Source organism: Oncorhynchus gorbuscha, linkage group LG19, assembly GCF_021184085.1.
Source record: "Oncorhynchus gorbuscha isolate QuinsamMale2020 ecotype Even-year linkage group LG19, OgorEven_v1.0, whole genome shotgun sequence".
Classification (NCBI taxonomy): Eukaryota; Metazoa; Chordata; class Actinopteri; order Salmoniformes; family Salmonidae; genus Oncorhynchus; species Oncorhynchus gorbuscha.
This window is the reverse complement of record NC_060191.1, coordinates 10,041,447-10,185,625: the sequence shown is the minus strand read 5'-3', so window position 1 is coordinate 10,185,625 and position 144,179 is coordinate 10,041,447. Positions and strand designations below refer to the sequence as shown.

The following is a 144,179-nucleotide window of genomic DNA, read 5'->3' as shown; positions in this document are numbered from 1 at the left end:
ATCTCTATTGCACTCAACACTGCCCTTTCCCACCTGGACAAAAGGAACACCTATGTGTGAATACTATTCATTGACTACAGCTCAGCGTTCAACACCATAGTACCCTCAAAGCTCATCACCAAGCTAAGGAACCTGGGACTAAACACCTCCCTCTGCAACTGGATCCTGGACTTCCTGACCAGCTGTCCCTAGGTGGTGATGGTAGGTAGCAACACATCTGCCATGCTGATCCTCAACAGGGGGCCCCTCAGGGGTGCGTGCTCAGTCCCCTCCTGTACTCCCTGTTCACACATGACTGCATGGCCAGGCACGACTCCACCATCATCAAGTTTGCCGATGACACAACAGTGGTAGGCCTGATCACCGACTACAACGAGACAGCCTATAGGGAGGAGATCAGAGACCTGGTCGTGTGATGCCACGACAACCTCTCCCTCAATGTGATCAAGACAAAGGAGCTACAGGAAAAGGAGGGCCGAGCACACCCCCATTCTCATCGACGGGGCTGTAGTGGAACAGGTTGAGAGCTTCAAGTTCCTTGGTGTCCACATCACTAACGACCTATCATGGTTCAAACACACTAAGACAGTTGTGAAGAGGGCATGACAAAGCCTATTCCCCCTCAGGAGAATGAAAAGATTTGGCATGGGTCCTCAGATCCTCAAAAGGTTCTATAGCTGCACCATAGAGATTCACTGCCTGTTATGGCAACTGCTCAGCCTCCAACCACAAAGCACTACAATGGGTAGTGCAGACGGCCCAGGACATCACTGTTCTCTCTGCTACCGCACGTCAAGCGGTACCCGAGTGCCAAGTCAAGGTCCAAAATGCTTAACAGCTTCTATCCCCAAGTCATAAGACTACTGAACAGCTAATCAAAGGGCTACCCAGACCCCTCTTTTACGTGTTGTGGAAATATTCAGTCAAGAACATTTCAAAAATACCGGAGCCTGTGAGTTAAATTAGAAAGTAATATAAGCCGAGCTGGTTCATGAAGCAACTCCCTTTCCAGCCTTGGCACACTTTTTTATACAGGTTTCATCCTTACGTAACACACATAGTAACTCCTCTTTATGTTAATGATTCATCCCCTCTGGCATTTAGCCGCCGTTATCTTTTTGCCTTGCACTAATTTTAGTTTAGTTTCACATTAGGGAATAGAAACATTATGCCATAGCAATGATACAAAAATAAACAGACATGCCCACTCAAGACAAGTGCATGTTGTTGTGTCTTTGGCTATGCTGGATTAAGTGATATGACATACTATTCTATAAAATAATTTATCCGTAATTAATATCACCTGATTGAGCTAATCATGTAAATGTAATTAACTAGAGTTGGGCACCAAGAAAGAATATTTATAGAGCTGTTATCTTCCGAATAAACTCTTAAAAACCAAGTCATATTTGACATTAATAGCAGTCAATATCAATCGTCGTCTTAATTCAGTCTCATCTGAAAGTTGTATATTCTTGGTTATCTGCACGAACCCTGGCTAACAATTTGAATCAGCAATACAAAATTGGGTTTAATCATTTATTTACTAAATACCTAAGTAATCACACAGAATTACACATACACATAATTAAATCATAACTTAAATCCTAACTTGATTACAAGTGACGTCATAAAGGAAAACGTCCCTAGCGAACAGATGACAGCTTGTTAAACACAGGAAAAGGGATGGGTTTGAGTGAAGGAGCGGGAAGACTGAGGAACAACTGAGGAACAAAGGGAAGAAGCTGGGCTATCGTAAATATAGTATCTGATGCTTTCTAAATTACCACCCATTTGGAAAAGGAAAATGCAATAAATATTTACTCTGAGCTGCATTTCGGTAGGTTGGTGGTAGATGGAAGGCCGTGTTGCCAAACCGAGTCCTTTGAAGAATGTCTCTGGTTGTCAATTGGATATGTTGTAGTAACGTTGTTGGGTGATAGACGGGATAGTCTGTCTGTTCCTTCCTAACCCTCGTTGCATCTGCTGTTGCTAACTTAATGGCTAGGAGGTATCACTCAAAGTTCATACCATTCGCAACCAAAGCTCACACTGATGTTGGCTTCGTTCTGTAGTTATCTGAACCATTCTGACATAGGACCGTTGTCCTCACATCTTTGTAACAGGAAGTTATGTTGTCATCAAGGGCTTATATAGGAAGAGAAAGGAGGGAGTGTTTGAAAAGTTTTATAGCCCATGTCCCTTCACAGGGGCGGGCCACTGATTGAGCAGCCCTATCTTATGAAAATCCAAATCTCTAATTTTAGAAGCTAAAATCACATTTCATCCCATCACAAATAATTTCATATTCAAACATTTAAATTGAACAACAATTCCATTTGAATCCGATAACTCTGTGTAGACTTTCCACTGTAGAGTTTATCATCTTATCATTGAAGAGAATGTCTCAGATGACAACAGAACTGACATCATATTCATTAAGTACCACTGCATATGTTCAATTGGTCGGATTACCAGAATATAGTTCATTTCCTCCACCTTCTGATGTTCCCCGAATCTCTATGTTAACCAAGGGTTTTGCAAATGTAACCTCAGTATGGTAGAGAGGAAAAGGGGGGGGGGGAGAGGTAGTTATGACTGTCATAAACCTACCCCCCAGGCCAACGTCATGACAATGTCTAATGGTGCCTAATGACCTAGGACACACAGAGTGCACTTATCCTACTGACTACTTAAAAAATGTATAATGGGCACATATGTACTGGAAAATGTCCAATATATGCTGCTGTTACTCTGTTTATAATTTATGCATAGTCGCATTAACATTATCTCAACTACCCGGTGCCCCCACACATTAACAATGTACCGGTAACCCCTGTATATAGCCTCATTTTACTGTTTAATCATTTTTTCTTCAATCTTAACTTCTTTAAGCATTGTTGGTTAAGGGCTTGTAAGTAATCATTTCACTGTAAGGTTGTTGTATTCGGCCCATGTGACAAATAACATTTGATTTTAAACTTTTCAGAGGAGTGCGTGAATCAGGTCTTCATGGTCAAATTGCTGCAAAGAAACCACTACTAAAAGGACACCAAGAAAAATGAGTAATTGACATGGAAGTCTGTCCTTTGGTCTGACTCCAAAATGTGATTGCTCCAACCGCTGTGTCTGAGACGCAGAGTAGGTGAACGGATGATCTCCACATGTGTGGTTCCCACCTTGAAGCAGGTATGATCGTGCTTAGCTTGTAACACTGATTTATTTAGAATTCAAGGCACACTTAACCAGCATGGCTACCATAGCATTCTGCAACATGTCATCTCATCTGGTTTGCGCTTAGTGGGACTATCATTTGTTTTTCAACAGGACAATGACCCAATACACCTCCAAGCTGTGTATGGGCTATTTGACCAAGGAGGAGAGTGAGGGAGTGCTGCAATAGATGACCTGGCCTTCACAATCACTCGACCTCAACACAATTGAGATGGTTTGGGATGAGTTGGTCTGCAGAGTGAAGGAAAAGCAGCCAACAAGTGCTCAGTATATTTGGACAATCCTTCAAGACAGTTCGAAAAGCATACCAGGTGAAGCTGGTTGAGAGAATACCAAGAGTGCAAAGCTGTCAAGGTAAAGGGTGGCTTTGATTTAATAGTTATTTCATAGTTATCTTCACTATTATTCCACAATGTAGATAGTAAAAAAAGACATTCTTGAATGAGTAGGTGTCCAAACCTTAGAGCTAAGTATACAGTACCAGTCAAAGTGTTGATAAGAGCAAACATTTACTGAACAGAAAATGTAAATGTTTGTGTATGTGTATGGTTTAGTAGCCAAAACTCACGTCGGCATTTGTTAATGAAGGAGAATGCAGTTCTTGTCGAGTTCCACAAATCCACAAGGAGTCAATAGAAACAATTGTCATGACTTTGGCCTGAGGGGGAGGTTTATGACCCCCATAAATACCTTTCCCCTTTTTCCTCTCTCTACTAATGTGACTATTGAAAATCCCATTGTTAACATTGAGAGAGTCTGGTGACATCAAAAGAATGGAAACGGAACCATATTTCGGTAATCCAACCAGTTGAAAATATGCGTTGGGGCTTATTAATGAACATGTCAGTTCAGTTGGCATCAGACATGATTACTGAGGATGGGACAAAAATCAATCTTGGAAAATCAACACATTGTAGTTCAGATTCACGTGGAATTGTGCAATTTAAATATGAAACTATTTGTGAAAAGATTCAATGTAATTTTTAGCTCCTAAATGAGAGAATTGGTTTTCAAGAGTGAACTATGCTCAACTCAGTGGCACCGCCCATGTGAAGACACTGGTTGTAAAACTATGAAACACGGCCCTCTCCCAATCCTATAAGCCCCTTGACGAAAATTTAACTTTCTGTTCCAAGGATGTGAGGCCTTACCATCCCCACGTTGAAAGGACAAAGACCACCTACAGAAATAAACCAACTTCAGCAAGAAGCAAGAACGAAATTAGCTTCGAATTTCAATGTGAAGGTGACGACCTACACGCCGGAAGGTCGAATTTCGACTATACCAGCCTGAACATAGCATGAGCTTAAAGTATGGCAACTTGGTATGAACTTTGAACTCTTATTCACTAAAGAAGTGATACCTCCTAGCCGTTGCGTTAGCCAACGTCTACAGTTGCTGCGCTAGGAGAGGACGGAGTAACTGTTCTACCACACGACGATGGTACTACCAAGTATCCGTTCTACCACCAGACATTCTTCAAAGGACAACCAAGCCTCCCATCTACGACCAACCGATCGAAGCGCAGCTCAGTACATATTTATTGCATTTTCCTTTTCAAATGGGCGGTTATTTAGAATGCATAAGATACTATATTTACGATAGCTGCCTATGGCCCGATACACAACCTTTTTGCTCCTCAGTCTTCCTGCTCTTTCACTCAATCCCAACCCCATCTCTTTCTGTAAGGTAGTGCCTAAGAGAAACAAATCTCCCTGTTCCTTGGCATGCCTATCCTCCATTTAAAGGGATATCAACCAGATACCTTTTCCTATGGCTTCCACATGGTGTGAACAGTCTTTTATTCGGCGAGAAAGATCACATCGCGTCATTGGATGGCTGGGTGCCAGCTGCGTTTTGCATGCGCCAACAGAGTGGAGCAGACATTTTCTCTCTCCTATTGAAGCTACAGTCCGGTTGAAATATTATCGATTATATATTGTAAAAAAAAAACCTGCGGATTGATTTAAAAACGTTTGACATGTTTCTACGAACTTTACGGATACTATTTGGAATTTGTCTACCCCATGGTGACCGCTCGAGCCTGTGAATTACTGAACATAACGCACCAAACAAATGGAGGTATTTTGGATATAAAAATTATCTTTATGGAACAAAAGGAACATTTGTGTAACTGGGAGTTTCGTGAGTGCAAATATCCGAAGATCAAAGGTAAGCTATTCATTTTATTGCTTTTCTGACCAACCTACTTTGCTGCTAGCTGTTTAATGTTTTGTCTGCTGAGAGAGATGTCCTTACATAAACGCTTGGTATGCTTTCGCCGAAAAGCTTTTTTGAAATCTGACATGCCAGGTCGATTAACAACAAGCTAAGCTGTGTTTTGCTATATTGCACTTGTGATTTCATAAACATTTTATATTTTTAGTAATTTAATTTGAATTTGACACTCTGCAATTCAGCAGATGTTGACAAATGATCCCGCTAACGGGTTGGGTGCATCAAGAAGTTACTCACTGCCAGGCAAGGCTCCGCTGATATCCAGGTGTAGCGGTGGTAAGGATTCACTATGGTGCTGAAAGGAAAGCTTTATGTTCTAGTGCAATTAATGTATTGTATAGTGGCTTTGCAGGCATGCAGCTAACAAAAATGTGTGAATTAGCCCCACCAAGATTTACATTCCAAAATTTCCACTGCTCTGGCGGAATGTCTGTAGACTGTCTCTGCGACATTCAGTTCCCTTGTTACAGAGACATGTAAAAAAAAGTTAGTCTCTGCATCTGTGCATTGTGGTGGTTACCAGACTGCCACAGCAACCAGACCCTCCTGTGATAACTCCTGTGCCAAGGCTGTTGATTTGCGTTTAGATTATTTAATTTAAAAAAATAACACCTGAAGTTTGATGTCACTACGACAATTTTCTACATATGTCGATAGCCAGACTGCAAGCCAGCCGTATGTCATATTCCTATAAACTTCCAGTGTAGTGAGTGGCTATAACACAATGCTACATATACTGGCCTGCTTGAACAGAAATAGCAGAGGTGCAGACAAAATTATCCAGGGATTCCATAGAAGGAAAACATATATTTTTTTTGTTATGCATTATTTTAGTTTAAAGTGGACATTTAATTGAACAAAAGATTACATGAAGTGGAAAGTACTACTTTATAGTAAGATTTGACAAATTTAAAATGGTTATAGTCAAATTCATTTTTGCAAATCACTGATAAACCAAAGTTGAGTGACCTTGTTTGTTAGTATTGCTCTAAGCAAGTGGAAATGCAGGATTTCATCAAATATTCAGGAGGAAATATCAGTCCATTGTAGAGTTGAGATGGGCACGGCCTTCTTTACAGGCCACTGCAATTAGACAACTCCAAGTTCCAGGCCACTGGAAGCGAGCCAGAAAACAAACATTCACCAATCACATTGTGTTGAAAACAAACACGTAATCAGGAGAACACTCAGGGGACTGAAGTTTAGAGAAGAGCCAACCTAATGCAGGCACTCAAGAGAAACAGCACAGGACAATATTCCACTGCTTAATCTTAGACATGTCTTTTATAATGGAGATGCTATCCACAGTTGGCAATCAGGGCCAGCTCACAAAGTAGCAAAACAGAGGAACAGCACATTGAAGCAGAGGGGAATGGCTAACATCTAGTCATAACAAGCTACAAGATGCCCCACCACCAACCCAAGTGCCACACAACATTGAAGATGGAAGGCTCAAACTAGGATGTTTTAGTAGCCTTGGGACGATGAGCAGTGAAGCGTTTTGATGGCCGCGACTGATTAGTAATCAAGTAGTGACCAGGCCAGCAAAGATAGAGAGGAAGGGTCACCAGCCTCTCATCCAACTGTGTTGGATAGGACAAGGTCAAACAGGATCGCAGAAAGGACTACAAGTTCTAAAAGCTGTTCACTTACAATCACACTCCAGCTCATCCTCTGCACAATGCTGATGGAATAGCTGTAGACAGGCACAGCGATGACGTTAGTGACCGCCACCTTCCCATACATTTTATTCCCTTGCGTCACGGTAAAGCCAGTCAGCCTGCCTTTATAATCTTCACACACCTTGGTCAGCGTATAGACAGGTGTCCTGGAAGTCAAACCTGTGGCCGTCGAATGACATGTAGTGGAGGTCACCTGACACTCAACATGTGGCCTGTCCGATTGGGTGGCACCCCAACACCCAGTTTACCACCTTGCAGGCCTCCCCGGCACCACACTTGGCCTTCCGGCAGGAGATTGCCCAGTTCTCCCCACAGGTACACTGGTCTAGACAGTGACCCTGGGGTAGAAGGTCTCCCTCTTCCTGTAGCAGCGCCCACCGTAAGAGCAGCCACACTGGGACACGGGTACACAAGCGTCACCACTCAGCAGGTAGCCTTCGCCACACTGGCAGCCCTCAAAACAGGACTGGCGACATGTGGAGAGGCTTGTACTGGTGGCAGGGCAGCCTGGGGCACAGAGAATATAGTGGCCGTTGGCTGGACAGGACAGAGCTGTGAGACAAAGAGGGTTGAGTTGTTGAGGATTGGAAATTATGCAAACATTTCTAGAAGCCACAACCTGGATTATAAAAGCGGATCCACCCCCCAAACCAGGATTGTGAGTTTGATTCCTGGGACCAGCCATATGAAAAATATATGCATGCATGACTAAGTAACCTTTATTGAACCAGGAAGAGACCAGAGGTTAGAAACTTCTTTAGCGAGGGGGACATGGCTTTGGATAAAAATGTATGCTAAACGGCATATGATGTAAGGTAACGCCGACTCACAACAGAAGACATCACTCCTCCAGGAATGGACTGTCACCCCCTTGCTCTGACAGGCAGAGACTTAGGCCTCTACCACGTCGCACGCCGACCCCTGGTCACCATGATTATAACAGGCATCGACAACAGTCCTCCAGGTACAGAGCAGGGTCCACGGCGCCATGGCACTCTTTGAAGGAGCCGGCTTTGTCTGCTATGATGCCACAGCGGGAGCTGTACGCATTCTTCTCTGCGTCCGAGCAGGACTGGCATTGTGTCCCCTAGCATCCAGAGGAGCAACCAGGCACAAGGGCCACCCGCCAGCTCACACCCAGACAGGTGGCGTTGGGCGCGGGATGACCGTCACGCATAGTGAGGTCGACCTGAGGCATGGCGTTGTAGTTGCCACACAGGCCGCAGACTGCCCCCTGGTAGGTGCTGGAGAGTTTGTCAAAGGTCAGCGTGATGCCCGCAGCAGTCTCCACCACCGCCATTCGGTCACTGCGGAACACCATCAGCTGACTCTTCAGCTCCAGGGGCAGGGACGCAAGCTGTCCATCCAACCGTGACAAAAGAGGAAGGACAATTATATGGGAGCCTATAGATTTTTTTCATTGTAATTCCCAGTTAAACGATAATTTCATTAAATCTGCAAGGATTAAGGACTAGACTGCTTAATTAAAATAGCTGTAACAGCATCATGAGTGGTAGAATAAACTACGTGTTAAAAAACAATTATAAAGTCCTGTAAATATACTAACTAACCCCCCTCTATACATCTGTCCCTATCCAGTAACACTCCCCAGGATCTTGAAGGGGTAGTCCCTGCTGATGGTGAGGGAGACGCCATAGATGACAATCTTCGTGTAGGCCACATTTCTGCACTGTCACCTTGAACGGCACCAGGCCCGGCTTCTGGGTGCACACCGCCACCAGCTGGTACACACAAGTACCCTGGTAGTCAAACCAGTGGCCGTCGAAGGTAATGAGAGTCACCTGCAGCAGTGCAAGTGCTGGGTGGTAGGCAGGAGTGTTACCCATCCACCAGACTGCACTTCTCATTGGCCGAACAGGAGGCCTCGAAGCAGTTCACCATGCCCAGAGAGGTGTTACACTCACACAGACACGGTCTGCCCAGAAGCGCTGACCAGCCTTGTAGTAGCGACCCTGGGAGGAGCAGCCGCAGGGTTTAGCAGGCACAGACGCCCAACGCTGAGGACGTAACCCTCATCACACACACACACACAAGATTCTGTGCAGACACTCGCACATAGCGGGCCCTCATTTGACAAGGGGCAAGTGTCATAGGTGACGTGCAGGCCATAGTCCGTTGTGATGATATCGTGGAAGCCCTACTGGAAGACCTGCACTGCCCGCCACTCAGAGGCAGGTAGTTGAACATTCCATTCACCTGGTTGTAGGATAAACAGTCTTGTGATCAAACCTTGTCAAAACTGTGCTAAAGAATAAATGCGCCAACCCGATTTTCTCCAATGATCACAAACAGAAAACGGCTTGTGAAGGCAAGATGGGGGATGTTTTATTCATTCAAAGTCAGAAACCAACAAGCCCCCTCCTACTTACCAGGACTCCCATAACATTCTTACTGAGGACCAGGGTGTAGTTGTACACATCCAGAGCCACCTGCAGGATGACAAATGTTTGTTACACTTCTCGTTCTCCACCTGTACAGAGAAGCCCACCAGGTGGGTCCCCTCCAGACCATTGCCCTTGGCCAGGGTGTAGGTACACATGCCCTGGAAGTCATACACCAGCCTGTCGAAAGTCGTGTAGTGGGGGCCACCGGACACGTGGCACACCCCTTTCCCCACCTCACATCTCGTTGGGGCCGCAGGAGAAGTTATTGCATTCCACCTACAGATGATCAGATGTTCTGAAACATCACTGAAAAGACAAGTACAATGGAATTTCTGTACAGCCATTCATCTATACAGCAAATAGCAAGGTAATATCTCAATACAAATACTCCTATTAAAAGTTCAGTTATTTATACTTATCCATCCTGGGTGCACTTGCACCACTCACACTTCCGGTTGGGGTAGAACATCTGGTTGGTGTTGTAGTAGCGGCCACTATGAACACAGCCACACTGGACGACGCGGACACAGTGATCACTGCTGAGGATGTGTCCTTCGTTACAGGAGAAGCCCTCGTTACACTGGGCGAGGCAACCTGAGGGAGGGGACAGGCTCTGGCAAGTGGCAGGACAGCCAGAAACACACCTCAGTGGCTGTGGGCTGGACACTTGCCCTTATACAAACACACGTCATACACGCAGTCCTCAAAGTATCCCACCTGGTTCACTGTGGCAAAGCAGTCCTGGAAAGGCCCCGTCTGGTCCCTCAGAACCACCTCTTCTGGTTGACTTCAGTTGGGACAGGCCCCAAACATTGCACTGTTCCAGTCGAAGGAGACGTTAAGGCCAAAGCTGGTTGTGACCACAGCATACCAGCCACTCCTGTAGACAGACACCTGACCATTGTTCAGGTACATAGGCAGGTTGACCAACTCATTGTCCACCTGGAAGAACACAATATAAATAATGGACTAATGATTCAACTGCAGGTAGAAGAGACTGCTGCATTGTACCATGAGGACATTAGACAATGAGCTACATCAACATGCCATCAGTCTTTCAGGGTGAAAACAGTCATTCTACAGTTGCACATCATTTAAAAATCAATGAAAAATGCAATCACCACCTCTGTCCATTGTGATATGCAATCTTGTCATAGAGCTCACCATGATCTGGCGCTTGTTCTCCATACTGATGACAATGTTCTGGCTGAAGAGCCTGACCTCCAGTAGCTTGGTACAGGAAACCACCCTTCTGCCCCGGAAGTAATTTTGCACCCGCACCTCAAAGGGTACCAGGCCCAGGTCTGTGAAGCACAGGCCTGGCATGGCAGGTGCTGTGGGACACAAGGTGGCAGTCCCTGATGCCAGCCACTACCTGGCACACCTGCACCGCCCGGCAACATACATCCTGGCAGTGGGAACACACTGGCCCCCCACTTAGGATGAAGCCAGTGTTACATGTGCAGGTTTCCACACTTGGAGGGGGCACTGGGATCAGAGCAGGTGGCAGGACAGGCAGAGCCACACAGCTCATAGCGGCTGTTGGTTGGACTTCTGGCAGCTATAGAGGGAGGGGTTAGACTGATGCATAGGCTGTGATAGCCTGACAGAGCCCACCCTTATACAGACACACGTCAGACACGCGTCATACACACCGTCCTCAAAGTATCCCACCAGGTCCACTGCGGTTAGGCGGTCCCGGAAGGCCCCTTGGGGACCCTCAGGAACCCACAGAACTCCCCCGTCTCAAACCACCTCTTCTGGTTGACTTCACAGTTTGGACAGGCCCTCTTACAGCCGTGGACACAGCTAGGGATCTGCTCCAAGCTCCAACTGGCCCCGATGTCCTCTGACCGGGCATGGGTGGCCTCATTCCTGGGTACAAGGTCATCTTGGCACTGGTATCTTAGTTGCCACACAGGCCACAGACAGCGCCTTGTTGGTGGAGTGCAGGGTGACAAACATTGCACCGTTCCAGTCAAAGGAGATGTTAAGGCCAAATCTGGTGGTGACCACAGAGTACCAGCCACTCCTGTAGACAGACACCTGACTGCTGTTCAGATACATAGGCAGGTTGATAAACTCATTGTCCACCTGGAAGAACAAGGAATATAAATGTTGAGGTGAGTGAACTGGAATATTAAATGGGGGAAGAATCTGAGTGAGGGGCATGTAAAGGATATAAAATGAGATTTGCTTTTGTTCAGAGTGACATTTGAGCTGCTATTCAGTGTTTAATTATTTTTATTTTTATTTTTTTATTTTACCTTTATTTAACCAGGTAGGCAAGTTGAGAACAAGTTCTCATTTACAATTGCGACCTGGCCAAGATAAAGCAAAGCAGTTCGACACATACAACGACACAGAGTTACACATGGAGTAAAACAAACATACAGTCAATAATACAGTATAAACAAGTCTATATACGATGTGAGCAATTAAGGTGAGATAAGTAAAGGCAAAAAAGGCCATGGTGGCAAAGTAAAACACTGGAATGGTAGATTTGCAATGGAAGAATGTGTAAAGTAGAAATAAAAATAATGGGGTGTAAAGGAGAAAAATAAATAAATAAATTAAATACAGTAGGGAAAGAGGGTAGTTGTTTGGGCTAAATTATAGGTGGGCTATGTACAGGTGCAGTAATCTGTGAGCTGCTCTGACAGTTGGTGCTTAAAGCTAGTGAGGGAGATAAGTGTTTCCAGTTTCAGAGATTTTTGTAGTTGGTTCCAGTCATTGGCAGCAGAGAACTGGAAGGAGAGGCGGCCAAAGAAATAATTGGTTTTGGGGGTGACAAGAGAGATATACCTGCTGGAGCGTGTGCGACAGGTGGGAGATGCTATGGTGGCCAGCGAGCTGAGATAAAGGGCGGACTTTACCTAGCAGGGTCTTATAGATGACATGGAGCCAGTGGGTTTGGCGACGAGTATGAAGCGAGGGCCAGCCAACGAGAGCGTACAGGTCGCAATGGTGGGTAGTATATGGGGCTTTGGTGACAAAAAGGATTGCACTGTGATAGACTGCATCCAATTTGTTGAGTAGGGTATTGGAGGCTATTTTGTAAATGACATCGCCGAAGTCGAGGATTGGTAGGATGGTCAGTTTTACAAGGGTATGTTTGGCAGCATGAGTGAAGGATGCTTTGTTGCGAAATAGGAAGCCAATTCTAGATTTAACTTTGGATTGGAGATGTTTGATATGGGTCTGGAAGGAGAGTTTACAGTCTAACCAGACACCTAAGTATTTGTAGTTGTCCACATATTCTAAGTCAGAGCCGTCCAGAGTAGTGATGTTGGACAGGCGGGTAGGTGCAGGTAGCGATCGGTTGAAGAGCATGCATTTAGTTTTACTTGTATTTAAGAGCAATTGTAGGTCACGGAAGGAGAGTTGTATGGCATTGAAGCTTGCCTGGAGGGTTGTTAACACAGTGTCCAAAGAAGGGCCAGAAGTATACAGAATGGTGTCGTCTGTGTAGAGGTGGATCAGAGACTCACCAGCAGCAAGTGCGACCTCATTGATGTATACAGAGAAGAGAGAATGTGATACAGAGAAGAGAAGTATACAGAGAAGAGAGAATGTGGCACCCCCATAGAGACTGCCAGAGGTCCGGACAGCAGACCCTCCAATTTGACACACTGAACTCTATCAGAGAAGTAGTTGGTGAACCAGGCGAGGCAATCATTTGAGAAACCAAGGCTGTCGAGTCTGCCAATGAGGATGTGGTGATTGACAGAGTCGAAAGCCTTGGTTTCTTTATAACTTATAATACTCCATGTGCTCTAAAAACCAGAGCGTAATTGAAAACCCCTCTGGCTCTGACAGAGCCTGGGAAGTATACACCCACTTATCCCAAAGCACTAACTTTGACCAAGTGAACCGAACCTGCTTCATGAGGCAGGTTCAATAATCAACTACATTCATTTCAAGGGGGGACATTTTAAATTATTGTACAGAAATTGATTGAAAGGTCATGAACTAGGCATCAGAGATGGTTAACCCTGTGAGACCCATGGATGCAAAAATTACATTTACATTTACATTGAACATTTAAGTCATTTAGCAGACGCTCTTATCCAGAGCGACTTACAAATTGGTGCATTCACCTTATGACATCCAGTGGAACAGTCACTTTACAATAGTGCATCTAAATCTTAAAGGGGGGGGGGTGAGAGGGATTACTTATCCTATCCTAGGTATTCTTTAAAGAGGTGGGGTTTCAGGTGTCTCCGGAAGGTGGTGATTGACTCCGCTGTCCTGGCGTTGTGAGGGAGTTTGTTCCACCATTGGGGGGGCCAGAGCAGCGAACAGTTTTGACTGGGCTGAGCGGGAGCTGTACTTCCTCAGTGGTAGGGAGGCGAGCAGGCCAGAGGTGGATGAACGCAGTGCCCTTGTTTGGGTGTAGGGCCTGATCAGAGCCTGGAGGTACTGAGGTGCCGTTCCCCTCACAGCTCCGTAGGCAAGCACCATGGTCTTGTAGCGGATGCGAGCTTCAACTGGAAGCCAGTGGAGAGAACGGAGAACGGAGGAGCGGGGTGACGTGAGAGAACTTGGGAAGGTTGAACACCAGACGGGCTGCGGCGTTCTGGATGAGTTGAAGGGGTTTAATGGCACAGGCAGGGAGCCCAGCCAACAGCGAGTTGCAGTAATCCAGACGGGAGATGACAAGTGCCTGGATTAGGACCTGCGCCGCTTCCTGTGTGAGGCAGGGTCGTACTCTGCGGATGTTGTAGAGCATGAACCTACAGGAACGGGCCACCGCCTTGATGTTGGTTGAGAACGACAGGGTGTTGTCCAGGATCACGCCAAGGTTCTTAGCGCTCTGGGAGGAGGACACAATGGAGTTGTCAACCGTGATGGCGAGATCATGGAACGGGCAGTCCTTCCCGGGAGGAAGAGCAGCTCCGTCTTGCCGAGGTTCAGCTTGAGGTGGTGATCCGTCATCCACACTGATATGTCTGCCAGACATGCAGAGATGCGATTCGCCACCTGGTCATCAGAAGGGGGAAAGGAGAAGATTAGTTTTGTGTCGTCTGCATAGCAATGATAGGAGAGACCATGTGAGGTTATGACAGAGCCAAGTGACTTGGTGTATAGCGAGAATAGGAGAGGGCCTAGAACAGAGCCCTGGGGGACACCAGTGGTGAGAGCGCGTGGTGAGGAGACAGATTCTCGCCACGCCACCTGGTAGGAGCGACCTGTCAGGTAGGACGCAATCCAAGCGTGGGCCGCGCCGGAGATGCCCAACTCGGAGAGGGTGGAGAGGAGGATCTGATGGTTCACAGTATCGAAGGCAGCCGATAGATCTAGAAGGATGAGAGCAGAGGAGAGAGAGTTAGCTTTAGCAGTGCGGAGCGCCTCCGTGATACAGAGGAGAGCAGTCTCAGTTTAATGACTAGTCTTGAAACCTGACTGATTTGGATCAAGAAGGTCATTCAGAGAGAGATAGCGGGAGAGCTGGCCAAGGACGGCACGTTCAAGAGTTTTGGAGAGAAAAGAAAGAAGGGATACTGGTCTGTAATTGTTGACATCGGAGGGATCGAGTGTAGGTTTTTTCAGAAGGGGTGCAACTCTCGCTCTCTTGAAGACGGAAGGGACGTAGCCAGCGGTCAGGGATGAGTTGATGAGCGAGGTGAGGTAAGGGAGAAGGTCTCCGGAAATGGTCTGGAGAAGAGAGGAGGGGATAGGGTCAAGCGGGCAGGTTGTTGGGCGGCCGGCCGTCACAAGACGCGAGATTTCATCTGGAGAGAGAGGGAGAAAGAGGTCAGAGCACAGGGTAGGGCAGTGTGAGCAGAACCAGCGGTGTCGTTTGACTTAGCAAACGAGGATCGGATGTCGTCAACCTTCTTTTCAAAATGGTTGACGAAGTCATCTGCAGAGAGGGAGGAGGGGGGGGAGGAGGATTCAGGAGGGAGGAGAAGGTGGCAAAGAGCTTCCTAGGGTTAGAGGCAGATGCTTGGAATTTAGAGTGGTAGAAAGTGGCTTTAGCAGCAGAGACAGAGGAGGAAAATGTAGAGAGGAGGGAGTGGAAGGATGCCAGGTCCGCAGGGAGGCGAGTTTTCCTCCATTTCCGCTCGGCTGCCCGGAGCCCTGTTCTGTGAGCTCGCAATGAGTCATCGAGCCACGGAGCGGGAGGGGAGGACCGAGCCGGCCTGGAGGATAGGGGACATAGAGAGTCAAAGGATGCAGAGAGGGAGGAGAGGAGGGTTGAGGAGGCAGAATCAGGAGATAGGTTGGAGAAGGTTTGAGAGGAGGGAAGAGATGATAGGATGGAAGAGGAGAGAGTAGCGGGGGAGAGAGAGCGAAGGTTGGGACGGCGCGATACCATCCGAGTAGGGGCAGTGTGGGAGGTGTTGGATGAGAGCGAGAGGGAAAAGGATACAAGGTAGTGGTCGGAGACTTGGAGGGGAGTTGCAATGAGGTTAGTGGAAGAACAGCATCTAGTAAAGATGAGGTCGAGCGTATGACCAGAAGCTGACCAGAAGCTCTCGGGGTGTGCGAGAACACGTGGGCGGACGAAGAGAGAGCAGTAGGAGTAGCAGTGTTGTCTGTGGTGATCCATGTTTCCGTCAGTGCCAAGAAGTCGAGGGACTGGAGGGAGGCATAGGCTGAGCTGAACTCTGCCTTGTTGACCGCAGATTGGCAGTTCCAGAGGCTACCGGAGACCTGGAACTCCACGTGGGTCGTGCGCGCTGGGACCACCAGATTAGGGTGGCCGCGGCCACGCGGTGTGGAGCGTTTGTATGGTCTGTGCAGAGAGGAGAGAACAGGGATAGACAGACACATAGTTGACAGGCTACAGAAGAGGCTACGCTAATGCAAAGGAGATTGGAATGACAAGTGGACTACACGTCTCGAATGTTCAGAAAGTTAAGCTACGTAGCAAGAATCTTATTGACTAAAATGATTAAAATGATACAGTACTGCTGAAGTAGGCTAGCTGGCAATGGGTGCGTTGTTGACACTACACTAATCAAGTCGTTCCGTTGAGTGTAATAGTTTCTGCAGTGCTGCTATTCGGGGGCTAGCTGGCTAGCTAGTAGTGTTGTTTACGTTACGTTGCGTTAAAAGAACGACAATAGCTGGCTAGCTAACCTAGAAAATCGCTCTAGACTACACAGTTATCTTTGATACAAAGACGGCTATGTAGCTAGCTATGTAGCTAGCTACGATCAAACAAATCAAACCGTTGTACTGTAATGAAATGAAATGAAAATGTGATACTACCTGTGAATGCGACCGGGTTGTTGAGTCTATTCAGAAGACGTTGGCTAGCTAGCAGAGTCTCCTACGTTAAGGACGACAAATAGCTGGCTAGCTAACCTCGGTAAATTAAGATAATCACTCTAAGACTACACACTCTAAACCTAAACAACACAATTATCTTGGATACGAAGATACGAAGACAGCAAAGACAGCTATGTAGCTAGCTAACACTACACTAATCAAGTCGTTCAGTTGAGTGTAATAGTTTTCCCAGTGCAGCTAATCAGTGGACGTTAGCTAGCTGGCTAGTGAAGACTACGTTAGGACGGCGAAATACGATAATTACGCAATTATCTTTGATACAAAGACGGCTATGTAGCTAGCTGAGAAGAAATTGCTAAGATTAGACAAACTGTTGTGCTATAATGAAATATAACAAAACATGTTTGATACTATAAATAAAGTCCATTATTTGTCGAGTAAATTCTGAAGATCAGTGGAGGAGTTGAAACAAAAGGATAGCTTTAGATTGAATGTCAAAGTGGCGACTAGCTTAGTTACCAGTAGATACTTTCGCCGCATTCCGCTCAGTGTTGCCAACTAATTGAACTATTCCTGAATTTGCATCTTGGACTGGTCCTAAACTAAAAATATGTCAAACACTACCTAGTCAATCTCCTTTAGACCCAGATGTATCGCTTAGTAGTAGTTGTGTTTCAGTATGATTATCGTGGCATCACAAATGGTTATGATGCTTAATTTGTATTATAAATTGAGTAGTCATTAATTTTAAGCAAATTGGCACAAAAAATAATAGGTAAGATTAATAGAATGCAAAATAATAATTACTGTAATTTCATATTCTCATGGAGGAATTGTCAACATTCCATATTCATAATAACTAAATGTCACATAATTCAGATAATTAGTCAATTAATTAAACCCACTTACCACAGATGAAGCCACAAATCCATCCATCCGGTCACCATGTCTTAAACCAAAGAAATGCAGTCAATCCAATTCTCACGTCACTCACTTAATACGTTTCTTATTCCTTAAATTATGAGATTTCTTTTTAAATATTGTCAAAAGATCTTACCTGAGAGGGGACTTTGGCATGAGGAAATCAAAAGGATGCCATCCTTAAATACTAACATGATCCCAACCTAATTACTAATCAGAGCCCTTACAAGCTTAGAGGTGAGCATTTGATCCACTAATCAAATGAATATATTCTCTGCCTCAAAATAAGGGCTTGTCAGTCGACTATGCTATTGGGATCCTGTATTGACATAGGCCCGACATCCACAGATTAGATTATATGGAATGCATTTGCAATATTTAGTGTGAGAAAATCCGCTCCAACGTGAGTAATTCTCATAGATACTGTTGTTGGTCAATTTCTTCAACATATGATCAGGTCTATAATTAACTTAGTAATACAATAGTAGGCAGAAGTTGGTACAGAGTACAGCATATGATATCTCTCCCCAGGTTCTGCAAAATGTCTAAGACATCCTGTAACACATATAGCCTCTACCAGTCCTCATTGAATGAGGTTCCTTGGCAACATTTTAATAAATCGAACCTCCCCCTGACAGCAGCAAACATCTTGTCAGCAATTTAAAGCTCAGAAGTGGGTTTGACTGAAACTTGACCTTTCATCACAATTATAGGGTCATTAACAAGGTGAACGAGTCTAAGTATCTTCTGGCAGGTGGCTGTTTTCGTTAGGCCTGCGGCAGCCTTGTGTTCTTTGAAAACCAGTCGTATGTATTCTTAGAACCTCAGACAGGTTGGGGCCCAGACAGGAGGAGTCTGAGCGTAGGCGGTTTCTGCATTCTGATAGTGTCTGAAGGGCACAACACTCAAAACAGGTGTAAACACAGAGGTGTCCAAACGACAATACCTTAAATTTGATCATAACACAATTTATTAACCCTTTAAAAGGTATGAGGCCTTGGTTTAACCCCTTCACTGTATATGGAATTGAGGGGGTGAAACTTGACATTCGTAGACCATTTCACATGAATTAATTAACACTAATTGAAGAACATATAGTGATCCACAGTAACAACATATGGGTCGCAGTTTGTTTGGGGAAAATATACATTCTGTAAACATTATTAAAGTGTGCAATGTCTATGTATATCGGGCAGTAGCCTCCAATGTGCAAGGTTGAATAACCGCTATTTAGCAGTCTGATGTCCTTCAGATAGAAGCTGCTTTTAGTCTCTCAGTCCCAGCTTTGATACATCTGTACTGACCTGGCCTTCTGGATGATAGCGGGGTGAACAGGCAGTGGCTTGTGTGGCGGAGGTCCTTGATGATCTTTTTGGCCTTCCTATGACATTGGGTGCTGTAGATATCCTGGAGGGCAGGCAGTGTGCCCCCGGTGATGTGTTGGGCAGAGCGCACCATCCTTTGGAGAGCCCCGTTGCGGACGGTGCCGTGGCCGCACCAGAAGGTGATACAGCCAAACGTGATGCTCTCAATGGTGCATCTTTGAAATTTTGTGAAGGTCTTAACAACTGGATGAAAGCTACCAACCTGTTGCTTTGGCCCAATTAAAAATAACATCTAAATGATTAGCGCCACTAACAACTTTTACAAATCTAGCGGCCAAGATGGATGCTTGCTAAGCATTCTGCATATTTATGTAAAAAGACCATTCGATTTACTATCGGCTGTTAAGCAAATGTTGACACCTTGATTACACTTGCTCCAGATGAGTCAGAGCTGATTCAATGCCCCATGATTTACACGAGTACACATACTGCCATCACACCTCCAGCTACAATTAAAACTTTCAACATTTTTGGGACACCACAAACAAGGAGCAATTCTGTGGTTCAGAGATTATCAATACAATGAACCTGGGAATCTCCAGCACTGCTAATTCATGGAAGTAAACAGGTTGTGAAGGTGTTGAGCTGAAACTAAGTCTTCTGAAGGAGTTTTAAATCGATTTTGAATGGATGTGTGAAGGAAGGAGTATGAATTAGACTGGGAAAGTCCCAGTTGTGGTCTCCAAATACTGTGCATCTATTGATCCCAAATCCATGATTGAAGGACTGGTATGAAGGGCAAAGGGAACAGTAACCTAGTTGATAGCAGCTGTGATTTTAGGCTTTCTACACAACCCTGATAACTCTCTGGCCTCTTGATCAATGTTGGTGTAAAGCAGGGCTGTTCAATGTCAGTCCTGGAGAGCTGAAACATTTGTTTGGTTTTCATCTTCTAATAAGGGACTAATTGAGACCCGTGACACTAGGTGAGGGCAATGAACTACCAGGTAGAAACAAAAAAACGTGTGTTTTGGCCCTCCAGGACCGGAATTGAGAAGTCCTGGTGTAAAGGGTGGCAGTAGCTGACACCTTGAGCAATCCAGGGAGGCAGAGTGTCTGGGGCAAGCAATTATTGCAAATAGAGGGAAGGCAAACCCTCTTTGGCTTGATCAAATAAAACATGACACGGTCTAATATTTTATTTTTGTGAAGTTGGTCGGCAGGTAGTGGGGTTGGATAAATGTAGGCTGGTGAGTGATTCTATGGAATATTCTTGTCATTTCCCCGATTGCTCAGTTTCGCCGGGTGACCAGCTCTAGGAAGAATCTTGGTGGTTCCAAACTTCTCCCATTTAAATATGATGGAGGCCACTGTGTTATTGGGAACCTTAAATGCTGTAAATATTTTTTGGTACCCTTCCCTAGATCAAGTTGTTGCCATTCAGCAAGACATGCAGCACATTGACAGGCCTGGAGTTTCCACAGACCCCTCGGTAGGACAACATTCTGAACTACGCGTCACTAGCTATGTCACACCAGCAGGTAGGGGGCCTGGGGCTCCAGGGTCTGCTGCAGCCCACTCAGAGTGGTCAGATTGAAACAGTCCTGGAGGGAACAGACTCAGGCCTTGCAGCGGCAGCCCCCAAGCCCAGAGGCTACACTGCTGCCCTTGACTGCAGGCCGTCATGACGCCATCACTTCTCAGCACAGCCCATAGAGTTGCTCCTCATCCTGAGGACAGTGACACCTGAGCCATAGCAAATTGACTGGAACACCAAATGCAATAGATTTCACATAGCATTTATACATTTTATTTAATTAAATGTCTTGTGTTCCCACCAAATATCAATTCACCCATTCATTACACTACTGTAGCTATTCGAGTTACCCTTATGTAATGTAAGGCTGAGGCGTAGGCCTCCAGGGAGAGGCAGGTGGCGTCCATGTGGCCCCACCGCCCTCGCATACTCATCCCTGTAGGACTAGGCCTCCACCCTTCTCCAGCAGCCTCCAAACACACTGTTCCTGGCCATCACCACGTCACAGGCACCCATGGCCTTGGGATACGTCACACTGGTCGTCACAGCTGTGGAAGTAAGGCTAAGGGTTCAACACTGCGGCACACTCTCCAAACAGACTCAGATCGTTGAGCAGCACCTCACAGAAAATCACTGGTCTCAAACAGCTTTGTGGTCCTGCTCTTCGCTGCACCCCAGCTGACTGGAGCCACAGGTGGACCTAAAGCCCCTCCCATCCTCCAGCTGTGGGCCAACTCCAGGGTGTTCTGAGCACGCTCGCCGTCCGACAGCAGGGAGTCGTCCTGTCTGTTGCCGTTGCCACAGAGACCGGACACAGCAGAGTCATAGGTGCGGGGAAGGATGTCCATGGTGGTGCCAGTCTTGTACAGAATCAGCTGCAGGCCAAACTCCAATCTGGATGACGAGTGGGAGAGAGGTCACCACAAGGCTTTTAAGGAAGGAGTATGGTAAGGGATTGTGCAGTCCATTAACCTGAGGTGGAAAAAGTTAAACTGCTGTTGCAGCTGGCAGCAGAGATGCTGACGGTAAACGGGATCAACCCTGTCTGATTGGAGCTTGACTGAGCCAGCATGTATGAACAGCTATCCCTGAAGTAAAACTCTTGCCCGTCAAAACAAATTAAATGTTGCCACCCATCAACGTCAAGTAGAGGGGTCGTGAGAGTTGGCAGATTCGCCTGCACTCCAGCTGCTTACAAATGTAAGCATGTGAGGCACTGGGCAGGGGTGCAGAGGATCTCCCCGGTGGCTGGGTCATAGAGGCAGAGCTGTCCACAGTCTTCTGGGGTCCAGAAGGTGGTGTTGAGTCTGTGGTAGTTTTCTCTGGGATCAGTACAGCCACACTGCTCTGGACACACACACCCCTCTGAGAAATCAAGATGAATCAATTTGAGATGTTTTATTCTGGAAATAAGCAAGATATCCTATTATATGTACTCCAACAAGGGAAGTGAATGTAGTACAGGTTTGTCCATATATTCAATCCCCTCCAAGTTAACTCAGCCTAACTGTCCATATTGCTGACTACAGTAGATGACTAAGCTGGTGCAGGGACCAGAGCAGTAATGTTACCTACTGTACCTGTGCTGTGGCAGCTGAGGACTTCATTTGAGACAGTGCAGCCATGCTGGTCAGGGCAAGCAAATGGTTCACAGACCAGCGAAGCCCCACAGGTGCAGATCATAGTGCACTTCAGGCCTGCACTCTGAGGCCAAGGATAAAGACACAGGTGTAAATAAACAAACTATACAAAGTAATTATTAAACATTACCAGCTCAACCATAGCATAGCCTTATGACTTTGATGTGCTGTTTGGGTGAGTTTTTAAAGGGAAGTATATTGATATTGACATTTCAAAATGTGCTTCTATTTGATGATTAATCAGCTCTGCTTACTCCATCAATAGGCTTTTCTATAAACGTACCTAAAACCTCCTCCCGTCCTGACAGCAGCCACACTGCCCTGCTGGTACACAGGCCTGACCATTGGTCACGTTGGCACCCCTCCTCACAGCCATCTGGGCACGGCACAGACCCCGCCGCTCCAGGGCACAGAGAGGAACAGGTGTTGGCACACAGGCTGTAGTGGCTGAACTGGGGGCAATGAGCTGAGGAATAGAATATTCATGATTAATACATGCATTTGTAAATGTATTTATTTTCTTTCACCTTTATTTAACCAGGTAGGCAAGTTGAGAACAAGTTTACAATTGCGACCTGGCCAAGATAAAGCAAAGCAGTTCGACACATACAACAACAGAGTTACACATGGAGTAAAACAAACATACACTCAATAATACAGTAGAAAAATAAGTCTGTATACAATGTGAGCAAGTGAGGTGAGATAAGGGAGGTAAAGGCAAAAAAAGGCCATGGTGGCGAAGTAAATACAATATAGCAAGTAAAACACTGGAATGGTAGATTTGCAGTGGAAGAATGTGCAAAGTAGAGATAAATAATGTGGTGCAAAGGAGCAAAATAAAAATACAGTAGGGAAAGAGGTAGTCGTTTTGGCTAAATTATAGATGGGCTATGTACGGGTGCAGTGATCTGTGAGCTGCTCTGACAGCTGGTGCTTAAAGCTAGTGAGGGAGATAAGTGTTTCCAGTTTCAGAGATTTTTGCAGTTCATTCCTGTCATTGGCAGCAGAGAACTGGAAGGAGAGGCGGCCAAAGGAAGAATTGTTTTTTGGGGGTGACCAAAGAGATATACGTGCTGGAGTGCGTACTACAGGTGGGTGCTGCTATGGTGACCAGCGAGCTGAGATAAGGGGGGACTTTACCTAGCAGGGTCTTGTAGATGACCTGGAGCCAGTGGGTTTGGCGACGAGTATGAAGCGAGGGCCAGCCAACGAGAGCGTACAGGTCGCAGTGGTGGGTAGTATATGGGGCTTTGGTGACAACGGATGGCACTGTGATAGACTGCATCCAATTCATTGAGTAGGGCATTGGAGGCTATTTTGTAAATGACATCGCCGAAGTCGAGGATTGGTAGGATGGTCAGTTTTACAAGGGTATGTTTGGCAGCATGAGTGAAGGATGCTTTGTTGCGACATATGAAGCCAATTCTAGATTTAACTTTGGATTGGAGATGTTTGATGTGAGTCTGGAAGGAGAGTTTACAGTCTAATCAGACACCTAGAATATGTGGACAACTACAAATACTTAAGTCAGAGCCGTCCAGAGTAGTGATGTTGGACAGGCGGGCAGGTGCAGGCCGCGATCGGTTGAAGAACATGCATTTAGTTTTACTTGTATTTAAGAGCAATTGGAGGCCACTGAAGGAGAGTTGTATGGCATTTGGCCCACAATGTTAAACAGATCTCCAGTGAAGACCTAGATGACTAATTAGACATTTATGGCATCTTGTTTGGCTTCATTAATGAGAATATATATTTAGATTAAGTTTCCGTATTCTAATTATTAAAGGGCAATCAGCAGAGTTGTATAGATTGAATGCAATGTTAGGGACACATTTGAGCAATATGATGCCATTTTCTGTCAGAGGGGAAACTTACCACAGCCAGTGTGGTTCCTCCATGGGCCCACCTTGACCCCTGCCTCCTGACACTCCACATGATAGGACTGCAGCTGCTCACACAGCGGCTGCTGGGTCTGGTTCCATGCCACACACAGATCAGCCATGTAGTGGGTCTGTGGCTGGACTACAGGATGACAGGGGGTGAAGGGGCCACCAGGCAGTGTGAGTAGGCCGCAGTAGAGCTCACAGCTATGCAGGGACACTGACAGATTGGGCAGTTAGCCCCAAACCCATCACTGCAGGGGGACGCAGGCCTGCACATGACCCATGTCAACAGACGACACAAAACCCATCGGGGTCAGAGGTCAGGGTTCCGTTAGGCACCTGTAGGTCATCCATGGGGTCATTGTTGTAGTTCCCCCACAGGGGTAGTTCTAGTAGGATGAGTTTGAGATATTTACCAGGAGCAGCTTGTGTAGACTGGAGTTGACCTGGACTGACCCAAGGGCCTGGATGGTTACCAGATGACCATTCTGATGCAGACTCGCATCACTGTGGGAGAAGGGCAGGTTCTCAAGGACTCCATTGACCTGGGTGAAAAGGGAAAGTTGATCACTATTGATTACATATTGTACAGTAAGTCCTAAATATGTCAAGTTAATTTGTAAAATAATACAAGAAAAAAAGGCAGTATCTGCATCAAACAACATAAAACATTAATGCTGATGGTGAAACTCACCCTTTACCTGAACCTCTCCAAGATGGCCAGAGAACCATCTTCATCCTATTTATTGATTTCTTTAATTTTATTTCACCTTTATTTAACCAGGTAGGCAAGTTGACATTTACAATTGTGACCTGCCCAAGATAAAGCAAAGCAGTTCGACACATATAACGACACAGAGTTACACATGGAGTAAAACAAACATACAGTCAATAATACAGTATAAACAAGTCTATATACGATGTGAGCAAATGAGGTGAGATAAGGGAGGTAAAGGCAAAAAAAGGCCATGGTGGCAAAGTAAATACAATATAGCAAGTAAAACACTGGAATGGTAGATTTGCAATGGAGGAATGTGCAAGAAATCAAAATAATGGGGTGCAAAGGAGCAAAATAAATAAAATAAATACAGTAGGGAAAGAGGTAGTTGTTTGGGCTAAATTATAGGTGGGCTATGTACAGGTGCAGTAATATGTGAGCTGCTCTGACAGTTGGTGCTTAAAGCTAGTGTGATGACCATGTGTATTTCCCGGGATGCATTCTCACTGCCATGACGCAAAGCCACCATAAACTCCTCAACAGTTTAAGAGTGCAGCTGGCAGGTATGGAGCAGGATGTAGTCACGTCCCATGGAACTCAAACGCCTGCCTGTCAAACGTGTTTTAAAGCTAATTTAAAGCTAATCTTGTTGTTAATCCCACCACAGTGTCCGATTTCAAATATGCTTTACAGCAAAAGCACCACAAACGATTGTTAGGTCACCACATAAGCCACAGAAAAAACACAGCCATTTTTCCAGCCAAAGATTTTCCTGCCAGAGTCACAAAAACCACAAATAGAGAGAAAATGAGTCACTAACCTTTGATCATCTTCATCAGATAACACTGGTAGGACTTCATGTTACACAATACATGTATGTTTTGTTTGATGAAGTTCATATTTATCAAAATATGAGTTTACATTGGCACGTTAGATTCACTACTTCCAAAAACATCCAGTGATTTTGCATAGCCACATCATTCAACAGAAATACTCATCACAAATGTAGATTATAATACAAGTTATTCACATGGAATTATAGATATACCTCTCCTTAATGCAACCTGTCAGATTTTTAAAAAACTTTACAGAAAAAGAAACCCATGCAATAATCTGAGACGGCACTCAAAATTAAAAGTCACAATAGCCGCAATGATGGCGTCAACATAAACAAGAAATTACATGATAAATATTCCCTTTGATGATCTACATCAGAAAGCACTCCAGGAATCCCAGGTCTACAATAAATGTTTTTTTTGTTCGATAATGTCCGTTATTTATGTCCAAATACCTTATTTTGTTAGCACGTTTGGTATACATATCCAAACGATCATTCTGGTCAGCGTTACATCGGACAAAAACTTCAAAAGGTTATATTACAGGCAGAAGAAACATTTCAAACTAAGTACAGAATCAATCACTAGGATGTTTTTAACATATAGCTTCAATAAAGTTTCAACCGGAGTATTCCTTTGTGTCTTCATGAGCAATGGGACGCAAGTGGTTACCATGAGGACTAAACATGATCAGAAAATGGCTGACTGCCAGACACCTGATAGATTCTGCTCTCATTCACTCCCACAACACCATAGAAGTCTCATTCAAATTTCTATAGATGGTTGACATATAGTGGAACCCCTAGGCAGTACACCATTAATATCTCAAGGGGATTTCAATGGGGACTCTGGTGAATACATACAAAGCTCAGAATTCTCATTTCTTGTTTTGATTTCTTCTCAGGATTTTGCCTGCCGTATGAGTTCTGTTATACTCACAGACATCATTCAAACAGTTTTAGAAATGTTAGTGTATTCTATCCAATACTAATAATAATATGCATATATTAGCAACTGAGACTGAGGAGCAGGCTGTTTACTTTGGGCAACTTATTCATCCAAGCTACTCAATACTGCCCCTCAGCCATACGAAGCTAGACAGTGGGCCTTGGATAGCTGCCATGTACTCCCTTCTGAACACCACACTCCTCCCCCTCCCAATTGGAGATTTTATGGCAAGACGTGTCCACCTGCACGGAACGCACATCTCTTCTCACAGGACAACACCAGGTACTCTTCATGGTGGAAGTGGCCGCAGTCCTCGGGCTGGACACAGAGGGTGCCACTGAGCACCAGGCCTGGTTCACAGAAGCAGTTCTCCCAGTGGTCTGCAGGCAGCGCCACAGTTTTGTTGAGCCAAAATTTGCAGATGAGAGTAGGACCAGAGCCGTGTTAGGTGAACACCACACTCCTTGTGCCTTTTGGACAGGCTCTGTCTGTGAAGGGAGAATGACATTGTTTAGTTGTTATACAGTGAATAGGCATGAGTGATTTTGGCTCCACTGGGTAAATCAATGATGTGTTACTGCCATCTAGTGGTAAAGAGGCAGCAGAGGCACTGGCCTGAATAATAGTAACCGTTTTCTAAACAAGCACCTGCTATTCATTTTCAGCCTTATAAAACCCATCAACATCTTAGCTGGATAATAAATTCCCGTAAAAAATACATGGAGCAAAACCACAAGGCAAGTATCTGATTGTGAATGCAAATAATACCACTGCCCTGGCATTTGGGGTGACAGCGTAGCTTAGTGGTTAGAGCATTGGAATAGTAACCAGAAGGTTGCAAGTTCAAACCCCTGAGCTGACAAGGTACAAATCATTCATTCTGCCCCTGAACAGGCAGTTAACCCACTGTTCCTAGGCTGTCATTGAAATTAAGAATTTGTTCTTAACTCACTTGCCTAGTTAAAAAAAGGTGAAATTAAAAGAATTCCCTATGGTGTGTGATCAATATCAACTAACCAAACACAATGAAATGTTAATACCGTACTTTCAGAAGAATATTCAAGCCGTCCAAATGTAATTTGGTACACAGCAATGCGTAACAGTGCAGTGTTGCAATTCCAGAGAATGTTCATTTGTTTTTGCTTGTGGAACAAGCTGATAGAGATGCATAATTACAGCAAAAGTTGGGGTGGGCTTGAACCTCAGCCCTGTCCAACTTACAGGCTTCAGCGTATTCATCCAGCCACCTACATAGAGTAAGCTGTTGGTCTTTGTGATGACACACAGGTCACCAATACAGAGGTTAAAGAATTCAGCTGGGTCCACTTTGACGTGACAGTCTCGGAAAGTCACGTTGACCTACACAATCTTCCCACACACCCCTGAGCTGGAGAAGAGGTTCAGCTGCTCTGGAGAACATTTCGGACAGTTTCCAAAGCCGGGGTCCACACCATGTGTAGTCTCCACTCTTCCGCAACTTCAAGAACTCTGTGGAAACCTACCCTGTAAGCTCATCAGCAGGGTCAGAGTTCTAGTTGCCACACAGGCAGCAGGTGGGGTTGGAGTATTTTCCAGAGAGGATGATGGCGATATTTGCCTTTACTCTCATGCTGATGGAGAAGCCCCAGTCTGTGTGGATGTAGATGATCAGACCAACAGCATAAACCACTGTGGAATGACTGAAGAGGAAGGGCATGTTCCTCTGGATTCCATTCACTTGTAGGGGGAGGAAACCCTGCACTCAAATGTTTCAGAATTTTTTTTATTTTTTTTTACCTTTATTTTACTAGGCAAGTCAGTTAAGAACAAATTCTTATTTTCAATGACGGCCTAGGAACAGTGGGTTAACTGCCTTGTTCAGGGGCAGAACGACAGATTTGTACCTTGTCAGCTCGGGGATTTGACCTTGCAACCTTTCGGTTACTAGTCCAACGCTCTTGACGACTAATGCAGTTGACCGTGTTCCTAATTGAATGTATCAAATTTCAAAGCATATCAAAATTGTCCATTATTCTTGTGACTATTACAGTCTGTTCGTTTAAATTAGATGATTATAAATGCGTTGACTTGAGTGGCATCAAATATTCGAACAGGCATTCTCTAATCTGCACAGAGGAAAAAACTGCGCCGTTGGAATCTTTCTAAAGTTGATGTATATTCAACCAGAAGTGTGATAGAGATTGACATGTTAGCTTCTGAACAATTGACAGGTTAATTAATTCTGACCAAGTTTTTGATTGACAATAACAATTCCACTAGCCCCTGGAGGCAAGCAATCAATATTTGGTGTAAACTGTGTGCAAAATGTTGAAATAAAAAAGGTCATTGCCAACTCCAGGAGAATGAAAGCATTGAGGAAGTATGAATCATAGGTATAGTATAAATCCTAGTAAATACATCAGGCTGAATACATCCAACGTATACGGAACAAAAATATAAACGCAACATGAAACAATAAAGCTTTTACTATTATAGTTCATGAGTTATAGTTCATGAGGAATTCAGTCAATTGAAATAAGTTCATTAGGCTCTAATCTATGAATTTCACTACTGGGAATACAGATATGCATCTGTTGGTCAAAGATACCTTAAAAAAATAAATGGTCCTCAGGATCTGACCATGGTATTTCTGTGCATATTCAAATTGCCATCGGTAAAATGCAATTGTGTTTGTTGTCCGTAGCTTATGCCTGCCCATACCATAACCCCGATATAGGCACTCTGTTCACAACGTGGACATCAGCAAACCGCTCAATACACGTGGTCTGCGGTTGTGAGGCAAGTTGGATGTACTGCCAAATTCTCTAAAATGTCTTTGGAGGTGACTTATGATAATGTAATGTTCATTTCTCTATCTGGCGACAGCTCTGGTGGACATTCCTGCAGTCAAAATGCCAATTCCACACTCCCACATCTGGGGCATTGTGTTGTGTCGAAACTGCACATTTTAGAGTGGCCTTTTATTGTCCCCAACACAAGGGGCACCTATGTAATGATCCTGCTGTTTAATCAGCTTCTTGATAATCCATCCACCTGCCAGGTATGGCATATCTTGGCAAAGGGGAAATGCTCACTAACAGGAATGTAAACAAGTGTCACAAAATGTGTGTGTATGGAACCTTTCTGGGATCTTTTATTTTAGCTCAGGAAACATGGAACCAACACTTTACATGTTGCTTTTATATTTTTTCTTCAAAACCACAACTCATAAAAAGCTCATCAGAGAAGTGGTTTAGTGCAACTAAACAAATAATCCCTCCAAGTTTGGTAACTTTCGAGCTTCTGTGTGTGTCAGCGAATCCAGCCGACCCAGCGGAGCAGTGATTACCTTGCCCAACACAGCCCAAGGAACCTTCAAGAAGGGCGCAGCTTGACCCTTAGGGCAGAGGCTGCCTCTCAGCGCAGGGAGCCAGGGGCGGAACATGTACACCTCAGAGCACCCATCCAACCAGGAAACCTCCCCCTTCTGCAGAAGCACAATGAGTCAGTGTGTGTTTGTTACACAACCCTCCCTCCAATTGACACCCCACAAAGGTTTTGGGATTAGTCAAGTCCTGTACACAGGTGTAGTGACTCACATACAGTTAAGACATTAATCATAGGGCTGTTTGTGACAGCCTGGGCTAAATGAAGCATGGCACATTTTGGTCTGTGGTGTAGTTGTGGCAACATGTCAGGGATTACAGCCGCATTAGAGCTGCATAAATTCAGGTTTGATGATAAATAATATGTCATAATAAATGTGATAATGTGTCATTACTGACTACGCCCTCAGAGTAATCAAACCTCTAGTCTTGGAACATGAGAAAACAGTCAAATGTTCTGGTCAGAACATGTATAACAGAACCAAGCAGGACTACTATATACAAACAAGTATTTCCTGATGCAAAACATTTTGCAAAGGTGGGCACCAATGACTACAACTCAGAAAATGCATACTGAACAAAAATATAAACGCAACATGTAATGTTTTGGTCTCACGTTCCATGACCTGAAATTAAAGATCCCATAAATGTTCTATACGCACAAAAAAGCTTGTTTCTCTCAAATTGTGTGCACACATTTGTTTACATCACTGTTATGAGCATTTCTCCTTTGCCAAGTTAATTTGTTCGCCTGACAGGTGTGGCATATCAATAAGCTGATTAAACAGCATGATCATTGCACAGGTGCACCTTGTGCTGGGGACAATAAAATGCCACTCTAAAACTTGCAGTTTTGTGACAACACAATGCTATAGATGTTTCAAGTTGAGGGAGCATGGATTTGGCATGCTAACTGCAGGTATGTCCACCAGAACTGTTGCCAGAGAATGCAATTCATTTCTCTATCATAAGCTGCCTCCATCTTCATTTTAGAGAATTTGTCAGTCCGTCCAATCGGCCTCACAACCGCAGACCACATGTAACCATGCCAGCCCAGGACCCCCACACCCGTCTGAGACCAGCAACCCAGACAGCTGATAAAACTGGGGATAATTTCTGTCTGTAATAAAGGGCTTTTGTGAGGAAAAACTCATTCTGATTGGTTGGGCCTGGCTCCCCAGTAGGTGGGCCTGGCTCCCCAGTGGGTAGGCCTGGCTCCCCAGTGGGTAGGCTTGGCTCCCCAATGGGTAGGCCTATGCCCACCCAGGCCCACTCATGGCTGCGCCCTTGCCCAGTTATGTGAAATTCATAGATTAGGGCCTATTGAATTTTATTTTAGTTGAACTGCAACTCAGTAAAATCTTAGAAATCCTAGAGTAATTTGAGAGTAAAATACAGAGTCAGTCTGACTGAACCATAAAACCGGTGCTAATGACAGTTCCACACACACACCTCATAGTAGCGTCCATTCTGGAAGCAGCCACACTGCTCAGGCTTGGCGCAGTGATCATGACTTTCACTAACTTTTCACTAATTTTAAACATCAGCTATCTGAGCAGCTAAACGATCGATGCAGCTGTACATAGTCCATCTGTAAATAGCCTACCCAATCTACCTACCTCATCCCCATATTGTTTTTATTTACTTTTCTGCTCTTTTGCACACCAGTATCTCTACTTGCACATTATCATCTGCTTATTTATCACTCCAGTGTTAATATGCTAAATTGTGAATAATTTCGCTACTATAGCCTATTTATTGCCTACCTCCTCACGCCATTTGCACACACTCTATATAGACTTTCTTTTTCTCTATTGTGTTATTGACTGTACACTTGTTTATTCCATGTGTAACTGTGCTGTGCTGTTGTTTGTGTCGCACTGCTTTGCTTTATCTTGGCCCGGTCGGCATTGTAAGCCAGTTGAGAATAAGTTAGCATTTACCTGGTTAAATAAAGGTGAAATAAAAATAAAATAAAAATGACTGAGCACATTACCCAGCCTCACACTGGCACCCTTCCACACAAGTCGAAGGACTGCTAACCAAACCAGGAGTCTTGGCACAGGCTTCAGAGCAGGCATTGGCACACACTTTGTAGTTCACTGGGTATGAGATGGCTGTAAGGAGGGGAAAGACATTAAGTCTTTGTAAACATAATACATGTATGTTTAATTCAGTTTTAAGCCAGAAAGGATCTTGCATCATCCACTGACAGCATTCGTCTCCCCTCCATGGCTGGACCTTGGCTGCAGCTTCTTAAAATACAAATGTATAATCCTTCAGGCTGCCGCAGTACTTTGCCATATCCCTTCAAGACACACACATGGGCCTTTACACAGTTGTCCAAGAAAGGTTGTGGGTCTACCGTGGCGTGGCAGTCTCTGAACAGGCCAGCAGGAGCTGAGAGCACTCTACAGAAATGTTCCAACTTGAACTCAGCCTCCAAGGTCGAGTTACACTCTGGGCAGTTGGCACCAGACAGGAAAACTTCACTGATCATCTGAGTGTCATCTGTAGCGGCAGTATTGAAGTTTCAGCACAAACCACATGCCTTGCCAGCATAGGCAGGAGGAGATGACAGCTGAATGAAGTCAGGACCATTGTACGTGATCACTGCCCCATTGTCCAATTCCACCCGTGTTGTCAGACCAGAAAGCACAGCAATGATACTCTCCTGGTGGACAGGAAGGTTCCATGAAACCCTTTCCACCTTTTTGTATTTTTTTATTTTAATTTTACCCCTTTTTCGTGGTATCCAATTGTTAGTAGCTACTATCTTGTCTCATCGCTACAACTCCCGTATGGGCTCGGGAGAGACGAAGGTTGAAAGTCATGCGTCCTCCGATACACAACCCAACCAGCCGTACTGCTCCTTAACACAGCGTGCATCCAACCCAGAAGCCAGCCGCACCAATGTGTCGGAGGGTACACCGTGCACCTGGCAACCTTGGTTAGCGTGCACTGCGCCCGGCCTGCCACAGGAGTCGCTGGTGCGCGATGAGACAAGGACATCCTTACCGACCAAGCCCTCCCTAACCCGGGCGACGCTAGGCCAATTGTACGTCGCCCCACGGACCTCCCGGTCGCGGCCGGTTACGACAGAGCCTGGGCGCGAACCCAGGGACTCTGATGGCACAGCTGGCACTGCAGTACAGCGCCCTTAACCACTGACCACCTGGGAGACCCACCCTTTCCACCATGAGACAAAAGGTCAGACCTGAAACATCACATCAACGTTTAAACAGATTTATTATAGCTCAAGACGAATACGACCATTAGGATAAAGGCCGCTACTGTAAAACACACCTCAACTATCACCCTCTGCTGCGGTTCCACAGTCGTTCAGTATCTTGTACCTCAGGTGTAGCCGACCTTGCTGAATATATGAAAATGTATCTGCTCCATTCTTGGCAAATGTCTGGTTTAGGAAATAGGGGTTACTTGATATGCCCTTATGGAGATCAAAGCTATGCCCATCATAGGTCCTCAAGTGCTTGCCTCGCACCACTTTGCATTTGCCTGAAACTGCCGCTGGATAGCAGTCAAGCGTGCCATTTTGGATCCTACACTTTGTTCCACTGGTAAAGGTGGTGTTAGTGCATGGTAGCTGGTCGTGACCGACAAGTGCAGCAACCTGACAGCGGTCATGGGGGTAAAACACCTCCTTGATCTTGTGGTACAACCAGTCAGAGGCAGCCACACTCAGTGTTGGTGACACACTTCCCACCACTATGGAAGAACCCAGGTTTACACGAGACGCCACACAATTATTGGGCACAGGTTGTATTCAATGTTGGCTGGACAGTACAGACCTGTACAGGACATAGGAAGGGACGTTTACCAAAATATGTCCAAGTATAGATCATGCAGAGTTTCACATCAACTAATGACAGACTTAGATGAAATAGTCATCAATGCAAAGCAAAAGGATTTATCAATTCAAACTACTTACCACAATAATCTGAAGCCCTCCATTCATTTACGTTTGCCCCTTCCTCCTGGCAAGCAGCGGTGTAACTTGAGAGAATCTGACACAGGGCAGTCTGCGTCCCATTGTTGTAACAGAGGTTGTAGACATAGTTGTCAAAGGCAGCGTTTGGGTTGACCATCCCATGGCAATTCTGGAACGCTTCATTAGTAGTCCGTGCCTAAATTGACAAGATGGCGTAGCAGTAAGTCGTCCTGTCGTGTCGTGCCCCTTGTATATATTGTTTCTTTTTCGTTTTTACATATTTTTCTTCGCATATCTCTTTAAAAACATTTTGCTAAACCTAAGCTTCCAAATACTCTCCTGCAACCCGCCTCACCCAGTGTAGCTATTTTTCCTAAAGTATTTATCTTTGCTTCGGAACCGGAACCCCTCAACTGAAGCTAGCCAGCTAACCACCAGCTATGCTAGCGGTCTTCAGCTAACCGGTCATCAGCTAACCTTTAGCTCGGAAAGCTCTCGCCAGTTCGAACAACGAGACTCTAACCAGAGCATAACGGACCTATTTATTTTTCATCCCCGGATTCCCACCGCAAACAGAACATTTTTCAGCTGGATCTTCATAACTAGCTATCTAGCTAAACCGCAACCCCGGATGATTACTCCTGGCTAGTGTTTCCACCCACTTAGCTTGAAGCTAGCCCGGCCAGAGCACATGTGCTACCACCGTAGCATACTCCTGGGCTACAATACCCGGGCCCACGACCGGTCTATCGATGTCACCGCATGAAGAGGAATAAACAGACTCACCCCATCGCGACGTCTCCTTGCTTGCAAATTTGGCCTGCTAACTGCTAGCTTGTTTAGCTCCGGTCCGCTAACTGCTACCTTGTTTACCCCCGGCCTACGAACTGTTAGCTTGTTAGCACAGGCCTGCTAACCGCCTGAATCGCCGCGTCCCAAACACTCACTGGACCCATATTTATTTTCTATCTCTATTCAATTTTTAATTTGTTTATACCTTCCGGAAACCTGCCTCACCCAATGTTATACGGAATCGCTATTATTTTTAATTTTTAGAACACACTCAAGAACCTCCAGAAGCTAACCAGCTAACTAGCTACAAGCTATTTAGTCATTGTTAGTCACCCTCATTTGTTGACTTCTGTGATCGAAAAAGCCTTGGTTTCATGCAAAGCCTCCTCCCTAAGTTTGTTTTACTCACTGCTTTAGCACACTCTGCTAACCCTGATGTCCTTGCCGTGTCTGAATCCTGGCTCAGGAAGGCCACCAAAAATTCAGAGATTTCCATACCCACCTATAACATCTTCCGTCAAGATAGAACTGCCAAAGGGGGAAGAGTTGCAGTCTACTGCAGAGATAGCCTGCAAAGTAATGTCATACTTTCCAAGTCCATACCCAAACAGTTCGAACTACTAATTTTGAAAATTACTCTCTCCAGAAATAAGTCTCTCACTGTTGCCGCCTGCTACCGACCCCCCTCAGCTCCCAGCTGTGCCCTGGACACCATTTGTGAATTGATCGCCCCCCATCTAGCTTCAGAGTTTGTTCTGTTAGGTGACCTAAACTGGGATATGCTTAACACCCCGGCAGTCCTACAATCTAAGCTAGATGCCCTCAATCTCACACAAATCATCAAGGAACCCACCAGGTACAACCCTAACTCTGTAAACAAGGGCACCCTCATAGACGTCATCCTGACCAACTGGCCCTCCAAATACACCTCCGCTGTCTTCAACCAGGATCTCAGCGATCACTGCCTCATTGCCTGTATCCGCTATGGAGCTGCAGTCAAACGACCACCCCTCATCACTGTCAAATGCTCCCTAAAACACTTCTGTGAGCAGGCCTTTCTAATCGACCTGGCCCGGGTATCCTGGAAGGACATTGACCTCATCCCGTCAGTTGAGGATGCCTGGTCATTCTATAAAAGTAACTCCCTCACCGTTTTAGATAAGCATGCTCCGTTCAAAAAATGCAGAACTAAGAACAGATACAGCCCTTGGTTCACTCCAGACCTGACTGCCCTCGACCAGCACAAAAACATCCTGTGGCGGACTGCAATAGCATTGAATAGTCCCCGCGATATGCAACTGTTCAGGGAAGTCAGGAACCAATACACGCAGTCAGTCAGGAAAGCTAAGGCCAGTTTCTTCAGGCAGAAGTTCGCATCCTGTAGCTCCAACTCCAAAAAGTTCTGGGACACTGTGAAGTCCATGGAGAACAAGAGCACCTCCTCCCAGCTGCCCATTGCACTGAGGCTAGGTAACACGGTCACCACCGATAAATCTATGATTATCGAAAACTTCAATAAGCATTTCTCAACGGCTGGCCATGCCTTCCGCCTGGCTACTCCAACCTCGGCCAACAGCTCCCCCCCCCCCCCGCAGCTCCTCGCCCAAGCCTCTCCAGGTTCTCCTTTACCCAAATCCAGATAGCAGATGTTCTGAAAGAGCTGAAAAACCTGGACCCGTACAAATCAGCTGGGCTTGACAATCTGGACCCTCTATTTCTGAAACTATCCACCGCCATTGTCGCAACCCCTATTACCAGCCTGTTCAATCTCTCTTTTATATCGTCTGAGATCCCCAAGGATTGGAAAGCTGCCGCAGTCATCCCCCTCTTCAAAGGGGGGAGACACCGTGGACCCAAACTGTTACAGACCTATATCCATCCTGCCCTGCCTATCTAAGGTCTTCGAAAGCCAAGTCAACAAACAGGTCACTGACCATCTCGATCCGCACCGTACCTTCTCCGCTGTGCAATCTGGTTTCCGAGCCGGTCACGGGTGCACCTTAGCCACACTGAAGGTACTAAACGATATCATAACCGCCATCGATAAAAGACAGTACTGTGCAGCCGTCTTCATCGACCTTGCCAAGGCTTTTGACTCTGTCAATCACCATATTCTTATTGGCAGACTCAGTAGCCTCGGTTTCTCGGATGACTGCCTTGCCTGGTTCACCAATTACTTTGCAGACAGAGTTCAGTGTTTCAAATCGGAGGGCATGCTGTCCGGTCCTCTGGCAGTCTCTATGGGGGGTTAAATTCTCGGGCCGACTCTTTTCTCTGTATATATCAATGATGTTGCTCTTGCTGTGGGCGATTCCCTGATCCACCTTTACGCAGACGACACCATTCTATACACTTTCGGCCCGTCATTGGACACTGTGCTATCTAACCTCCAAACGATCTTCAATGCCATACAACACTCCTTCCGTGGCCTCCAACTGCTCTTAAACGCTAGTAAAACCAAATGCATGCTTTTCAACCAATCGCTGCCTGCTCCCGCATGCGCGACTAGCATCGCCACCCTGGGTGGTTCCGACCTTGAATATGTGGACATCTATAAGTACCTAGGTGTCTGGCTAGACTGCAAACTCTCTTTCCAGACTCATATCAAACATCTCCAATCGAAAATCAAATCAAGAGTCGGCTTTCTATTCCGCAACAAAGCCTCCTTCACTCACGCCGCCAAGCTTACCCTAGTAAAACTGACTATCCTACCGATCCTTGACTTCGGCGATGTCATCTACAAAATGGCTTCCAACACTCTACTCAGCAAACTGGATGCAGTTTATCACAGTGCCATCCGTTTTGTCACTAAAGCACCTTATACCACCCACCACTGTGACTTGTATGCTCTAGTCGGCTGGCCCTCGCTACATATTCGTCGCCAGACCCACTAGCTCCAGGTCATCTACAAGTCCATGCTAGGTAAAGCTCCGCCTTATCTCAGTTCACTGGTCACGATGGCAACACCCATCCGTAGCATGCGCTCCAGCAGATGTATCTCACTGATCATCCCTAAAGCCAACACCTCATTTGGCCGCCTTTCGTTCCAGTACTCTGCTGCCTGTGACTGGAACGAATTGCAAAAATCGCTGAAGTTGGAGACTTTTATCTCCCTCACCAACTTCAAACATCAGCTATCTGAGCAGCTAACCGATCGCTGCAGCTGTACATAGTCTATTGGTAAATAGCCCACCCATTTTCACCTACCTCATCCCCATACTGTTTTTATTTATTTACTTTTCTGCTCTTTTGCACACCAATATCTCTACCTGTACATGACCATCTGATCATTTATCACTCCAGTGTTAATCTGCAAAATTGTAATTATTCGCCTACCTCCTCATGCCTTTTGCACACATTGTATATAGACTCCCCCTTTTTTCTACTGTGTTATTGACTTGTTAATTGTTTACTCCATGTGTAACTCTGTGTTGTCTGTTCACACTGCTATGCTTTATCTTGGCCAGGTCGCAGTTGCAAATGAGAACTTGTTCTCAACTAGCCTACCTGGTTAAATAAAGGTGAAAAAATAGAGAGCCTGCTCCTAATGGAGCACTGGAGGTTGTTCACAGTCGTTACATCCACATATTCAAAAACGGTACCCGTTTTCCAGCGCCTCACAGGACTTGATGTTCCTGTTGTCTATTAGATAGTCCTCTGGTTCCATGTTGAAGTTGGAGGGAGCCAGAGAAGACCCTGGGCACCTGGACAGTCAGGAGGTCCCGGTTGTATGTGACCAGGACACCAAAGTTGGTCTCAATACACTTGGAGAGCCCGTTCATGTAGATCTTCACTTTGCCTTGGCTCAACACTGAACACAACACAACACTCAAAATAACCCCATTCACTTGAAAAAAGATTGAGAAGTAGTCATGTCCAAGACGAGGTGGTATTACAAATCTTCTGACACTGATATTTTTAGACAGTAGTGCAGACTGGAACGCTATTCAATATGTATCCAAAACAGGCCAACTCACCACAACTACTTCATCCCAGTAATGAGAGATCTCAATAGAGTAACCATGTTGGTGTCTGCCCCCTCTTGTTCTGCATCACCACACTGAAACCAAGCAGGTCTCCCGAGCTAGGGAAGTGCCTCACCAGCTGGTACACACAGGTGCTTTGGAAGTCATACCTGTTCCCGTCAAAAGTGGTGCAATGCCGATCCCCTTGAGCTGTGCACCCCCTTAGCCCTTCCTTATGGTAGCCCAGCCAGAATCTTGCACTCCTCGTCCTCCTGACACTGGGCCTGGACACAGGTGACGTTCTTGGAGGAAGGATGGCAGGTGCACTGCTTCCGACACTGGCGGTCCATCCAGACCATCTCCTTGGGGAGGTAGTAGAAACGCTGATGTCTGCAGTCACACCTGCTGTATGGGACACAGTGGCTGCCACTGAGCAGGTAGCCAGCCTTGCACTGAGAGATAGCCGGCCTTGAAAGACTCTGAGCCCCAGCCTCTGACATATGTCAGAGTAGGCCTGTATCGACCTAGACAGCAGAAGGAGCTACATCGGCAGCACACTGGTCAGCCTTGCAGCTGTGGATGTCCAGGTCAGGGTCAACATGGCCGTGGCTCTGCAGCAGCCTGAGGCTCCATCAGTGTCCACTTTCCAGCGAAGTGCGAAGTCCACAGCTACCACGGTTCCATCAGGGGTGACAAAAGTCATTAGTTGCATTGTGGTTGGTGTTTCCACAGAGAACACACAGTGAACCAGACAGCTTCGGTGCCACTTCCAATTCAAGGTTGGGATGCCAGTCATACCGCAGCATCAGACCAAAGTCTGTTTCCAAGACAACGCTGGAGCTGCTAGGGTATAAAGGCGGAGAGCCGGCGGCCAGGGCTAGGGGCAGGTTCCTCTTCTGACTTTGATCTGCAAAAGCAACAAGACGGTATGGACACGTACTAGCCACAATCACGGCAAAGTGTTACTACCAACAAAGGTGCGGAACAGATCTTAGACTCTGAGGAGAAGACCGGCTTTCCGTCCTTCTTTACACACAGCCTGTGAGGTCCACAGTGCATCTCCTCACAGGGACCTGCAGATACAAAAACAAAGTAGTCAGTGGTTATGTTGCGTGTACCTACCTGAAGAAATTAAAAAAGGTTGAAAAGTAAAATCACCTCTGGAGCCATGAGCTCGTCTCTAGTTGTAGTATATACTTTGTTTTTTCACACATGGCTGGATAGTTCATGTTAGCGTTAGTCAGGGGAGGGAAAACAAAGTCAGACTCCAAGTTAGAAACTGGCTTCAGGTCAGTGCAGTTTTCAATGTCCTGTTTTGAGCATGTGTAACCTGTTGCAACACCTACAGCCTTCTGAGAGTGAATCCCTGTCCTAGACAGGGTGGTGTTACTCTGGAGCTGAACCCTCTCCAGCGCCTATGTGGAGGATCAGGCTATAGGACATTCCCATGTTAAAACTAAAATGGGGCTAATGAGATGTCTTCAATCTGAAAAAGCTATAAATTGTACAAACACTAGTCGAGGAAAGCAAATTAACATTTTATGAAACTAATTGTTGGAACGTTGCATTTTGCAGAAAAGTGATTACTTTCACAGCTCACACTGATCACCTGTAAGTAAAACCTACTGTATATGTTTCACACCAAGCTAAGAGCACTGAGCAGTGTGCAAGTACTGGAAAACAGATAGCACTATCAGGGCAGGTGTCCAATTGCACCTGGCTCAGCAGCCAATGAGAGAATTCAGAGCACAGATCCCTAGTTCCTGACCTCTGTCTGATGTGCACATTCTCAGGAAGCTCCCATGTTGCCAGGGATCACAACAACAGTGGAACAAAACATAGCAGTGGTCTAGAATCAACTCAGCACAGCTAGAAGTGTCAACACAACTTGAGGTGAGTGATGCTTTCCAGTATAAACTTAGAATATAGCAAGAGCCTTGATTAAAAGATGTCAGATGTAAGGCTAAAATTACATTAAAACTATCCAATTTCAACACCGTCTTGTATAATTTAGGAGTTGGGACTGTGATGAAACGGCTTTAGTATTTTTTGCACGAGCAGTTAAACAAAACTCTATAATACACAGGTCCGGAGCTAGACTAGTTGATGACTGACAGTCAACAAGGGGGTTACAGTATAATGCTTACAGAGGGATAGCCACTACAGAAAAGCTTTGTTTTAATATGGACATTTCCTAAAGCATAGCCTGCAGACAAAGGTGCTCTGTTAACAATATGTTCAATTTAAACCCAAACCTCAGTTACTGTGCTGTCAACAATCCTACATAGTTTTTATCAAGACTCATGTGAATAAGACAGAGAGGAAAGAGAGGTGACTGTCTAAACTGTAGCTTCAACACTTTACATTCTGCATGTCAAAAGCCATTGTAAGCTGCCAGATAATGCACTAATCTGGCACTGCTTGTCAGATGGTTGAAAGCTTCCATTGGAGGACACATGACCACCTGACTAACAATGGGAGAGAGGGGCCTAATTAGGAGTCTACGAAAGTGCCCCCAGCATTACCATGACATTAAATGGCACGATGCTAAGGGATAGACTATCCACTAACCATGGCAGGCTTGCACGATATCCAGGGAGGTCAATGTCTTCATTATATCAAGAACACACACAGGTAGCCCCACCCCACTAATAACACAAAACTATACAAATAGTTACTCAACTGTTGAATTTTGAGTGGCTTAAGGGAGAGGCAACATAGCAGTATGTTGCATGTGTGGATTACATGACATATTTCACAAGATATGTCATGTAAATGGTCTACCCTGAGCGATGATTCACACCACACATACCTGCCCTTACTCGATTCTGTGCAGGCCGATTTTAAATCCATTCAGGTGATACCTTTTAAATAAGGTATATAGATATAGGGACTTTTTATTAAATAATCAAATAATTGTTAGTCTTGTACCATAGGGGCCCCATCTAATAATACATCTCAAATAGCTATGGTATAACTTATTAAGAGAAGGCTTACAACTCAGTATTGGCCTAATTGGCCTGCATATCAATCCAAGGCTTGGGCCAAGACCTACAACCTTTGTCTTGCATAATCAAACAAACAGGGGGATCTTTCACTTGAGTCACAATGATGGGAATGACATGGGATGGCACATCTTGTAACAAGCAAAGTCAGCATGAGGGAACCAGGGCCAGCCTTACCCTTTTCAGGGCCTCCACCTCAGGGGTAAAACATTTGAGTGGCCGCTCTCTTGGCGTGCCCAGTCGGTAATTCAGCCATTATTATTACAAGTTTTAGATAGCTGGGTAAACTAACTTACCAATCTACATATATTTTTTTATTACAAATAATTGCTGACGTGAGCTAATTCAATGACTGATTAAAAAGAGGTAAACTACTGATGCTCAATAAAATTTGAAATTGCACCTTGTGTATTCAACAGTAAGTTGTAACTTAGCCGGGGCCCTAGGCGACCGCCTATGTCACTTATGTGAAGGGCCGGCCCACGAGGGAACACAGAAATACCCTGAAGGGCTCCATCAATCTATTTCAAGAATTTTCCAATGACCTTGCACACAGAAGTCACACACACTATATGGAAATTTACAACAGGCAAAGGCTTGCTAAACCATAATAAGAATGTAGTACTTATACCTGGGACAGCAATTAAACTTAATTGTTGGGAACAAAAACAGTTGTTGGATAAAATTAAATTTAAATTGTCGTATTTTTTTCGTTGAAGAAATACATTGCTAACCCCAAAATCAAACTCATGAGCATCATTAATGAAAATTGAAGCATTTGCACAGGTAGCCCAATTCTGATAGTTATTCGACTAATTTGTATTTTGACCAATCACATCAGATCTTTTAACTTTCAATATACCAATTAGTGAAGAAAAAAAATGGTTTGCCTGTGATGGTTTGCAGCCATGGACTGAATTGCAGTTGGATCTACAAATCACCTTGCATTATAAATAACTATTCATTATTATTTATAGATCAGTCAGACAGTGACACTTTGCCCACAATGTATCACGGATTTGATTCTCTCGAACACCAGCGGTGTTGACAGCTGGTCCTAATTTGCTCAGTTTGACAGATGAGTGTGAGCTCATGGAGGGAACAACATGACCACGTGTCACACTGTAATACCTCTCTCCGTCGAAGAAGGGCTGTCAAATTGACTTCAATTTTACAACTAAATGATAGAGCTTTCATTTCAGAACATTGCAATGGAAAATTCAAACTTTCAGACAACTGCCCACTGCATATGTGTCTGTTTATTGTATAGGCCTAGGAGTACTGTAACACAAGGGAATTTCTCATATCTTCCCTGCAAAACATCCGCACAAACATGTCAACAGTGTATTTAGGGTATCTCTTTCTACTTAGCGATGTGATACACTGCCAATGAATTCCCGTTTTGCTTCGAACAAGTTCCCCTGAACTCGCCCCTTGCTGCATCACAGTGCTTCCTAACACCGGCACATGAACATCTTGCAGGTTCATTTTAGTCTCATAATAGCCTATTGTGAAACACAGCCAGTCGCACGGTGCAGAAAGTCAGTGTAGGTGAGTACCTTTTGAGTGGGTGGCAGACAGACCCAAATCTATAATATTAAGACAACCCTATCATTTATAGACTATGATATTATAGAAGAGAGTATGGAATGTAAACTAAATAAAAATGCTTTATTTAAAACCTTTTTGTGTTATTGAAATATATAGTTTAAATGGTCTTGCAATGCCTCGACACAAGTTGAGTAAATGGCAGCTCGTGTTCTGTTGTTGGTTGTCTGGGGATGATATATTAATACAAACATGATCAATTAGTCTACAGTAGCCTCAGTCTTGCCTACATAGGCGACCAGGAAACCTTGGCACAGATTCTGTAATGTGTTGGTTACCTGAACAAGGTGAACATCTTTTTGCATCTTTTAGGATCATTTTCATATGAGAGCAAAAACATTGGCAAAAGTTGAAGAAAAGGGTATTATGGATTTCTAGCCAGGCTAAATTGGCTTATTGATATGTGTTTTGTTGTCTTGCCAATATTACTCTCAGTTGGAACAGAAACCACTCACCCTGTCTGTGCACTGCAGTGTATTGTCTTTTATTCTGCATTGCTGCCAAAGCAGAACGACTTTGCCTTTATAACTATCTTCTCAGCCAACTTCTGACTAAGATTGGAAATATTTTTTCCAACCACCAGGCAGGCTACTGAACCTAAACGTTATGTTTGTAAGCTGTCTTAACTGTGTAATGATAATGAATCACAGGGAGTTCTCTCATTCAAATAGTGGCTGGATTGAAACTCTGAAACAATTCTTCAGTTTTGGGGTATTTATTCTCAACCACATAGTTGAGGTGATACTAGTGTTTTTGTTTGTTTATTAGCAGTCATTAACATTGGACCTATAGGCTGCTACCTGCCTCACTGCCCTTTATATGATGCACTCTAAATAGTTACAGTAAGCTAGATTTGCAATTCAAATGTAAAGACCCATAAGGAAGCAGGTTTATGGTCTGCACTTTTGCATTTAACCGGTTGTGTTGAAAAGGGCTGTTGCTTCAGACAGATAAGGAGCGATCACACAGTCAGGCTTCATGATTTAGCATGAAACACAGACAAGGCAGTAATTCTCTCACTTCCTGTCTTGTACACGCTTGTGTATGTTGTGCCTGTGTGTCTACAATGTGTTTTTCTGTTTGCATGTGTGTGTCAGCCTTACCTGAATTTTTTCTCAGATCAAACAATTCCGTTTTTAGAGACCTTTAGTTCTACTATACTAACTCAAGTTTCCTCCCAAAGAGTGGTGGGAGCCCACATTGACATCAAATGGTTTAAACTCGGTGGGAGAAGTCGGTACACAGAGCAGCCAAGGCAGGGGATTTTGAACATTTGTTGAATCGACTGTATTTCTGAGAGGCATGTGAGACCCAGCTATGAAGGTCTAGATTATAAAGAGGCTCGGATGAGCATGGAATACTGAAATGCTTCAGTGGACTTGAAACCTCATTTCAAGCTCACTGTCTATGTCAGTGTCAGACTAGATTATTTTCCAGGCAGGATGCAAAGGCCCATACATCAATATACAGGGCTTCTAAAAGTTTCAATTGAAATCACTTGAAGACTTCTTCTCTTAGGAATCAGAGCTAGGTTGAGGAGCCCGCCACACCTTTACAGGTGTAGGGAAAACACTGGTCTGGTCTAGGTGTAGGGATTAGTCTCGTCATGGTGATAGTGCTGTTGCATTAACAAAACAAAGAACAGCAGTGGCATCTCTCCATCAGATGGCTCTTAGAGATGTTTTGTCTAATTGAACAGCATTAAAGTTTCCCTAAAAGAGACACAGTATAATCCTGTATAACATTGTTATGCAAGTCAGCGTGCCATAGGCCAACCACATCACATGTACAATGTACTGTACTTCAGTAATGGTGGTAGTGGCAGTCAGCACAGTGGTCATCATCATGTTAGAATCACTTCCTTAGTCTTGTGACGGTCTCTGTTGTCTTTCGATCCTTTTGTTGGTCAGATAGACAGACATACAGATGCTCAGACAGACACTCAGGCAGACAGATAGCAGAATCTGGGGCCATGTTAAAAAATGGTCCATTTGGTTCTGTGATGATGATGGCATGTCTGCGAAAGGATTGTCAAATCCTTTCTGTGTACTTTGCCCCTTTGGGTTTCATGCTGAGACGGCCCATTTCTTAATTTGGTTCACACACACAGCCAGACCAATGCCACACTTTTATGCTGCCTGATGCTGACTTGCTTCATGGCAACCTGTGTGCATGCTCTCAATAGCAGGTCATGTGCTCTGACTGTATTGTTTGTGTGTATGTGCGTATTTACCTGCTCCATAATTGCTGTTTGTGGCTCTGTTTGTGGCTCTCCCCTCATTTCTCCACTATCTTGCCACATCAGTGTTTTTTTCACTCACGTCAGTAATGACGGGGGGGGGGTTATCATTCAGAATTAAACCCTGTAAATAAGATCAAGATGTTCTCTGGGACGAGCTTAGCCAGTGAGGTATGCTGCTCTGCTCAACGTGTGTGTGTGTGCTGTGAAAAAAAACATGAGGGAAACAAATGGCAGAAAAACAAAGACAGTTTACATGACAGACTGACCAGATGAATCCAGAGGAAAGCTATGATCCCTTATTGATGTACCTTGTTAAATCGATATCAATCCATATAAATGAAGGGGAGGAGACAGGTTACATAAGGATCTTTAAGCTTTGAGACAATTGAGACAGATTGTGTATGTGTGCCATTCAGAGGGTGAATGGGCAAAAGACAAAAGATTTGAAGTGCTTTTGAATGGGTATGGTGGTAGGTGCCAGGTGCACCGGTTTGAGTGTCAGGAACTGCAGTGTTGCTGGGTTCTTCATGCTCAACAGTTTCCTGTGTGTATCAAGAATGGGCCACCACCCAAAGGGAAGCATTGGAGTCCACATGGGCCAACATCCCTGTGGAATGCTTTTGACACCTTGTAGAATCCATGCCCCAATGAATTGAGACTGTTCTGAGGGGAAAAGGGGGTGCAAGTCAATATCAGGAAGGTGTTCCTAATGTTCTGTACACTACGTGTAGGTTGCAGAAGCAGCTTCCGCTTAGTGTTGCGTTTAGGATGCATAGATTTATGATAGTCTATGATCTTTGTAGCTCTGTGGCTTATGGGCAGGCCTCTTCTCTCTCCTTTATTGGGAGGCCACTGCTTATGATAAGATGCAAATTGGGGCCTAGTAAAATCCTGCATGGATATCAATGCAAATTCAGTCGCCATTCAAATATACAAGAATATATTACCCAATTTAGAGAAATGAAATCATCTGTGTGAGGTGTTTTGATTCTGAGGCAATGGACTGTGTTGATAAATGTTTCCAAATTGGATCATCTTCTTATTTCACCCAAAGCATCTCTGACTAAACTAGATTGGATACAGAGGGGGATTTTATTTGGGGCTGCTGCTTAGGTTGTTGAGAGATTTACTGCAGCTCTCTGTGAGGCCTGAGCAGAGCACAGTACACTGCAGCACACTGGTCTCCCTCTGAAATCAGTCTCTCTCCTGTCATCTGATTAACACCTTAAACTAACATATGTCTCCCTCCATGACCTGCTTATTCAAGCCTGGTATTTTAGAAGCACAGTCCACGCATCTCTCCCCGTCTCCCTCTGCGGCCCTCCAGGATGGTGATTTGTTTACCATGGCAGTGTGAAGACATCTGGAGCCAAGGCAACACGTACAAATGAGATTATAGCCCATAGACTCCCAATCCTCAGGCCTTTCTCAAGCATCAAATCCCCTGCTGAACCAGTGACCTGAGATGGAGGAGACTCAGTTACTCTCCACTCCCTCCCCCGCCACCACTATAGTCCCCCTCTCCCTATTTCTTTTTACTGACTTCCCCTCACCATTATGGTTCGGGAGTCTATGAGACACAATCTCATTTATACCTGTTGCCTTGACTCTTGATGTCTTCGCACTGCCATGGTAAACAAATGTACGGCAACACTGTCCCAACTGGAAGTGCAACTGGACTTCCGTAACATATTATTGGGGGTAGAGGGCAGTGAGGATAGGGGGTAGGAGGTTAGTGGAAACTCCCCAGGCAGCCTCTCAGCCTGTCCAATGGCCCAACAATGCAGTCTACCTCCGTTCACTTCCCAGAGCCCTCACATAGTGGTGTAGTCATTAGCTAGAGGAAGCAGGATCCCTGTACACAATGGGCATCGCTGACAATGAGGGGGGAGGGCAGTAGCAGCAGCATTTGCTCCAGTTCCCTAACGGGGAATTCTCCCTCCAATCTACCCCTGGTTCCCTGGTAGAGCAGATGCTTCTGGGCCCGTGCCAGGGAGCCGTGTTATGTTTGAGCACCAAGGCATCATCCGCCCAGTCGGACATCGACAAGGGAAGAGGTCATTCCCAAGCCTGGGCCCGTTTTAAAAATACAGCCAATTGTACTGCGGCTGGCCAGCTGGTTGCCGAGGCTTTGTTTAGCTAGGAACAGCTGTGTTCCACATCTGTGTGTTGGAGAGATCAGCGAAAAGAGGGAGAGAACAGACTCTGTTCTGGGCCCACTGCCACCAGGAAGTAGTGTGAGGTTTCTCAAGAAGGCAGCAGGAAAAAAACTCCCACTCGCAGCCAGACAAAACGAATGTGACTGTTGGGCCATCTTCCAAAGTGGACCTGACAGAGACTTAAATATTTGTTTAGTTACAAATAACTTTTCAGTGTCTAAACAGAGGGTGACAGAGTTTAATGGCTGACACGACATAGAAGAATTACCTTTACCAATCCTAATGATTTAAAATGGCTGGTTAGAACAGAGCACTGTGGCCTTACACACCATTCGAACCGTTACACACACAGTACACACAATACACAATACAAAATGTAAAAGTACACCGAGTCACGCAAGGTCCCACACAGTCCCACACCATTACCCAGGTGGGAGGGGAAAGTATTGATGCCAGCTGGCTGTGACTGAGTGTTCAGAGAGGGACATGGTTTCTGCTGAGCACTGTGAAACAGTTTATATCCATCCCTGAGACAAGATATCCATCGTCCTCTAACATCAGGGCAGTGCTTGTGCCACCTGGATGAAGTTGTGTCATCATGGTAGTCCGTGTCGTTATTGCAGAAGATAGTGTTCCCAATACCTGTCATTTTTCATTGACTACCTGTGGTTCTGAGGTAAACCTCGTTTGAGTCAACTACAGACAGCCTTAACAACAGACTATAGATGACTCTTTCACGCCATCTCCCTTTCGCTTTTTCAAATGGGAAGATCTTAATTTTTTACACACATCAATAGCAGAATAGTAATGACCGGTATTTATAACTTGGTTTCCTCTCTTCTCTCCCCTCCAGCATTGGAAGATGTTGCGATTGCTGTTTCTGTGTCTGATGGTGACTCTGCGAGGAGCTGCTGGTACGTACCGCATGCTCTCACCTTCCCACAACACTCTGGCAGAAGACACTGAGACACCGATAAAGATCTAATCACACAGATCAGCTTTAATTTGTTTTTATGCCCTGTATGTGTTCCACACGAGAAATATACAATGTCTCTCTCTGAGTCCTATAGCTTCCAGAGATAGCAGAATATTAAGTGTAAAACTCCTCAGAAGAACCTAGGCTGATACTTAAGTATATTTTGAAGAAAGAATACATACATATTACATCAACCCCAGTTCAACATAAAGAAGATATGAACCTGTGTATGCTACAGTAGTGTTTTACCATCTATCTGAAGGTATAGTTAGTTATTCCCACAAAACTCTGAAACTGGTCATATTAAGATGGATACCTTTACCACGAGCTAAATGCTCTAGCCACAGACGTATAGAGTTCATGAGTGAGTATACCATTGAATGGATGGCACCTCAATCATTCTGTATTTACCCACAGCAGTAGTTCATAGGAGAGTAGCTATGCTCCAGTACCGCGCAGAGATGTAACGAATGACCTTCGTGATGCACAGTAAGATGTTGCTGTGAGTTAATCTGGTCCCATCCTCCCGATCTCTATTCCCATACAGCTTCCTCAGAGGAGAGTGAAGGCTCAGCAGACGTAGCAGGTATGGAATACATCTTCATCTGGAAAACAAAGAGGACAAAATCACAAGTAGCATGAAATCAGGAGTATATGAAAAGTGTTTTTTATAATGTTATAAAAGTGATGATTATGTTTAGGAGTACCGTGATGATCCTGTCATGCAGGTGAAAGAGGACCCAAACGCGACTTAACAGAAACAGAGTTTATTAAAGTCCAAAACGGAATAACAGAAATCCTCTAGACTTGTAGAGGGGAAACAACTGGAGAAGCGGCCACAGACTGCAGGTCGCTTCGGGTAGGCGCAGGCCGTAGTCGACTGAGACACCTGCTCACACGCAGCATCTGATGAAGGCACAAAACACGACAGGACAGGGTGATACACAATCACGGCAAAAACACGACAGGACAGGGCGAAACGCAATCACAGCATGGTGAATACAATACAAGGAACCGACGGGACAGGAACGGATCACAAAGGAATAAATAGGGACTCTAATCAGGGGAAAGGATCGGGAACAGGTGCGGGAAGACTAAATGATGATTAGGGGAATAGGAACAGCTGGGAGCAGGAACGGAACGACAGAGAGAAGAGAGAGCGAGAGAGTGAGAGAGGGAGGGGGAGAGAGAGGGATAGAAGGAGGGAAAGAACCAAACAAGACCAGCAGAGGGAAACGAATAGCATGGGGAGCACAGGGACAAGACATGACAATAAATGACAAACATGACAGTACCCCCCACTCACCGAGCGCCTCCTGGCGCACTCGAGGAGGAATCCTGGCGGCAACGGAGGAAATCATCGATGAGCGAACGGTCCAGCACGTCCCGAGACGGAACCCAACTCCTCTCCTCAGGACCGTAACCCTCCCAATCCACTAGGTATTGGTGACCCCGTCCCCGAGAACGCATGTCCATAATCTTATGTACCTTGTAAATAGGTGCGCTCTCGACAAGGACGGGAGGGGGGAGGGAAGACGAACGGGGGTGCGAAGAAAGGGCTTAACACAGGAGACATGGAAGACAGGATGGACGCGACGAAGATGTCGCGGAAGAAGCAGTCGCACAGCGACAGGATTGACGACCTGGGAGACACGGAACGGACCAATGAACCGCGGAGTCAACTTACGAGAAGCTGTCGTAAGAGGAAGGTTGCGAGTGGAAAGCCACACTCTCTGGCCGCAACAATACCTTGGACTCCTAATCCTGCGTTTATTGGCGGCTCTCACCGTCTGTGCCCTGTAACGGCAAAGTGCAGACCTCACCCTCCTCCAGGTGCGCTCACAACGTTGGACAAACGCTTGAGCGGAGGGAACGCTGGACTCGGCAAGCTGGGATGAGAACAGAGGAGGCTGGTAACCCAGACTACTCTGAAACGGAGATAACCCGGTAGCAGACGAAGGAAGCGAATTGTGAGCGTATTCTGCCCAGGGGAGCTGTTCTGCCCAAGACGCAGGGTTTCTGAAAGAAAGGCTGCGTAGTATGCGACCAATCGTCTGATTGGCCCTCTCTGCTTGACCGTTAGACTGGGGATGAAACCCGGAAGAGAGACTGACGGACGCACCAATCAAACGACAGAACTCCCTCCAAAACTGTGACGTGAATTGCGGACCTCTGTCTGAAACGGCGTCTAACGGGAGGCCATGAATTCTGAATACATTCTCAATAATGATTTGTGCCGTCTCCTTAGCGGAAGGAAGTTTAGCGAGGGGAATGAAATGTGCCGCCTTAGAGAACCTATCGACAACCGTCAGAATCACAGTCTTCCCCGCAGACAAAGGCAGACCGGTAATGAAGTCTAAGGCAATGTGAGACCATGGTCGAGAAGGAATGGGGAGCGGTCTGAGACGACCGGCAGGAGGAGAGTTACCCGACTTAGTCTGCGCGCAGTCCGAACAAGCAGCCACGAAACGGCGCGTGTCACGCTCCTGAGTCGGCCACCAAAAGCGCTGGCGAATAGACGCAAGAGTGCCTCGAACACCGGGATGACCCGCTAACTTGGCAGAGTGAGCCCACTGAAGAACAGCCAGACGAGTGGAAACAGGAACGAAAAGGAGGTTACTAGGACAAGCGCGCGGCGCAGTGTGCGTGAGTGCTTGCTTAACCTGTCTTTCAATTCCCCAGACTGTTAACCCGACAACACGCCCATAAGGAAGAATCCCCTCGGGATCAGTAGAAGCCACAGAAGAACTAAACAGACGGGATAAGGCATCAGGCTTGGTGTTCTTGCTACCCGGACGGTAAGAAATCACAAACTCGAAACGAGCGAAAAACAACGCCCAACGAGCTTGACGGGCATTAAGTCGTTTGGCAGAACGGATGTACTCAAGGTTCTTATGGTCTGTCCAAACGACAAAAGGAACGGTCGCCCCCTCCAACCACTGTCGCCATTCGCCTAGGGCTAAGCGGATGGCGAGCAGTTCACGGTTACCCACATCATAGTTGCGCTCAGATGGCGACAGGCGATGAGAAAAATAAGCGCAAGGATGAACCTTATCGTCAGACTGGAAGCGCTGGGATAGGATGGCTCCCACGCCTACCTCTGAAGCGTCAACCTCGACAATGAATTGTCTAGTGACGTCAGGAGTAACGAGGATAGGAGCGGACGTAAAGCGTTCTTTTAGAAGATCAAAAGCTCCCTGGGCGGAACCGGACCACTTAAAACACGTCTTGACAGAAGTAAGAGCTGTGAGAGGGGCAGCAACTTGACCGAAATTACGAATGAAACGCCGATAGAAATTAGCGAAACCTAAAAAAGCGCTGCAACTCGACACGTGACCTTGGAACGGGCCAATCACTGACAGCTTGGACCTTAGCGGAATCCATCTGAATGCCTTCAGCGGAAATAACGGAACCGAGAAAAGTAACGGAGGAGACATGAAAAGAGCACTTCTCAGCCTTTACGTAGAGACAATTCTCTAAAAGGCGCTGTAGAACACGTCGAACGTGCTGAACATGAATCTCGAGTGACGGAGAAAAAATCAGGATATCGTCAAGATAGACAAAAACAAAAATGTTCAGCATGTCTCTCAGAACATCATTAACTAATGCCTGAAAAACAGCTGGCGCATTGGCGAGACCGAACGGCAGAACCCGGTACTCAAAATGCCCTAACGGAGTGTTAAACGCCGTTTTCCACTCGTCCCCCTCTCTGATGCGCACGAGATGGTAAGCGTTACGAAGGTCCAACTTAGTAAAGCACCTGGCTCCCTGCAGAATCTCGAAGGCTGATGACATAAGGGGAAGCGGATAACGATTCTTAACCGTTATGTCATTCAGCCCTCGATAATCCACGCAGGGGCGCAGAGTACCGTCCTTCTTTTTAACAAAAAGAACCCCGCCCCGGCCGGAGAAGAAGAAGGCACTATGGTACCGGCGTCAAGAGACACAGACAAATAATCCTCGAGAGCCTTACGTTCGGGAGCCGACAGAGAGTATAGTCTACCTCGAGGAGGAGTGGTCCCCGGAAGGAGATCAATACTACAATCATACGACCGGTGAGGAGGAAGGGAGTTGGCTCGGGACCGACTGAAGACCGTGCGCAGATCATGATATTCCTCCGGCACTCCTGTCAAATCGCCAGGTTCCTCCTGAGAAGTAGGGACAGAAGAAACGGGAGGGATGGCAGACATTAAACACTTCACATGACAAGAAACGTTCCAGGATAGGATAGAATTACTAGACCAATTAATAGAAGGATTATGACATACTAGCCAGGGATGACCCAAAACAACAGGTGTAAACGGTGAACGGAAAATCAAAAAAGAAATAGTCTCACTGTGGTTACCAGATACTGTGAGAGTTAAAGGTAGTGTCTCAAATTTGATACTGGGAAGATGACTACCATCTAAGGCAAACATGGGCGTAGGCCTGTCTAACGGTCTGAAAGGAATGTTATGTTTCCGAACCCATGCTTCGTCCATGAAACAACCCTCAGCCCCAGAGTCAATCAAAGCACTGCATGTAGCACCCGAACCGGTCCAGCGTAGATGGACCGACATAGTAGTACAAGATCTAGATGAAGGGACCTGAGTAGTAGCGCTCACCAGTAGCCCTCCGCTTACTGATGGGCTCTGGCCTCTTACTGGACATGAATTAACAAAATGTCCAGCAACTCCGCAATAGAGGCACAGGCGGTTGGTGATCCTCCGTTCCCTCTCCTTATTCGAGATGCGAATCCCTCCCAGCTGCATGGGCTCAGTCTCAAAGCCAGAGGAGGGAGATGGTTGCGATGCGGAGCAGGGAAACACCGTTGATGCGAGCTCTCTTCCACGAGCCCGGTGACGAAGATCTACCCGTCGTTCTATGCGGATGGCGAGAGCAATCAAAGAATCCACATCTGATGGAACCTCCCGGGAGAGAATCTCATCCTTAACCACTGCGTGGAGTCCCTCCAGAAAACGAGCGAGCAGCGCCGGCTCGTTCCACTCACTAGAGGCAGCAAGAGTGCGAAACTCAATGGAATAATCCGTTATGGACCGTTCACCTTGGCATAAGGAAGCCAGGGCCCTAGAAGCCTCCCCACCAAAAACTGAACGGTCAAAAACCCGAATCATCTCCTCTTTAAAGTTCTGGAAATCGTTAGAGCAATCAGCCCTTGCCTCCCAGATAGCTGTGCCCCATTCTCGAGCCCGGCCAGTAAGGAGCGAAATGACGTAAGCAACCCGAGCTCTCTCTCTAGAGTATGTGTTGGGTTGGAGAGAGAACACAATCTCACACTGCGTGAGAAAGGAGCGGCACTCAGTGGGCTGCCCGGAGTAGCAAGGTGGGTTATTAACCCTAGGTTCTGGAGGCTCGGCAGGCCAGGAAGTAACAGGTGGCACGAGACGTAGACTCTGGAACTGTCCAGAGAGGTCGGAAACCTGAGCAGCCAGGTCTTCCACGGCATGGCGAGCAGCAGACAATTCCTGCTCGTGTCTGCCGAGCATGGCTCCTTGGATCTCGACGGCAGTGTAACGAGCGTCTGAAGTCGCTGGGTCCATTCCTTGGTCGGTTCCTTCTGTCATGCAGGTGAAAGAGGACCCAAACGCGACTTAACAGAAACAGAGTTTATTAAAGTCCAAAACGGAATAACAGAAATCCTCTAGACTTGTAGAGGGGAAACAACTGGAGAAGCGGCCACAGACTGCAGGTCGCCGGGTAGGCGCAGGCCGTAGTCGACTGAGACACCTGCTCACACGCAGCATCTGATGAAGGCACAAAACACGACAGGACAGGGTGATACACAATCACGGCAAAAACACGACAGGACAGGGCGAAACGCAATCACAGCATGGTGAATACAATACAAGGAACCGACGGGACAGGAACGGATCACAAAGGAATAAATAGGGACTCTAATCAGGGGAAAGGATCGGGAACAGGTGCGGGAAGACTAAATGATGATTAGGGGAATAGGAACAGCTGGGAGCAGGAACGGAACGACAGAGAGAAGAGAGAGCGAGAGAGTGAGAGAGGGAGGGGGAGAGAGAGGGATAGAAGGAGGGAAAGAACCAAACAAGACCAGCAGAGGGAAACGAATAGCATGGGGAGCACAGGGACAAGACATGACAATAAATGACAAACATGACAGATCCGATAATGTTCCATGAGTGAACCCTCAAATGAAGCACAGCGATATAACTTCTGCTAATCTTTAAATGTAATACAAGCTACTTTATATTTATGCTGATTGGGCTTTTCCCACTTCCTCTGTTCTGAATGTCCCACAGATGGAGACGATGAAGATCTATTCAAGCAAAACGGTGAGTTTAACCCTTTAACTCGGCCCCTGTTAGAAATGTGAAGGGCAAGCAGCCCAGTCAGCAGAGTGAGAGCACACCACTGTTACACCACCGTTCCCCTCATCATTACCCCAGAATGGAATCAATTATCTGTTGGGAGAACCCCCCCCCCCCCTCCCCTCGTGTATCCATCAAGCAGAAGTTAGACTAGACAGACAAGTAGAGATCCCCCCCCCCTCCCCTCCACCCTGTCAGGGCACTAATCCACATTGGTGTTCTCATTTTCTCTCTGCGTCGCTCGCTGCCACTCTTCATCTTCCCCATGATGTTGCTTTGATATAATTATAGTGGTGTTTAGGACAGGGAAGGCTGTCCCACAGGCAGGCAGGCAGGCCACATCTTCTGGAGAAACACCTCCTCTCAGCCAGGCCAGGAGTGGAGCTGCACTACTGAAGCCCTCCTTCCTCCCCCTCCCCCTCATCAGAGTGTTGAATGTTGAATGAGCAATGATTGGCTGGGAGTGAAATCGATCCAATCAGAATGATGATCTGTTAAATCTGCCAGTTCTGTTCCTCCTCTGCCACGTTGATCAGACAGTGATAGAATTAGTCCATGAAGTCAGTGAGCAGATGAATGAATGTTTGTTTGTATGTGTCTGTACCGGTGAAATCCTTCTGAATGGATATGGAGGTGGGAGAATAATTCGGGGTGTTGTTGCCTGTTCTAGTGAGTCCAAATCTCGGACAATATTCCACGCTTGAACCTGAAACTGATGATACTGTGGACATAAACAAGGCAACAGGAGAAAAAGTAGCGGAAGGTAGGAAAAACTTTGTTTCCAAATTGTTCTACTTTTACATTATGTAGAATTTAAGTAACCTTATTTCTGCATATCAGTAGGCCCATAGATACCTTCTTACTTGATGAACTGTAATTGAAATGTGCTATAAATCAATTTATAAGTAAATATTTAGGCAAATTCATACTTCTTGGTTATCCATGTCATGCAAAAATAATTTTGTTAATTAAGTTTGCATGTTCATTTTGACTCAGTGTGTTGCAACCATCAACTAATTTTGACGTGTGTTATCTGCTCTCAGATGGATTTACTACCATTGTCATCATCGTAGCCGTGAGTGTGGTGGCACTGTCAATCGCAGTGATAGTAGGTAAGGATTAAAAGTCAAGACAAGACAGACAATATCAGACCAGATATACACGCTACCTGACTGGCAGACCTCTTTTCACACCTCACAACACAACACTTTATAGGGCCTGTGTCTAGCACATTATTACTGATGGTTTGATCAGGGATCAGATGTAGCAACCTTTAGAAAAGTGGTTTGTTGAAGTCAGTGAGTTTACAGGCCTTTGGCTGTTAGGCCCTTGAATCAGGTACTTGACATGATTTACACCAGTTCCAGGGTGCCATGTAAGCTCTAATACTAAGCAAATGTGAACTATTCTCCAGCGGCAAGGAGAAAACGGTGACCTTTTCCCTTTTCTGTTTGGTTTCAGCCATAGTGCTGGTCCGGCGCCGCATGCACAACCGACCACAAGGGTAAGGCCACACTTCTCCATTCACTCTGTTTGACTGAAAGTCTTACAATAAGCTGTGCATATTAGATCTCAGTGTAACCTCGCACCCTCAATTCCTCCACTGACACCATCATCCTGATAAAACCATCAGGGCTGCAATTTTTGTCCATGGGGGATTCCATTGAGCAGTTATGGAAATGTAGCTAAATTATAGTTTTTAAAGCACGTTGAACTGTACATTTGTCTCTTCGTGTTATTCCCCTCGGAGTGTTTACTTTCCCTAAGAGGAACAGGCCTTGCGATAATAGACATAATAGAAAACAGTGTCTCTCAGAGAGATGTTCCAATTAGTCCCCCGCTACCTGACTGCCTGCCCGGCTGGAAGGGAGCGACTGAACCAGTTCGAGTGAGTAACAGTCAGTCCATCCACCAGCATCATGTAAAACCAGACAAACTCTTGCTGAGGTTGCGAAACTCAATCAGGAGGGGCAGATCCACCCAGCCGCTGAGCCATCGAGCCCGTCTGGACTTGTGCTGCAATTACCTGCACAGCCTGAAGCCATCCAGTCCACTCCACTGCTCTACCTCGCCCCACCCTGTCAACTGTCAACAATGATGCAGAGAGAGCGGTCGGCCCTTCATGACCCCTACAGAGCAAAACCCAGCATGCTCTCAGAGCAGGAATAACATGTCCATAGAAATCTAGAGTATAAAGCACATTGCACAGTGAGCAGTATACCCCAGCTCTGTCTCTATGGTATGACGACATTATCTGACAACAACAATCAGAGCACAGAGAACAGCCTGAACCAGTTGAACAGACAGTGAGAGATAGTCATTCTGTTAGTCATTCTCCTGGGGCCTCTGAGGGAGAAAGGGGGGGGGGGGGGTTCTAGCTGAGAGCTCTACCAGTCTCTTTCTCTTTTTTTTCTTTCTTTCTCTGGGTCTGTCTTTGGGGCTGTGTAACTGTGCTGAGTGCTGTGGGTTGTGGGCTGTGGGCTGGTGTTCTGCAAAGTAATCAGTTTCATTTGTCCCATGCTAGCTGCTATGTGACCTAGCCAACGATAGAGGTTAGAGAGTTTACCTAGCACGTAGCCACCTCGGCGCTATAGATCTGATGATGCAGGCTTAGAAAGAGAAAGGGGTTAAATTCCTCTGCAGGATTAATGCTGGGCTCCTATGGCTGCAGTCAGCTCTGGCTGTGTTGTGTGTTGAGTGATAGGTGTGCTGAAAAGAGGCTTATTCACACAGCAACCCTCGGCTTGTTGGATCAACAGGGAGGCTTGCCAAGGCCATAAGTCCCACCTGGGGAGGGGATGTGTGGAGGTAATGCAGTCGCCATGTAGCACGCCAAACCCCTGCAGCGCGCTATAGACCGACATGCATTTCCTGGATTCCGACAAACAGGGATTGTAGCTACCTGCTTTTCATGTGCAAACTCGAACAGGCTGTTTTATGGGAAGGATCTCAAAAGTTGTAATCCGCAATTCTCGAAAACGTGTAATGTTTATATACTGTAGTCTGGACATCCAATGTTTCTGTAAAATTATATATCCCCGTAAACTTCTAACAAGGAAATAAATATCACTGACGTATAATGTTTTTAATATTTTATAGTAGTGAATTTATAATTTTTCAGATGTGTAAAGTCCCACAGGGTTTTTTTGGGTTGGTATAATACATTTCCCCCTCTTCTCTTCTCTTCTCTTCTCTTCTCTTCTCTTCTCTTCTCTTCTCTTCTCTTCTCTTCTCTTCTCTTCTCTTCTCTTCTCTTCTCTTCTCTTCTCTTCTCTTCTCTTCTCTTCTCTTCTCTTCTCTTCTCTTCTCTTCTCTCCTGTCCTTTCTTTAGGATCTACTCAGTTCCCACAGAACAGGGAATGAAAGGAACGGTCTAACCACAGGAAGAGCTCCAGTCCCATTGGACACCTGCAGGGGAGGACCAATGAACCGAGCTCTACAAAATACTGCCCTTTGAACCAGGAAGGGTACACTTTCCACCCCAGCCTGCTCTTTCTGAACCACCCCCTACTGCTCTCCTCTCTGGGACCATCTGTTACTGTGTTATGGGTCCCCTCCAAAGGAAACTTAGTTTCCTTTATTTGGTCTCTTGTTTGTTTCTGTCCCACATATCCCAAAGTATGTGTGTATATTTAAAAGGGCATTCTGCAGTTGCTGCTTTTGTCCAATGGCATATTTTACAAGAAAAACAAATGTCCCGCTAGAAGTAATTTGCAATTGCAATTGTTTCTCCGCTCCTTCGCTAAACTAAACTGTATTCAGAGTTGATTTGGTGCATTTAGAACAGGCTTTTTTGAATGAGAAAAGCAAGTTTAATCCACCCTAAACCAGCCCAGTCCTCACTAAATTTCCACGTTCAGCTCTGTGACATGTACTGTCCTTGGCCTATTAGTGACAACAGCCAGTACTGTTGAAAGATAAAGCTTGTTCTCCCGTCTTCTCAACCTATGAAGGGAAAAAAGAAAAAGAAATGGGTGAAAAAAGTCAGAGGTCTGAGAATTAATCAACCTTTGTGAATGATGATGTTTTCTTTTCAACACCCCCTTTTTCTTTTTGAAATGCTTCCTTTCAAAACGTCAACCACATCACTGATTGTAAATAGCTCTTGGATGGCTGAGGTATGTTTGATTTGAATGGTTTATAGTGCTGGGACGGGGGTATGGTGGGGAGAAATTGAGAGGATAAAATAAAGTGCAGGGGTAGGGAGGTTGGGGGGTGAGTGGGGAAATACCCACAATGCCCATGTTTCATTCATACTGAGTTTAAGGCCACTCCACCATCGCTCCCTGGCTCTCTTTTCATTTAAATGGAAATCAATCGTGCCCCGTGATCAAAAGCTTTAGGGCCGAGGTGCTGGCTGGCTTATTTCTTACTCTGCATTACAGAGAAAGGATGTTTTTTGGCAGGGGTCAGAGGAGAGGGGGAGGTGGACATGATGTGCTTTGGCATGACAGGGCTATTCATTTGTTGCGTTATCATGAGGGAACAAGGGTTGTTGTGAGTGTGTGCGAATTACACCCAAGATCAAGTAGTGTTGAAATCACTGGGTCTGTCAAAATAGCGTGCCCACTGTCTTTCTCCACTCAACCTTACCGCTGTGATGTCATCAGCTGAGGATGGGCTTGGCTGGGTTCCAGGCTGTACAGAAACACCTGAGGATGGGCTTGGCTGGGTTCCAGGCTGTACAGAAACACCTGAGGATGGGCTTGGCTGGGTTCCAGGCTGTACAGAAACACCTGTGTGTTATTAGTGCCTCCATCTCATTTTGTGTTCTCTGGTTCACTCAATCAGAATTGTCCCAATCTGTTTAAGTTGACGAAATTCAATTAGTAAACAGATTCTAAACGCATAAAGTGTGGTATGCTTGTGTCTGCACTCTGCAGGTGTTTGTGTATGTGGAGTTTGATTGAAGCATCACAACTAGCCCAGTAAGCCTGAGATGTAGTCTAGCTCCGACAGCATTTCAAAAGGAGTATCATTTAACATACGGTAAAAGAACAAAATAACTTTCACTTTCTGTTTGTTTACTGACCACAGTCACATTCAAGAAAGCCTTTTTCCCCTACTCAGAAATACCCTTAGAAATTCCCTTCACCTACAAAGTAGACGTGGTGGTTACGAGTCAGCGACCAGTCTCATTATAGATGAGGTTTGCATAGAACAGTTTTTCTTGTCTGTGAAAAAAGTACATCTAAGAACCATTCAAGCAAGCATGTTGAAATAGTCATGAACTAAACAAAGTCCAAAAATTCTAAAAGAATTGGTTTGACCTGTGTAATGCCCTGTTCATTCAGCTACACTCACACATCTCCATGGCATTATGCTCCTTCAAAGCCACTTCGTCTGTTGCATTGCTATTGTGAATGCATCAAAACTGATTGTCCCCTATTTATTTCCTCCAGGGCTTACGTTGAAAAGGGTATGAAATGTTCAAATATTGGAAAAATAAAATGTATTTTCAAGAGCTCCATGGGCTTTTTCAGCTGTGCAAAAGTTTCTCAAGGCCCATTTTTCATCTAATCTTTTAAAAAATTGTCAAGAGAAAGCGTTACTGAGTTCAGCCAATCCCCGACACTGTCAGACATGGCTCTCCAAGAGCCCTTACCTATTATACAAAAGTCCTTACACCACCCCCCCCTCCATAAAAACTGAATCTGGTTAGGGTTTATATTTGTCAATTTTACACGAATGTTTCAGGATTGTGCATTCTGTCTTTTGATGAAAATAGGAAAATGTATCAACCAGCAGATTCTGTTTGATGAGCTTGGATGATGCGTCCTCTGCACAGCAATACGTAATGCAAATGCGTACAACAACAAAAATATTTTAGCTTTGTGTATTATTATATTGTGTTTTTATGAGATGTCCTATTGTAAAAGTCAATATTCAAATGATAATTCAGTCTTAATTTTTAAGCACACGTCTCATGAGTACTCATAATCAATGCTGATAAACCCTGTACATTCTGTTTGCTCAGGATCATTAACTGTTTGTAGTGTACAGCAGCGAAGTGTTTCTACAATACTCTATGTCTCATCCATTCCTATGTCTCTGAATCTGAGTGTGTTTTAGAATAACTAGACCTGCACTAAAAGTGTCATCTTGCTGTTCTACTTGTACTGTAGGTTTCCACAGCCCACACATTCTCCAATCATTCAATTTGGACTAGCATTACTCATGTTCTGTATATGGCTCTTCTATATTATGGATTATGACATTTTTTTAAACATTAAATGTGTTCTACTATGCTTTGTCTCGGCGTGAATGCTTCACAATATGCCATATGGACACAGAGCTGGGACACTATGTGGCATAATACAGAGTTTTGCTCATTTAAATTGTAAATTGTACAATGAAAAGCCACTAAGAAGCTTAAAATAACTTTCTACTAAAACATTTTGTCAGTCTGTTTTCTGAGTAAAGAACATGCTGGAACTACTGACCATCTGTTTTCTTTGTGAGTTATACAATACAGGAAAGGGAAGTGAACAGGTTTTATTTTTACATCCTGATAGTTTTAGGGGTATTTTGAAGATTAACAGACAGTGGACTGTTTTTCAGGGCCATTTTATTCACTGGCTTGTATGAGGCTCGGACGTTTCTGAGGTAGTGATTTTAAAATCGTTTTCATAGAATCATCTTGGCTAGAGTTGAGCAGGCTGTTCGATAGAGGTGGAAACAAACCTAATATCAAACATGGCTCATCTTGTCATTATTCAGCCAGACTAGCAATTCATTTTCATTTCAAAGTTGAATTCAGTAATGGAAGTAATATTTAAACAAAGAGGAGCAGGAAAATAATGTCCCTATTCTTCACTTGTCAGCGTGACTCATTTTTCCATAGTTTATTCTGGAGTTTTTTTTCTTTTTCTCTCCACCTCTCTGTTCTGTTATAAGGACAATCATGAACGTCCAATATCTTGACTGCTGACATGCAAAACATTTTGGAACTGTATTAACAGTGCAATAATGAAAAAATATATATATATTGTTTTTCAGTCAATTTTCCCTTTAAAGGTAGAACAGGGAAGCTTCTCAGACACCTATGTCAGTATTGTCCTTGTGGCATGTAGTATCGGCAATTCCCTACCCGGAACTAGAGGGACAGTTCGGTTAGATGAGGCTGTCAGAGGCATGATGGACCTCCATAATATCTGTGGAAATGAGACCATGAACAGGACATGTATGTGATTTATTAGAGAAAATATCATTCAAGTTGGTGACAAATCTACAGATAAAATCTACACAATGATCTGTGAAAAGCTAGGCATGAAATTGCTGTCTCTGGAATATCAGAGAAGAAAAAGGATCAGTACCTCTTCCAGTGCTCTTGGGGGCACCTCTGAGCTACGTAACTTCTACAGTATGTATTCTGTAACATTTTAGGCGCATTTCAAAATATACACAGAAACATGAGTGGCAAAGAATAACAAAACTTGCATTTAAAACGACAGGTAAGTCTTTAGAAGAGTGAGGGAGGGGTAATTTCATAATGTTGAGTGAGTCTCACTTGCAGTCTGTGGGAAAGGCACATGAAACACATATCACGTTCTCATCTCTGAAATGACAGACGCAGAGTTTTGTCCAACAACGTTTTCACACACATAATGTGCACTGTCCCTGTAAAAATAAAATAAACTCAAACTCAAACATACACACGCACATGATCGATAATGTATGTTGTATCAGTGTTGTTTCTCCATGTCCCTCTGATGAACTCTTCTGGTGTCTTGAGGCCACTCAGTGACACGTTTGTCCCCTCACTACTCTCTGGACACTTGGTACGACCTGGGAAAAACACACATGAAGACAATTAATGAAATGTCCATTTACAGTATCCAGGGTCAATTCATCTAAGGTCAGATAATCAAATTTAAAAAACATTAATTATTCTAACATCAATTCATCAAACAATGCAAAATAAAATGTTTTTACAGAACTCTACATGGCTGACAAACCAATCGAATACAGCCAAACAATGCTTTAAGCCATTTGTCAACAATAGGATCTAAGTCAGCAATCCATTCAGTGATTATGACTGACTTTAGATACTTCCTCTATTCAGTGATTTATCCATGTTCACAGAACGACAGATTTGTACCTTGTCAGCTCGGGGGTTTGAACTCACAACCTTCCAGTTACTAGTCCAACACTCTAACCACTAGGCTACCCTGCCGCCCCAGTAGCATTCAATACCAACACAGAATGATATCCCTAAACATTGCAACCCAGCTGGTCCACTTGGCTTTTTACGTTGTCCCTTTATAGTCAGTCACTTCACTGGAACACCTCCATTACAAATTCTGGTGCATGATTGGGCCTGTGTTCCATAATGAGGTCACAGCCACAAAAGCGTTACCACAGTTGTGTCAGTTGCAGTATGTGAAGCTGAAGGTAACGTGTGTGTGTGTGGTTGGGTGTATACACATTGATATGTGGCTAAAGAGGACTACTCACTTCCCTGTGCCCACATGACACCTAGGCATCGGGCATACTTTACCACCTGTGTGACAGAGAATGAGAGAGAGAGGAAGACAATAAGAGGGATAGAAAGAGCTGTTTTTATGATAACAGTGTGAATACGACAAAGAAAAGAGACACGGAGGGTAAATGTTTTCTACTCACAGCTAATGACCATAATACCCAGGATGAAGAGCGTTGCAGCCAAAGACAGACCAACAACACGGAGGAAGTAGTAGTCTGAGCACAGACACAGTGACACATAGATGAGTCTATTACCATGTGATTGTAACCCATGTTTGAAAGCATTGTGGTATTGATAAGTGGATTTTAGCTGCTTGGTTAATCATTGTATTTGTTAACTTTGGAAAAAATCAGATTCTCTTACCATAATTGAATGGTTCATCCCACTTTGCATCTGTGATCAAAGAAAAATACAATATCACTTAGTTTTTTTTTAAGACAGTACTTGCATTGTGTGTTTTTAGCGCATAATAGGTGTAGCCTATATTCCTGCAACAAAGAAAGAGGTGGGAACAACAACACAATGAGATGACAACAGAGCGATCTGGTCCAGTAGATGTGTTGTTGAAGCCACATCTCAACCCTTACGTAAGCCTGCACAGCACAGAGGGACACACTCAGAGACTTCTTATCTCTTACATCAGCCACAATGAAGCATTAATCTGAGGACAAGTGAGAGACAGCGAGCTGAGGTGCTCTGTTTCTGTTTCACAACTCCTCCAAGGGTTTTGTTTGGGAGATGGGGAATTATGATACTGTCAAATTTGCTGTGAGATAACAATAACAAAACTCAGAAAACCCCACCAGATATAAGGCAAAGGTAGGCTAGGAAATGCCTTTGTTACCCCAGGCAACAGGAGAAACGACGGCGGTATTTTCAGAGGTGTTTGGAGATGGTGTCACTATGGACAGAGAGAGAGAGCGAGAGATAAAAAAAAATAACATTTTCTCTGTCAGCATTTTGAGTCCTTATCTCTGTCATATGGACCTGTACATAATTACATCTCATTAAATTCCAGGTGCATTCCTTTTATGTTCCACTCCCTTTTTTATAGAATTTCTGCATATTTAAATGGCACGACTCTCATAGGAAATCGGGTCAGTCTAATTACACTTTTTAAAGCGTATCAGTGGTGTCCCTGTCAGGTGCTGTAAAATCCACTGTCTGTCTATCTTAACGAGAAAGGGGAATGTAACATTTGCTAATTACAGAGCTAATTCGATTTTAAATTGCATGCACCCTTGACGAGGAAGACAGAACTGGGTATGGGATTTTCTTGATAGCAAAGCATCCATTCACTATAGCTCTGTTGCAGTGTGTTTCAGGGACTACCAATAGGAGTGTTTGTTTTTCAGGGAACAGGTCATTCTTAAATGTCAAGGAGGGAATAAGAGGTTTGTTATTTACCTGTGGTGGTTAAGGACTTAGCCGTGGGTGTTGTTGACTTGTTTGTGTGAGCTGAGGAGAAAAGCAGAGAGGATGACTTGGTCTGTAGCAAGGCCACACAATTTGAACTAGAAATGTAATTTTATATGAAATTAAATTGTGTGACTTGCTTCAGCTCTTTAAAATGATTTGTGTGGTATTGGAAGAAGTTTGGAAGGTTTTCATTAAGTGAAGCAGTGAAATACAGTCAAAGTTAAATATATTAAAATATCAGGTCTGATTACTTTGATCGACTGCTATATCAATCCTATTACTGGAGTGTGGGGTGTCATGTAAAAATGCCCACAACGTGACATAGCTCACATTCAATGATTATTGTGAGCACATTTTTACACTTGTGATTGGCTGTGATTGTGACATCACAGCATAAAAAAGCTCACAGCTTGAGAATTCTCACTGGTCAATTGGATATCTGTGTTTTGTAGGTAGATAACGTCAGTGCCTGATTGAAATTGACACTAGAGTAATGACCACTTTTTAAATATATTATTGTTTGTTTTGCGCTTCTGTCTGGGCTGACTAGTTAGCTTGCATCAGTTAACTTTAGCAAATGGGTGGAATGGCGAGAGTTAGCTGTTTATGTGTTGGCATAGCGAGTGCTGCATTGCCTTTTTTCTGGAGCAATTTTGATTGGTAGAAGTTCTGATTTCAGATTAATACAGCAGAGAAATAGACTAATATTTCATAGCCTCTATGGTTTTGTCTAAGTTGTTGGGAAAGTAGCTGACTTGTGTCAAAAGCTACATTGTTAACAGTGCATAGAATGTTGGAAGTCCTGGGAATTTTCAACAATGGGAGCTTTAGAATGTTGAAAAAATCTTATTACAGTGGATAAAGTTGTTTTAGGAGGACAAAAAGTCAAATAGTTTAAAAAGTAAACGTTTTATCAAAAGGTTTTATGAAAGAAACTTAATCCAGATGGAATGGCATTGTCATGCCCTGACCGGGGTTCTCTATGGTGTTTTAGGGGGTTTTCGTGACTAGGGGGTTTTCTAGGTTTTATTTTCTATGTTGGTGTGGCCGGAGCCTTCCTCTGCGCCGGTGCTCATTCCAGGCACGGCGTCCAGTCCCCCTCTACGGCCGGAGCCTTCCTCTGAGCTGGTGCTCAGTCCAGGCACGGCGACCAGTCCTGCTCCATGGCCGGAGCCTTCCTCTGTGCCGGTGCCCAGTCCAGGCACGGTGTCAAGTCCCACTCCATGGCCGGAGCCTTCCTCTGCTCCGGTTCCCAGTCCGGGCACGGAGCTCAGCCTGGCATCATGGCCGGATCCGCAGTCTGAGCAGGTGCTACGTCCCGCATCGGAGCCGCCACCGACGCTAGTTGCCCACCCTAAACCTCCCCATCTAGGTTCAGGTGTTTTAGGTCGGGGTGTGACTAGGGAGTTTTCTAGGTTTTATTTTCTATGTTGGTGTGAGTATGGTTCCCAATTGGAGGCAGCTGATGATCGTTGCCTCTAATTGGGGATCATACTTGTTGTTTTGTTTTGTATTGTTTTGTTTTGTGCTATGTGCACTACGAACTACACATTAGTTTATTTATTTGTTGTTTGAAGTTTCACCTCAATAAATATGTGGAACTCTACTCATGCTGCGCTTTGGTCCACTCATTTAAACAACGGACGTGACAGGCATTTCTATTTTAAACTATGTAAGAGTAGTGGTGTTCCAGATAACTACAACAAGTCAGAAATAAGTGATACATCCTTTAAATTGTGGTATTAAATGTTTTCCTTAAGTAACTACATTCAGACTACTACACTTTTAGTCATAAGGAATTAGAAAAGTTGTAGCCTATTATTTAGCATCTTGTGGAAGAAGTTTAGAAGTTTGTTAGTGTTGATAAATTGAGGCTGGTATAGTAGAGGCAGTGACTGTTTTATAAATAGCTATAGTAGCCTTTAGTGTAGTAAGTTGCCCAGAAGTACTAGTAGCAGTACATTGTAGTAATAATTCTGAATGTTTTAGGTAGGTAGGCCATGGGTTAGCTATAGTAAGTGGGGTCACTATTGTAGTTTAGTTAATGAGTGTGGGGGTTGTTATAGTGGGTTGGGGTGAGCTGTGTGGCATAATCAGTCTTATGTGCTCCCCCAGTGCTATAATCTGATTGGTAGATAGTATGTGGAAAAGTTTAGTAATAGTCCCTCAGCCCATTAAAAGGTCAATTTAGTCCACCAACCCCAAAGGGAAACAAAAAGACTCAGTAAACAGTCAAATTAAGAGGTTTTGATGACCAATATGTCACACACTCTACATTTGTGTCCTACTTGCTGGGAAAATCGTCAACATTTCAGTTGTTCGTAAAAGTTGAGAAGAAAAGTAGTTGATTTGATTACTAAAACAGCTGTATCGTTTGATTGGTAGAAGATATTTCTGTTCTGATACCAGCTTTAAATAGGATAGAAGTAGACTAAGATTTCATACCCTCTAAGTTTTTGTCTAGCTTGTTGAGAAAGTGGTCAAAGTAGCTGATTTGGGTCAAAATCACATTGTTCACAGTGAATAGAACGTTAGAAGTCACAGCTTCAGAATGTGAGTTTTTAAAGAGTCACTGCCTTTAAAAATCCCATTGAAAATGGCCTGTGTGGTATCAATATGAGTCAGAAACAGTTAAAGGGTGTAAATAGGATAATTTTGGTCATGAAGTTCGTCTCGTCTACAACGGAGTTTGGAACATCTGTGCGTCACAATGGGTAAATGAAAGTTGTGTTTTGAGTTGATTTCCTTTTGCCCACCAACATGGGCTGAGCAGCTGCGGTGATTGCTCTCTATTCAATGTATTAGACAGTGAGACAGATCTGCCCAGCAGTTCTGACTTTGTTTACTTAAGACATGTCGCACATTTTTTACTTGAGAAATACTGCACCAAACACCTTAGTTAGATGTAAAACTGCGCAACTAAAACATCCTCTGCAAAGACTTAAAAGATATTTCATATTTCTTGAGTTATCTTAGATTTATTCTGGGGATTTTGAAGAAGGGAAACAGGCTTCTGCATCTATAGTGTCTCATGGGGGACAAAAATCATTAACCAAATGCAGAATCAGTCAGGAAACACACTGCTAAGACTGAAATATGTTTTTTCTAATGAGAAAAACACGTGGCAATCGACATGTTCAGTGGCTCTTTAACAATGGGAGCTTTAGAATGTAGAAGAAATCCCATTAAAGTGGGTGAGGTTTATTAGAAGCTTAATAGGTTAAAAAGTATAAATGGTTTCAATCACACTGGTCCTGACCGGCCTGCATGTTTTAAAGGTTAAATTGAAATGACAAACATCGGTGCTCTAGTTGCCATGGTTTACGGACATTGATTTCCTGGTGGAAAAAGATTTAAAAGCAGGTCCTATTAAGAGTGAAGTTCTTGTGATTAACGGTGAGTTGTGGCAGGTGGAAAGATACAGAGAAATATGAAGTAGCCCCATGTGACATCATCTAGAAATGAGAAAGAGGACTGTACCAGTTCTGGCTGGAGAGGGAGTCACTTCCACCGGTCGATTGGGCTGTGTGGTGGCAGGGCTCTGAGCAAGGGACCCTGTTGACAGAAAACTAATGACTTTTCAAGCATTACACAAACAAAGCAGTTGGGTGAAACGTAAACAACACAGTACAAGACAGTCGGAAGCACAAAACATGGCTTCCAAATAACTACAACAAGTTAGAAATAAGTGGTACATCCTTTAAATTGAGGCATTTAAATGTTAAATGCGTAGTAGTGAAACATAGTCAAACGTGCATATTTCATCATAAATAACTACAGTCAGACTACTACACTTAGTCATAAGGAATTAGAAAAGTTGTAGGCTGTTATTTTGCATCTAGTGGAAGAAGTTTCGAAGTTTGTTAGTGTTGATAAATTGAGGCTGGTATAGTAGAGGCAGTGACTGTCATGCAGGTGAAAGAGGACCCAAAAGCGACTTGGCGAAAACAGAGTCTTTAATCCAGTAAAGTAAATACAATCAAAAAAACACAACTTTCACTCGAAAAGACGAGGACAAACTGGAGACTCGATCTTGAACAGCAGGTGAACAGCAGGTTGCCTCGGGAAGGCACTTGAACCAAACAGACTCAGACACCTGCTCACCACGCAGCATCTGAGGAAAACACGACACGACAGGGCGATACACAAACACAGCACGGTGAATTCTAGACAAGGAACCGACAGGGCAGAAACGAATAACAAGGAGAGAAATAGGGACTCTAATCAGGGAAAAGGATCGGGAACAGGTGTGGGAAGACTAAATGATTGATTAGGGGAATAGGAACAGCTGGGAGCAGGAACGGAACGATAGAGAGAAGAGAGAGCGGGAGAGTGAGAGAGGGAGGGGGAGAGAGAGGGATAGAAAGAGGGAAAGAACCTAATAAGACCAGCAGAGGGAAACGAATAGAAGGAGAAGAACAGGGACAAGGCATGATAATCAATGACAAAACATGACAGTGACTGTTTTATAAATAGCTATAGTAACCTTTAGTGGGAGACTAGGTAGTAGTGAGTAACCCAGAAGTAGTAGTAGCAGTGCATTGCAGTAGTAATTCTGAATGTTTTAGGTAGGTAGGCCATGGGTTAGCTATAGTAAGTGGAGTCACTATTGTAGTTTGGTTAGTGAGTGTGGGAGTTGTTATAGTGGGTTAGTTTAGTGGGTTGGCGTGAGCTGTGTGGCATGATCAGTTTTATGTGCTCCCCAAGTGGTATAATCTGATTGGTAGAAGATAGTATGTGGAATAGAATAATCCCTCAGCCCATTAACAAGTCCCTTTATTCCACCAACCCCCAAAAGGAAACAAACAGACTTACAGTAAACAGTAACATTAAGAGGTTTTGATGACAAGGCAGTAGGTTTCGGTCCCTCTGGTCCCAGGTCCAGCTCTGCCTCACATCTGTACTCTACTTCACCCTCATATCTCTTGTGGGTGATGGTGATAGTGGAGGACATATTCACTAGTTCCTTTGTGGAGTCATTAAACGTTTGAGTCTCTATAGTTTCATTGCCTTTGTACCACCTCACAACCAGGTTCTGTAGAGGAGCGATGTTCTGGATGTCGCACTGCAGCTGGTACTCCTTCCCCTCCATCATTGGACCAGAGTGGCTCAGAGGAGAGATAGACACGCTGTCTGGAGTCACTAGAGACAAAATAGTTACACATAGTGAAATATAATTGCTTTTACTGATAAAACTCCCAAATGTCAGAAAAAGAAAAACAACTTACTGTAGAGAATGACAGGGAGAATCTCAGTACACTGACTTCCATTTTGTGACTTGATGTAGCATTTAGGTTCTATTGTCCAGTCCATGAGTCTTCTCACAGTCCAGGTGACAAGGTTTACATTTCCATGCAAACCCGTATCTCCGTACGTGGCCTCCCACCTCATCCCCTCGGGGTCTGTGGATGATGTGCAGTTGACTGAGACTGAGTCTCCATATCTCACCACTACTCTGGGAGGGTTGAGCTCAACAGGACAGGAGGCATGTGTAGGCGCACCTACAGTTCAGAGCATGACAGAGACCATAATCATATCATTTACTTTCTCAAGCAAACTTAGCCTAAACAAAAAATATATCCCAAGTATAGGCCTAGAATGCAGAACCAATAAAAAATAGGTTGCATTAATAATGGCCTTTTTCAGAAGGCAGTTTCTAGTCAGTAACCCTAAAGCCGCAAAATGCAACCTTTTGGGCGACCTGACCAAATTCACATGGATATGTGAGTTATACAGTGGAAAGAAAAAGTATGTGAACCCTTTGGAATTACCGGGATTTCTGCATAATTTGGTCATAAAATTTGATCTGATCTTCATCTAAGTCACAACAATAGACAAACACAGTGCGCTTAAACTAATGACACACAAATTATTGTATTTTTCTTGTCTATATTGAATATATCATTTAAACATTCACAGTGTAGGTTGGAAAAAGTATGCGAACCACTCGGCTAATGACTTCTCCAAAAGCTAATGGGAGTCAGGAGACAGCTAAAATGGAGTCCAATCAATGAGACGAGATTGGAGATGTTTGTTAGAGTTGCCCTGCCCTATAAAAAACATTCACAACATTTTTGTTTGCTATTCAGTAGAAGCATTGCCTGATGTGAACCATGCCTCGAACAAAAGAGATCTCAGAAGACCTAAGATTAAGAATTGTTGACTTGCATAAAGCTGGAAAGGGTTACAAAAGTATCTCTAAAAGCCTTGATGTTCATCAGTCCACAGTAAGACAAATTGTCTATGAATGGAGACAGTACAACTGGCCCAGTCAGAGTCCTGACCTTCTGGAGTGTCCCAGTCAAAGTCCTGACCTTCTGGAGTGTCCCAGTCAAAGTCCTGACCTTCTGGAGTGTCCCAGTCAAAGTCCTGACCTTCTGGAGTGGCCCAGTCAGAGTCCTGACCTCAACCCAATTGAGATGCTGTGGCATAACCTCAAGAGAGCAGTTTACACCAGACATCCCAAGAATATTGCTTAACTGAAACAGTTTTGTAATGAGGAATGGTCCAAAATTCCTCCTGACCGTTGTGCAGGTCTGATCCACAACTACAGAACACATTTGGTTGAGGTTATTGCTGCCAAAGGAGGGACAACCAGTTATTAAATCCAAGGGTTCACATACTTTTCCAATCCTCCACTGTGAATGTTTACACAGTGTGTTCAACAAAGACATGAAAACATACCTTTTTTTGGGAGTTATTAGTTTAAGCAGACTGTTTGTCTATTGTTGTGACTAAGATGAAGATCAGATCAAATGTTATGACCAATTTCTGCATAAATCCAGGTAATTCCAAAGGGTTCACATACTTTTTCTTTCCACTGTTGATATGTCATTCTTCATTGAAAGCAGGTCTAAGAAGTGATAGATCAGTTCCGTGTGAACGATTTCTATGGTTCCGGTTATCAAGTTCAGTTTTTGCTTTCAGCTTTGTACACCAGCTGCAAACAGCTGACAATACAACATTTGTGGCTGTGGAAAATCTATTTCACATCGGTTTAGATGGTAAAATAATTCTCTACACTATACAGTGCATTCAGGACATATTCATTCCTTTGACTTTTTCCACATTTTGTTACGTTACAGCCTTATTCTAAAGTGGATTTAACTGTTTTTTCCCCTCGTCAATCCACACACAATACCCCATAATGACAAAGCAAAAACAGTTTTTCTAAATGTTTGCGAATTTATGAAAATATACAACTGAAATATCACATTTACATAAGTATTCAGACCCTTTTCTCTGTACTTTGTAGACACACTTTGGCCGCGATTACAGCATAGAGTCTTCTTGGGTATGACACTACAAGCTTGGCACACATGTATTTGGGGAGTTTCTCCCATTCTTCTCTACAGATGCTCTCAAGCTCTGTCAGGTTGGATGGGGAGCGTTGCTGCACACCTATTTTCAGGTCTCTCCCGTTATGTTCAATCGGGTTCAAGACCAGGTTCTGGCTGGGCCACTGAAAGGCATTCACAGACTTGTCCCGAAGCCACTGTGTTATCTTGGCTGTGTGTTTAGGGTCGTTGTCCTGTTGGAAGGACCTTCGCCACAGTCTGAGGTCCTGAGCATTCTGGAGAAAGTTTTCATCAAGGATCTCTCTGTACTTTGCTCCGTTCATCTTTGTTTCGATCCTTACTTGTCCCAGCTAATGAAAAACAGCCCCACCGCATGATGCTGCCACCACCATGCTTCACCGTAGGGATGGTGCCAGGTTTCCTCCAGACGTGATGCTTGGCATTCAGGCCAAAGAGTTCAATCTTGGTTTCATCAGACCAGAGGATCTTATTTCTCATGGTCTGAGAGCCTTTCCATGCCTTTTGGCAAACTCCAAGCAGGCTGTCATGTGCTTTTTACAGAGGATTGGCTTCCGTCTGGCCACTCTACCATAAAGGCCTGATTGGTGTAGTGCTGCAGAGATGGTTGTCCTTTTGGAATGTTCTCCCATCCCCACAGAGGAACTCTGGAGCTCTGTCAGAGTGACCATCGGGTTCTTGGCCCCATTATGTCCAATCAATTGAATTTACCACAGATGGACTTCAATCAAGTTGTAGAAACATCTCATGGATGATCAATAGAAACAGGATGCACCTGAGCTCCATTTCGAGTCTCATAGCAAAGGGTCTGAATACTTATGTAATAAGGTATTTCTGTTTTTTATCTTTCATAAATTTGCTAAAATTTCTATAAACCTGTTTTTGCTTTGTCATTATGTGATATTGTGTGTAGATTGCTGAGTATTTTTTGTTTTAAAATAAGGCTGTAATGTAACAAAATGTGGAAAAAGTCCAGATGTATGAATAATTTCCGAAGGCACTGTACGCGTCGACTATTAGAATATAAACACATACAGTAGCCTACCTTTTTTAAACATTTTTTTTTACAATCAACTGAATTACTTACCAGAGGAGAAGGACGGGAAAACCAAGACTAAGAGATATTTGTGTAAACTGTTCAGAATTGTCTTCTGTGGGTGTAACTGAGTAGGCTGATACCCCATTTCATGATTACACAATCTCTAGACTAGACTGTACAGTGCAATATGAATGTTCAACACACACAATTAGCTGACTGGATAGGTGACTTGTCAAATAAACAAATTATTGTATTTTGTCAAATTTACAACAACATTCCAATCTTTGTTTTGCCTTATTTAGTCCAAATATGGCATGAATCCAGTATCTGTATCTGTTTGCATCAGTTTCAATGCAACTTTTATTTTGAAGGTGAACTGACGATTCTACTATTGTGGTCAATTGTTATTGTGGCTCAGTTCACATAGGTGCTTCAGTACGTGGGGTCGCTATTGTAGTTTGGTTAGTGTCAGTGGGGTTTCTTATAATGGGTTAGTTTACTGAGTTTGGGTGAGCTGTGTGGCATAATCAGTCTTATTTGCTCCCGCAGTGCTATGATTTCATTGGTCAAATATATTTGTTCTGATTTCAGATTTGAAAAACAAAGAACTAGAAGATTTCATACGCTAAATGTTTTTGTCCAAGTTGTTGGAAAAGCGGGCAAAAATGCAGTTCTTCTGAAAAGTTGGGAGAGAGTTGGCAATGTTGTTACTAAAACAGCTTTATCGTTTGACTGGTAGAATATATTCTATTCTGATTCAACATTTGAAAGGCAGAGAGGTAGACCAAGATTTCATACGCTCTATGTTTTTGTCTAACTTGGGAAAGTGGTCAAAGAGGTTGAGAGGAAAAGTACTTACTAAAACAGCTATATTGTTTGATTGTTAGAATATATTTCAGTTCTGATATCAGATTTGAATTGCAGAAAAGTAGATGAATATCAAATCAAATCAAATCGAATGTTATTGGTCACATACACATGGTTAGCAGATGTTAATGCTAGTGTAGCGAAATGCTTGTGCTTCTAGTTCCGGACCATGCAGTAACATCTAACAGATAATCTAACAATTTCACAACAAGGAATGATTAAGAATATGTACATATAGATATATGAATGAGCGTTTGCCGAACGGCATAGGCTAGATTCAGTAGATGTTATAGCGTACAGTATATACACATGAGATGAGTAATGTAGGGTATGTACACATTATATAAAGTGCCATTGTATAAAGTGTCTAGTGATACATTTATTACATCCAATTTGTTATTATTAAAGTGGCTAGAGATTTGAGTCAGTATGTTGGCAGCAGCCACTCAATGTTAGTGATGGCTGTTTAACAGTCTGATGGCCTTGAGATAGAACCTGTTTTTCAGTCTCTCGGTCCCAGCTTTGATGCACCTGTACTGGCCTTGCCTTCTGGATGATAGCAGGGTGAACAGGCAGTGGCTCGGGTGGTTGTTGTCCTTGATAATCTTTTTGGCCTTCCTGTGACATCGGGTGGTGTATGTGTCCTGGAGGGCAGGTAGTTTGCCCCCGGTGATGCGTTGTGTAGACCTCAATACCCTCTGGAGAGCCTTACGCTTGTGGGCGGAGCAGTTGCCGTACCAGGCGGTGATACAGTCCGACAGGATGCTCTCAATAGTGCATCTGTAAAAGTTTAAGTGTTGAAGAGGCGCTGTTGCGACTTCTTCACCACGCTGTCTGTGTGGGTGGACCATTTCAGTTTGTCCGTGATGTGTACGGTGAGGAACTTAAAACTTTCCACCTTCTCCACTACTGTCCCGTCAATGTGGATAGGGGATGCTCCCTCTGCTGTTTCCTGAAGTCTACAATCATCTCCTTTGTTTTGTTGATGTTGAGTGTGAGGTTATTTTCATAACACCACACTCCAAGTGCCCTCACCTCCTCCCTGTAGGCCGTCTCATTGTTGTTGGTAATCAAACCTACCACTGTAGTGTCGTCTGCAAATTTGATGATTGAGTTGGAGGCGTGCATGGCCACGTAGTCATTGTTGAACAGGGAGTACAGGAGAGGGCTGAGAACGCACCCTTTTGGGGCCCCGGTGTTGACGATCAGCGGGGTGGAGATGTTGTTTCCTACTCTCACCACCTGGGGGCGTCCCATCAGAAAATCCAGGACCCAGTTGCATAGGGCGGGGTCGAGACCCAGGGCATCAAGCTTAATGATGAGCTTGGAGGATATTATGGTGTTAAATCCTGAGCTTTAGTCGATGAACAGCATTCTTACATAGGTATTCCTCTTGTCCAGATGGGTTAGGGCAGTGGGCAGTGTGCAGTGTGATTGCGTCGTCTCTGGACCTATTGGGGCGGTAAGCAAATTGGAGTGGGCCTAGGATGTCAGGTAGGGTGGAGGTGATATGATCCTTGACTCGTCTCTCAAAGCACTTCATGATGACGGAAGTGAGTGCTTCGGGGCGATAGTCGTTTAGCTCAGTTATCTTAGCTTTCTTGGGAACAGGAACAATGGGGGCCTTCTTGAAGCATGTGGGAACAGCAGACTGGGATAGGGATTGATTGAATATGTCCATAAACACACCAGCCAGCTGGTCTGCACATGCTCTGGGGACACAGCTAAGGATGTCGTCTGGGCCTGCAGCCTTGCGAGGGTTAACACATTTAAATGTTTTACTCACATTGTCTGCGGTGAAGGAGAGCCCGCAGATTTTGGTAGCGGGCCATGTCGGCGGCACTGTATTGTCCTCAAAGCGAGCAAAAATGTGTTGAGCAAGACATCGGGGTCCGCGATGGGGCTGGTTTTCATTTTCTAGTCCGTGATTGACTTGATTGCCTTGTGGAGGGAAAAGCTACACTGTTGATATTTGGTCATGTTTCCGGTCACCTTGCCCTGATTAAAAGCAGTGGTTCACTCTTTCAGTCTTGCGCGAATGCTGCCATCAATCCACGGTTTCTGGTTGGGGAAGGTTTTAATATTCGCCGTGGGTACAACATCCCCGATGCGCTTGCTAATAAACTCGCTCACCGAATCAATGTATACAACAATGTTGTTGTTTAAAGCTATCCGGAACATATCCCAGTCCACGTGATCGAAGCAATCTTGAAGCGTGGAATCAGATTGGTCAGACCAGCGTTGGACAGACCTGAGTATGGGCGTTGTTATGATCACACCACAACTCGTTAATCATAAGGCATACACCCCCACCCGTCTTCTTACCAAAGAGATGTTTGTTTCTGTTGGCGCGATGCGTGAAGAAACCAGGTGGCTGTACCGACTCTGATAACGTAGTGAGCCATGGTTCCGTGAAACAGAGAATGTTACAATCTCTGATGTCTCTCTGGAAGGCAACTCTTGCTCGGATTTCGTCTACCTTGTTGTCAAGAGACTGGACATTGGCAAGTAGTATACTTGGGAGTGGTGGTTGATGTGCCTGTCTACGGAGCCTGGCCAGAAGACCTCGCCGTCTGCCCCTTCTGCGGCGTAGTTGTTTTGGGTCGCCTGCTGGGATCCGATCCATTGTCCTGGGTGCTGGACCAAACAGAGGATCCGCTTCGGGAAAGTCGTATTCCTGGTCATAATGTTGGTAAGTTGACGTTGCTCTAATATCCAATAGTTCCTCCCGGCTGTATGTAATAAGACTTAAGAAATAATACATAAAAAAACAAAATACTGCATATTTTCCTAAGAACGCGAAGCGAGGCGGCCATCTCTGTTGGCGCCGGAAGTCAATACAGTGGGGAGAACAAGTATTTGATACACTGATTTTGCAGGTTTTCCTACTTACAAAGCATGTAGAGGTCTGTAATTTTTATGTACACTTCAACTGTGAGAGACTTATGTCATGCAATAAAATGCTAATTAATTACTTAAAAATCATACAATGTGATTTTCTGGATTTTTGTTTTAGATTCCGTTTATCACAGTTGAAGTGTACCTATGATTTAAAAGAAAATCCAGACCTCTACATGCTTTGTAAGTAGGAAAACCTACAAAATTGGCAGTGTATCAAATACTTGTTCTCCCCACTGTACGTCATACCATCTATGTTTGTGTCATATTTGCTGGGAAAGTGGTCAAAATGTCAGTTGATTGTAAAAGTTGAGAGGAAAAGTAAGTTGATTTGATAACTAAAACAGCTATATAGTTTGATTGGTAGAAGATATTTTACATTTTTGTCCAGCTTGTTGGAAAAGTGGTCAAAGTAGCTGATTTGTTTACAGTGAATAGAATGTTGAAAGTCAGCTTCAGAAGGGGAGTTTTTAAAGTCACTGCCTTTAAAAATCCCTTTGAAAATGGCCTTTATGGTATCAATATGAGTCAGAAAGAGTTATTATAGTGTGAAATTGACTACAAAGTGTAAATAGGATCATTTTGGTCATAAAGTTAGTCTCGTCTATGACAGAGTTTGAAACCTCCGTGCGTCACAACGGGTAAATGAAAGGTGGGTTTTGAGTTGATGATTTTTCCCACTAACATAGGCTGAGCAGCTGCGGTGATTGCTCTCTATTCAATGTATTAGACAGTGAGACAGATCTGCCCAGCAGTTCTGACTTTGTTTACTAAAGACATGTCGCACATTTTTTTACTTGGGAAATACTGCACCAAACACCTTAGTTAGATGTAAAACTGCGCAACTAAAACATCCTCGGCAAAAAAGTAGTTATCTTAAATTCAATCAATAGGCTTCCTCGTCAGTAGTGTCTCATGGGGGGAAAAAATCATTAACCAAACGCGGAATCAGTGAGGAACACACTACTAAGACTGAAATATTGTTTTTCAAATGAGCAACATAAAAACATGTGCCAATCGACATGTTCAGTGGCTCTTTAACAATGGGAGCTTTAGAATGTAGAAGAAATCCCATTAAAGTGGGTGAGGTTTATTAGAAGCTTAATAGGTTAAAAAGTATAAATGGTTTCAATCACACTGGTCCTGACCGGCCTGCATGTTTTAAAGGTTGAATTTCTATCTTAAACGGTGTAAGAGGAGTAGTGTTCCAAATAATAAGTACGATTTCTTCTGTCGCAAGTTCCATTAATGAAATAGTCCGAAATAAGTGAAACATTATTTAAAGTGTGACTTCTTTCGCAACTCACAGTAATTCCTCAAATTAATTCCAGCTACTGAACCAAAGCCAGTTAGGAGGGGGACAAAGTAATTACAAACATTGGTGCTCTAGCTGCCATGGTTTACGGACATTGATTTCCATTCATCCTGCTGGTGAAAAAGATTTAAAAGAAGGTCCTATTAAGAGTGAAGTTCTTGAGTTAAGCTACAGAGAAATATGAAATAGCCCCATGTGACATCATCTAGAAAAGACAAAGGGGACTGTACCAGTTCTGGCTGGAGAGGGAGCTGCAGTAACATTTGCCACCACAGTCATTTTGGGGTGTGTGGTGGCAGGGCTCTGAGCAAGGGACCCTGTTGACAGAAAACAAATGACTTTTCAAGCATTACACAAACAAGACAGTTGGGTGAAAGCTAAACAACACATTACAAGACAGTCGGAAGCACAAAACATGGCTTCTGCTGAAATGATTCTCCACAACAATTGAGTAATGTATTCCTAGCAGCAGCCAGGGTTGATAATGTGTCCACACACAGCCAGTGGGAGGGAGGGACAAAGGGAGGGAGTTACTCAGCTAACAACAATCGTTCCCACAACTTTAGAGAACATTCCCTTAAGAGTGACATAAGGCCATTAAGTAATGTTTTCATAGGACTGTTCTGGAGATTTGGAAGGAATGTTTCCAAGAGACCATTCCCTTAATATCAAATAGAACTTACCCAGAACGGGGTTACCATGTTCTCAGAATTTAAAATATCAACGTTCTAGACACATTTCATGGTAACGTTGCAAGAACATTCATGTGTCCAATTTTCTATGTTATGAGAATTTTCCATCAACGTCCCACCAAACATACACAGAACATGGTTGCATGTTCTCAGAACATAATATATTAATGTTCTAGACACGTTTCACTTGAACGTTGCTGGAACATTTCTGTGTATCTGTTGTCAGGATGTTGCCTGATGGTCCCTAAGAAGTGTTCTCCCCCCCAAAAAAGTGTAATTACACATCATCGCCTTGTTACTGTTCCCGAGCCAATCAAGGCCCTGAATGGTGAACCAATGATAACTCTTTGTCTGCTGTGAACATTAGGGATACTCGCATACACAGTGCTTTTAGCATAGTGTTTTTAACGTACACGTTTTGCACACTTTAAAATAGATGATTACATTGTGAATGTGCATTTACACAATAATTATTCAACATGTCTTTACCTGGGATTTGAATTTTGGAATGTCTTAGTTCACTGTACTGTGATCTCAGTGATTTGATTGACTTATTTCAGAATTTTAAGAGCTTTCTGTATAGTTTTCATATTGTTTTTGGGGCATGTTAAGCTGTTTTAATGATACTCCTGAATTACTATAATCAATGAAATATTTTTTTTCTTGAGTGTACTTTTAACATAGCTGAGATTTACTACAAAGTGCACTCTACCTATTGCTTACACCTATTGAGTTGTTTAATCTACATAAGTGCCAAAGGAGGAGGGGTTAGTGTTTCTTCTGGACAGGGCCTAAACTATACTGGACTAATAACCACATTCCCTAGGGCAGGGACGGGTAACGTTTATGCCCGCGGATCAATTTAAAAGTAAATGATAGGAACTCAGTTGGGGTCTCAACTTACTATTGAGAGTTAAAATAGTAGAATACACAAGGTGCAATTTCAAAATGTGGTTGTGCATCAGCAGTTTTTCTCTCGTTATGTCAGTCACTGACAGTCACTCAATTAGCCTATGTCAGCATAATTTTTTATTTATTGGTAAGTCTCCCGGCCAGCTATCTAAACGTGTAGTAATCATTGTTGAATTACTGACCGGGGGGGCCTCATTGATTTTGTTAGTCCACTCTCACGCAAATTCACTACATGACCATAAGTATGTGGACACCTGCTTGTCGAATATATTATTCCAAAATCATGGGCATTAATATGGAGTTGGTCCCCACTTTGCTGCTATAACAGCCTCCCTTCTTCTGGGAAGGCATTCCACTAGATGTTGGAATATTGCTGAGGGGACTTGCTTCCATTCAGTCAGAGTATTAGTGAGGTTGGGCACTGATGTTGGGCGATTAGGCCTGGCTCTGCGTTCAAATTCATCCCTAAAGTGTTCGATGGAGTTGAGGTCAGGGCTTTGTGCGGGCCAGTCAGGTTCTCCCACACCAATCTCGACAAACCATTTCTGTATGGACCTTGAGGGTATTTTCATGCTTTAACAGGAAAGGGCCTTCCCCAAACTGTTGCCACAAAGTTGCAAGCACAGAATCTAGAATGTCAATGTATGCTGTAGCATTAAGATTTCCCTTCAGTGGAACTAACGGGCCTAGCCTGAACCATGAAAGATAGACCATTATTTCTCCTCCACCAAACTTTACAGTTGCCACTATAAATTGGGGCAGGTTGTGTTTTCCTGGCATCCCACAAACCCAGATTCGTCTGTCGGAAAGTCAGATGATAAAGCGTAATTCATCACTCAAACGAAAGTGTTTCCACTTCTCCAGATGGCGGCGAGCTTTACACCACTCCAGCCGACTGCTTGGCGTTGCGCATGGTGATCTTAGGCTTGTGTGCGGCTGCTTAAAGGAACATTAAGGTAACATTACGTTCTCTCTCCCTAGAATTGTTAGCTGGGTCAATAGAGTGCTGTGAATGTATTCAAAGTCTGTGATAATACTAGTCTTGTGAGTGGGCAGTGCAGCATGGTTATGAAGGGGCTGCTCTGACCAACACAGAGGTAGATTGTACTGGCCCTGAGAGACGTGAGAAGCAGCCCTTTGTACACACTCCACTCCCCATCAATACCTTCCAATTAACCACTCCATGATGAATCGCTACAAGCCCACTATGGGCCCACTGGGTTCCCACAAGCAAATGTGATTAGAACTGAATCAATTTCCTAACAGGGAAATCAGTTCTGTTGCTGAATCCCTATGAGGTAATTTTAGATATTTACAGTGTGGCTCAGAGGAGGAGAGATGTCACTGAAAAAACAGATATATTCGTTGGACTGACTCAGGACTGTTTGGACCCTAGGGGTCTGTGGAGGTACAGCAGGTGAGCCGCAAAAATATATGTAAAAAAAATGTATATATTTTTATGAATGTCTCTAGCAACAACAGACTAAACACATGGTGTGCTACATGCCTACAGTAGAAAACAGGGGAATATCTTATTTTTAAATGATGTCTGTTTTTCTCAACTCCTAATATTGAGCTAATTACACTCATTGGAGTATCTGACATAGGCTTTGAAAAAGCTCCCGAGACTACCAGTCGCGGCAAACGATGTTAGCTGCTGCAAGCCTTTTTGACTTGGTCATACATTTTTTCCAACACATTGCTAACCTTTAACCAGCGTAGCGGCTGCTATTAACCAACATGTATGTGGAGAAAGAGTGGCACATCTATTGTATAATTATCAAATAAAGTCCCAATCAAATCAAATCTAATTGTATTAGTCACATGCGCCGAATACAACAGGTGTAGACCTTACAATGAAAGGCTTACATACAAGCCCCTAAGCAACAATGCAGTTTAAAAAATCTTAATAAGAATAAGAAATAAAAGTAACAAGTAATTAAAGAGCATCAGTAAAATAACAATAGCGAGACTATATACAGGGGGTATCGGTACAGAGTCAATTTGCACGGGCACTGGTTAGTCGAGGTAATCACAATTATCTTAATACATTCATTTTAGGAGAATGAATACATAGAGAGGGTGAAGTAGGGAGGAGAAGCTTCATTTCCAAAAGTTCAAGGTGGTCAAAATCATTCGTTTTTGAGACAGGGGTGTCACCAAGGCTGTGTTGTGTTCATTAGGTATGCCGTAGCTCATTTTGAAAGATGCATTATGACGCAACAAAAGCTCAAAACATTTTTCAGCAAAAGTGACAACTGTGGCCATTTGCATTACATAGTTACCCAAATGTCTATAATCATCGCAGACCTAGTTTGGAGTTACCTTTCTAACTAATAGGCTATGTTCGAGTTGACACTTTTTCCAGTTATGATGTGTGGAGGTCAAAATAATGAAAACCTATCTACCAAATCGATTCGTGTTGAAATGTTGGTTACTTGTCCTTGTCATTAACATGTTCTGCTAACATATGTGGGGTCACCGTTTGGCCTGGACGGAGGTCCCTGGGCAAGGAAAGGTTGAAGACCCTGTTTTAGTTTCAGATGAGAAAGGGAGAGAGTGTGTATACAGTATGTTCATATGAGAACAGTGTGCTTGACCGTGGGTGCATGCATGCGTGCGTATATGTGTGAGAAAGAAAGAAATCGTTATTTTTCATGGCTTACCTGGTAGTGTGAGAAACAGACATACTGCCATCCAGCTCAGCTGAATCTGAAAGATGTGAGAGAGATGTGAGTGAGAGATTGATTGTGGTACAGAGTCTCAGCAGGGTCTGTAATTAATACAGCATTAAGCTGACTACTACTTCAGCTGGAAATCTGCAAGATAAGCAAAGGCCCTTAAGCAGCACAGGTGACACTGCAATGAATACAGATCACTTAGAGGCAGCCACACAGGCACATCTGTTATACCCACCATAGATTACAACAGACACATGACAACCACACATCTATCAACCTTCATTAACGCCCTGCTTGTTTGTGTGCTCCCGCTGCACTTAAACACACTCACACTCTGCCCATTATAGGGCAGAGTAACAGGTTTCAGAACCAGCTCCTATCGTTACAGTAGCTGTAAGGGTTTTCTAATGGTACTCTACACAACGAGACAGACACTAAGAGCTACTGTGTGGAACAAGGGATGTGTTCATGTAGGCCCGTGACTAATGTCAGTGTAAAGAGGAAGTAGCCGTGTTACTGGTTTTACGTCAAGTACTGAGGCTACATGTCTTTTGAAATACAGGAAATTGTACACATGGCGGTTGTTTCTACCACTTCCCTCCCCCACACCTAAGTGCAGTCAAGAACATTTTTTTCACGCAATGAAGATGGCTGACAATCTCAAACGAAATGTATAATACGATATAGAAACTAGATGAGAGCACTCGCATTTTCTAATCCATGGAATTATAATTATGCCCTGTTTACACTTTTCCAACTGAATGCCCTGATCTCTGTATACTTACACATATCATCACCTAGCACACGTCACATGGCCCTGATTTAGCTGAATTGGAAGGTTGAGGTCATGTGTTGAGATGAGATAGAGTCCATGGCTATAACGGGAATCCTCCCACATGCTCCTCATTGTGTTGCTACCGCTGCTCCCTCAGCCATCACACTGTAAATCATATCTCGGGACTCCTTAGTGTCGCCAATTAAAAATCTAGTTGCGGAATGAGGATCTGTCATAACAACAACACTTACAGCAATCAGGTGCCACTCAGAGCTTCCTCTGACATACACAACTACTGTACAGGGTCATAATAGCTTTTTGTAATCACTCTTCGTCTGCACCATATGGTAATCGTACACAAAATAACACAGGCAAACAAGTAAACACATTCATTCTGAGGAGAATTGCAATCACACTGACAAACTTTTAGTTCTGACAAAAAGCAGTAGTGTATACAGAAAATAACATCATCCGTAAACCAACGAGGAACCCAATGATTATTTGTTCTAGAGGGATGGAGAGCAGAGAGCGAGGTGGATGAAGGCAAGGAAGGAGGGAGGGAGTGACAGCCAGAGGAGTGTTTTGGTGTTGTATCAGTACCTAGCTGAGATGCCTGCCCTGACTTATTCTGATGGCAGCATGTCCTGAGGGCAGGGGAAGCGGTGACAGGTAAGTGTCAGTGGGCATCATGAGGCTTGACAGCTCAGATTAGTGGGTCTCGCCAGTCCTAATTTCACTCTAAAGCCTCTGAAGCATATGTCAAGGCAAGGGCCTGTTCTTCTGGGGCTGTCCCAGCCTCCCTTCCAGACTCTCTCTCACTCCACTAACCCCATGCCTGGCCGCCTCTCACTCACTCACTCACTCACTCACTCACTCACTCACTCACTCACTCACTCACCATTGTCTGTGTTATCTTTCTGTGTATCTAGGCTGTTTGACCGTCCGTCTGTCAATCTCGAACATCCGCCACACGTTCTCTCTCTCTCTCTCTCTCTCTCTCTCTCTCTCTCTCTCTCTCTCTCTCTCTCTCTCTCTCTCTCTCTCTCTCTCTCTCTCTCTCTCTCTCTCTCTCTCTCTCTCTCTCTCTCTCTCTCTCTCTCTCTTCACATATCATACTCTCTCCCTCTCTCATGAGTACCAATGTCCCTCCCTTTCTCCTCTCCTCTTTGAGTCCCAAATGAAGGTCATTCAGCTCACCTTGGTGTCCATCCTGAGTTGTCGCTTAGTTCCAGAGCTCGTTCCAGTGCAGCATCCACAGTCCCTTTCCTCTGTGTGTCAGTCAGGAACCATTAAGAACCGTTAGTCGACCACACCCTGCTCATGACTTCCTCGTTCCATCCCTTGCTCACGACACTTTTTTTTCTCTCACCCACTCTTTCTGTTTGCTGGCTCTCACACGTGGGCCTCCCCACTTTCTTTTTGTTCTCTGTCTTCCAGACTAGTCTCTCTCACTGTCAGTCTGCCTCAATCGTTCCTGTGTTAGTGGTTCCTGTCTGTCTGTCTGTCTGTCTGTCTGTCTGTCTGTCTGTCTGTCTGTCTGTCTGTCTGTCTGTCTGTCTGTCTGTCTGTCTGTCTGTCTGTCTGTCTGTCTGTCTGTCTGTCTGTCTGTCTGTCTGTCTGTCTGTCTGTCTGTCTGTCTGTCTGTCTGTCTGTCTGTCTGGTGTTTGCAGCCTTTTGTTTGTTTGTCTGTCCCTCTTTTTCTCACTGTGTTTGTGTTTGCTTGTCTTTGTCTGCCTGCCTCTCTCCTTGTCTGTGTTTCTGCATGTCTCTTTTTGAATGTCTCTCTCCCTGTCTGTGTGTCTGCATGTCTCTTTTTGAATATCTCTCTCCATGTCTGTGTTTCTGCATGTCTCTTTTTGAATGTCTCTCTCCATGTCTGTGTGTCTGCATGTCTCTTTTTGAATGTCTCTCTCCATGTCTGTGTGTCTGCATGTCTCTTTTTGAATGTCTCTCTCCATGTCTGTATGTCTCTCTTTTTTAAATCTCTTTCTCCCTGTCTGTGTGTCTGCATGTCTCTTTTTTAATGTCTCTCTCCCTGTCTGCATGTCTCTTTTTGAATGTCTTTCTCCATGTCTGCGTGTCTGCATGTCTCTCTCCATGTCTGTGTGTCTGCATGTCTCTCTCCGTGTCTGTGTGTCTGCATGTCTCTTTTTGAATGTCTCTCTCCATGTCTGTGTGTCTGCATGTCTCTTTTTGAATGTCTCTCTCCCTGTCTGTGTGTCTGCATGTCTCTTTTTGAATGTATTTCTCTATGTCTGTGTGTCTGCATGTCTCTTTTTGAATGTCTTTCTCCATGTCTGTGTGTCTGCATGTCTCTTTTTGAATGTCTTTCTCCATGTCTGTGTGTCTGCATGTCTCTTTTTGAATGTCTTTCTCCATGTCTGTGTGTCTGCATGTCTCTTTTTGAATGTCTCTCTCCATGTCTGTGTGTCTGCATGTCTCTTTTTGAATGTCTCTCTCCATGTCTGTGTGTCTGCATGTCTCTTTTTGAATGTCTTTCTCCATGTCTGTGTGTCTACATGTCTCTTTTTTAATGTCTCTCTCCATGTCTGTGTGACTCTTTTTGAATGTCTTTCTCCATGTCTATGTTACTGCATGTCTCTTTTTGAATGTCTCTCTCCATGTCTGTGTGTCTCTTTTTGAATGTCTTTCTCCATGTCTGTGTGTCTGCATGTCTCTTTTTGAATGTCTTTCTCCATGTCTGTGTGTCTACATGTCTCTTTTTTAATGTCTCTCTCCATGTCTGTGTGTCTCTTTTTGAATGTCTTTCTCCATGTCTATGTTTCTGCATGTCTCTGTTTCTGCATGTCTCTTTTTGAATGTCTCTCTCCATGTCTTTGTGTCTCTTTTTTAATGTCTCTCTCCATGTCTGTGTGTCTCTTTTTGAATGTCTCTCTCCATGTCTGTGTGTCTCTTTTTGAATGTCTTTCTCCATGTCTGTGTGTCTGCATGTCTCTTTTTGAATGTCTTTCTCCATGTCTGTGTGTCTACATGTCTCTTTTTTAATGTCTCTCTCCATGTCTGTGTGTCTCTTTTTGAATGTCTTTCTCCATGTCTATGTTTCTGCATGTCTCTGTTTCTGCATGTCTCTTTTTGAATGTCTCTCTCCATGTCTGTGTGTCTCTTTTTGAATGTCTCTCTCCATGTCTGTGTGTCTCTTTTTGAATGTATTTCTCCATGTCTGTGTGTCTCTTTTTGAATGTCTTTCTCCATGTCTGTGTCCTCATGTCTCTCTTTTTACATCCTCTTGTACCCAAAAAGTTTAAATTAAAAAATACTTAATTCTCACAGTACTCATACATTTAAGCATCATCAAAGATTAGTGGGACGGGAACTGTCCTTCACATATTCAATTAGTGCAGAACTTCCAGTAAGAAAGTGCATTGAAAAGCACAGTACTGTACTGAGAAACACAACAAGGAAATTAGCCCCACTGGGCACAGACCTTGTCAACTAACGTGAATTCAAATTGAAATCAACAAATAAATCAACAAATAATAATATAATAATATATGCCATTTAGCAGACGCTTTTATCCAAAGCGACTTACAGTCATGTGTGCATACATTCTATGTATGGGTGGTCCCGGGGATCGAACCCACTACCCTGGCGTTACAAGCGCCATGCTCTACCAACTGAGCTGAAAAAAATACTAAATACCCTTTTGATTATGATCATTTTTTTCAAATGCAATTAGTTTTCCATGTTGATTCAACATCATCACATTTATTTTTGTGGGTTGAAATTATGCAGAAACAGCATTGGTTCCATCAGTTATAGCCCAGTGGGGCGATGCTCTTGGAGAGTTGTCAGCACAGCCTATCCAGCCACTACAATATTACACAACAGTGAGACACCAGTCCAGGCTGGTCACAATGGACAATGGGGCCAATTCAGGCCCTCAAACAGAGGACACAGTCTTCGCTGCAGGAGTTGGGGTGGCTTTTGGACTGTCCCCATCCAGTCACGTTCTTTACTTCTCAACATGCTGCACATCCTCCTTCTCCTCCTCCTCACAAGACATGCCAATGGCCACACTGCACCAGACCACTGGATATAATACATTTTCTTTACCTGCTGACATCTTAAAGAGAAGAAAAGGTTGTCTTCAAATAGGTGAATACGATTCAAATCAAATCAAATCAAATCAAGGGTATTGGTCACATACACATGGTTAGTATATGAGGTTGAAGAGGCGCTGTTGTGCCTTCTTCACTATACTGTCTATGTGGGTGGAGCATTTCAGTTTGTCCGTGATGTGTATGCCGAGGAACTTAAAACTTTCCACCTTCTCCACTGCTGTCCCGTTGATGTGGATAGGGGGGTGACCACTCTGCTGTTTCCTGAAGTCCACTGACCATGGCTGAGAATCACAGGCACAGGCAGTGCTGTCAACATATTGTAAAATGGTGAACATTGGACATTGAAATAATACTTTACATTCAATAAAAGACTGTCAGTTAAGCATTGTTTTTCTATTACCTCTATGGCTAATGAATGGCAAAAGACATACCTCAATGCGTGTTACACATCTTTAAAAGCCCTGTGCTGTTGTAGCCTACCCAACATGCAAATGCATTTAGTCACTATGTACTCTAAATGCAATGCTAGAATAACTGGTTTTATTGTATTCTGGTGTTCTTTAAACCAAGTGGTCCAGACATGCCATTAAAGCCATTAGCCAACATCAATAGTTAAAGAGGTTCACCATACTCCTTTAGCTTTAGCATGTATTCAAATCAGCCTTCATCAAATATTAACCATTAATTCTGTTTTTATTTCAAAGCTGCCTTTCATAAGACAACTCTTCTATTTTTTTTAGAGTTTCACCCAAATCTAAAACTCACTTTGCATTCTCTTTGCTCACAAAACCCGCTCCAGGAAACTGTGCTAAAGATGTCTGTATGTACTCTCATGTTTTTGTAGAGCAGGACTGGGGTCATTTCTATTTCAGCTCTACTTAGTTCAAGAAGTGAAAATGTGATGCAGCATGTAGGGAAAGGTTTTACTGATTGTATGGTTTGTGTTACTGCATTGCTTCAGCAACCTTATTAGACACCTGGGATTGACAAATGTGTATTCACTTTTATTCCGGTGTATTTGGTTCTATTGTGTAGAAAAGGGGTATAGCAAAGAGGTGTATAAAGAGGGAAAACCATTTCATATTAAGCTAATTCATTTCTCTATTTGTTTCCCGTTCCTACTCGTACCGTTGGGACCTTCTTCTGCACATAATACATCAAACCGCCCATGACATGAGAGAAGAGAAATGGACGTTGACGTGCCTGTATTAGGCTGTCAAACCTTCAATTTAGCAGATTATAGTTCCTCTCCACTCCTCCATGATATATCGGCAGCAGGAGAGAATAGATTTCTATTTGAATACCCGCTTGTCACTTTGACTGGAACTTAAGACAATTTTTCAGTAATGAGACAAATGTGTCTTGACAGTCCATGATGGAAAATAACACACCTAATTGAGAGACAGCACCAGTCGTCTGGTGAATCATTGGAATGAATCTCTTTCATATCTGGGTAGCTGGGTAGAGACAACCGCAGATGCCTGGCAATGTGGGGGAAACTCATGTAGAATAGACTGTAGAAGAACAGACCTCATAATTATCAGTCACGTACAGTGGGGAGAAAAAGTGTTTGAAACACTAATGATTTGGGAAGTTTTTTTAGCAAAAATCCAGAAAATCACATTGTATGATTTTTGACTAATTAATTTGCATTTTATTGCATGACATAAGTATTTGATACATCAGAAAAGCATAACTTAATATTTGGTACAGAAACCTTTGTTTGCAATTACAGAGATCATACTTTTCCTGTAGTTCTTGACCAGGTTTGCACACACTGCAGCAGGGATTTTGGCCCACTCCTCCATACAGACCAGGGGCTGTCGCTGGGCAATACGGACTTTCAGCTCCCTCCAAATATTTTCTATTGGGTTCAGGTCTGGAGACTGGCTAGGCCACTACAGGACCTTGAGATGCTTCTTACGGAGCCACTCCTTAGTTGCCCTAGCTGTGTGTTTCAGGTCGTTGTCATGCTGGAAGACCCAGTCACGACGCATCTTCAGTGCTCTTACTGAGGGAAGGAGGTTGTTGGCCAAGATCTCGTGATACATGGCCCCATCCATCCTCCCCTCAATACGGTGCAGTCATCCTGTCTCCTTTGCAGAAAAGCATCCCCAAAGAATGATGTTTCCACCACCATGCTTCACGGTTGGGATGGTATTCTTGGGGTTGTACTCATCCTTCTTCTTCCTCCAAACATGGCGAGTGGAGTTTAGACCAAAAAGCTATATTTTTGTCTCATCAGATCACATGACCTTCTCCCATTCCTCCTCTGGATCATCCAGATGGTCATTGGCAAACTTCAGATGGGCCTGGACATGCGCTGGCTTGAGCAGGGGGACCTTGCGTGCGCTGCAGGATTTCAATCCATGACGGGGTAGTGTGTTACTAATGGTTCTTTGAGACTGTGGTCCCAGCTCTCTTCAGGTCATTGACCAGGTCCTGCCGTGTAGTTCTGGGCTGATCCCTCACCTTGATCATTGATGCCCCACGACGTGAGATCTTGCATGGAGTCCCAGACCGAGGGTGATTGACCGTCATCTTGAACTTCTTCTATTTTCTAATAATTGCGCCAACAGTTGTTGCCTTCTCACCAAGCTGCTTGCCTATTGTTCGGATAAGAGCGTCTGCTAAATGACTTAAATGTAATGTAATGTCCTGTAGCCCATCCCTTACACAGCGCTCTGGTCTTGGCCATTGTGGAGAGGTTGGAGTCTGTTTGATTGAGTGTATGGACAGGTGTCTCTTATATAGGTAACGAGTTCAAAGAGGTGCAGTTAATACAGGTAATGAGTGGAGAACAGGAGGGCTTCTTAAAGAAAAACTAACAGGTCTGTGAGAGCCGGAATTCTTACTGGTTGGTAGGTGATCAAATACTTATGTCATGCAATAAAATGCAAATGAATTACTTAAAAATCATACAATGTGATTTCCTGGATTTTTGTTTTAGATTCCGTCTCACAGTTGAAGTGTACCTATGATAAAAAATTACAGACCACTACATGCTTTGTAAGTAGGAAAACCTGCAAAATTGTCAGTGTATCAAATAATTGTTCTCCCCACTGTACGTGCATGATCTCAAATAGACCCTAACTGTAAATATTATGTTTTCAGACCAATTTGGTGAGAATGTTCCCAACACAGAGTAGTAATAATAAATCATATCTGAGATCTAATGGGAGACTTCCTCCAGAAATAGAATAGGTCTTAAAGCAGGCAGAATGATCCTCATTAAAATAGAACCAGTGGTTATTCTATTTTCCCCCTTGGAATAAAGATTATGTTTTCAATTCTGCCTGCCTGCCTGCCTGCCTGCCTGCCTGCCTGCCTGCCTGCCTGCCTGCCTGCCTGCCTGCCTGCCTGCGACCGTATGAAAAATCAAGCTGAAGGGAGAATGAGGAAGTAAGGTGTTGATTGGTTGTGTCTGTGTGTATTATATTGTATGTTTTTGAGTGAGTGTTCAATGTGAGTTTTATGCAATTATCAGAGGGCTATGAGGAAGTAGTGTTGTTCTTTGACGTCCTGGGACAGGCACACACACATATGCACGCACATACACCCCCCCCCCCACCACCACCACCACATGCACACACACGCACACACACAGATATTATGGGAAGTAGGAGGAAGAACAACCCTGTGTGTGCATGTGTAGATGCTATTTTCTCAGGACAATGTTGCGTGATTCAGATTCCTAATCTGAAACCTCACCTGAACAACACCACCAAGTCTTTGTAACCAGGTACATTGTCAAAATGTTCATATCAGTTCAATCTGTACAGACCAGGGAGCAATATCCTGCAATGAACTTAAACTACCTTGAACTAACTACAGATCTGCACAATAAAACCAAGTTAGAGGGCTATCTGAGGGTAGACTTTCTACATAGACCTTAAATTACATCTATCTCTCATACTCTCTCTCCACTCGCTTAACCTCTCTCTCTGCCTTCCTCCCTTCCTCTCTCTCGCTCTCTTTCTCATCGCACAGTAGGACTAATGGCCTGCATGTTCTCTCTCTAGAATGATGAGTTGAAACTGAAATGTGAAAGACAACAGAATTAGCAGGAGGGAGGCAGCATGTAGATACAGTGTGGTGGTTTTACCCTCACAACACATTACCACGCTCAATTACTGTCTTCATCCCCGACCTTCAGAGGCTCACCCCAGGGCTGGAGGGACGCACCGGGAGGACTCACGGTCTCTTTGTTTCAGAGGAGGGGGGAGAGGGAGGGAAAGGGGGAGGTTGAGGGGAAGGGAGATGGAGGCTTGGGCACTGACCATGTGTTGTAATAATCCCAGGCTTCGTCTGCTGCTGTGAAGGACGTGTGTCACAGACAGGCAGGTTGTTCAAAAGGGCAAGGTGCCCACGGCAAGCAGGCGTATGGAGATGGTTTCCGCTTGTGGCCCCACGTGAATGAGAACTTGATTGAAGTTTCCTGTCATCTTCTCTGACTTTGTCTCTTCCTCTTCATCTCTCATCTTGCTGGAGTGACATTTCCAGTAAAGGCTCTTGTTGGAGAAATATTTAGGATTTGACATGTATCTGTATAAAACACTGGAGGCATGTTGGGGTTGTGTATCAGTTAGGCCTTGGCCTAGATTGTCCATTTTATTTGTACAGTAGAGTATAATCAACTGCTACTAGAAAATCTGTACGAAAAACTCTGCATGTTTTGTTGCTTCATCTTTTACATTTTATATCTTTGAGGTCTTTGGATCGATGGTAGGCCTAATTTGTATTGATTGACTGTCCCACAATACCACCTACTGTAAATACTGTACCTTTTGGTAGTAACAGTTGGAAGGCTTCCTATTCATATAGTACTCAATACCAACACAGCACTAAGAGTTTGTATTTGAGTCTGAGGTATTGTCCACATTCTGGAATCAAGGCCTAAGCTTCCTAAACTAACTGTCCTCTGAGCTCAAAAGGTAAATCATAGTCGCTTCTTTCTGGGCATCGCTCATCCACCGGATTCTTCCTTCTGATTGGCTGCTGCAGGGCAATAATGTCCCTCCCACTTCCCTGTTGGAGAAGAAAGCTGTGTCAAGGTGAGAGACATGACAGTACTATATAGCACTGTAGGCCAAATCCGAACTTGAAATAATTTTGATGCGAAACTTCCCATCCAATCTCTATGTTATTTGGAAAAAACCCAAGGTGATAAAACATATCAAGTCCAATTTGTGAAACTATAAGGGTCATCACCCCACAGGGGATCAATAACTGTTATGCTGGTGAATGAGGACCCAAAAGCGACTTAACGAAAACAGAGTCTTTATTCCAGTATATGACAAAAGTAATAATCCTGGAAAAATCAAGAAGAAAACAAAACAGGAAAAAACTTAAATCCACTCGTAGTAACGAGGACAGACTGGAGACTCGACTATTGACTGCAGATTGCTTCGGGAAGGCACCGACCGTAGCAGACTAAGACACCTGCTCACACGCAGCATCTGAAGGAGACAAAACACGACAGGGCGAGACAAGGACACAGAACAGCGAACATCATACAAGGATCCGACAAGGACAGAAGCGGAAAACAAGGGGAGAAATAGGGACTCTAATCAGAGGGCAAAATAGGGGACAGGTGTGAAAAGAGTAAATGAGTGAGTTAGGAGAATGAGGAACAGCTGGGAGCAGGAACGGAACGATAGAGAGAAGAGAGAGAGGGAGGGGGAGAGAGAGGGATAGAAAAAGGGAACGAACCTAATAAGACCAGCAGGGGGAAACGAACAGAAGGGAATGCACAAGGACAAGACAATATATGACAAAACATGACAATAACTAGTACTTTATCCCAGTGGGGTTGTGCTGACCTGAGGGTAACTTGGTGGTGGTGGTCTCCACTCTCGCCTCTGCTCTGGTAACCAGGGGTCAAACTGGGAAGGAGGCAGTGGGAGAGACAACCCCAGCATGTCCTGATACATGCCCCAGTCTCTCACCTCCTCATACTCATGGCCTATGGCCTCCAGTGGGTCGTGGCGGCCATCTTGAAAAAGAGAGAGGCAAAGAGGTAAGTTAAACAGAGAAATGTCTCTGTCTTTGCTCTTGTGATGTATTATTCATAGGTAGTATTTTCATTTCTCTCACCTTGCCCTTGTGCTCCCTCGGGGTGGGGGTAGAGAGAGGGGCAGTAGTCACTGGTGGGGTAGTAGTAGTGGGAGCTCTCCTGGGAGGACAAAGACCATAGGTGAAAAACAGAGACAGATGCTGTACTGTACGTGGTGACTCTGTAGAGAGATACCTGACAAACAGTATATTTTGTAGCCTAGACTAGATGTATTGTTTTATAACTCAAGGTTAGCTAACATCTCTGAGGAGAATTTGCTTGCATTAGAGCCTATTTTAATAGTCTCTTCCTGACGGTGTTGTTATATTCTACTTAACATTTTTCTGCAGGGTTCAAAGCCTTGTTGGCCTTTCACAATGTGCAATTTCCCCAGGATCGAAGTGTATTTTGAATGCTAATTGTGGGCTATCGATCTCCCTTTCCTACTCTGAGAACAGCCAAAGGTGTTTATTCGTTTATCTCTCCTCTGTTTCCCTCGTTATGCCTGACTCCTCCACTTCCTCTCTTCTGACCGATCTCCCTCTTCCTTAATCCTTCCTTTTCTGTTCACCTCTCCACCTCTGTCTGTTAGCATCCTCCTACCTCTCACCCTCCTGTTCTCTCACTTTATTCTTCTCCTATTCCTCTCTAAGCCCCTCCCTCTGTCTCTTTATTTTGTCAACTTCCTCTTCTCTCCCCTTCATCCACCACTCTACCTTACTGTGTTTTTCACTCTCTCTATTATCTCCCCCTCTGTCATCCCCCTTTCTCCCTTGTTCCTCTCCTTACTCCCTCGTTCCTCTCCTTACTCCCTCTTCTCAGTTGTGCAACTTACTAAGTATCCCCCTTTTTCCCCTGTCTTTCCTCCCCCAGCCTCTCCGCACCTCCTCCCCCCCTCTCCTCTTACCCCAGCATAGCACCCATATACGCTGCTGTCTGGTTCTCACCCGCTGTCGATGAGGAGGGTGCGCTGGGCCGCAGGGTTCACCAGTTCTCTGACCTCATACCTGGTGGAGCCGCTGGCCGTGGACACAGTGAACCTGGAAATGACAGACAGAACAAAGCATTTAACCTCCATTCTTTAAAAAAAAATAGAAAACAAAGTATCACATCCCAACTCCCTGACCACCCACCCACATCCTCCTATCCCAATCTTTTCTTTCTTTATTTTACCATTTTTAAATGAAGACATATCAACGTCATCCAATCAACACCTGTTCCTCTTTGGTTTTTAAACCCCTGACACCCTGAGATGGTTCTAAATGATTGGGTGCCCAAGCACTAAAGACTGAAGTTTATCATCCAACCTCCATCTCATCACCCACCCACAACTCATATGTCACTCTTTCTTAATCCTCAGGGAGAAAATAGCTAGATACAAAGACATGAACACTACAGTACAGTGCACAAGAGCATAGCACTGTCAATGCAATATGGCGTATGGAATTTTAAGTATTTTTGGATGTGACACCTGTATTTGCACTGTTGCTTTGCCCCCCAATTGCAAATTTAGACTGACAGGAGTGTCTGCGTTACTCTTTTGTTGATACACTACATCATACAAACCAGGAGACTTTTGTCCATCACAGGGTCCAGTAGTTTTGCTGTTGTGGGTCCTGGGTGTGGTCTGTCAGTAGGGCAGGGTTTAGGCCTCTGAGAGGGGATTGGACGTATAGTCATTTGTCTGTACCCACTGGACTGGATTGGGTGCTGATTAGCCTGGACAGAGACAGACTAAGACAGAGACAGACTAAGATGATGACTCACCCATTACCTTCACTCTTCTTCCCATCTGAAACACTGCCTTTACTCTCTGGAGAAGAGAGGGAGGGAGGGAGGGGTGTGTTTGGAGGGAAAGAAGGAAGAGAAGAGGACACAGAGAGAGAAATTGCGGGAGAGAGAAAGAAAGAAGTTGCATTAAGATTCAGGCTCAACTCTTTAGTAACTTGGGCAGAGGTTTCTGAGACTGAGATACAGAAGAAAACAGTCACACAACCTTGACCATGGTATTGCCACGGTTACCTGTCAGTTGACAGCCCAGCCAGTTGAGAGCCAGCAGCGGAGCCCCACCAACCACCGCCATGATCACGGTCTGATACAGCAACAACCCTCTCGTGTCTGGTTTACAAGAGAAACAAGAACAGGAATGAGTTGATCCACCATGATGACATCATAAGGAAGCAAGAACCAGGAACAGGTTGTTTGATTGTAAATAATTGTGGTTTGTGTGATTAATAGCTTTTGTGTGATTAAGGGGAAGTAGACAAATGTTTTGTTATTGTAAGGTGATTGTAAAAGTAGAGAAATAGGATTAGTTGATATTAGGGAGTGTGTAGTTTTAAGTAACTGTCTGTTAGGGCTCCGGTCACTGGAAACCATAGGTATTCTCAATGGCCTAAACAGCAACAAGATAAGAGGAAGTTGTGCCAGCAGTGGTTGAGATGATTGAAACTCCTTGGTCATGGTTAGCAGAAGACCATGTCCTTAATCAGGGTGAAAGGCTCAGTGGAAAGTGCTGTGTGATGTGAGTGGAAAACTACTGATATATCATTGTATGGGTGGGGGAGCTTTGCTTGGATATAAGAGAGTGCTGCGCCACTCAAAAGGCACGTATACGGCTGCACCGTTTGACAGGCGCCTATTACAGCTATTGCGTCTTCGGTATTAAACAATTGAACTTCAATTGAGTTTTGACTCTTTTGTGGTAAATATATTTATTGCATATTGAGTCAAACGTATTAAGGGATAATAATAATCCGTATGAAAGCCGGTCTCTCACTTCCTTCATTGATAGAAGACTAAAACAAGGAAAGAGGTAGCATTTATGACCACGGCTGCCAGAACTACAGTACCATTATTCAAAGAGCACACATGATTATTCAAAGAGCCAAATGAAGCTAGCTGCTTTGCAAATAGCCATTTTCCACAGTCCAAACAAAAATGAAATGAAATTACCCTCCCCAAAGGGATCCTCTTCGTGGATTGCTCCTTCCCACTCTGGTTAGAAGAACCATGGAAGACAGGGAAAAAAACATCAATGCTGTTCTAACGCTGCAAGATAAACCTGGGTCAAAGGTCAAATGACATCCTATTCCCCATATAGTGCCAAGATTATTAATGTTCTACCAAATGGGGCATAGAGACATAACATGATCTCAATACCAGCTGGGCAGGAGTCCAAACCATCTAATGTCCGACCATTGTCCCTCTCCTAGCTAAGACCCAGAAGTCATGTTGTGAACTTGCTCTAGACTGACCCTCGCTGGTGATGGTGTGTACTGAGTTGTTGTCTGCGTAGCCGCTCTCTCCCATGGAGTTGAGTGCGTTGACAGAAAAGTTGTATGTAGTGGCGGGGACAGGCCTGTCACAATGAAGATGTTTGCTCCCAACGGTAGCTGTCAATCAACAGCATCTTAGTCAGTACATGGATGGATTCTTACCTGAAAGGAGTGAAATGGAATTGACCCTTGATCCGGACCTGTTCCTAATATGACTATCAAGGATGTGTTGGTTGCTTATGAATGCAAGGAAGAGATCACAATATTTGACACATGATTTTCAGTCAAACTGTAGTCAATGCTCTATCACCTGATATGGAATCTCTGCTCCAATCCCCCATCGAAGCCTGGGATCCATTCTAGAGTTGCAGAGGCATGGGTGAACCTGACCAGGCAGATCTCTGAGAGAGGATCTGGTTGATCTGTGTGTTAGAGAGAGAGATGGAAGCTGAGATAAAGAGAGGGGGGGTAGAAAGAAGGGTAGTTGAAATAGGAGGATAGAAAGGACAAACAAGAGAGAACGACAGAGGAAGAGAGCAGAAGAGAAGGAGAGAGTTCAGCACTAGAATGAGAGAGAGAAGCTGTGCTTGCAGGCGTATAGGCAGCTCTGTTTGCAGAGTAAATCATTTCCATTATCAGTTCCGCTCATAAGATACGAGGTTAGAGGTTAGAGGGGTCAGTCTTATTTGGATCTGTCTTTTTTAATCCAAACCGCGGCAGCGAGGCGGGCAGGGATAGAATACAGCCTTCTTTCCTTTCCCGGCCTTCTGATGATAAGGAAGCATAAAACATTTATTATCGCTGCGTCAGATTAATTATGAATATTCAAGGCAGTAAAAAAAAAATGGAGGGAGAGAAAAAAAGCAGCAGCGGATATTGGATTGTAATTTCACGCTTTTTATGGTAAACATTAAATGTGTTCAATGGAGGCCAGGGGGCTCGCTGGGAGCAGGGGCAGTGTTGACATCGCCATCATAGGAATACGCTTGCTAGAGAGCTAGAGGGCGACTCAGCCTTTGCGCGTGGAGAGAGGAAAGCGCATTATTGCAGCGTTATCTGACAGAGAAGAGAATTAGAGCTATAGGCAGGGGAAGAAGGAGAGATATATCAATATACATGACATAGCTAAAGGGTGTCTGACACTGAGGACTTGCTCTTCCTACTGTCGAGAGAGACTGAATATTTTCTCTATAAGCTGGAGGGTCCTACCACACTGATAAAATCGTGGACAAGGCAGCGCATACACAAACGCCCAACAGTATTATATGAGAGGACATAGCTAAATTAGGACCAATGGGACTCTAGCAGTTGGCTATAAAGTACTTGTTTTACATCATAGCAACATCCCTGGGCCCAGATGTCTGACCTAACCTCTGACCTTTTACCCATTCACACATACACACACACTCTTACACACACGCACGCACACAGACTGGTGCTGAGCAGTTGTGTCACGTTCTGACCTTTATTCCTTTGTTTTGTCTTTATTTAGTATGGTCAGGGTGTGAGTTGAGGTGGGCAGTCTATGTTAGTTTTTCTATATTTTCTATTTCTATGTTTGGCCTGATATGGTTCTCAGTCAGAGGCAGCTGTCTATCGTTGTCCCTGATTGAGAATCATATTTAGGTAGCCTGTTTTGCTTTGTGTTTTGTGGATGTGTCACGTTCTGACCTTTATTTCCTTTGTTTTGTATTTATTTAGTATGGTCAGGGCGTGAGTTGGGTGGGCAGTCTATGTTTGTTTTTCTAGGTTTTTGGTATTTCTATGTTTCGGCCTAGTATGGTTCTTAATCAGAGGCAGGTGTCATTAGTTGTCTCTGATTGAGAATCATACTTAGGTAGCCTGGGTTTCACTGTGTGTTTGTGGGTGATTGTTCCTGTCTCTGTGTTTTGCACCAGATAGGGCTGTTTTGGGTTTTCACGGTTCTTGTTTTTGTTAGTTTGTTCATGTGAAGTGATTTATTAAAACATGAATCAAAACAACCATGGTGCGCTTTGGTCCGTCTCTCCGTCAATGAAGAAATCCCTGACAATATTTGCCAATCAATTTAACATCAGTATATTTTGGATCTGTCCCAACCCCCTACTGTGAAACACCCCTGCCCAATTCAGTGTCCATAAATTGGGCCACGTCATGCTGGAGGTTCTCCATTGCATGCTGCCTGTCTTCTACCTTAACTTTGAGCGAGACAGAGGCAGGGAGGGTGCAGTCATCATGGCCCACTTTCCCTCCTTCCATCCCTCCTTCAGTCAGTCACTATATCCTGGATACAACAGCACTATGACTCCATCAATATACTGTAGTGTAATCCCTTTCCACCTGACGGTGTGCTCTTCTCTTCCTGTGGGTACCATCTACTTATAACAGTAGTGGCATTAGTGTCCCAATGCCCCCGTCTGTGTTCATACACACAGCACACTGATGGAATCACCAGAGACACTTACGGCCTTCTCACATACCACATTCATTTTAACCAGTGTTTGCACCAGATAGGATTGTTTAGGTTTACACACATTTATTGTTTTGTTAGTTATTTCATGTCTAGTTCCTTTATTAAAAACATGAATAACCACCACGCTGCATTTTGGTCCGCTTCTCCTTCACCACAGGAAAACCCTTACAGAATCACCCACCACAACAGGACCAAGCGGCGTGGTAACGGGCAACAGCAACAGCGGCGCAAAGAGGAATGGACATGGGATGATGTGTTAGATGGCCAGGGTTGCTACACATGGGAGGAGATCCTGGCGGGGAAAGATCGCCTTCCATGGGAACAGGTGGAGGCAGCAAGGAGAGCAGAGGCAGCCGGAGAGAGGAACCGGCGATATGAGGGAACACGGCTGGCAAGGAAGCCCGAGAGGCACCCCCAAACATTTCTTGGAGGGGGGCACACAGGAGGTGTGGCGAAGCCATGTAGGAGACCTGAGCCAACTTCCTGTGCTTACCAGAGGGTGAGAGAGACCGGGCAGGCACTGTGTTATGCGGTGGAGCGCACGGTGTCCCCAGTGCGGGTGCATAGCCCGGTGCGGTACATTCCAGCTCTGCGTATCGGCCGGGCTAGTGTGGGCATCAAGCCAAGTGCCATGAAGCCGGCTCTACGCATCTGATCTCCAGTGCGTCTCCCCGGGCCGGTGTACATTCACTAGCCTTACGCATGGTGTCCCCGGTTCGACAGCACAGCCCAGGCTATTCCACCTCGCCACACTGGCCTGGCTATGGAGAGCATTCCACCAGGTAAGGTTGGGAGCTCAAGAGCTCCAGTGTACCTGCACGGTCCGGTCTATCCGGTGCCACCTGCAAGCACCAGCCCTCCGGTGGCAGCCCCCCACACTAGGCTGTCTCTCCGTCTTCTCCCGACAGGTGCTCCTGTATGTCCAGCGCTGCCAGAGCCTTCCTCCTGCCCAGCATTGTCAGAGTCTCCCGTCTGTCCTGAGCCGCCAGAGTCTCCCATCTGTCCTGAGCCGCCAGAGTCTCCCGTCTGTCCTGAGCCGCCAGAGTCTCCCATCTGTCCTGAGCCGCCAGAGTCTCCCGTCTGTCCTGAGCCGCCAGAGTCTCCCGTCTGTCCTGACCCGCCAGAGCCGCCAGTCTGTCCTGAGCCTCCAGAGCCGCCAGTCAGCCAATATGGCTATAGGGCAGGCAGGAGAAGCCCAGGAGAAGTGGAGCTGCGGGATGCCCTCTCCCTGGCACACCACCTCTGCTGTTCTGGTGCTATCCCCTCTGCTCACCACCTTATTCCACTGAGTCCCCTTCTGGAGCTCCGGCTTAACTACACAGGAAAGGACAAACACACAGCCAGAGATGTTCATATTGTACATGTACAAACAGAAATGGATAGACAGAAACATTAAATACATGCAAATGCATACGGATGTGCATAGAAATAGTTAACGGTGCCACACAAACAAAGACACCCACAACGCTTTTCCACTCCGTTGCACCCATGATGTATTCAGACGACATGATTGATAGATCTTGGTAGAGCTCGTTAGACCCACAATGCACCACCAGCTGGACTGTCATGCTGGCAGGGGGCGCTATGTTGTTGTTGGCAGTGCACTGGTAGCGACCGGCGTTGACCCGAGTCGCCCCTTGGATGGTCAGCTGCCCAGTGGCCTCATCCTGGATCTGCTCCCCCATCTCATCCATCTCCCCCTCGCCCTGAGGAAGACAGAGAGAGGGGTAATTGAGAGGAAGACAGGAGGACAGCATGCATACCTTCGTACACCCCCACCTCCTCCTGTGCAAGATCAGTACAGGTACTCCAGAGGGAGCGGAGAAAGAGAAAGAGAGAGAAAAAGAGTAAAACAGAGAAAAAAGAGAGCATTAAATACAGGATAGAGAGTGTACGTTGATAAATGTGCCCTTTAGTCGACTCTCCGTAATGAAAGACATTTTTCTGGATTTGGGCCGAGTGTGGAGCCGGGAGCCGGGAGAGGTGGGGCGGAAGGATAGTTAGAGCCGGTGAAATATGGCACGTCTCTGCATTTAAGAGGGGGAGTGATAAATGGCAAGAAATGGTCAAATAAAAGAAAGGAGGCCAGATAAAGGGAAATCAAATCAGGAGAAAGGAGAGGTGAGATGAGATGGGGATATGGGGGTTCTCACCAGCCATTTCCAGGAAAACATGTCAGTGTTGATGATGGGCTTGGCATCTGCTACACAAAACAGGTCTGCTGTCTCCCCCACGTGCACATACACTGGATCCTTCTCCATATTCACACTAGGGGCATCTGGGGAGTAGACATTTAGAAAGTAGGACGAGAGAAACAATATGAAAGTAAAATTATACTTTGGAACTTAGGGAACAATCAGTCACTCACCACCCACCAACTCCCAACTCTCTCTACAAATATACTAATTATATTGTATTTTATTCCGTTCTAATCTATTCCATTATATTGTATTATATTCCACTCTATTCTATTCTATTCTATTCTATTCTATGCATCACTGATCCTACAGACACCCTATACATACTGTAACTAATTACCTTTCTGACCACTTTACATTAAATATTTGTCACGTTCTGACCTTTATTTCCTTTGTTTTGTATTTATTTAGTATGGTCAGGGCGTGAGTTCGGTGGGCAGTCTATGTTTGTTTTTCTAGGTTTTGGGTATTTCTATGTTTCGGCCTAGTATGGTTCTCAATCAGAGGCAGGTGTCATTAGTTGTCTCTGATTGAGAATCATACTTAGGTAGCCTGGGTTTCACTGTGTGTTTGTGGGTGATTGTTCCTGTCTCTGTGTTTTGCACCAGATAGGGCTGTTTTGGGTTTTCACGGTTCTTGTTTTTGTTAGTTTGTTCATGTGAAGTGATTTATTAAAACATGAATCAAAACAACCACGGTGCGCTTTGGTCCGTCTCTCCGTCAATGAAGAAATCCCTGACAATATTTGCCAATCAATTTAACATCAGTATATTTTGGATCTGTCCCAACCCCCTACTGTGAAACACCCCTGCCCAATTCAGTGTCCATAAATTGGGCCACGTCATGCTGGAGGTTCTCCATTGCATGCTGCCTGTCTTCTACCTTAACTTTGAGCGAGACAGAGGCAGGGAGGGTGCAGTCATCATGGCCCACTTTCCCTCCTTCCATCCCTCCTTCAGTCAGTCACTATGTTCTGGATACAGCAGCACTATGACTCCATCAACATACTGTAGTGTAATCCCTTTCCACCTGACGGTGTGCTCTTCTCTTCCTGTGGGTACCATCTACTTATAACAGTAGTGGCATTAGTGTCCCAATGCCCCCGTCTGTGTTCATACACACAGCACACTGATGGAATCACCAGAGACACTTACGGCCTTCTCACATACCACATTCATTTTAACCAGGAACAACATTGTTAAGTGGGCTACAGCGGCACCCATAAAAGCTATTACAATCCTCTATACATTATGGAAACCTCCAACTGTCAGGTTCCATCGGATCAGGACAGCGCTGTGCTGTCTATCCATTAGGCTCGTTCTGCACTGTAGGTTTTACTGGAACATTCAGACCTGCTATTATTACATCATTAAGAGTGGAGGCAGTGGGATGGAGATGTGTTCAGTCCCTGAGCTAATGCCTAGACTTGAGCTCAGTGGGCTAACACAGTGTTGAGGTGAGTAGACAAACCAGATTCAGAGGAACGGCTGTGATGTATTCAGAAAAATAGCGACCCACATTTACATCATTTGTACGGAATGTTTCCATCAGACTAGCGATCACTAACCTCAATTTGGATGAAGATTTCTACTTCAACGATTCGTAGGCGCAGGACATAGTGCTCACGCTGGACCGGGCCCTAATCCACGAGACATGGAAAAGAAGCAAGGCTGATGTGCGGGTACCCTGAGGAAACTACATCTACGAGTACAACAAACGCCTCTATCCTCCGTTCTATTGGCGAATGTACAATTACTGGAGAATAAACTGGATAAGCTCCGTTTGAGACTGCCCTATCAATGGGACCTGAAGAACTGTAATATCCTATGTTTCTCTGAGTTGTGGCTGAACAAGGACATGGATAATATACACTGAGTGTAGAGAACCTCTTAGGGATCGCTTAAGAGCAAATCCCGCTCGAATTCCATTAGCGGGATTGATTTGACGACAACCATTGAAATTGCAGCGCACCAAATTCAAACTACAGAAATATCAATATTCATCATTCACGAAAATATAAGTGTAATACATCAAAATAAAGCTTAACGTCTTATGGCTGGGGGCAGTATTGAGTAGCTTGGACGAATAAGGTGCCCAGAGTATACTGCCTGCTACGCAGGCCCAGAAGCTAAGATGTGCATATTATTAGTAGATTTGGATAGATAACACCCTGAAGTTTCTAGGACTGTTTGAATGATGTCTGTGAGTATAACATAACTCATATGCAGGCAAAAACTTGAGAACAAATCCACCAGGAAGTGGAAAATCGGAGGTTTGTAGGTTTTCAAGTCTTTGCCTATCCAATATACAGTGTAAAATGTGGTCCGATTGCACTTCCTAAGTCTTCTACTAGATGTCAACAGTCTTTAGAACATTGTTTCAGGCTTCTACTGTGAAGGGGGAGTGAATAAGAGCTGTTTGACTAAGGGGTCTGGCAGAATGCCAGACCGCTAGAAGTTAAATTCTCGTTAATCCAGTCGCTGTGTCAGATTTCCAAAAGGGTTTATGGCGAAAGCATACCATGCGATTATCTGAGGACAGTGCCCCACATACAAACACATGAAAAGAAAATTCAACCAGGCAGGTGCGCCACAAAAGTCAGAAATAGCCATATAATAAATTCCTTACCTTTGAAGATCTTCTTCTTTTTGCAATCTCAAATGTCTCAGTCTGGGCCCTAATAAATTAGGTCTCCCATAGAAATCTATTGGAAAACACAATGACCTCAACAACAACAAAAAATCCCTGGATGTAATGTGCTCCGGGTTTCGCCTGCCAAATCAGTTATTTTATACTCACACACATTATTCTAACAGTTTTAGAAACTTCAGAGTGTTTTCTATCCAAATCTACTAATTCATTATATGGCATATCCTAGCTTTTGGGCCTGAGTAGCAGGCAGTTTACTTTGAGCACGTTTTTCATCCTGACGTGAAAATACTGCCCCCTATCCCAAACAGGTTAAATAGTTTACCGAATAGCTACCCTGACTCTCTACATTGACCCTTTTGGCACTAACTTTAAATACGCTGCTGCTACTGTTTATTATCTGTCACTTTATTCCTAGTTATATGTACTTAACTACCTCGTAGCCCTGCACATTAACTCAGTATTGGTACCATGTGTATAGTATATAGACAAGTTATCATTACTCATTGTGTATTTATTATTACTTTTATTATTATGTTTTACTTTCTATTATTTATCAATCTTATTTCTCTCTGCATTTTTGAGAAGGGCCCATAAGGAAGAAAGCATTTCACTGTGGTTTACAAAGCATATGACAAATAAAATAAAATTTGGATTGATTTGAATGAGAATCAGGCAGGTTCACATTGTTGTTTTATTCATAGTCTGAATGGCGGATGATACGAGCACAGTTGCTGGCTCAGCTCTAGAGAGTTAGTTGGCTGGCTATAAAGAGATACCACAGCGAGAGAGGAAGAGAGTAGGGTAGATCACCTTTGTGGAGCTCCTCCATGTGGTAGAGCCAACTGCAGGAGATGTTGGCAAGGGAAGGATGGCTATCTCATCCTCCACTACCTGTATCTTCTGGGGATGGTCAGGGCTGAACTCTGGGGGATCTGACACACACACACAAAGGGAGAAAAACATACAAGCCCAGACATGAAGAAACCATGTCAGCCATGAAAGGCGACAGCAGTGCAAATGAAAGAAAAACCTGTAGAGAAGCGGCGTCCACCAATATCAAAAAAAGACTGAATTCACACAGGAGGCCGGGTGAGAGGTAGGGAGAGAGAGAGGTAGGTAGAGAACGAGGGAAGGAGGTAGAGAACGAGGGAGGGAGGTAGAGAACGAGGGAGGTAGAGAACGAGGGAGGGAGGGAGGTGGAGGGAGGGACAGGCATTAAAACAGCGAGTGACAGTAGTGTTGTCCAACAGCAGCTGCACACAAACGGTGTTTCCTTGCTCCGCATCGCAACCATCTCCCTCCTCTGGCTTTGAGACTGAGCCCATGCAGCTGGGAGGGATTCGCAACCATGAGAGGGAACGGATCACCAACCGCCTCCTATTGTGGAGTTGCTGGACACACAGTGACATTCCTTCATGCTCGCACGGAGCAGCAGGCTTTGAAGAGCTGGCTGGCTACAGCCTGCGAAACAGCATCAAAGAATAACATGGCTGTGCTGCAAAGCACACACACAATTAGAACACACTGCCACAGAGCCTGTCTAACCCACAGTCACAACAAAGGAATACATTAACACACACTCATACACACACACATACACACACACGCAAACACAGAGAACAGCACAAACACACACAAACAAAACTGCCTGCCATGCACACTATCGTGTCACATTACCATCATGCTTCAAGCCTCATTACCCACCAGCACACACTTTCTTTTTCTCCTACTCATAACTGTGCACACACATATTCAATACTTTATTTGGATCCCATTGAAACAAATTAAGCATTCACAGTGAAACAAATGAAGTATTCAAAAGCTGTGTATAACAAACAGAGAGAAATATACACATGTATACAACCCACACACTTGAAGAAGCTTGAAGAAGGTGTTGAGTGGTCCGGTTCCGCCCAGCTTTTGATCAGAACTGCTCGCCATCCGCTTAGCCCTAGGCGAATGGCGACAGTGGTTGGACGCTTGAAGAAGGTGTTGACTCCCTCAGACAGCAGAGAGCTGTAGGCCTGACAGGTGATCCTCTGGCCGTGGTGCTGGGAGGACAGGGGGAGGGACAGAGTCCTGCTTACTGACACATCACCAAACGTTGTGTTCCTAGGAGCCTGATGAGAGGTGAGAGGAAAACATTTGGTGAGTCTATTTTGAACATTCGATAAAACCGTGGCCAGGTTGCAGTTTAAATTAATTAAATAACAAATTCACATTTTTTTCTGTCCTTTGACAGTTGATTAATTTATTCTGTGGTGTGTGCGGGCCATCAGAGCGGTACTGAGACAGGCTGCTTGCACAGAACGCTCACAGTGGTTCTGAGGCAAACATCAGAGAATGATAGAGGCCTCTAGTGGCCAAATGGCCATTTTATCATGGGCAGCATCAATTAGGGCTTCGACCATGCTTCCTCCATTTTAAAGTAGTCAAAGTAGTCAACTGAGTGGGGATTCCTATGGGTTGTAGCCTCAGTGGCGGTGCCCACGCTGTCACAGATCCTAGAATGGCACAGATATAAAGATTAAACCTCTATCTATCTCTGTGAGTAAAAGGCATTATCCTCTCCTGCTTTCCCACTCCTTGCTCTTCCCCTCATATGACTTTCACTCACTACTCACCATTCTTACCTGAGCTAGCTAACTAACGTCTACACGTAATGGCAGCGTTTGATAACACAATTAATGCAAGTGTAAAGCCAACTCATGGAAAACAGTTCACAGGTGAAGTTACAATTATGTTAACAGGATATTGTTGCCTAATCGTTGACGTTAGCCCATTTTGACGTAGCATGCAAGTCTGTGTTGATGAGGGCAGTCCAAAACAGGCCCCTCGTCCAGCAGGTAGAACAAGGCTTTTCAAAACTCAGTTAGACCTATTGCTTGCCTGAGTAGGCAGCAACTTGATTTTGTTTTTTCAAATGGCTGCATGCAATCACGCAGTTCTTTGAATAGGCTATGGCAATGGGATAGGCTCCTACTGTCTATAGGCCTATATGCCCTAGGCCTACTACTAGTCATAACAATGAAATCAATTGATATGATCTGGCAATTTGCGGGCGGGATTTGGTACAAATTACGTGCCGGGTTGCGGCTGCTCTCTGTCCTGATTGGCAGGTTACGGTGCAGTCACGGTATAGTGGCAGGTGCAGACCGGGTGCGGTTTGCAAAAACTTTACCTGCACAAGACTGTAGTCTAGGGTCTCCATTGACTCCTCCACGGCCCACAGACTGGCTCCCCTTTAACCTTACCTCCCCTCAGCTGGTTGGGCCCAGGCTCCAGGAGATGTTGGTTTTGGCCCCGACGCAGCTCTTTCTGCTTGGCTATGATTGTCACACTCACTGCAGGGACTGGGGAGGGGTGGAGGGGTAGAGGAGAGAGGACAAGACACCACTATCAACATACTGAGGCTGCTGATTCTGTCTTTGTAGCATAATTTTAGGCTATATCTTGAATGTATCTATCATCTTGAATCTACCTATCATCTTGAATCTACCTGTCATCTTGAATCTACCTATCATCTTGAATCTACCTATCATCTTGAATCCACCTATCATCTTGAATCCACCTATCATCTTGAATATACCTATCATCCTGAATCCACCTATAATCTTGAATCTACCTATCATCTTGAATGTACCTATCATCTTGAATTCACCTATCATCTTGAATCCACCTATCATCTTGAATATACCTGTCATCTTGAATATAGCTATCATCTTGAATCATCTTGAATCTACCTGTCATCTTGAATATACCTATCATCTTGAATGTCCACCTATCATCTTGAATTCACCTATCATCCTGAATCCACCTATAATCTTGAATCTACCTATCATCTTGAATATACCTATCATCTTGAATCCACCTATCATCTTGAATCCACCTATCATCTTGAATATACCTATCATCTTGAATCTACCTGTCATCTTGAATATAGCTATCATCTTGAATCTACCTATCATCTTGAATCTACCTATCATCTTGAATCTACCTATCATCTTGAATATACCTATCATCTTGAATCTACCTATCATCTTGAATCCACCTATCATACCTATCATCTTGAATTCACCTATCATCTTGAATCCACCTATCATCTTGAATATACCTATCATCTTGAATCTACCTGTCATCTTCCTATCATCTTGACCTATCATCTTGAATATACCTATATCTTGAATCTTGAAATCTGTCACCTATCATCTTGAATCTACCTGTCATCTACTTGAATCCACCTATCATCTTGAATAAACCTATCATCTTGAATATACCTATCATCTTGAATCTACCTGTCATCTTGAATATAACTGTCACCTTGAATATACCTATCATCTTGAATCTACCTGTCATCTTGAATATAGCTATCATCTTGAATCCACCTATCATCTTGAATAAACCTATCATCTTGAATATACCTATCATCTTGAATCTACCTGTCATCTTGAATATAACTGTCACCTTGAATATAGCTATCATCTTGAATCTACCTGTCTACTTGAATATAGCTATCATCTTGAATATAGCTAATGCTTTCCTCCTCTATTAGTCAGGCCCATAAAGGCTAATATTAATCCACTCATGCCCAGAGCCCGGTCTGTAGGTCTGTAAGACTCACACTGGACTATGAGTTTGACAGAGGCGTTGAGGACAATCTTAGCCTTATTGGTGGCATTACAGCGGTAGGTAGCCATGTTGTCACTGGGCTGGAGGCGCACAACCAGTTCTTTGGACACGCCTTTATCAGAGGGCACCTGTTTGGGGTAGTCTAATAAAACCTTATCATCCTGCGGTGTGGAGAGGAGAGTAGAGAATGGAGGACATGGTACTGTACAGACAGAGAGTCTTAACTGCTACAACCTATTACAACTTAAACAATCGCAATGTATGCTGTCATACAATACACACATGTACACACTCTGTACCAGTTGAGGGTTCCTTTGGGGCTTCCCCCACTAGAGAAGCAGATGAGGCGTATGATGGTCCCTGAGCTCAGAGGAACCCCTGGGGGAGGGGCTTCTATCCACACCTTCTGAGGAGGGTATGAAAGGGGAGGGGGGAGGAGGAGAGATAGATATGAGTGAAGGGGAGGGGGGGAAAGAGACAAAGGGGGAGAGAGAGAGGCGAGTGTGTAAGGGAGAGAGAGACCGGGGAGGGAGAGAGAGAGAAAGAGAGAGAGAGAACTGAGCTGCACTTCCTAACCTCCTGCCCAATGTATGACCATATTAGAGAGACATATTTCCCTCAGATTACACAGATCCACAAAGAATTTGAAAACAAATCCAATTTTGAAAAACTCCCATATCTACTGGGTGAAATTCCACAGTGTGCCATCGCAGCAGCAAGATTTGTGACCTGTTGCCACAAGAAAAGGGCAACCAGTGAAGAACAAACACCATTGTAAATACAACCCATATTTATGCTTATTTATTTGATCTTGTGTCCTTTAACCATTTGTACATTGTTAAAACACTGTATATATATATAATATGACATTTGTAATGTCTTTATTGTTTTGAAACTTCTGTATGTGTAATGTTTACTGTTAATTTAGATAGTTTTTCACTTCATATATTCACTTTATATATTATCTACCTCACTTGCTTTGGCAATGATGTGTTTCCCATGCCAATAAAGCCCTTGAATTGAATTGAATTGAATTGAGAGAGGAGAGGGAGGGCGGGAAAGAGTGAGGAGGTTGTGTCTGTATTGTTATAGTTATCGAAAGCACACATTGCTATTGTTGGGATTGTTACTGTACAATGCATAGTTCAGTTCTGGTTGTGCAAGGTTTGTTCAAAGTTGTACTTGTCATAGTCATTCAATAGACATTCACAACAACCATTAAGGTTATAGGGTTGTTGTTGTCATAGTTCTATCCAGAGACTCACAGACAACAATGAGGTTGTTGGACTGGCTCTTGGAGAAGCGTGTGCCATTGTTGAAGGTCTCACAGGTGAGGGGCAGCCCGTTCTCCTCCTGAGAGACAACATGGGTTAGACATGGTTGTCTTCCCCCTGTGGTCTCCCTGGAGACAGGAAAGGACACGTGACAATGTCAGGAATAGACAGGAAGTTCTAGTGTCCCTGAACATTTTCCTAGGTGATAAATACACAGTAAGCTGCTCACAGGAAATACAATAATAATACTGTTTTGATGATGGAAATTAGCTTTGTGGCTCTCTAAGTCTTGTGCTCTACTTACATTGTGCCTGGTCCCTGATAATAAACAAACAAATAAATCACATTCATATGCTTCTTCCTGCAGGCAAAACCCGTAATAAATTGAATCAAACACCCATTTGCTCCTGTATGATGCTAGTCATGTCTGTTTTAGGCTAGTCATGTCTGTTTTAGGCTTTTATTGCAATGATTAGTGCAAAAGCCTTTTTCAGAGAGAAACAGACACAAGAAGGAAAGCTTTCACAAAGAATCACCACTGAGGTGTCAGTCTTTATTAACCCTCAGACGTATTCAGGCACATTAAAGCTGGATAGAATGCAGCTGTAAATGCTAGATCAAATGAAAAGTATTTCTCCAAATGAACAAAGAGCCGTGAAAATGGTTCTCAACTCCCATGTCAGCTTTTATTCACTTTTATCTCATTAACATATTAAAAAGCTGAGAGAGAAGAATACAGGGACACTTTTTGAGGCTTCACTCATTGGCAAAGCCTTGTGTAGTATTTTATTTTATTTTATTTTTTTATTTCAGTTGAGAACAAGTTCTCATTTACTGTCACACCCTGACCTTAGAGAGCTTTTTATGTCTCTATTTTGATTTGGTCAGGGTGTGATTTGGGTGGGCATTCTGTATGTTCAGTTTTCTATGTTTTGTATTTCTTTGTTTTGGCCGGGTATGGTTCTCAATCAGGGACAGCTGTCTATCGTTGTCTCTGATTGTGAACCATACTTAGGTATTCTTTTCCCACCTGTGTTTTGTGGGTAGTTATTTTCTGTTTAGTGTTTTCTGCACCTGACAGAACTGTTCGTTGTCGTTTCTCACTTTGTTATTTTGTTTTAGTGTTCAGTGTTAATAAAAATCATGAACACTTACCACGCTGCGCTTTGGTCCGATCCTTCCTCATGAGATGACCATTACAGAACTACCCACCACAAGCGGATCAAGCAGCGTGGTATGGAGGAGCAGAGGGTTCAGGACTCCTGGACATAGAAGGAGATACTGGACGGAAAGGGAATATCGCCGTCCGAAAGAGGAACTGGAGGCAGCAAAAGCTGAGGTGGCGATATGAGGCAAGTCAGCAAAGCAGGCACGAGAGGCAGCCCCCAAACATTTTTTGGGGGGGCACATGGGGAGATTGGCGAAGTCAGGCTATAGACCTGAGCAAACTCCCTGTGCTTACCGGAAGCAGCGTGGTACTGGTCAGGCACCGTGTTATGCGGTAAAGCATACGGTGTCGCAAGTGCGCACTCATAGCCCGGTGCGCTATATGCCAGCCCTCCGCAAGTGCCATGCGAGAGTGGGCATCCAGCCAGGGCAGATTGTGGCAGCTCAGCGCGCTTGATCTCCGGTGCGTTGTTTCGGCCCAGGGTATCCTTCGCCAGCTCTGTGCACTGTGTCTCCAGTGCGCTGAGACTGTTCAGTGCGTCCTATGCCTGCGGTCCGCCCGTGCCGGGCTAAAGTGGACATTCAGCCTGGAGGAGTGGTGCCAAGGCTGCGCACCAGAGCTCCAGTGCTTCCCCACAGCCCGGTTCATCCTGTGTCTCCTCTACGGACCAGGTCTCCTGTAGGTCTCGCCTGCCTGGTGGGCCCTATGGCAGCTCCACGCACCAGGCTGTCTCTGCATCTCCTCCCTCCAGCGACGCCCTCCAGTCCGGAGCCTCCAATAATGGTGCCCAGTCTGGGGCCCGCAATGAGGGTCCCCAGTCCAGGGCCCGCAACGAGGGTGCCTAGTCCGGGGTCCACAACGAGGGTGCCCAGTCCAGAGACCCAAGGAGAGTGCCCAGTCCGGGGGCCCGCTACGAGGGTGCCCAGTCCGGTGCCCGCAAAGAGTGTCCCCAGTCTGGGGTCGGCGGAGAGGGTCCCCGCACTAGAGGCGCCACGAAAGTGGGCCAAGCCAGAGGTGGAGCGGGGTCTACGTCCCGCACCAGAGCCGCCACCGCGGAGAAATGCCCACCCAGACCCTCTCCTATAGGTTCAGGTTTTGCGGCCAGAGTCCGCACCTTTGGGGGGAGGGCACTGTCACGCCCTGACCTTAGAGAGCTTTTTATGTCTCTATTTTGGTTTGGTCAGAGTGTGATTTGGGTGGGCACAGTTTTCTATGTTTTGTATTTGTATGATTTTCTATTTCTATGTTTTGGCCGGGTATGGTTCTCAATCAGGGACAGCTGTTTAGTGTTTTATGCACCTGACAGAACTGTTCGTTGTCATTTCTCACTTCGTTATTTTGTTTTAGTGTACAGTGTTAATAAAAATCATGAACACTTACCACGCTGCGCTTTGGTCCGATCCTTCCTCATCAGACGACCGTTACATTTACAACTGCGACCTGGCAAAGATAAGGCAAAGCAGTGCGACAAAAACAACACAGAGTTACACATAGGATAAACAAACATACAGTCAATAACACAATAGAAAAGTATATATACAGTGTGTGCAAATGTAGTGAGATTAGGGAGGTAAGGCAATAAATAGGCCATAGTGGTGAAATAATTACAATTTAGCAATTGAACACTGGAGTGATAGATGTGCAGAAGATGAATGTGCAAGTGGAGATACTGGAGTGTAAAGGAGCAAAAATAAATAACAATATGGGGATGCGGTAGTTGGGTGGGCTATTTACCGATGGGAAATGTACAGGTGCAATGATCGGTAAGCTGCTCTGACAGCTGATGATTAAAGTTAGTGAGGGATATATAAGACTCCAGCTTCAGAGATTTTTGCAATTCGTTCCAGTCATTGGCAGCAGAGAACTGGAAGGAAAGGCGGCCAAATGAGGAGTTGGCTTTGGGGATGACCAGTGAAATATACCTGCTGGAGCACGTGCTATAGGTGGGTGCTGCTATGGTGACCAGTGAACTGAGATAAGGCGGGGCTTTACCTAGCAAAGACTTATAGATGACCTGGAGCCAGTGGGTTTGGTGACGAATATGAAGCAAGGGCCAGCCAACGAGAGTATACAGGTCACAGTGGTGGGTAGTATATGGGGCTTTGGTGACAAAACGGATGGCACTGTGATAGACTACATTCAATTTGGTGAGTAGAGTGTTGGAGGTAATTTTGTAAATGACATCGCTGAAGTCAAGGCTTGGTAGGATAGTCAGATTTATGAGTGTATGTTTGGCAGCATGAGTGAAGGATGCTTTGTTGTGAAATAGGAAGCCGATCCTAGATTTAACTTTGCATTGGAGATGCTAAATGTGAGTCGGGAAGGAGAGTTTACAGTCTAGCCAGACACCTAGGTATTTGTAGGTGTTCACATATTCTAAGTCAGAACCGTCCAGAGTAGTGATGCTAGATGGGCGGGCGGATGCGGGCTGCGATCGGTTGAAGAGCATGCATTTAGTTTTACTTGCATTTAAGAGCAGTTGAAGGCCACGGAAGGAGAGTTGTATGGCATTGAAGCTCGTTTGGAAGTTTGTTAACACAGTCTCCAAAGAAGGGACAGAAATGCGTAGAGGTGCATCAGAGAATCACAAGCAGCAAGAGCGACATCATTGATGTATACAGATAAAAGAGTTGGTCCGATAATTGAACCCTGTGGCACCCCCATTGAGACTGCCAGAGGTCCGGACAACAGGCCCTCCGATTTCACACACTGAACTCAATAAGTAGTTGGAAGTAGTTGGTGAACCAGGCTAAGCAGTCATTTGAGAAACCAAGGCTGCCGATAGAAATGGTGTGATTAACAGAGTCGAAAGCCTTGTGCAGTTCGATGAAGATGGCTGCACAGTATTGTCTTTTATCGATCGTGGTTATGATGTCATTTAGGACCTTGAGCGTGGCTGAGGTGCTCCCATGACCAGCTCGGAAACCAGATTGCATAGCAGAGTCGGTATGGTGGGATTCAAAATGGTCGGTGATCTGTCTGTTAACTTGGCGTTCGAAGACTTTAGAAAGGTAGGGTAGGGTAGATATAGGTCTATAACACTTTGGTTCTAGAGTGTCTCCCCCTTTAAAGAGGGGGATGACCGCTGTAGCTTTCCAATCTTTAGGGATCTCAGACGATACGAAAGAGAGGTTGAACAGGATAGCAATATGTGTTGCAACAATTGCTGCAGATAATTTTCGGAAGAGAGGGTCCAGATTGTCTATCCCAGCTGATTTGTAAGGGTCCAGATTTTGCAGCTCTTTCAGAACATCAGCTATCTGGATTTGGGTGAAGGAGAAATGGAGGAGGCTTGGAAAGGTGGCTGTGGGGGGTACAGAGCTGTTGACCAGGGTATGGGTAGCCAGGTGGAAAGCATGGCCAGCCGTAGAAAAATGCTTATTGAAATTCTCGATTATCGCAGATTTATCAGTGACAACATTGCTTCCTAGCCTCAGTGCAGAGGGCAGCTGGGAGGAGGTTCTCTTATTCTCCATGGGCTTTACAGTGTCCCAGAACTTTTGATAGTTTGTGCTACAGGATGCAAATTTCTGTTTGAAAAAGCTAGCCTTTGCTTTCCTAACTGACTGTGTATATTGGTTTCTAACTTCCCTGAAAAGTTGCATATCGCGGGGGCTATTCGATGCTAATGCAGTACCCCACAGGATGTTTTTGTGCGGGTCAAGGGCAGTTAGGTCTGGAGTGAAGCAAGGGTTATATCTGTCCTTAGTTCAACATTTTTTAAATGGGGCATGCTTATACAAGATGGTGAGGAAAGCACTTTTAAAGAATAACCAAGCATCCTCTACTGATGGAATGAGGTCGATTTCCTTCCAGGATACCTGGGCCAGGTCGATTAGAAAGGCCTGCTCTCTGAAGTGTTTTAGGGAGCGTTTGACAGTGATGAGGGGTGGTCGTTTGACTGCGGACCCATTATGGATGCAGGCAATAAGGTAGTGATCCCTAAGATCTTGGTTGAAGACAGCAGAGGTGTATTTAGATGACAGGTTGGTCAGGATGATATCTATGAGGGTGCCCGTGTTTACGGATTTAGAGTTGTACCTGGTAGGCTCCCTGATAATATCTGGGAGATTTAGGGCATCTAGTTTAGATTGTAGGATGCCAGGGTGTTAAGCATATCCTAATATAGACTGAATAGTGGGACTTTGTTCAGAGGGGAGAGAGAATGAAGAACAGATTCAACGTGGTCAAGGTGGAAACTCTACACGGGGAAGAATAATATGTGTTCTTTCAGAATCTAAGGCTTCTCTCACAGATGCTTGTCATTGGGCACTCGAGATGTACAAATTGGACTGTCTGAAATCTGAATTAAGTATTTTAAGTGTGTATTGACCTCAATTCAATATAAAATACATAAAGAAGTCACAGCAGGCAACCAATACATGTACCGAAATTACAGATGGTTTTACACAAAAAAGTCAGAGTTCTTTCCATTGTGGTCCTCTATTGGTAGGCAAAGGCACTATAAAGAGAAAGCTAGCTGTGAGCTGCCCAAGGACACAAGTCACCCAGGGACGCGAGCCTACCAGACAAACTAAATGCCCTTTTAAATTATTTTATTTTCGTTTTTATTGTTTCCTTTTACGATATTACAACAATGCACCCAGACTCCCCGCCCGCATCCTGCCATGCCACAGCCCCACTCCAAGACAGACCAAATAAAAAACAAGGCTGCAAAGCAACAAAATGTGGAAAAATTCAGGGGCGTGAACACCCCTCAAATGCACCGCACACACAAAGATAGAAAAGAAAACAAACTTTACATTTTTCACCCAACCCCCCCCCTCCATAACAACTATTACAACAAATGGAACATTTAAATTTTAATAATAATAAAAATTCTAAAAAATACATCCCTACCTCAACCAGTCATCTACAACTTCCGGCGCCAACAGAGATGGCCGCCTCGCTTCGCGTTTCTAGGAAACTATGCAGTTTTTTGTTTTTTTTACGTGTTATTTCTTACATTAGTACCCCATGTCATCTTAGGTTTCATTACATACAGTCGAGAAGAACTACTGAATATAAGATCAGCGTCAACTCACCATCAGTACGACCAAGAATATGATTTTTGCGAAGCGGATCCTGTGTTCTGCCTTTCAACCAGGACAACGGAATGGAACCCAGCCGGCGACCCCAAAAAAATGACTCCGTAAAAGAGGGAAACGAGGCGGTCTTCTGGTCAGACTCTGGGGGGACGGGCACATCGTGCACCACTCCCTAGCATTCTTCTCGCCAATGTCCAGTCTCTTGACAACAAGGTTGATGAAATCCGAGCAAGGGTAGCATTCCAGAGGGACATCAGAGACTGTAACGTTCTTTGCTTCACGGAAACATGGCTCACTGGAGAGACGCTATCGGAGGCGGTGCAGCCAGCGGGTTTCTCCACGCATCGCGCCAACAGAAACAAACATCTTTCTGGTAAGAAGAGGGACGGGGTCGTATGCCTTATGGCTAACGATACGTGGTGTGATCACAGAAACATACAGGAACTCAAATCCTTCTGTTCACCTGATTTAGAATTCCTCACAATAAAATGTCGACCGCATTATCTACCAAGAGAATTCTCTTCGATTATAATCACAGCCGTATATATTCCCCCCCAAGCAGACACATCGATGGCTCTGAACAAACTTTATTTGACTCTTTGCAAACTGGAATCCATACATCCTGAGGCTGCATTCATTGTAGCTGCGCAACCATGGCGGGAAAAACCTTGGATCATTGTTATTCTAACTTCTGCGACGCATATAAGGCCCTGCCCCGCCCTCCTTTCGGAAAAGCTGACCACGACTCCATTTTTCTGATCCCTGCCTACAGACGGAAACTAAAACAAGAAGCTCCCACGCTGAGGTCTGTCCAACGCTGGTCCGACCAAGCTGATTCCACACTCCAAGACTGCTTCCATCACGTGGACTGGGATATGTTTCGTATTACGTCAGATAACAACAATGACGAATACGCTGATTCGGTGTGCGAGTTCATTAGAACGTGCGTTGAAGATGTCATTCCCATAGCGAAGATTAAAACATTCCCTAACCAGAAACCGCGGATTGATGGCAGCATTCGTGTGAAACTGAAAGCGCGAACCACTGCTTTTAATCAGGGCAAGGTGACTGGTAACATGACAGAATACAAACAGTGCAGCTATTCCCTCCGCAAGGCTATCAAACAAGCTAAGCGTCAGTATAGAGACAAAGTAGAATCTCAATTCAATGGCTCAGACACAAGAGGTATGTGGCAGGGTCTACAGTCAATCACGGACTACAAGAAGAAAACCAGCCCAGTCACGGACCAGGATGTCTAGGCAACAACATCTCCACCCCGCTGATCCTCAACACTGGGGCCCCACAAGGGTGCGTTCTGAGCCCTCTCCTGTACTCCCTGTTCACCCACGACTGCGTGGCCACGCACGCCTCCAACTCAATCATCAAGTTTGCGGACGACACAACAGTGGTAGGCTTGATTACCAACAACGATGAGACGGCCTACAGGGAGGAGGTGAGGGCCCTCGGAGTGTGGTGTCAGGAAAATAACCTCACACTCAACGTCAACAAAACTAAGGAGATGATTGTGGACTTCAGGAAACAGCAGAGGGAACACCCCCCTATCCACATCGATGGAACAGTAGTGGAGAGGGTAGTAAGTTTTAAGTTCCTCTGCATACACATCACAGACAAACTGAATTGGTCCACTCACACAGACAGCATCGTGAAGAAGGCGCAGCAGCGCCTCTTCAACCTCAGGAGGCTGAAGAAATTTGGCTTGTCACCAAAAGCACTCACAAACTTATACAGATGCACAATCGAGAGCATCCTGGCGGGCTGTATCACCGCTTGGTACGGCAACTGCTCCGCCCACAACCGTAAGGATCTCCAGAGGGTAGTGAGGTCTGCACAACACATCACCGGGGGCAATCTACCTGCCCTCCAGGACACCTACACCACCCGATGTTACAGGAAGGCCATAAAGATCATCAAGGACAACAACCACCCGAGCCACTGCCTGTTCACCCCGCTATCACCCAGAAGGCGAGGTCAGTACAGGTGCATCAAAGCTGGGACCGAGAGACTGAAAAACAGCTTCTATCTCAAGGCCATCAGACCACTAACATTGAGTGGCTGCTGCCAACACACTGACTCAACTCCAGCCACTTTAATAATGGGAATTGATGGGAAATGATGTAAAATATATCACTAGCCACTTTAAACAATGCTACCTAATATAATGTTTACATATCCTACATTATTCATCTGTACTCGATTCTACTGTATCTTGCCTATGCCGCTCTCTACCATCACTCATTCATATATCTTTATGTACATATTCTTTATCCCCTTACACTGTGTATAAGACAGTAGTTTTGGAATTGTTAGTTAGATTACTTGTTGGTTATTACTGCATTGTCGGAACTAGAAGCACAAGCATTTCGCCACACTCACATTAACATCTGCTAACCATGTGTATGTGACAAATAAAATTTGATTTTATTTTATTTTATTTGTGTATGTCTGTAGTCTATTAGGCCATTAAATATTGTTATCATTTTCTATCTCAAGTTTACCATTCATTTTATAAATCAATCTGTCATATGAAGCTGTTTCTGCCAAGGCCACATACCATTCCTTATAAGAGGGAGGATCCTTCTGGGAATTTCTTGTTGTTTTTGTTCTACCTTTAGCAAACAATCTGGAGCTGGAGATACCTCCAAAAGTCTTTTTTTCTGTCAATTATACTTGGACTTTAGCTCTTCAAAAGAGGTAAAAGTGTTTTCTTGATTAACACAACCAATGTTCTTTATCCCCTTTCTATAGCAATCTTTCCAGAAAACCATGTGTCCATCTATTTTCAATTTAGGGTTGTTCCATAACGAAGCATAGCTTAACAAGAAAGGTGAAGATCTCTCTCTCCTATGAATCTGGCTCCATAGATTTTTAGTATGAGACATTATTGGATTCTGGGGTCCCACATTTTGTTTACTCAAATAATCTGATGCTCCGAAAGGTGTCAACCAAGATTGACCTAGTCGAGTTCTCAATCAAAGTCTTCCCACACCTGTTCCCGAGAGTCTGATTTGGGAACGCTGCGTGTGAGCAGGTGTCTCAGTCGACTACGGCCTGCGCCTACCCGAAGCGACCTGCAGTCTGTGGCCGCTTCTCCAGTTGTTTTCCTCTACAAATCTAGAGGATGTCAGCTACATTCTGGGGTCCCACATTTTGTTTACTCAAATAATCTGATGCTTCGAAAGGTGTCAACCAAGATTGACCTAGTCGAGTTCTCAATAAAGAGAGAGTCTATTTGGGAAGCTACAAAGGCTCCTTGACACAATTGCATGTTAGGGAGCTTTAATCCTCCCTTCTCATTCTTTGCCTCTAATATCACTAGTTTTATCCTGCCCTTTTTACCGGCCCAAACAAACTCCGTAATCATTTTGTCTATGGATTTAAAAGTACAGACAGGTATGGATAGTGGTAACATGCTGATGACGTAATTCAGTTTAGGAGCTATGACCATCTTTATAACCTGTATCCTACCCCATAATGAGATTTGTAGTGTATCCCAGCTCTTAAACTGGAGTTTATTGTTCAATAGTGGGTCAAGATCTTCAGAAATCATGTTCTCTAGATCAGGATTTAACACTATCCCCAGGTACCTCAAGTTTTTAGGGACCCATTGAAACCTCCAGCTGAAGAGGTCATTTCTCAGACAATGTTTTGATAGAGGCATTGCTTCAGATTTGGTCCAGTTTTCTTTATAGCCCGATATCTCTGAGAATCCATTTACCAGGTCCAGTAAAGGCAGTATGGAGAGTTGGAGGTCTTATATTATTTGTAATATGTCGTCTGCATAAAGCAGTAATTCATTCTCCCTACCTCCCATATGAATCCTTTTGATTGACTTACTAATGGCTTCGGCTAATGGTTCTAATGCTATAATAAATAGGAGGGGTGAGAGACAGTCACCTTGTTTCGTGCCTCATCCTACAGAAAATTAAGATGATCGTAGTCCGTTAGTGACTACTGTGGATTTGGGGTCGTTGTACAGAAGTGTAATAATATTCTGAAAGCCCTGTCCAAATCCAAATGTATTTCTAGTATAATGCAGGTCGTCCCAGCCCACCCTATCAAAGGCTTTCTCTGCGTCTAGGGATAAGGCTGCCACTTGAGTTTCAAAATATTTTGCCTTCCAGATGACATGCAATAGGCGTCTAAGATTATCAGATGAGGTTCTGCCATTCACAAATCCTCCCTGATCTGGATTCATGATTTTCATAATGATATGATTCACCTTCATAGCCAGAATTTTTGTAAACAATTTTCCATCACAATTTATCAAAGAAATTGGATGATCTGTTCCCTTTTTGAGGAATAGGGTGATTACTGCATCACTCATAGAAGATGGGATCTGTTGTGGAATTATCAGAATTAGTTGAGTAACATAGATAAGATGTGTTATTTTCATGATATGCTTATGAGTTATTTCTCATAAGAATGTATTTTGTTGTACTATAGTGGTGGCCATTGGCAGTTATCTGTTCTATGTCAGGACTAAGTTGCATGGGCCGCAGGAGAGGGGAGAGGTCAAGGGGTCATCATGTGTAAACATATCTTTTTGGTGTGGCAGTGACTCCCTACTTTTCTCATCGGGGAAAGAAGGGTGACAGTGTCTGGAATCATTCTATGCTCCCTCTTTGTTGACCTATAGGGTCACTCTCCTCTCTGTGAGTTTGTCCTCTGATTGGTTGTATTTAGAATTGGTTCTAAATAAATGACAATTTGATATATATCATAGGGTGGGGGTAATGTCTTGGTACCATTTTGTACCAAGGACGAGATAAGAGTTTTGTTTAGGAGACCAAACTGAACGATAATTTATAGCCCACTCTGTCTGACTAGGGGATATTCTCTCTGAAGTAAGGTTTTTTTCTCTGTGTAAGTTCCTAAGATCTGTGTTTTGTCGTGTCATCTAGGAGGGGGTGGATCTTTGCTATAAAGGATCCCATTTGCCATTGTGTGGGGAACTCTCAACTTTTCAGTTAGAGATACTGAACTGTTGAAAGTCAAAATGCTATTGCAAATGCTTAATTATTATTAAAGGTGAAGATTAAGTATAACTCTGACTCGTGTGATTTGCTCTCTCATCATTTGGTAATTAAGGAAATTTCCACGACAGATCTCACCTGTGTCAATCGATGTGTTAAATGTTTTCAATATTTCTGGGCTAAGCTGCTCTGCAAACCTTTTATAGAAATCACTGGGTATCCCATCCAACCCTGAAGTTTTACCACTGGGTGCTTGTCTTATAGTTTCGGTCAATTCCTCCAAAGTAATAGGGCGGTCGAGCCAGATCCTGTCTTCCTCTGTTAATTTAGGAAGGTTCAGATTCTGAAAGAATGCCTCTGCTTTCGGCATGTCTAAAGAGCCATCTGAAGTATAAAGTTCCTGATAGAAGTCTCCAAATACATTCTTTATTTCTTTATGATTGGTAATCAGCTTGCCTGTCTGATTTCTGGTTCCACCTACTTGCCTATCTGTTTCTCTAGATTTCAAATGACTGGCAAACAATTTTCCTGCCTTTACACCAGATTTGTACCATCTCTGCTTCAGCCTGTACAGGGAATATTCCGCTTTTTTACTGAATAAAATATTCAGCTCGTATTTGGTTTTCGTCAGATTTACCAGATACATGTTTTAAGCTCTGTTTCAAGGTGATACATTTTCTGTTTATCTAGTTTGTTAATAGTATTGGATTGTTGTATCATTACTCCACGTACTGTATGTACGCTTTAAAAGCTTCCCAGATATGTATCTGTTTCACACTATTGTTGTATCATTACTCCACGTACTGTATGTACGCTTTAAAAGCTTCCCAGATATGTATCTGTTTCACACTATTGTTGTATCATTACTCCACGTACTGTATGTACGCTTTAAAAGCTTCCCAGATATGTGTCTGTTTCACACTATTGTTGTTTGTTTCAAATAATTTCGTAATGTGTGTTTTAAGGAATTCACAAAACACCTTGTCCTATAAGAGGCTGGTGTTCATTCGCTAATATTTACAATTTTCTCTTTCTTCTCCTATTCCAACAGTCAGATCAATGATTGCATGATCTGTTATAGCTATCATGCCCGCATTGCAAGAACCCACTTTATCTCAGACAGAGTGTGAGATCAGAAAGCAGTCAATGCTTGAATATACAGTGTGCCTATTTTAAAATAATGTGTAATCGTGAGCGGTTGGATTGATCAATCTCCATATTTCATAAAGACCAACATCTTTACACAGTGTTTTAATTGCTTCTTGAGTTTTTGAGGCCCTGGTTAGACCAGTTTTTTTATTGATCTAAATAAGCATCAGAGCCTGATTATAATCCCCCCATGATATCAGACAAAAATCACCGAAATGCAGTATTATTTTATTAAATTGAAGGAAGAAGTCTGGGTCCTTCTCATTTGTGTAACGTCTGCTTCCAACGCACACCCTCAAACAGGTAGATCACCTGAACGCAGCTCACTTTCCAGCCCACTTTCCAGCTCACACTATCAAACACTTAGATACCCTGAACGCAGCTCACTCTCTAGGTCCCAATCACCTGAATTCACACACCTGTATGCCATTATCACATACTATTTAGTTCAGTTCTTTGCACCCCATCACTGTGAGGTATTGTTTGTTTTGTGACATATTTTAGAGCGATGGGTTTCCTGTGATTTACCACCTCCCATGTATGATAGTTTTGGCCTGCCTCAATAACGACGCCTTTTGCCTATACCCTACCTGTACTTTAGCCTATCGGATTTCCTGTTGTCTACCTATTGCCTGATCTCCCGGACTACATTACTAGGATTTCCCTGCCTGTACTGTTGCCCATTTGGACCCCTGTGTATGACCTGCAGCCTGCCCCTGGACCCAGCTACCTGCCTCCTCCTGTGGTCCTTTACAATAAACACCTACTGCACCCTGTGCTTGAAACCAGCTCTCTGTCTCCCCTTGTGTTCATTAGAATTTGGGGCATGAATATTTCCCAATATTATATTTTGTCCTGAAATCTTTACAAGTAAAATCAAGATTCGTCCCTCTTTGTCGTTCAATTATTTTTCCACTTGAATATGTATACCTTTGGAAAATAGAATAGAAACACCTATTTTTTGAGGGGGGGTTGAATGTATTATGGTAAGCACTAGCCATCCATCTGTCTCCCACCCTAGGAGCATCCTTTTCCAGTAGGTGGTTCTAGGAGCATAATCACGTCTGAGTGTTTTTGTTTAAGACAATTCAATACCATAAGTCTATTTAAATATGAACCTAGTCCGTTCACATTCCACAACGTAACTTTAATCACATTGGTCATATCAGAAAGGTTGTAAATATATTATTACCACAACATGACGAGTGTTAGAATATTTTAAAGCGATGCGTTTCTGATAGCCACTGCTTAGCAAATCAATGAAAGCGAACGACTGGCACTACCCCCCACCTAGAACACTAAACTTTCCATAGAACAAATATGTCATAAACATCCCCCAACACAACAGGGTACAAAGAAATGTATGTACAACATTTTAAAAACTCACTACCCCTAAACCAGGCTTTCGTCCATGTGAAGTGTCCGAGGTCTTCCGAGCGATGAAGCTCCAACTAGAATTACCATGTTTACCAACGCCAAATATAGGCATGACCATATACATTTTGAAATAACAGATATGACATGTCATAGAGATTACATAAATCAACCCAAACATCAAACATAAAGACAGGCTGATCCTTATTCTCGCAAAGACAAGAGATTACCTTTCTCGTGAAGACTGATACATGAACCTTATTCTCGCAAAGACAAGAGATTACCTTTCTCGTGAAGACTGATACATGAACTGTATAACTCCAAAAGACAGGAATGTAAACTGAGGTCAGCCACAAAAGAGAGACTGGTATACAGTGGGACAAAAAAGTATTTAGTCAGCCACCAATTGTGCAAGTTCTCTCACTTAAAAAGATGAGAGAGGCCTGTAATTTTCATCATAGGGTACACTACAACGATGATAGACAAAATTAGAAAAAAAATCCAGAAAATCACATTGTAGGATTTTTTATGAATTTATTTGCAAATTGTGGTGGAAAATAAGTATTTAAGTAGAAGGCTGGTCATGGCTCACATCAACACCATCATGCCGGAAACCCTAAACCCACTCTAATTCGCATACAACCCCAACAGAACCACAGATGACGCAATCTCAATCGCACTCCACACTGCCCCTTTCCCACCTGGACAAAAGGAACACCTATGTGAGAATATTCATTGACTACAGCTCAGTGTTCAACACCATAGTACCCACGAAGCTTATCACTAAGCTAAGGCCCCTGGGACTAAACACCTCCCTCTGCAACTGGATCCTGGACTTCCTGACAGGCCGCCACCAGGTGGTAAGGGTAGGCAACAACACATCTGCCACACTGATCCTCAACACTGGGGCCCCTCAGGGGTGTGTGCTTAGTCCTCTCCTGTACTCTCTGTTCACCCATGATTGCGACTCCAACACCATCATTAAGTTTGCTGATGACACAACGGTGTCCGGGGGTGTATTCGGACAGGGCTACAATGTCTCACGACCCCTCCTGTCTCAGCCTCCAGTATTTAAGCTGCAATAGTTTATATGTCGAGGGGCTAGGGTCAGTCTGATATATCTGGAGTTTTTATCTTGTCTAATCTGGCGTCCTATGTGAATTTAAGTATGCTCCCTGTAATTCTCTCTCTCTCTTTTTCTCTCTTTCTCTCTCTATTTCTTTCTCTCTTTCTCTTGGAGGACCTGAGCCCTAGGATCATGCCTCAGGACTGCCTGGCAGGATGACTCCTTGCTGTGCCCAGTCCACCTGGTCATGCTGCTGCTCCAGTTTCAACTGTTCTGCCTGCGGCTATGGAACCCTGACCTGTTCACCGGACCTGCTACATTGTCCCGGACCTGCTGTTTTTGACTCTCTCTCTCTACCGCACCTGCTGTCTCTAACTCTGAATGATCGGCTATGAAAAGCCAACTGACATTTACTCCTGAGGTGCTGACCTGTTGCATTCCCTACAACCACTCTGATTATTATTATATGACCCTGCTGGTCATCTATGAACGTTTGAACATCTTGGCCATGTTCTGTTATAATCTCCACCCGGCACAGACATAAGAGGACTGGCCACCCCTCAGAGCCTGGTTCCTCTCTAGGTTTCTTCCTAGGTTCTGGCCTGTCTAGGGAGTTTTTCCTAGCCACCGTGCTTCTACATCTGCATTGCTTGTTGTTTGGGGTTTACATCGGCTGATGTAAAAAGGGCTTTAGAAATAAATTTGATTAATTGATTTAGTGATTGGTAGGCCAGATCACTGACAACAATGAAACAGCCTATAGGGAGGAGGTCAGAGACCAGGCAGTGGTGTGCCAGGACAACAACCTCTCCCTCAATGTGTACAAGACAAAGTAGCTGATCGTAGACTATAGGAAAAGGAGGGCTGAACAGGCGACCATTAACATCGACAGGGCTGAAGTTTAGCCGGTCGAGAGTTTCAAGTTCCTTGCTATCCAAATCACCAACAAACTATTATGGTCCAAACACACCAACACAACACAGTTGTGAAGAGGGCACGACAACACCCTTTTGAAAAGGGTGAAAAGATTTGACATAGGTCCTCAGATCCTCAAAAAGTTCTCCAGCTGCATCATCGAGAGCATCCTGACTGGTTGCATCACCGCCTGGTATGGCAACTGTTCGGTATCTGACCGTAAGATGCTACAGAGGGTAATGCGTACGGCCCAGTACATCACTGGGGCCAAGCTTCCTGACATCCAGGATCGTACTAAGAGGTGTCTAAGACTCCAGTCACCCAAGTCATTGACTCTTCTCTCTGCTACCGCACGGGAATCGGTACCAGAGCGTTAAGTCTAGGACCAAAATGCTCCCTAACAGCTTCTACCCCCAAGCCATAAGACTGCTGAACAAGTAAATTCAATGGCCACCCAGACTATTTACACTGACCTCCCGCCCCAGCTACTCGCTGTTTATTATCTATGCATAGTCACTTTACAAATTACCTCGACAACCTGTATCCCCGCACATTGACTCTGTACCGTTACCCCCTGTGTACAGTCTCGTTATTGTTATGTAATTTTCTTGTGTTACTTTAAAAAATGTTTTTACTTTAGTTAATTTAGTAAATATTTTCTTAACTCTATTTCTTGAACTCCATTGTTGGTTAAGGGCTTGTAACTAAGCATTTCCTGGTAAGGTCTACCTGTTGTATTCTGCGCATGTGACAAATACGATTTGATTTGATTTGAAGTGGCTGCAGGACAATACAAGTGACATGGGCACTCTGTACCATACATTCCATTATACACAATGTCCAAATATTTACATATTTACAAAAAAAAGCAGATATGCAGATCTACCAAATCACTTCACCAGTGCAGAGTGGCTTTACACTTTGCTAGGAGGCTATGTCAACATTAGCCAAGCCTTGCGGTAGTGTTTGAACCTAAGACTGGCAGAAACAGTTTTTATCTCAGCCGGGAGTTTGTTCCACTCTACCTCTGTCGTTCTGAACAGTACTGCTCTTGAATCGACATGGCACAAAATCTGTGGCACTGCCTCTCGTGGCGTAGGAATGAGAGTCCCTAAAATGTAGTAAGATAGTTCTTTAGATGCTGGGGGACTGTACACTGAGGCCAATCTCAGCCTCAACTGATAGCCACTGTAGTTGACTGAGCTAAGAAGGGCTAACATGAGCCTGAGGGCTAAAATTCAGAATGGCCCATTATGTTTTATTCTGAGCTGTCTGTAGCTTGTTCTTGAAGAACTTAGTGAGTTGCTGTACCAGGTAGTACACACCAAAGTGAGGCTGCACTAATCCTGCTGGAAGTGTTTTCTGGAAGCTTCCTTTATCTAGAAATGTGTCTTTTCTGTCCATAAATGTCACTTTCTGGTTGACCTTGGCAATTACTTTCTGCCCCATGTGCTCTCCTGTCTGGAACCTGTCTGGTTTAGCTCACTCAAACATTTCCTGAGCGATTTCATGCAAGTAGGTTGATAGTGTATGATGCAGCAGTGGCGGATTTAGGTATGGGCGACATGGGCAGCCGCCCAGGGCTGCATCTTTCCTGGGTTGGCATGTGGCACCCACACAAAAAATGGTGGCATTTGCGCAATCACTTTTCTATCGTTCATTGGCACATTACATCAATGATATCATGTGACCATGTGGGCCTGCGGGTCAATTAACCTTATCGGAGTGGGTGCCCTGATTCTAGTTTGTGAGCTAGGCAGGCTACTGCATGGGAAGGTCTCCAACTCAGAAGTACGAGATGGGGGGGGCAGGGGTAAGTTAATGCAGGGAAACTTAAATCATTTCTACCAAATCTCTATCAACATGTTAAATGTGCAACCAGAGGGAAAACAATTCTAGATCACCTGCACTCCACACACAGAGATGCGCACAAAGCTCTCCCTCGCCCTCCATTTGGTAAATCCAACCACTACTCTATCCTCCTGATTGCTGCTTACAAGCAAAAATTAAAGCAGGAAGCACCAGTGACTCGGTCTATAAAAAAATGGTCAGATGAAGCAGAAGCTAAACTACAGGACTGCTTTGCTAGCACAGACTGGAACATGTTCCGGGATTCTTCCGATGACATTGAGGAATACACCACACCAGTCACTGTCTTTATCAATAAGTGCATTGAGGACGTCGTCCCCACAGTGACGGTACGTACATACCCCAACCAGAAGCCATAGATTACAGGCAACCTTCGTACTGAGCTAAAGGTAGAGCTGTCGCTTTCAAGGTGCGGGACTCTAACCCGGAAGCTTACAAGAAATCCCACTATGCCCTGCGACGAACCATCAAACAGGCAAAGCGTCAATACAGGGCTAAGTTGAATTATACTACACTGGCTCCGATGCTCGTCCGATGTGACAGGGCTTGCAAACTATTACAGACTATAAAGGGAAGCACAACCGCAAGCTGCCAAGTGACATGAGCATACCAGACGAGCTAAATCACTTCTATGCTCGCTTTGAGGCAAGCAACACTGAGGCATGCATGAGAGCATCAGCTGTTCCGGACGACTGTGTGATCACGCTCTCCATAGCCGACGTGAGTAAGACCTTTATATAGTCAACATTCACAAGGCTGCGGGGCCAGACGGATTACCAGGACGTTTGCTCCGGGCATGTGCTGACCAACTGGCAGGTGTCTTCACTGACATTTTCAACATGTCCCTGATTGAGTCTGTAATACCAACATGCTTCAAGCAGACCACCATAGTCCCTGTGCCCAAGAACACAAAGGCAACCTGCCTAAATGACTACAGACCCGTAGCACTCATGTCCATAGCCATGAAGTGCTTTGAAAGGCTGGTAATGGCTCACATCAACAACATTATCCCAGAAACCCTAGACCCAATCCAATTTGCATTCCCCCCAAACAGATCCACAGATGATGCAATCTCTATTGCACTCCACACTGCCCTTTCCCACCTGGACAAAAGGAACACCTATGTGAGAATGCTGTTCATTGACTACAGCTCAGCGTTCAACACCATAATACCTTCAAAGCTCATCACCACGCTAATGATCCTGGGACTAAACACCTCCCTCTGCAACTGGATCCTCGACTTCCTGACAGGCCGCCCCCAGGTGGTGAGGGTATGTAGCAACACATCTGCCAAGCTGATCCTCAAAACTGGATCTCCCCAGGGTGCGCCCTCCTGTACTCCCAGTTCACCTACGACTGCATGGCCAGGCACGACTCCAACACCATCATTAAGTTTGCTGACGACACAACAGTGGTAGGCCTGATCACCGACAACAACGAGACAGCCTATGGGGAGGAGGTCAGAGACCTGGCCGGGTGGTGCCAGAATAACAACCTATCCTTCAATGTAACCAAGACTAAGGAAATTATTGTGGACTACAGGAAAAGGAGCACCGAGCACGTCCCCATTCTCATCGGCGAGGCTATAGTGGAGCAGGTTGAGAGCTTCAAATTCCTCGGTGGCCACATCATCAACAAACTAGATTGGTCCAAACACACCAAAACAGTCATTCTCCCACAGGAAACTAAAAAGATTTGGCATGGGTCCTGAGATCCTCAAAAGGTTCTACAGCTGCAACATCGAGAGCATCATGCCTGGTACGGCAATTGCTCGGCCTCCGACCGCAAGGCACTTCAGAGGGTAGTGCGTACGGCCCAGTACATCACTGGGGCAAAGCTGCCTGCCATCCAGGACCTCTACACCAGGCGGTGTCAGGCTCTAAAAATTGTCAAAGACCCCAGCCACCCCAGTCATTAACTGTTCTCTCTACTACCGCATGGCAAGCGGTACCGGAGTGCCAAGTCCAGGACAAAGAGGCTTCTCAACAGTTTTTTACCCCCAAGCCATAAGACTCCTGTACTGGTAACCAATTGTTATCCGGACTAATTGCATTAGTACTGTACAAAGTTAAAGGTGCGCTATTTGATAGATTCCCCAGCACCCCCTACCTCGGGCTTCCAGTGGGGAGACCTGAGGTTAACCTCTTACCTCCACCCGACACGCAGGCGTCCCATCTAGACATCTGGAAATGCAAATGCGCTACGCTAAATGCTAATAGCACTCGTTAAAACTCAAACATTCATTAAAATACACATGCAGGGTACTGAATTAAAGCTACACTCATTGTGAATCCAGCCAACAAGTCAGATTTTTAAAATGCTTTTCGGCGAAAGCATGAGAAGCTATTATCTGATAGCATGTAACACCCCAAAAGACCCGCAGGGGACGTAAACAAAATAATTAGCATAGTCGGTGCTACACAAAACGCACAAATAAAATATAAAACATTCATTACCTTTGACAATCTTCTTTGTTGGCACTCCTAGATGTCCCATAAACATCACTATTGGGTCTTTTTTTCGTTTAAATCGGTCCATATATAGCCTAGATATCGATCTATGAAGACTGTGTGATCAAGGAAAAAAACATTGTTTTTTAACGCAACGTCATTTTTTAAAATTCAAAAAGTTGACGATAAACTTTCACAAAACACTTCAAAATACTTTTGTAATGCAACTTTAGGTATTAGTAAACGTTAATAATCTATCAAATTGATCACGAGGCGATGTATATTCTATAGCTGTATGTCTGGAAATAATGTCCGGGTAAATCTCAACCAAAATATCCGGTCGGAGACCGGAAGAAATGCGCTGCCTCGTGTCCGTTTGACCAAGAAACCAATCCTAGGCAAATGACAAGACTGTTGACATCGTGTGGAAGCTGTAGGTATTGCAACCTCGGCCCCATTTAATGTGGTTCCCATTCAACAACACGTTCAAGTGGCGCATGGATATATTTTCCCATTTTCAGTGATCAGATTTTCCTGCGCTTTTCGATGAAACGCACGTTCTGTTATAGTCACAGCCGTGATTTAACCAGTTTTATAAACGTCTGAGTGTTTTCTATCCACACATACTAATCATATGCATATACTATATTCCTGGCATGAGTAGCAGGGCAGTGAAATGTTGCGCGATTTTTAACAGAATGTTCGAAAAAGTAGGGGGTCGACTTAAGAGGTTAACCTCTTCATTCTACCCATCCCGGATCCGGGATCGTGAATACAGCCTCAAGCTCATTACCATAACACAACGTTAACTATTCATGAAAATCGCAAATTATATGAAATAAATATATTTGCTCTCAAGCTTACCCTTTTGTTAACAACACTGTCATCTCAGATTTTCAAAATATGCTTTTGAACCATAGCTAAACAAGCATTTGTGTAAGAGTATTGATAGCCTAGCAGAGCATTTAGCCTAGCATTCAGCATGCAACATTTTCACAAAAACAAGAAAAGCATTCAAATAAAATCATTTACCTTTGAAGAACTGCAGATGTTTTCAATGAGGAGACTCTCAGTTAGATAGCAAATGTTCAGTTTTTACAAAAATATTATTTATGTAGACAAATCGCTCCGTTTTCTTCATCACGTTTGGGTAAGAAAAAACTCGAAAATTAAGTCATTAAAACGCAAACTTTTTCCAAATTAACTCCATAATATCGACAGAAACATGGCAAACGTTGCCTAGAATCAATCCTCAAGGTGTTTTTCACATATCTATTTGATGATAAGTCATTCGTGGCAGTTTAGTTTCTCCTCTGAAGAAATGGAACGCGCATGGACCTGGAGATTACGCAATAATTTCGACACAGGACACCGGGCGGACACCTGGTAAATGTAGTCTCTTATGGTCAATCTTCCAATGATATGCCTACAAATACGTCACAATGCTGCATAGACCTTGGGGAAACGACAGAAAGGGCAGACAAAATATCTTGTTTAAAACGGGAACGTTTTTTATCCAAAAATTAAAAGAGCGCCCCCTATCTCGAAGAAGTTAAAGTCTCCGGCCACTAGAAGCGCCGCCTCTGGGTGAATGGTTTCCTTTTTGCTTATTTCCTTATACAGCTGACTGAGTGCAGTCTTAGTGCCAGCTAAGAGACTTCCTTAAATTTAAACCGCCCCCCCTCGTCTGTGCATATTTGTAAACAACAGCTGGTGCAAGACATTTAAGGAAGTCTCTAGATGTGCTGTTCTATCCTGCCGGTGCTGTTCTATCCTGTCGGTGCAGCGTGTATGCCGCTAGCTGAATATCCATGGCGTCATTCAGCCACGATTCTGTGAAGCATAGGATATTATAGTTTTTTTTGTCCCGTTGGTAGGATATTCGTGATCTTACCTCGTCTAGTTTATTGTCCAATGTTGCACGGTGGCAGGTGATATTGACGGTAACGGCAGCTTTCCTAGTTGTCTTCTGCGGGTCCTGACGAGGCATCCGGCTCTTCGTCTTCTGCGGGTCCAGACGAGGCATCCGGCTCTTCGTCTTCTGCGGGTCCAGACGAGGCATCCGGCTCTTCGTCTTCTGCGGGTCCAGACGAGGCATCCGGCTCTTCGTCTTCTGCGGGTCCAGACGAGGCATCCGGCTCTTCGTCTTCTGCGGGTCCAGACGAGGCATCCGGCTCTTCGACTTCTGCGGGTCCAGACGAGGCATCCGGCTCTTCGTCTTCTGCGGGTCCAGACGAGGCATCCGGCTCTTCGTCTTCTGCGGGTCCAGACGATACATCCGGCTCTTCGTCTTCTGCGGGTCCAGACGAGGCATCCGGCTCTTCGTCTTCTGCGGGTCCAGACGAGGCATCCGGCTCTTCGTCTTCTGTGTCACTTCCTTTTGCAAATAATTGGGATGTCTGCCCTGTGGGTTGTTTGGAGAATATCGTGTGAGTCCTGCTTGCTGCTGTTGTTGTTGTTGTTGAAGAAATCTTTGTCTAATCCGAGGTGAGTGATCGCTGTCCTGATATCCAGAAGCTCTTTTCTGCCGTAAGATACGGTTGCAGAAACATTATGTACAAAATAATTTACAAATATTGCAAAAAAACCACACAATAGCACAATTCGTTAGGAGACCGTAAGATGACGGCCATCTCCTCCGGCGCCATCTTGTTAGCGCCGGAGGAGGTGTCTTCACAAATGTTGTCTGAGCCTGAGGATGAGGATGAAGACCCATTTACTCCCACTTGTCCCCAGCAGGATTCTTCAGTTGTGTTTGTGCGCACGTGTGTATGTGTGCGTGGGTACACGCACATGTGTTTTTGTGTGCATGTCATGACTTCCGCCGAGGTCGGTCCCTCTCCTTGTTCTGGCGGCGTTCGGCGGTCGATGTCACCGGTCTTCTAGCCATCGCTGATCCATCTTTCATTTTCCATTGGTTTTGTATTTATTTTCTACACACCTGGTTTTCATTATCCTATTACATGTTCATGTATTTAACCCTCTGTTTCCCCCATGTTTGATGTGCGTGATTATTTCTATGTTCAGTTCGGTTCAGGATGGCTGGTTCTTCGAGGGGTGTTGTGTTCACCCGTGCATAATATTTACCGTTGGTTATTGGTCAAGTGTATTTGTTTCTTGTGCCTTTATTTTTTTAGTAAAGTACGTTGCTCACTCATTTTGCTCTTCTGCGCCTGACTTCATGCACCAGCTACACTCACATTCTGACAGTGCATCCTGGCATAACATAAACAAAGTCAATTTCCCTTTTGCAAAGTTTTAAGTTTTCGCATTGTAGGTGACAATGGTGATTTTATTATAACTGGTTATGTTTGCGGGAATCTCCACCACTATAAATGCTGTGAATAACGTGTGTAAACTAATGCCCATGTGCTCTCCATTAGAAATGCCTTGTGGCAGCATCCCCACCAAATCCTGCTGCTGAGGATGAACCACTGTCTACAGACCCTGCTGACTGACATTCAGTTCTGACTGACAGAATTCAGACACAACTAGTTTGCAGAGGAGCAGGTGAGGTACCACCTAACTTTCCCAAGGAATGAAAGTCATGGACGAAGTTGCCACCACCAGTATTTCAGGAAGACCTTTGGTGAGTGGTGAAAAAATCCCTAGAAGTTGGTTGGTGTATTCTAATAGATATAAATCAAATCAAAGTTTATTTGTCACTTGCGCCGAATACAACAGGTATTACAGTGAAATGCTTACTTACAGGCTCTAACCAATAGGGCAAATAAGGTGTCAGGTGAACAATAAGTAAGTAAAGAAATAAAACAACAGTAAAAAGACAGGCTATATACAGTAGCGAGGCTATAAAAGTAGCGAGGCTACATACAGACACCGGTTAGTCAGGCTGATTGAGCTAGTATGTACATTACATTTACATTTAAGTCATTTAGCAGACGCTCTTATCCAGAGCGACTTACAAATTGGTGCATTCACCTTATGACATCCAGTGGAACAACCACTTTACAATAGTGCATCTAAATATTTTAAGGGGGGTGAGAAGGATTACTTTATCCTATCCTAGGTATTCCTTAAAGAGGTGGGGTTTCAGGTGTCTCCGGAAGGTGGTGATTGACTCCGCTGTCCTGGCGTCGTGAGGGAGTTTGTTCCACCATTGGGGAGCCAGAGCAGCGAACAGTTTTGACTGAGCTGAGCGGGAACTGTACTTCCTCAGTGGTAGGGAGGCGAGCAGGCCAGAGGTGGATGAACGCAGTGCCCTTATTTGGGTGTAGGGCCTGATCAGAGCCTGGAGGTACTGAGGTGCCGTTCCCCTCACAGCTCCGTAGGCAAGCACCATGGTCTTGTAGCGGATGCGAGCTTCAACTGGAAGCCAGTGGAGAGAGCGGAGGAGCGGGGTGACGTGAGAGAACTTGGGAAGGTTGAACACTAGACGGGCTGCGGCGTTCTGGATGAGTTGTAGGGGTTTAATGGCACAGGCAGGGTGCCCAGCCAACAGCGAGTTGCAGTAATCCAGACGGGAGATGACAAGTGCCTGGATTAGGACCTGCGCCGCTTCCTGTGTGAGGCAGGGTCGTACATGTAGATATGGTTAAAGTGACTATGCATATATGATGAACAGAGAGTAGCAGTAGTGTAAAAGAGGGGTTGGCGGGTGGTGGGTGGCAGGACACAATGCAGATAGCCCGGTTAGCCAATGTGCGGGAGCACTGTTTGGTCGGCCCAATTGAGGTAGTATGTACATGAATGTACCGTATAGTTAAAGTGACTATGCATATATGATAAACAGAGTGTAGCAGCAGCGTAAAAAGAGGGGTTGGGGGGGGGGCCACAATGCAAATCATCCAGGTAGCCATTTGTTTACTTGTTCAGGAGTCTTATGGCTTGGGGGTAAAAACTGTTGAGAATCCTTTTTGTCCTAGACTTGGCACTCCGGTACCACTTGCTATGCGGTAGTAGAGAGAACAGTCTATGACTGGGGTGGCTGGCATCTTTGACAATTTTTAGGGCCTTCCTCTGACACAACCTGGTGCAGTGGTCCTGGATGGCAGGCAGCTTAGCCCCAGTGATGTACTGGGCCGTGCGCACTACCCTCTGTAAATCAAAAATCAAAATCAAATCAAATGTATTTATATAGCCCTTCGTACATCAGCTGATATCTCAAAGTGCCTTACAGAAACCCAGCCTAAAACCCCAAACAGCAAGCAATGCAGGTGTAGAAGCACGGTGGCTAGGAAAAACTCCCTAGAAAGGCCAAAACCTAGGAAGAAACCTAGAGAGGAACCAGGCTATGTGGGGTGGCCAGTCCACTTCTGGCTGTGCCGGGTGGAGATGATAACAGAACATGGCCAAGATGTTCAAATGTTCATAAATGACCAGCATGGTTGAATAATAATAGGGCAGAACAGTTGAAACTGGAGCAGCAGCACGGTCAGGTGGACTGGGGACAGCAAGGAGTCATCATGTCAGGTAGTCCTGGGGCATGGTCCTAGGGCTCAGGTCCTCCGAGAGAGAAAGAAAGAAAGAGAGAATTAGAGAGAGCATATGTGGGGTGGCCAGTCCTCTTCTGGCTGTGCCGGGTGGAGATTATAACAGAACATGGCCAAGATGTTCAAATGTTCATAAATGACCAGCATGGTCGAATAATAATAAGGCAGAACAGTTGAAACTGGAGCAGCAGCACGGCCAGGTGCACTGTGAACAGCAAGGAGTCATCATGTCAGGTAGTCCTGGGGCATGGTCCTAGGGCTCAGGTCCTCCGAGAGAGAGAGAAAGAAAGAGAGAAGGAGAGATTTAGAGAACGCACACTTAGATTCACACAGGACACCGAATAAGGTGAGTATCCCTGGAAGGGGTGCATCACCTGAGTGGGTTGATTCACTGTTGTGGTCATCCTGTCTGGGTTGGCGCCCCCCCCCCCCTTGGGTTGTGCCGTGGCGGAGATCTTTGTGGGCTACACTCAGCCTTGTCTTAGGATGGTAAGTTGGTGGTTGAAGATATCCCTCTAGTGGTGCTGGGGCTGTGCTTTGGCAAAGTGGGTGGGGTTATATCCTTCCTGTTTGGCCCTGTCCGGGGGTGTCCTCGGATGGGGCCACAGTGTCTCCTGACCCCTCCTGTCTCAGCCTCCAGTATTTATGCTGCAGTAGTTTATGTGTCGGGGGGCTAGGGTCAGAGACAGCAAGGGCGGTTCGTTGCTCCAGAGTCTTTCCGTTCACCTTCCCACTCCTGGGCCAGACTACACTCAATCATATAACCCACTGAAGAGATGAGTCTTCAGTAAAGACTTAAAGCTTGAGACCGAGTTTGCGTCTCTGACATGGGTAGGCAGACCGTTCCATAAAAATGGAGCTCTATAGGAGAAAGCCCTGCCTCCAGCTATTTGCTTAGAAATTCTAGGGGCAATTAGGAGGCCTGCGTCTTGTGACTGTAGCGTACGTGTAGGTATGTACGGCAGGACCAAATCAGAGAGATAGGTAGGAGCAAGCCCATGTAATGCTTTGTAGGTTAGCAGTAAAACCTTGAAATCAGCCCTTGCTTTGACAGGAAGCCAGTATAGAGAGGCTAGCACTGGAGTAATATGATCAAATTTTTTGGTTCTAGTCAGGATTCTAGCAGCCGGAAAGTAGAGCATTGCAGTAGTCTAACCTAGAAGTGACAAAAGCATGGATTCATTTTTCTGCGCCATTTTTGGACAGAAATGTTCTGATTTTTTAGTAGTAGTGCCTTGCGGTCAGAGGCCGAGCAATTGCCTTACCAGGCAGTGATGCTCTCGATGTTGCAGCTGTAGAACCTTTTGAGGATCTCAGGACCCATGTGTCATGGCTGATGAAAGGAGCAGACCAAGGTTCAGCGTAGTGAGCGTACATGTTCTTTAATTAAGAAAAAGACCCTGAACAAAACAATACACACTACAAAACAAAACCATGAAGCTTAAGGCTAAGTGCCATAAAGAAAGTCAACTTCCCACAAACACAGGTGGGAAAAAGGGTACCTAAGTATGGTTCCTGATCAGAGACAATGATAGACAGAACCATACCGGCCAAAACATAGAGATAGAATATCATAGAAACACAAAACATAGAAATGCCCATCCCAACCCACCCCAATGCCCACCCCAAACCAAAATAGAGACATAAAAAGGATCTTCAAGGTCAGGGCGTGATAGTACCCCCCCCCCCCACGCCAAAGGTGGCAAAACCTGAACCTTTAGGCGCAGGCACAGGACTCACCAGGATGGGGAGACACACAGGAGACCCCTCTCTGGGAACAGGCACGGGACTTACCAGGCTGGGGAGACCTACTGGAGGCCTGGTCCATGGAGGAGGCACTGGATATACCGGGCTGTAGGGGAGCACTGGAGATCTGGTGCGTAGCCTTGGCACCACTCTTCCAGGCTGAATGCCCACTCTAGCTCGGCACCACCAGAGCGCAGGCACAGGTCGAGCAAGGCTGTGGGGGAGCACTGGAGCTCTGGTGCTTAGCACTTGTACCACTCCTCTTGGCTGCAAGCCCACTTTAGCCCGGCACGTGCGGGGAGCTGGAACAGGCAGCACTGGGTTCTCCTGGCGGACTGGGGAAACCGTGCATAGAGCCGGCGCAGGACTCACCGCACTGGAGGTCTGGAGCGCCAAGCTGGCACAAGACGTGCAGGGCTGGGGAGGCGCACAGGAGGCCTGGTGCGTGGGGCTGGCACAGTCTTCACCAGACGGCTAGCACGCACCTCAGGACGAGTATGGAGAGCTGACTCAGGTGACATCAACTCGCGAATGTCGTGCCTCATGCACCAACACAGCAGCTCTCTCATAGATAATTATTTGGGGGGGCTGCCTCTCCTGGCTATGATGCTTGGTCCTCTGGTGGTGGGAAGTTCTGTCACGGCTGGTGAAAGAAGTGGACCAAGGTGCAGCGTGGTGAGCGTACATGTTCTTTAATTAAGAAAGATGCCGAACAAAACAATACACACTACAAAACATAACCGTGAAGCTTAAGGCTAAGTGCAATTAAGAAAGTCAACTTCCCACAAACACAAGTGGGAAAAAGGGTACGTAAGTATGGTTCCCAATCAGAGACAACAATAGACAGCTGTCCCTGATTGAGAACCATACTCGGCCAAAACATAAAGATAGAAAGTCATAGAAACACAAAACATAGAAATGCCCACCCCCACTCGGCCTGACCAAACCAAAACAGAGATATAAAAAGGATCTCCAAGGTCAGGGCGTGACACCATGCCAAATCATTTTAGTTTCCTGAGGGGGAATAGGCTTTGTCGTGCCCTCATCCATGACTCAGACTTGGATGGCATAGAGCTTGCACAGGAACTGAAAAACTTGCCTGACCTGCCATTGAAGTCCATGACCCTGCTTGAGCTGCTGATATTCATACACGAAAGGGAGCTCTCCGAAATGTATCCACATTTGTGGACTGCTCTCAGAATTTGTCTTACTCTTCTAGTGACCGTAGCTGAAGCAGAGAGGAGCTGTTCAAAGCTGAAGCTCATCAAATCCTGCCTAAGGTCCACCATGTCACAGGAATGCCATAGTGGCCTTGCTCTCATCAGTATTAACCATGCAATTGCTGGGCAGATTTCTTATGATGATGTAATTGATGACTTTGCATCAAGGAAGGCAAGAAAGGGTTTAGATGGCAGTTGTGCAATTTAGTTTGTGTGTTTCTTGTTTGAAGTTCAATAGTGTAATAATCAGGTTCTCTTCTTTATACATGTGTTATTCTGTTTGTGTATTTGTGTGATATAGGATTTGTGCAATTTAGTTTTATTTGTGTTTTTTGTTAGCAACAGGGTAACAGTGTAATGATTGGATTGTCTTTCTATTTGTAGTTATATACTACCATTTGTTTCTATTGGTCTTTGTTACCTTTTTTGATATTTACGAGTCTTATTGTTGTATATATTTTTATATGGTTTTAAATGTTGTGCTTATTTATTTGTGTTGTACCAAATGTCTGAATAAAAATGACAGTTAGTGCAGAATGGGTAAAAAGTGGGTGTCGAAGTAAATGGTGGCCCCTACCTCTTCCACATTTACCACGGTGGTGTTGAGTTCCCTGAAGCCCAGCCACCAGCGGGTGTGTACAGGTGGGTTACTGGTGTAGGTTTAACAGCACAGGGTCACCTCCTCCCCCTCTCTTGCCTCGAACGACCCCAGCACCATCACCTTCTTTGGCTCAACTGAAACATGCACGCACGCACGCACGCACGCACGCACACACACACACACACACACACACACACACACACACACACACACAGTAAATTCAGTCAATAAAGTGCTCTGTGTCAGGATCAATATTTTATAGCAAGGATGGAAAGACTGGATTTGAAGGTAAAGGAAGAAGTAAAGAAACGATCTCTAGTCCATCAACATCACTTTAAGAAGTCTTGTCCTCTCTAGGAATAGGTAGGAGGAAACATGGCTTTTACATGGGATAGGAGAGGAAGAAGAGAGGGGTTTTGACCGTTGACTTACGCAGAAAGACAGCAAGTGTTGGCGTGAAGGAAGAGTTGGTGTGATGCGAAGGAAGTTTCATTCTCTTTTTGTTTTCCAGTCGTGGTAGTAGAGAAATCTCCAATGCAGTGAAGTGAAAATGCATCATTTATTACCTGGCATTACTATCGCCACAGAAAGTGCCAGCTTTATTGCCTTTGGATTGTGCATTGAAGCGATTCAGTTAAATTAGCTCACTGTAAAAGTCCAAGCCGGGATTCAAATGAGTTTCTGTGTGAAATATGGGCCCGGGTCATAATTGCCATTAGTTTCACTAATGATATTGGTATTAGAGTTTGTGTTAATGCAGAATTAGTTTCAGTATTGAAGCTAGGACTAATGTTAATGTCATTGTGATTGGGATGAATGCTATTGAAAATAACTTTAATGACTGGGTTAGCAAACATTTGAATAAACACAAACATTCCATCGCTTTTGTGCCTGTATGTGTGTTCTAGCATTCAAGTGCATGCATCTCTTAGCAGTCGGGGACTCACAGAGGACAGTGATCTTGAGGCTGTCGGACAGAGGGACAGGGGTCACCTGCTTGACACTTTCACAGTGCAGCTCGGGCCTGGTTGTCCTGTGGTTTAACCTGCAGGGTCAGGTGGCTGATGGCCCGTCGCGACTCTGTGTCCACCTCCCAGCTGGTGGAAATCACCTCCCCATTCTGATCCACAGGACAGAATTATGAGTTAGTAAAAAGCAGACAGGACAGGGCTATGGGTTATTCACTAACATAATAGGTGACTGACTGGCTGCAGTAGCAAGGGAGTGAGTTCTGAAAGAGAGAATACAGAAGTAGAAGATGGGGAAAACACCATGAACTACTGATTCTAAGCTTTAGCCGAGTGTAGTCTCCGAACCTTGGTCCAGTGTAGGGTGGCCAGTGGGTTCCCTCCCTGGGACACACAAACCAGCTTCAACATGGTCCCCCTCTTCACCGGGCCTTCTCTGTCCAGACCCTGGATTACTGGATGCTGGGGTGGGACTGATGTTGAGAGGGAAAGAGAGAGATGAAGCAACATCTTGGGAAAGAATGACAGAAAGTGAAGAGAGAGGAAGAGAGGGAGCAATAGAAAGAGAGAGGGAGAGATGAAGCACCAGAAACAGAGAAGATGACAGAAAGAGAGAATAGACAGGGTGAGAAATATGCACTGGGATGAGCGGACACTTGGCTTTATGAGCAAGGGAGCATCCTTTCTATTTGTTGAGACAGGGCCAATAAATTGGCAACATTTATCCTGACTGCAGAGTAAGGGCTCTAGCTCTGATGAAAGCATTAAGTATTAAGGGAGCAGCCAGCTAGATCGACTCCATAAAGCAAAATAACAGATGTTTAAACAGTAATAAAGTAACGTTTGGAAATATGAATAAATTACAGCCTCCCTGAATAAAATATACAGCGTAAAATAAATTAGGGGAGGGCCAGCCTTTGTTATTGCTGCAATGAGTTTGGGAGCGCAGGCAGCGCAGGCGGCTGTATGTGGACCCTGGGCCGGCATGACAAATTGCTACCTCACTAACAATCTGTCTGACTGAAAACGGACACGGTGCTCCAGGCTTTGATGGGCTGGTGTGCTGAGTAAGGACTACATTAGCACTTACTGTGGAAAGATGTTGTTTAATACAGTGGAGAGAGAGAGAGAGAGAGAGAGAGAGAGAGAGAGAGAGAGAGAGAGAGAGAGAGAGAGAGAGAGAGAGAGAGAGAGAGAGAGAGAGAGAGAGAGAGAGAGAGAGAGAGAGAGAAGAGAGAAAGAGAAAGAGAAAGAGAAAGAGAAAGAGAAAGAGAAGAGAAAGAGAAAAAGAAAGAAAGAAAGAAAGAAAGAAAGAAAGAGGGAGTGAGGGAGGGGAGGTGTAGAAGCATTTCCAGTTCTGGGCGGTGGTTAAAGTGTAAGAGATAGAATCGGACAGTGTCTAATTCAGAGGGAGAGAGAGAGAGAGACAGTATTTCATATGGACGGGTGTGGATAATATGGCGTGGGTGAAACGAAAACAAAGAGTAGAATGGGAATGTTCCCCATTGGGTGTCTTCAGTAACAGTAGCATTTAATCAGCAGCTGATTTAGACCTGGGACAGAACCAGGTGGGTGGACTCCAGAACAATCAATTACTGAAACTGATCTACAAAAGAAACAACTACAACTAGCAAACAATAGGCTGGGTTGCCATATTGTTTCAAAGATATACTGTTTATCCAAACCTAGACAAAGGGTAAACAAGGAAATGATCCTTTGAGATGTAAAATCACCCACACCTATTATGTTGTATACTGTATGTTCTACACTGTAGGAGATGTTATGGTCTCACAGTCCTGACAATTATATTTAGCATCAGTAGAGTTTAGAATTTGGGCTTGAGTTTCATTCCCAGGCTCCTCTGATCAGTATTATCAGAGTGTAGCAGGCTTGAGTTGGAGTTTGGATTGCACTGATACCAGAGGAATTGACATAGTTGAGTGGGTTGAATGTGACAGTAGTAGAGACGTCGATGCTTTCATGTCGACCTCTAACACTCCAGGTTGAGCGTTGGGATTGAGTCCCCAGTAGGTGTGAGTTCATCAGTGTGTGAGGATGTTTGCCCCAATGCAAGCCTGGGGTCAAGGTCCACACGTGGCTGGAGAAGGGAATAAGGAAATTCATCACCAGGCTGGTCTCCAGGGCCTGAGGAAGAACCGGGTTCTTTGTACGACACGCCAGCCTCCTACCGTTGTCCGAACTGCTTAAGAACATGAACCTGCAGGAGGTGGGGAGTGTGTGTGTGTGTGTGTGTGTGTGTGTGTGTGTGTGTGTGTGTGTGTGTGTGTGTGTGTGTGTGTGTGTGTGTGTGTGTGTGTGTGTGTGTGTGTGTGTGTGTGTGTGTGTGTGTGTGTGTGTGTGTGTGTGTGTGTGTGTGTGTGTGTGTGTGTGTGTGTGTGTGTGTGTGTGTGTGTGTGTGTGTGTGATAGCTCTTTCAGCGCCAACAGACATCACTGATGGTGACAATCATCGAGTGGTGTCAAGTGTTGACGCTTGTGTTTTTGTTTCTATAGTATTTAAGTATGTGTTTGGCACAAGCATATATCTGTCTCTTTGTTTGTGTGAATATGTGTGTGTGTGTATGCATAAGTGTGTGAGTGCAAATGTAGGTGTCTGTGTGTTCATCAGTCTGTGTGTGTGGTTGTTGTTCTTTTATCCATTGACCCAGTTTCAGTGGAGAGCAGAGCAGAGCGTGTGTGTGTGCGTGTGCACGTGCGTGTGCGTGTGAGTGTGTGTGTGTGTTCGTGCCAGTCTGCCTATCAGTGTCTGTGAATATGTGTGTGTGTGCTTTTGTGTGTGTGTGTGCTTTTGTGTGTGTGTGTGCTTTTTTGTGTGTGTGTGTGTGTGTGCGTGCGTGCGTGCGTTGGAGGGGTGGGTGAGGAGCGTGGGGGAAAGGGGGTCATGGGGAAGGAAGGATTGGATGGAAGAGAAGAATAGATGATAACATTAAAGATCATGGCTTAACATAGGACACATCACCCCTTATAAACACTCTAATTGAGCCCTTGAGACCTCCATAAGAACAGACAGATTTATGCAATCTGTGGGGTCTGGATATCAAGAGCCACATAACCCCCCTGAACATCATAACAATGTGAGCATTACACCTCCAGACCCATGACAAACCCAAAGTCCACCATGTTATCTAGATTCCTCTCCAGATTTATAAGCTCCGATACAAAATATTGTTGCTATTTATACCCACTATCTACACATAGAGGAATTAGTTGGAGACCAGGCTATTCTGCGTTAGAGCTGAACTATGTCCTTAATACCCTCTACAGCTTGTTATCTTTGCAGATGACAAGGGGTTATTATCTTTGGAGCTGGATTAGGTACGTATGCACCACCAGGTGAATCAGATAGGATTGGATCTGTCTAGCAACTGAAATGTAATTCTGTGTCTATGACAAAAACTAATTTGATTTGACACAAGGCACCGAGTGACAGTTCACAGTCGGCATCAATTCCTTACACTGTACTGTGTATCTGTGGGAATACAGATGTTCTTCAATTAGGGATAACACTCACACGCACGCACACACACACACACACACACACACACACACACACACACACACACACACACACACACACACACACACACACACACACACACACACACACACACACACACACACACACACACACACACACACACACACACACACACACACACACACACACACACACACACACACACACACGTGCGCACACACACACACACACACACACACACACACACACACACACACACACACACACACACACACACACACACACACACACACACACACACACACACACACACACACACACACACACACACACACACACACACACACACACACACACACACACACACACACACACACACAGACACGTGCACGCACACACACACACACACACACACACACACACACACACACACACACACACACACACACACACACACACACACACACACACACACACACACACACACACACACACACACACACACACACACACACACACACGCACAACACACACACACACACACACACACACACACACACACACACACACACACACACACACACACACACACACACACACACACACACACACACACACACACACACACACACA

General features: G+C 44.5%; 3 protein-coding genes and 1 pseudogene across 6 annotated transcripts; 1 reads left to right on the top strand and 3 right to left on the bottom strand.

Annotated features, from left to right (window-relative positions):
* Positions 1-20,903: 20,903 nt before the first annotated feature.
* On the bottom strand, positions 20,904-24,930 carry LOC124004720 (alpha-tectorin-like). Its single transcript, XM_046313442.1, has 5 exons — positions 24,802-24,930; positions 24,100-24,652; positions 22,508-22,690; positions 22,165-22,288; positions 20,904-21,949 (listed from the first exon to the last, which is right to left on the bottom strand). The coding sequence occupies exons 2-4, from the start codon at positions 24,224-24,226 to the stop codon at positions 22,233-22,235; spliced, it is 366 nt and encodes a 121-aa protein (XP_046169398.1). The 5' UTR covers positions 24,227-24,652; positions 24,802-24,930; the 3' UTR covers positions 20,904-21,949; positions 22,165-22,232.
* Positions 24,931-40,426: 15,496 nt separating this feature from the next.
* On the top strand, positions 40,427-61,259 carry LOC124005604. Of its 2 annotated transcripts, none has more exons than XM_046315008.1 (8): positions 40,427-40,576; positions 48,551-48,611; positions 49,221-49,259; positions 54,943-54,975; positions 55,682-55,774; positions 56,055-56,123; positions 56,473-56,515; positions 58,343-61,259. In XM_046315008.1, the coding sequence occupies exons 2-8, from the start codon at positions 48,560-48,562 to the stop codon at positions 58,386-58,388; spliced, it is 375 nt and encodes a 124-aa protein (XP_046170964.1). In that variant the 5' UTR covers positions 40,427-40,576; positions 48,551-48,559; the 3' UTR covers positions 58,389-61,259. The 2 variants fall into 2 exon arrangements, with proteins under 2 accessions (XP_046170964.1, XP_046170966.1); XM_046315010.1 differs by lacking the exon at positions 40,427-40,576 and adding an exon at positions 43,156-43,239.
* Positions 61,260-62,188: 929 nt separating this feature from the next.
* On the bottom strand, positions 62,189-84,831 carry LOC124006213 (intercellular adhesion molecule 1-like). 3 transcript variants are annotated; one of them, XM_046316061.1, is made up of 12 exons: positions 84,608-84,831; positions 82,621-82,666; positions 78,581-78,667; positions 70,144-70,416; positions 69,731-70,057; positions 68,396-68,470; positions 64,904-64,954; positions 64,341-64,397; positions 63,860-63,889; positions 63,637-63,711; positions 63,469-63,514; positions 62,189-62,799 (listed from the first exon to the last, which is right to left on the bottom strand). In XM_046316061.1, the coding sequence occupies exons 1-12, from the start codon at positions 84,617-84,619 to the stop codon at positions 62,775-62,777; spliced, it is 1,104 nt and encodes a 367-aa protein (XP_046172017.1). In that variant the 5' UTR covers positions 84,620-84,831; the 3' UTR covers positions 62,189-62,774. The 3 variants fall into 3 exon arrangements, with proteins under 3 accessions (XP_046172017.1, XP_046172018.1, XP_046172019.1); XM_046316062.1 differs by lacking the exon at positions 68,396-68,470 and having other exon boundaries at positions 84,608-84,825; XM_046316063.1 differs by lacking the exons at positions 64,341-64,397; positions 68,396-68,470 and having other exon boundaries at positions 84,608-84,829.
* Positions 84,832-99,200: 14,369 nt separating this feature from the next.
* LOC124005989 lies at positions 99,201-142,388 on the bottom strand (annotated as a pseudogene).
* Positions 142,389-144,179: the final 1,791 nt, after the last annotated feature.

Coding starts and splice junctions, on each gene's coding strand:
- LOC124006213 (XM_046316061.1), bottom strand. Junction 78,668..82,620: donor TCTGTTTCTCACACTACCAG/GTAAGCCATGAA, acceptor TTCTGTCAACAG/GGTCCCTTGCTCAGAGCCCT. Junction 62,800..63,468: donor TGTCATGTGGGCACAGGGAA/GTGAGTAGTCCT, acceptor TGTTTTTCCCAG/GTCGTACCAAGTGTCCAGAG.
- LOC124005604 (XM_046315008.1), top strand. CDS start 48,560: ATGTTGCGATTGCTGTTTCTGTGTCTGATGGTGACTCTGCGAGGAGCT. Junction 54,976..55,681: donor AGATCTATTCAAGCAAAACG/GTGAGTTTAACC, acceptor TGCCTGTTCTAG/TGAGTCCAAATCTCGGACAA. Junction 56,516..58,342: donor ATGCACAACCGACCACAAGG/GTAAGGCCACAC, acceptor TCCTTTCTTTAG/GATCTACTCAGTTCCCACAG.
- LOC124004720 (XM_046313442.1), bottom strand. CDS start 24,226: ATGGCTGATCTGTGTGTGGCATGGAACCAGACCCAGCAGCCGCTGTGT. Junction 22,691..24,099: donor GAGGAACCACACTGGCTGTG/GTAAGTTTCCCC, acceptor TCTATTCCTCAG/CTCATTGCCCCCAGTTCAGC. Junction 22,289..22,507: donor AGGACGGGAGGAGGTTTTAG/GTACGTTTATAG, acceptor CCTTGGCCTCAG/AGTGCAGGCCTGAAGTGCAC.